Source organism: Scomber japonicus, chromosome 7, assembly GCF_027409825.1.
Source record: "Scomber japonicus isolate fScoJap1 chromosome 7, fScoJap1.pri, whole genome shotgun sequence".
In the NCBI taxonomy this organism is placed as follows: Eukaryota; Metazoa; Chordata; class Actinopteri; order Scombriformes; family Scombridae; genus Scomber; species Scomber japonicus.
The window spans coordinates 12,609,730-12,725,043 of NC_070584.1; the positions used below are offsets into that span (position 1 = coordinate 12,609,730).

Here is a 115,314-nt window from a genome sequence, read left to right on the forward strand (position 1 = left end):
ACAGGTATTAGAAATATATGATGCAACATTTTCTTTCTTAAATTTAAATATTCGTATTGTTGTCATCTTGACCTGGGGCGCAACAGCATCAGCAATGACATGTTTTTACTACTCTCTTTCTCCAGCATGACACATGTCCAGTGTGCAGGAAAAGCTTGAGTGGACAGAACACAGCAACCAACCCTCCAGAATTATCAGGGATGAACTTTACCTCCTCCTCTTCCTCCTCCTCGTCCTCTTCATCTTCCTCTACTCCTCAATCCTCAAGTTCGACCAGCAATGAGAGCTCCACTGATAATTCGTAGAAGAACATTTGTCCATCTCACCCTATGAGCTGTCTAGAGCTCATATGTTGCTGTACTTTAGAGCGGGGACCTCCAGTCTCTGCCTGCCATAGGGTAGAGACCTGAGTGCATCTCCCCGGGAGCACTCAGGGGTAAGTGATACATGATACCCATGTATTTCGGCCAGTCCTGTTGCTCCCACCTTCATCAGGAATCTGAACAAAGGAAGGGTGGAGGCCTGGAGTGCAGCTTCTGTCAGGGAGGATGTGGAGACACATGGAAAAGGCTTTATCTGCCTGAATCACCTCATACAGGAAGAGATGACAAAGGAATCCAAAGGTAGAAGACTTGTGACAACAAGACAGTTGCTGTTCTTTTTTAAAATCTCCTTTAAGACCCACTTTTGCTAATGAAGAAAAATAAGAAATGTACAATTACTCCTTTTTATAAGTAGCATTCATATCTCACAGATAAGATGACTTAAAGTGCACTGTAGTGCACTATTTAAGTGTGCACTTAATTTTCTTCATGGTTTGGAAGGATATTACATGTGAATTCTTTAATTCTCAACAAAATTGCAATTATTTTATTGTCAAGATCCACTTGCAGTTTTAAGGTAACCAGACTGGATAACAGGTACCATTGTTTGCACTTGAAATAATGCGTCAAATTGCAGTAATTTTGTGTTGTTTAGATAATGATGTGGATAAATAATCATTAATTAATTACACACTTTAGGATTTTATTTTTTATTCTGCAAGCCTAAAAATGTGGATCGTCTTTTCACATTATACACTTAGAAACATTTCAGTGCATTTGTGCATTTTAACTTAAAGGTAAATTAAATATTTTCTAAAGTTGCCAGTTGAAAAACTATTGATTTGCAGTATGATCGTGTACAAAAGAAAAGTGAAGAAAAAAAAAGTGAACTGATATTAAAATAAAGATGTTTGGGTGCTATCACTCAAAATACATGTAAATCATTTTCATTGTGTGCGTATTTGTACTATTCTTTGAAGGGCTAATTATCATGAATCAACAACTCATAAAATGGACTTAAAGCCATTCTGCAGTAAAATGAACCTCTTGTTTTATCAACTGATTGTAACTACAGACAAAAATGTTTGTAAAAGTTGGTTTTCTCCTGCTATACTGGATGTGTGCTGCTGGAGTTAAACACTAGATGGGAGTACAGTAAACAAAACAAACAGGAAACTGGAGATTGTATGAATTGTTTTAAGTAATATGCAATAATTGAGCAAAACATAGTCAATTTGAAAATAATAATTGTAAAATAAACATTTTATAGCAAACAAGCAAGTTATAAGATGTACTGTTAGGTTTCTTAGATCCTTAGTGATGTATGGCAGGTTCTTAGAAAACCACACATCACCGAAGGAACAATAACTTCATTAACAAACACTGCTGGAAGTGATTTCAATGCATAATAAGATTTTGAGAGCGTTTTGTACTTTCATAATAGGGTTTGGTCCAGAGGAATGCTGATAGTAAACAGGGTCTATATTAAATCCTTCAATGGTGTATTTGCCTGCCAAATGCTATCAATAAGGCAATAAATGCAGCTTCCTTTTATTGTTTGGCCATATGGGTGTATTTCCTCCACATTGTACCTCTCCTCTCCCCTTGGGTTTAGGGTTCAAAGGGCTTCAATCTAAAGGAATTGTTATGGAAAGGACATTAGTCTAGGTGAAAAGCTAATTGATACACTTGACTTATGCCTTTTGGTTTGACTACAGTGTGAAATTTCTTACTCTTTTTCTTACATTGTGGTTAACAGTACAATACGTTTTTGTGCCCTTTTAACCACCTTTGAAGTATGCCAGGCTGTTTGATTTTTAGTTACTCCAGATTCACTGTCTAGAACTACCACATTATTTTGTTAATATTATGAATATGTCTTTTTCAGTAGCTTAGCTTCTCTTTGTCTTCTCAGTCTCTTCAGCATAGCAAATTTTAGGATTTTCTTCCATTCTCATACATTTACTCAGGCTTGTTCAAATTGATCAGGAATATCTTGATAATAATCATAATTAATTCCACATAATTTCAACAGGATTGAAGTCTGTCTACTTAATGACTTGGACGCTATCCTTTGACTATAAAACAGGCTGTCCAGAATTTGTCTAATATGCGATAAAAAGATTTATAAAGACAGCTAATTTTGTGGCAAAATTTTAATTGTGTCATCTGTCTTTATTTTCCTTTTTCCAAACTACATCTGTTAACAAGAAACCTTAAAATTAAAAAAAAAAAAAGTTTCAATATCATGTTGGTGTGGATTACATGGCTAAGAAAGTGTTTGTAGTTTTGTTGTTTTTTCCCCCCCGAAGTATCCTAAAGATAGAATCTACACTCCTGCACATTAGAATTGAATTATTTTTCTACCCCATAATTGTGTCTTTGGATTTTTCATACAGTTCCCTGCTCTTAATGGCAGCTCTGACACACACTGACATTTTGGTGACTTCAGTCATTATCATGTGATGACACGTTAGGCCTGTGAATGTATAGAAGTCTGTAAAAATGTCTATAAAATGTTTGTCTTTTTTAATAATCTGCTACTGAATAGTCTGCTAATAGTTCAATTTAATCAATTTTTGCTCCTTTTCTGCTCAGACATTGCCTGTTAAAATGTACTGTGAAATACTTTTTGTGAATTTAAGTAAAATTCTCCACGTATTTAAGTAAAATCAGGCTTATTGTTTGTCAAATCACATTAAAATATGATCATTAAATATGTATAGTAATATACGACTGAAGTGAAGACCGATGCGACCCATGTGACGTAACCACGCCTCTAAATACGTCATGCGTGTACGTGCTAAACAGGGCGTATGCGTGAGGTGCAACTAGAGGACGAGCAAGAGCAACTACAGCGGCTCACTGTCGGACATTCAGCTTGCACGTCCTGCTGGAAGTTCGCAAGAAGAGAGGGGGATTTCTTCTCGCTGTAACATTAGTTAACTTATTTATTCGACAGTCTAGTAAATACTAGAATACCAACCATGAAGTTACTATGGGCGATCAGTGCCCTTCTATTGAGCTGTTGGAGAGCCAGTGCGTCCACAGGTAAGATTTTTGCGTCAGCCATGTTGGTTGAAGATGTAGACTTCACCCTGACTACGGACATTTAAATTGTTCATTTGGGTTCTGGGTATGTCAACGTTACGATAATTAAGTTTTGGGTGTTATGTTTTTTTTTTTCGATGTCGAATACCTATTTTCAGCAGATATTAATATGAAATGTTACACATCGTCTCTCGCGTTAGCAAGAAAATCATACTTGTTTCAGTCGACGCAGCTTCATAGCTAGCGACCTAATTTGCTAATTTGTTGTCCCCAAAACCCTTACACATGATTACAGGCGTTTGGTGGCTCGCGTTACAACGATAAAACAAGGCGGTGAATATGTGTTAATTTTCGGGCAACTGTTTCTTGCTATGTCACTCTTCTACTTTAAGGGATTTTTATGTTTTCCAAATGATAATAAATATAATTCGCCTTGTAAACCTTCATTTAAAATGTGTGGTGTTTTTGCTGTTGTGATGTTGCGTAATGTCACGAAGGCTAGCTGTCTGTTCATAGTGAACCTTATCTGGTCGTTTTCACTGACCTAGCAAGGCCTTGCTCTGGGAAACCGTCATGAGGCAAAAACAAGCCGAGTTATGGAGCCTCATGACTTTCATTATTTGTCAGTGTGTTCAGTTCTGTGACTGCCTGGGCCCCGGTTCGCAGTACAGACAGCCCCCACCCGAACAACACACTCGTCGTGTTGTGAATTAACGCTCATCTTTGTATAAACCAGTAGACCCACACAACGTCAGCTATCACAATATATAAAGCATTTCGAGCTCTAGGAGATCTTATATAAGTTGTTTTATTACATTCTCTATTAATGGTTGGTAACCCTATTATTGCCACTTCAGCATCTACTTCATATCAGTGTGTCGATATGGATCGCCATTGATTAACATTATTTGATAAGGAGATCGCTGAGTTTGCCTTAATTATTTGGCAAATGACGGTCATGAAATACTGAGAAGTCACTGATACACCATTAGGGTTAATTATTACTATTAAGAATTAGATAGGAGCAATGTTCAAAAGGTACTTTGAATATACCTTAGGATAAATTTTGGGTCTAATTCTATAGTGGCTTAAGCACAATTGTCTGTTTTTCACCCAAGAGTATCCCAATGAGCTTGTAAGCCTCAACATATGATCAACATCTGCATCTAGATGGCAGATTCAGTTGTATTCAGTTATTTAAACATTGTTCTGTGTTTTTATGACCTTAATGACAATACATTCGTAAGTATCTAAAATTGAGCAAAATAGAAATTCCCTTTGATAGTTATATTTTCTTCTGTATTGAGTTTACAAATGTAGGAGTTGCCCTTTAATAGGAAAAACGTAATAAGTACCCTGAGTCATTTTCCTCTTTGGTTTCACCACTAAAAGGAAGTTATGAAAGAATCACGTATATGCAAAATGTGGTGTTTAGTAATGTGTAGTCTTTATTTGGGTTTGTTAGCTGAATCATGGTTAAAACCTTACTTTAATTTTTCAGAGAATGAGTACCAGCAACCAGGCCGTTAATGAATGTTATCTGCTTGTGCACTTAAGCGAAACACATCCAAAGAACCTTTTTGCCACTCGGTCTATCCTGCTTTGGTTTTGACAGTTCAGAGTTGATCAGGAGTAAAATTAGATTTCCCTAGAGTTTCAGCTTCTTCTCCAGCCAAACTTTGGCATTAAAAGTAGGTTAGGAGACATGTACGCACGGCTACTATTTGTGAAAAAGACAGGAAAAGCTTGTTTTTCCACATATGTAGGGCTATCAAGTACTTAATTTTTAGTCCCAGTAATTTAGTAAATGATGTCCATTAAGGACTAATTTTGGTATTGACCGCCATTTGAGACTCCAGCTGCTTAACCTCCTTTCCCTGAAATTATCCTTAATTATGATAAAAGCCTGCAGTCTAAGCAGCAGCACTGACAGAGAGGTGTGAGTTAATATATTAATGTATAATAATAATGGTGACAAATCTCCACTGGTCCAGGACAGATTAATGATTACATTGGACAATGTTTTAACTTGGTTAGAAGACTCCACATATGTAGACAAGGTAACTTAAAAGGATTAGGTCACATCCAGTGGTTTACAGTGAGAAGTATTTTACCCCCTCACATGAAGTGGTTTATGTCCCTGCAGTAACCTCCATCTATTAACAACACAAGGCTGAAATGAAGGCTTGAAAAAGCACATTTACACAATGTGTGCTGTTTCCTTATGTCTTATTTCTTTCATCATGCTGGAACCACTGGCATCTGTTTTCTATATGAAAAGGGGTCACATTGTACTAGCTGTTCCTGTTCACCGTGAAAATGTCAATATAGTTGTTAAACAAGTGTTGAAAGTGGCCTGAGGATTACATGTTTTACCCATACCTTCTCAGAAGGCTGTTGTTCATTTACAAGCAGCTAGCTGAATGAAAAAAGAACATGGAGATAAAGCATGTATCCTCATAGTGTGGGTCTATTTACCAAATTTCAACACTTTTTTCCTTAACAAATCTCATGATATCTCTTCATCACATACACAATATTTAGTCTTTTTTCCCTTTATGTAGAACATATTATTTTACAGCTCTTTTTTGTGTGCTTGTCAGACTGTTCGGCTCGTTGTTTACCAATGGTTAACTGACTACAGACTGGAATTTGTCTTCTGAAAATGCTTCAAACACATAGAGCAGATTGTTGTGTTATAGAGCAAAGGGTTAGAGGCATTAAATCACACTGTCAAGATTCTTGTGGCTAACATTTAAATGAGTTGTGCATGGAGCCTTGACTATATTTAATTTTGAACTTTTGCAGAGCATGTGCCATTCATGAATTTGACCTTTGGTAATAGTGAAGAGGCCACCCGATGAGCCAAAAAAGGTTACATGATATACATGTTACCGGGGCTCCTGTAGACCAGTCTTTTGTTTCGTGTTAAATTGATATCTGCTCTATTTCATAGCAAAGCGATTGTGGAGTTTCATCTCTTATTTGTGCTGGGGGGGGTTTCTCATTGGCTTAGGTTGTGCTCAGATTAGTGTCAGTGTGTGAGAGAAGGGAACAAGCTTGTTGTTCTTTGGCCCGTAGTGTGAGAATGTAATTTCTTTGAGCAGATTCCTTTTTTTCATCCCACCCTATTTTTCATGTATAATAATTTGTAATTTCCTACATATGATCTTTTTTTTTAGTGTCAGTATCAACCCTCATGTCATTTTGAATAGTGATTTGTAACACTCTGTGGCTGCAGTTGTTTCAGATCTACATTAACAATGCTTATGGACTGCATGCACAACGTGAATCATCGTGTGTAAATGTGAGAATCGGATATTATAGACCGATTGTGGCCGGTCACCAGTTATTGATAATCAGCTGAAAACCAGCCGTTTTTGATCAGTGGCTAATTGGTCGGTGCATCTCTGTGTTTAACCTCTTGGGTGGGACTGGGTGTCAGTACTCATTTCTTGACCAAAATAACCCAGAGCCAAGATGTTGCAAAACTTCTTCGGTCAGATGATGCTTGCTTTGGATGCTTTTTGTTCACAGACCTAGAAAAAAAAGACTATTTGTATGTTTTTGCTCGCAGCCGATCACTGCAAACGTTTTCTCACAGGATTTGACAGACTAATCAAAAGAACAAGATACTCGGCTTTTCTGTCAATGAATTTAACAAATATTTTGAATCATAGCACATTTTACTCATAAAATACATTCTTATTTTTGATGATTTCCCCCCATCTCACAGTGATGCATATCCTCAATTAAAGAATTAGCAGAATGGCCTTAAAATTATAGTTTGTCGTTGCCCAGCTTAACACATTAACTGCTGTCGGGTGACACTCGGCTCCACATAAAAAGTCTTAAATGCTGGATGCACTTGCGAAAGCTTTCATGTTTTTTTATTTATTTTTTTTATTTAATTATGCGAGATGTTTTTCATTTCAGCTTCATCTGCTTTGCTTTTCATGTTTTCTCTCATTCATTGCATATGATTTTGAATTCACACGAATGCTATTCAATGCTTTTAATGTTTTTGTCTTTTGTTCTTTTGCTGTGATCGCCTGTAGGGGTGTCTTGATCATTTTGAGTTATTAACTGAGTAAAGTAAGGTTTTTTTCAGTAGAGCTTTGTAATCTAGTATATAACTGGATTTAAAGCCTTAAATTTGATTACAACTATTTCAAGACTCTCAATTTGGTCAGTTAAACTGACCATCAATAATATATTTAATTATTATTCTGCCGTCATAGTAACCTGTGGATCTGTACAATTCAAATAAAAAATAGTACCACAAACGACACCCTCCAAAATGACACATTGAATCCTATTTAAGTCAAAAATGTAATAATTATAACTTATTTGGTTCGGGTCATTCCTAATCCTCTTTTTATGTTGCTTTTCTCATTTTTGTCTTAATGGGTCAGAGTATCAAAACGTTTCCAAAAGAACACTTTGGAAATGTTGCTCTGATCATTGCCTTTTCTATGTGCTTACTTTCATAATTTCATTTCATTTGTGTTTTATTAACTGTTTTTATTTTTTTCTTTCTCTTTCCTACTCACCTGTTTTTCTTCCATCATTGCTTTTCTTTTTCTTTTTTTTTTTTAACCACCAATCCATGAAATCATCTGGCTTGCTTTTTAAATCAACCACATCCAAAATGATCCTAAAATCTGTTTGCTGGGCTGACTGTAAACGGTGCTCAGCGGGGTTCATCAAGTCTCCCCTCTCTCGGATGAAGCTGATTAATGACAGTGCAGAGCTGCATTGCGAGGTTATAGGGACCCCCATTCCCGAGGTGCAGTGGTGGTTTATAGTGGGAGAAGAGCCCGAGAACGAGACCTCCACTCAGCTTTTTGACGGGGCACGGGACGACCGTGTGCAAATAAATGCCACATATATTACACATGCCACTAGCACCATTCACCTCACTAGCCTCACCCTCGACGACTCTGGCACGTACGAGTGCCGCGCTTCCAACGACCCCGACCGCAATGAACTGAAGAAGACGCCAAAAATCAAGTGGATCCGCTCGCAGGCAAACATTATTGTGATCGAAAGTGAGTGGCAGAGGAAGCATGAGGAGACTCAGGTCAAAGTAGCTTGACTGTTATCTCCTCATTAGTGAAGTCCTGGACACTGAGCTCCTGTTACTCAACTCCCATGCTTCCGGTCCAGTACCCTGCTCCTCCTGCTTCACCCCGTATACACACCCCCTCTCCTCTCCTCGCCTCTCCTCAGAAAACATCCTGTAGTAGAGCAAAACCTGGTCATCCAGTGTAGCCGGGCTCTTCCCTAATCCTTTGTTACCTGATATAGAAGAGGTCTACAATCTGATGCCTTTTTTCCCCCCACATTCAGTACCATTTATAATCGGTTTCCTGCATATAATACTGGTCATAAGGTTGGAAGTCTGCTAATGGCTCATGTAGTAAAAGTATAATAAGAAAAACAGTTGTATAATTATTGAGAAAAGAAAAAAGGGGTCAGGTTACACAATTAGTATTGCTTCTTGGTAGAATTCTTTAGCACTTTCCTTATTGCTACTAACATTGGCAATACCCCTTTTTTATGCTTGTAGCCCACTCTTTTGGTTTATAGCCTACTAAACTTTAAGCACAGAAGATGGCAACTAATTGTATCTAAAGTTATATACTCAGCCATGGGGCATCTTTCTGCCTTGTGGTCCAGTATTATTTTTGTGACTTTGGAAGAATTGGTCAGTTTCACCATTTGAAGCAAAACTACTTTAAAAAAAAAAAAAAAAAGACTTTAAAATAATACTTTTATCATGCGACTTCCAATAACTTTTGATTCCCTTCTTGTTGCTTCTTCTGCATGTATTACTGAAAGCATCTTTTCCCTATGACCTTGTTATAAGCTACTGTATCTACTAGATTTCCAGTACAACTCCTATTCCTCCCTCCATTTGGTGGGATGATCTCTTCATTTTTGGGGAGCTCTTTCCACCTTTCTTGGAAAATTCTGTGTGTTTTGTACAGTACTCGTGTTGCACTGTTTGAAAACATTGTTTTTTCTTTCCCAACTTGAACAGTAGGTAAAAACAGTAGGCAGTTTTTTAGTGTAATATATGGTTGATCACACTCAACACTTGTCTCAACAAAATGTCTTCTTCTAAATCATATTCATAACTTTTTGGGGATGGTGAGAACAAAAAGTGAGAGTCTTAATAATTGCAGTGATTTTATAGTAAACGTATCAGAGGGTGATGTTCTAACAAATTGATATTTATTTAGAAAAGTAGTTCTACATTAAACAAATTGATATTTATTTATTATGTCTACCAGCTGTGTATGAGGTGGTGGATATTGTGTGAAAGCCCTTCTGATGTTTTGTTTATGAAAGACTTAATTTTTAAGGACAAGTGCTGAGTGTCATGATACAAAATGTAAATTAGAATAAGCTAGGCTAAGAAATGATGTGCCAAGGAAATGTTACTGTCTAGTGTTTTTCACCCATGTCGGAAACATTGAAGTACTGGTAGACAAATTTTGAAAGTATATGGAAAATATGTTCAAGGCAATACCTCAAGATCAGTAATCAGTGATTTTAGTGTACACCTCCTAAGGGCATACGTGTATACAATTAGGTTCCCACCAATCAACTGAAATTCATATTTTAGTGAGGATGATAAATAATGTATTTCTCCCTCTTCCTCTGTGTTCATCTTAAGGCCCGAACATCATTGCAGAACCTCCTGAGGTCGTCAACCAGACCTCTGCTAGGCTCAGCTGCAATTTGACGGATTCTGGCCTTGTCATCAAGGGCTCCCACTGGGAACACAACGGCAAAATCCTTGAAAATACCAATACCGAGAGCTCCGAGTCATCAATATCCCTTGAGTGAGTAGCTACATGTACCTAAGTGAACACATGTGCAGGTCTGCCTTGCATTTAATAAACCTCAATTAAGGCGCTCATCTTGTGATCACAATATAAAATGTCCTTTGTCTTGAATGTGGAAGTATTAATATGCTGTTTCCCACCAGCTGGTAAAGAAGTAGTATTCATTTTTGTCTGTTTTATGAACCTAAGCCGAGTCTAAGCCTAGCTGCCTTTAATTCATATTGTTTGAAATATGAAGCATCGTTGATATAGATAACATTCAACCATTTCTCCACCTTTTAGGATAATTATCTTTGTCTTTCACTCAGTTATGTCGTCCCTTTCTGTTACTACAGTATGTTGCCATCTTTATCCGCTAATGTTCTCTTGCATTTCACTTTTCGCTCTTCGGTCATCCCTCCCCCTCTCCCTTTTTTCCCCTCCCTCCTGCCTCCATTAGCAGCAGAGCTAGGGGCACATTCGGGCATTCACCGCTCTTGATTAGCAGAGATGGACCGTGCAGCTTTGCCGGTAGTCTTGGCAGCAGGGATAAGCGCCCCTAGCAGTTTGCTCACTTGCCCTGACCTTAATTCCCCATTAGACAGAGCAGGCAGGACTGTACGGGACAGCAGCACCAAACAAAAGTGGGATTGTCATTACCGGTGGAAATCTGAAATATTTGTTGCATGGACAGGCAACTTTATTGTTACCAATGGCACAGAGTTCTGGAATACTTGCAGCTTATTTAATATACTACTATTACTCTTTCTACAGGTTGGAGAAGATCACCCACAGTTCTGGTGGAAAGTATGAATGTGTGTTCAACACTGATCCAGTGGTGAAGAAGACGATTGAAGTCAAAAGTGAGCTAATTATTGAATATCGTAGATCAAAGATGCTTTCACTGGTCATTTAAAAGTTGCTGTCTGTGTTTGTAAGTAATATGTTTGCAGATGTTATTTTTCTTTTATAGTTACAAATTAGGTAGCATGTAGATCATGTATATATTGCAAGAACTAACTCTAGCCATTTTCCAGGAAGCACCATGTTATCCTCTGTTTTTATTAATAGTTAGTCCTGATACTAATTTAGGCGATGTCCTTTTGGTCCAGTCTGTAATCTGGGTGTTGCCATTTGTTTATTCAAAACTTATGTATCAATGAGCCATTGATACTGCTCAACCAAGCTAGTAGTTTGCATTTAAACATGTTTTTTAAATTGTTCTTCTGTCTGTAGCACTTCCCCATGTTTCAGCCTACAAGCACTCTGAGCATGGCAATGAGAAGGACAAAGGTGTAATGGTCTGTGTGAGCCATGGCTACCCACTGCCCACTGACTGGTACTGGTACAAAGAGATGCAAGATGGCCAAGAGGTATGTATCTCTCAAATGTATAATTTTGATTATAATAAAAGGTTATATTGAAAGGGGACCTATTATTATTATTATTATTATTATTATTAGCATTATTATTAGCCTTATTTACAGTTATATAATGTTAAAATGTTGAAGGTTCATATAAACGTAGCCTAAGTGTCAAATAGTGATGTAAACATGTATAGATGTAATCCCTGTGAGGCCCCCTGGTTTGCCTGGTTTCCAACATTTATTCTACTTTTCTACGAATTTATTTATACAATCTGCTCCACGCACATTCACTGCTCCGCTCATATTGTAGAATGTTTCCATTGTTATATAGAGCCATGACTAGAGCTGGTATGCTGTGAGTGAGAGCAAAGTAAAATTAATTGTTTACCTATTGGAGATGTGCGGGTCTGCTTGTACTATTCCTCCTTGCATTATTTTCAATTGATCCAAATATCTATATATCTTGCTGTGTCAACCAGTTTTTAGTGCCCCTAACAAGGCCCTGATAATTTGACGAGGAGCATGTGTAGTCTCCTGTAAATGCTTAGTCTTCTCTTATTAAGTAAGTTAAAGGCTTGTAATATAAAGCAGTAAAGCAGGAAATGTTGGGTTTGTATTGGCCTTAACTTAACAGAGTACTTCAAAGAGTGTGGAGGCCAGACTGTCTGTTGGAGACAGAGGCTACATTAAGGACCAGTATGATATAAATAGGGAACTGAAAATCATGCAAAGCTACTCTACAGTTATACTCATCTTGTTTGTGTTGCTAACTTGTTGTTTAAACACAACCCTCAGCCCATCATCAACGGTACCGGTGAGAAATATGAGATCAAGAGCACCCCTAACAGGACCACTCTGACCGTTGCGGATCTGAGCATTGAAAACGACATCGGAAACTACATCTGTGCTGGAACTAACGTGCTTGGCACAGCCACCGACACGATCCACCTGCGTGTCCGCAGTCGCCTGGCTGCTCTCTGGCCCTTCCTCGGCATTGTGGCTGAGGTCATCATCCTGGTGGCCATCATCTTCATCTATGAGAAAAGGAGAAAGCCTGATGAGGTCAATGACGGTACGTATGCCATGCTGCCTTCAAATCTATGTTACATCAACTCTTAAGCTGTGTTCAGACCGACATCAGCACTGCGTGATCAATCGCTGCCTACTTATCAATTTCAATACCTCTGGATTTCCACCGGATCCGTCAGCGGCGGGGAACGGCTGCGCTACGGTTTAGCTCCGTCCTCTGCCCGGCGTCAACTCACACCGGGGGCATTACAGCAGCGGAGCGGAGCATGCTCTGGGAGAGAAATCTGCTTTTTAAAATGAAGTTGCACTGTTAATACAGTAATTACGGCAGCCCAATCAAATCCGAACGAGTGCCTTTAGTCTACTGTAATTACTATAGTAGCAGCACAACTAAATGGTCCGATTTTCTTAACTTTTCTTAACTTTATGTCATGTGTCAGTAGGTTACGTAGCTAGATGGTGTCTTTACATGTCTGTTTTATTCCTGTTTGTTGCTGAAATACGATCGGGAGGCTGCGCAGGTTGTTTTATTTTGAAAGACGGAAGTTTTATTATGCTGATTCTGTGTCTGACTTCCTGTTGCGGAGAGCCGCTGCTGAGATGTTGCTGACACGCTGCTGAGACGCCCCCGGTGGAAACACTCTCATTGATAGTGGTACCTATCAGCTCCGGTGACCGCGGCTGTATCGCGCCGCTGACTGACCCGGTGGAAATTGGGCTTAAGATCACTGTGTTGACACAGTGACGATGTCTTAGAGTTCCAGCAAAAAAAGGACATCATCTGCAAATGAGTTGAACATCATCTAGCATGGCACTGCATTTGCCATCATTAAACAAATGATTAACTAATTACATTTTTGATAACTTAAAGTGAAGCTTTCAAATGTATGAAAGATATTTTTAATCAGTACCTGAAGCAACACACCCCACCGGTGCTGTTGTCCCTCACATTTTTTAAAATTTTAGTTAAATTTTTTTTATTGCTGTGTTTGTTCTGAACACCCACTTATAGATTTTCGTTTGCTTTGTCAAGTGGCCACAGTGTTTGGTGAATACTGAGTACTTGTAAAACATATCCAACAGAAAGTAAATGTATATTTGCATGCGGATGTGGCCTTTTCCAAAGCTACACTCAACTTGGGCAAGGTTTGTCCCTTTTGTTGTGGCTAGAAGAACGTTAAAGTCCCAAGTCATTGAACTTCAGACAGAATGAAAGTATTTAAAACTGCAGCTCTTGTTTACTGAAATGTGAGTTGAGAAGATTTGATGCCCCCTCAGTTGCAGGCTGGAGACTGTCGAGGCAAAGCATTGCTGCGGAGGTGGAGATGTGTCTATAATGTAGTTGCATGCATTCAATATGAACCCTTATTGTCTTTTATAGTTTATTTACATTTTATTTACATTTTTAAAGTTAAAAGTCAGGAATTGGCTTCCGCCTCTGTGTAAACAATTTGTGATAGATTATACTATTATTTTTATTATTTACATTTTTACTTCTCTGTTCGCTGCTGATTTTGCATTTTGGTAAGTGAACAAAACTGCATGTCAGACTGAAGTGGTTGAGCTGAGATGACCACGTGGAATAAGCAATGGAAATCTGAATGAACTGCTTTCTTGGTCACCACTTCTAAGAGGAATGTGCTCAAAGAATTGGTCACTCTTTCACTGGCCCTGCAATCTAAACATCGAGCAAGCTTGACACATTTTCTTCCCACTTCATTTATTTGTCCGTAACATCATGCGTTTGAGCCAATGAAAGAGTCAAATGAGACAGTCAGTCTAGTGTAATGGTTTGACATTGAAATAGGGTAGGTTGAGAAGTGAGAGGTTTCAGCATTCTGTCTGCATGTCTTCTGCATCTTGTATTTTATGCATGATAAGTGATAGGCATCTTTTTTTAAATCCAGATCAGTATACCATTAGTCTCCTTCACATTTGGCCTCAGGGATAGCCTACACTCTCTTTGCCTTACTTTGTGAATACATGTTCTTGCTCTGTTGTGAATATTGCAACTACACATGGCAGGATGTGTGTTAATAATGTCAATTTGACAGATGTTTTTTTTTTAAAATCTTGATACAACCTCTGCAGTGTTTCTTTGGTGTTCTTTGCTTGTTTTGCATGAGCCTCTGTGATGCTAAGGGGTGACTATGAACATAGTTTTCAAATCGTATCACAGATTTATTAAGGATATATAATTTTCTGGTAAGAGACATAATTTCATGTTTATAGAGCACAAACAACAGATATTTTTCTATGGATTTTATTTTTTGTACCATTCATTGACAGACAGGTGGGCATGCTTCATGTTTAGTTGGATTTGATCATAACCTCATTGGAACCATGTTGCAGAAGATGTCATGTTATGACATTTGCTGCCACCATCAGTGAGGGCTGGGTTGGCATGTGTTTCTCACACCAGTCACAGACATGTAACTACTTCCCTGCTGTCAACTGACTCTCGTTTTCTTTTGCCTTCTTTTTATTGACCGTTTACTGCCGTTCAGATGACGACTCAGGATCCGCTCCTCTGTAAGTACAGTCTACAAGAGAGCTTAATACCCTCATTGTCACTATACACTTCATCTTTTGTTACAGAACTCATGTTTTCTCTGTGATGTGTTTCAGGAAGAGCAACTCTAATGCAAATCACAAAGACAAGAATGTGAGGCAAAGGAATTCTAACTAGAAGCTGAAATAGGTGCGTATCTAAGGAAAAAACAACTGGTTAAATACTGTCCCTGAACAATATTCCAGATGTTCAGATTTAATAGAGGTTTGAATAATGGAGTTCAGTGGAAGTTCTTCACTAATGGCACCTTTTTTTCTCCTTCCTAGATAGACGTCCAGATGGGGCAGTCCAAGATTGGCTGTCATGCGGCACATTATGTTGTGCACCCTGCAATTTTAAGAACCTTTCTGTGCTTGAGTGTTAATGTAATAAGAAGCTGATTTGATTTCCTCTTGTTTTATTTTCTTCTATATTCTTCTCCACATTGTGCAGCCAGAGAACATAGTGTGAAATACTTCCTGCTTGAGGCCATGGGGCAAATATTGCATGAGTTTAAAATGCTGTTCTAGCAAAAGTATGTGTTTGTCGTAAAGTCATGAGAATGTCCACGCGGGAAATGCTTAGTTTGTGGTTGTTTTCTCTTCCTGCTAATGCTTTCTACACTGACCTCACAGATGTCAGTCTTTGATTTCATATTCTGGAATTTGGAGTAGTTTTCTTGTAAAGCAGCACAAATTATGTTTACAGGATCTGAAACCCTTTTCGATCATGATGCGTCACTGCCGTTCTTATAACATCTAGTGAAGTGTGTGAATTCACATGTATGATCTGTCACTGATCTGTCACTACCCCATCACAAAAGTCCTTTTAGCAGAGTTTTATACTTTGCCTTAACAAGCACCATTTCTCTTTCGTCTTTTTGCATTTTGTTTCCTACTACATGATTTCGATGTGACTAAAATTAAATGCAGAAATGACTAAGATTTAATGTCTGCTAGATTTGTTTTTTTTTGCCATAAGAAATTATAGTTCTTTTTAGTGGGAAAGCAGTGTCTTGTCAATCATGCTTTTTTTTTTCTCCTTTTCAAATCATGTAAATTAAAGATTAACCACTGTTTTTGTTGCTGTAGTCACAGCCACAGTAAATAATCTATTGTAATTGTCTAACTTTTAAAATCTGAGGACCAAGTGCAAAAGAAATGTAACATCTGTTGCTTCTGTTGAATGCAACTTTAACATTACGCACTGATGTTTTAAATCTATAAAAAACATTTACTAAGATGTTTTCTTTTTAATTTAACGTGATCTGAGATAAAAACATGTGTGCGATTGTTGGAACATCATCTCTGTTCCCTTTACTGTATAGATGATTCAGAAGCCATATGTTCATTTAGCCTGAGTAGTGTTGTGATTGGATGTTACCATTTCAGAATTATACAAATAAAATTGACCTAGCCAGAATTGTGTAAATCGTTGTACCTTCTTAGTACAAGAAATACCATCTGTTGTACTACTTGCACAAACTGAATAAAGGTATTTGATTTTATATGTCTGCTGACTTTGCCTAAAAACACAACTTTTGTGTGACTTGGAATGGAAAGCGATTCAGAAAATAACACCTTGATTTTGAGTAAATTCATAGTTCATTCAAGTAACACAAAATAATTATTGTAAAAGTTGTTTGTCAGCCTGATATCCAAGTGTCCAGATTTAAAAACCCTCAATCGTAGCTTTTATTCTGCAAATCATACAACTCAACAGCAACTTGTTATTGGGTGTAAACAGTACAATGGGACAGCTTTACATCAAAATTGTGTTGGTCTCTCTTTAGAAAATTATCCCTGTAATTTGAGACATGTAATAAAATGGTCACAAATCATGCATTGTTAGATTTTATTTACTTCCCCTTGTGCAAATTCCCTCTTCAGACCAAGACAGACAGCTTAGTAACTTTGTGACCACCTTGTTATCAGGCAGGCAGCTGATACATCTGGATATCTTGTGTTTCCTTATTGTGAAACAGTAACCAGTCTTATCCTGGTTTTTGAAAGTCTAGTCTGCCCCAACTGGCATGGCTTAAAGCCCACAGAGAAGTTTCTCAAAGTACTTAAAAATTATGGCAAACATTGTAATCAGGAAAAGAGAGAATGCATCATCTTGGTGCCAGATGTTTCCTTTGGAAGGTCGAGAATGTGCAAGCTGTACAGTCTTACACCAGGTGGCGCCATTTCACCAAGAAAGAAAAACTCAAACCACATGTACATGACTACTATCTGGCTAAAGCAACAGGCACACGCTGCTGATACAACCTCCCAGTGTAGTTAAGAAAATCTAGATGGTGTATCATAACTATATGGGTCATCTGAGGACGTAAGATATATTGAGCTAAAGCTGCCTCAGGTCAACAGTGGATGACCGCAGAAACAGAACTTTATGATTTCTTGTGATCTGCAACTGTCACCTTTACCCTGATTAAGTTGTGTTTTATATGTATTATATTATATACTTATATATTTATCCATTGTGTCCTGGTCTTCAAAAATGTTTGCTTTCTTTTTTTTCCACACATTGTTTTGATTGTTTATTATAAACTACCTGTAGGTGGTTACAGCCCACACCCTCCCTCTCCCTCACACATAAACACACACACACACGGTAACAGCAGCCAGGTTGCAGCCATGGCAACGACACCGGTGCGCTGTAATCCTAAAGTGGTGTGCATGGAAAGCAGAGGGCTGTTGCTGCTTTGAACTCCACACTCCTTCCTCCGCTGCTGCCCAATCTCACCGGGTGCAAGGTGCGGGAGTGTCTTTGTCTGCCTGTGACGGACGAGGCGGAGGACGGAGAGGATGAGCCCAAATTCCAGCCGCTTAGACGACTTCAAGTAACCAGTTTGACCGGATGCGAGGATGGCAGCAGAGTGAAGAAGAACCAATATGAAGAAATTTACGCCTGGAGGCGGAGCCGCGTCCATTGCGCGCAAAAACTCCAACAACAATGAGCTGTGGCTCCTGCGAGACGAGGACTCCGCACCTTTCACTGCCTCTGCTCTGTTATGCCAGAGGGATGATGCTGCCGGCCGAGGTGGCTCAGAGTCAGACCACAGGAGTGGAGGGGTCACACATTCAGAGGCATGCGTGATAGGAGAGGGAGCCATCGGTATGATATGCAACAAAAACGGGGATTGTAGAAGGGACCCCGCCAGTTCAGGGAGCCTCTCCTCTCTCATATCAAGACAGGAAAACCAGACCGATGGAATAGTAGCGGCTGAAGACGTCAAGGGGCAGGCTGCAAGTATGGACGGCTCTATCACTTCAGCGGGGTCCCTAACGCAGGGGCCCGGGGCCGAGGTCAAGTCCGTGGCGGCAACGGAGAAAAAGGACTCCAGAGTTTCCTTCTCCAATGCCCCAACGAGTAAAGGGCAGACCCCGAGTCTGCGGTCGAGAAATTCTGTCACATTCACCAAAGCAGAGGACGGTTCTCAGATAGTGCCCGATGATGGAGACTCCAGGGGCAACCAGACCTACATGCAGCGGCAGTTTAGTTCCATGCTTCAGCCTGGAGTTAACAAATTCTCCCTGCGCATGTTTGGCAGCCAGAAGGCAGTGGAGAAAGAGCAAGAGCGCGTAAAGTCAGCGGGTAATTGGATTATCCACCCATACAGCGACTTCAGGTATGGGTCAAATCGAGTTAGGTTCATTAACAGTGCATACTCTTAAACGGAGTTAGTCTGCAAGGAAGATAAAGAGCATGTGATGTCTGTTTGAATCTGTAGACGTAGTAACACCACACATCATCTGGTACCCCATCTCCACATCAAACTTTAGATAAGAAAAATTGAAAAGGAGAATACAAAATTGAGGCACATGGAAAGCAATATTCAAACAATACAAATTATAACACAAATATATGAAATTATTATTATTAATTATCGATGCCAACATATTAAACATGGCCAATTATGTAAATATACTCTTATGATCTCATGTCTCAATTTTTCAAGAGTATAATCTGTCATCTTTCACATTTTAAGGAAGAGGTGTTGGGGTGGGGGGTGGGGGGGGTTCACTGCTCTCAGCGCTCAGACTGCAAGGTATTTGGCTCTCCGGACAACTCTTGTTACATGATGCGTTTACTGCATCATGACTTAAGTGTCTGTTTGGATGGGAATTTTTTATTGAACGAGTTTTGTCGTCAACATGAACCTGAAATGAAGTTGGAAAAGTGCCTCGTTGAGTTTCAGCACCAAGGACAGCTCAGCCACTTAACTAATGCGTAAAAGAGAAGCAGTCTCATGTTAAGCCTTTGATTTCTTAACAGCCCTTGACTCTCGATCTTTCTATTAAAATATAAATACATATAATATTAACGGTGTTTATGGGAAATTATGTCAAATAACAGACAGAGTTTAACAGTAAGGTATTTTTCTGGAATAAAGGGTTTAAGTGATGACTCAGCAACTCTTTGATCAGTTCCTCCCTTTGCATTGCAGTCTTTCACTTACTTTCACCTGACATACATACTGTAAAACATACAGTACAGTTTCCAAAAGCTCAATATGATGTATTTAAATGTGTTTTTGTCTGACCACCAGCTCAAAAGCCCCAAAGATATTCAATTTAATGTCACATAAGATGAAGAAGAGCTGAAATGACACTGGAGAAGCTGGAATCAGAGAATGTTTGGCATTGGTTAATGATTAACTGATCATCAAAATAGTTCCTCATGAAGTTTATTAAGTTTCTTTTTAAGTATATTTATATAAGTGTCTGATCATTTCAGATTTATAAACATAAGTTTTGCCTTTACAATTCAGCAAATGCAACTGTAAACTGCAGGTTTATGGTATGATGTGATTGGCCAGTTTGAAAGAGTTGTTTTGGACTAATAGATGCACAAATATTACTGGGATATGGAAAGCAAACTTGTAGCTGTGATAAGTGACTGAACTGTTTCAGGTGCCCGTGTCTGCTCTTCGATTTGGAATGACTTTCACCCGGCTTATCTTTCCTGTAATGTTTTTGTCCCTCTGCTTGTCCTTGGTTTGACCTTGTCTCCGTCAGATGATAGGCATACAGGTTATCTTACCAGGACAAGATACAGTACATTTAGTAAAAAAGTAAATCTGACGTTAAACAACAGATCAGCCATTTGTCACTGTGGTTACGGTTGGTGCTGTTTTCTGAGGGTGTGTGTGCCCCACTGAGAGTGCATTGCTTCATGATACACAGATAGCAAGAGAAACCACATGTAATAGATCAAGCAGCATCAGCATATTTGCTGGCATATGATATGCATAGCAAATAGCAACACTCTGAGAGAGACATCAGTGTTTCAGTTTTTAGAAAATCATGTGTGTCTTATATCCCCTTCTATTTTGTGTGTTTGTGTGTGAAGGATTAAATGTCCATCCCCTCCGTATCTAAACATCTCCACTGCTCCACCCTGTCAGGTTCTACTGGGACTTCACCATGCTCATGTTCATGGTGGGCAACCTGATCATCATTCCCGTGGGCATCACTTTCTTTAAGGATGAGACCACCACGCCCTGGATCATCTTCAACGTGGTCTCTGATACCTTCTTCCTCATAGACCTGGTGCTCAACTTCAGGACGGGCATCGTGTTTGAGGACAACACCGAGATCATCCTTGACCCCAAGAAGATTAAGAAGAAGTATTTGAAGAGCTGGTTTGTAGTGGACTTTGTCTCCTCCATACCTGTGGATTATATCTTCCTCATCGTGGAGAAAGGGATCGACTCGGAGGTGTACAAGACGGCACGGGCGCTCCGCATTGTCCGCTTCACTAAGATCCTCAGTCTGCTGCGCCTGTTGAGGCTATCCAGACTCATCCGCTACATCCACCAGTGGGAGGAGGTAGGCTGAACTTCAATGATATCACTATCATAGTAAACACACAGTACACAAAGGAAGCACACAGCATAAGCAAGGAACACCTTTGTTTTAGGCTTTGTACTACTTATAGTTGTTATACTAATCTGTATATCTGTAGTAGCCATCTGTACAGCTATCACTATCTGTAACATGCGGAAACAAACACTTTTGGTAAGAATGCTTCACATTTTGATGAGTTAAGATTTGTTTGAAATGTCAAAATATATTGTATTTTACAGTTGAACAATACATTTCAAATGACTTTAACAGACAGTGGTAAATAGAGTGAAATACACTGGAAATTGTTATAAATAATAACTATCAATAAAAACAGAAATGGGAAGAAAAATTTCAGTCTTAAAAGATGATGGTTGTCGACTGGTTGAGGTCCAGTGTGTAGGCGAGGTTACCGATTACAACAAACTGACCTACAACGAAAAACATAAAGGCCCCCTCTAAGCCCTTTGTTTGGTTTGTCCATTCTGGGCTTCTGTACAAACATGGCGGGATCCGTGGGAGAGGACCTGCTCCCTGTGTAGATATAAAGGGCTCATTCTAAGGTAGTGAAAAAACTACAATTCTTATTTTCAGGTGATTATACATTAATTAAAACATACTGATGAATATTGTATTACATTTCTGCCATGTCCGTTCTGCTAGATGCCACACAATTCTACACACTGCATCTTTTAACACACATCTTAAAACATTTATGTAAGGCAATTGATATTTGTATTTTTATGTTTTCATAGCATACTACTACGATCTTATACGCCAGTATCAGCCAATGATATCTGGCTGCTGATATATTGGTCTGGTTCTGTTTTTTCATATTTTGTTATATGATAGCGTCTGTTGTCTTTGCAGACTACATTCCTCATTTTCCTTCAACATTTACTGAAGTTACCTAGAAGAAAGAAACATACTGGTGTACCAATGTGTAGACCTTCAAAAAACCATGTGAATATTATGAATCCAGTCTTACAAAAGGGCTCATCAGCTTCACCTCTGCCACAGATCAAAGCCATCAGAGCTATACGATCAATGATTCCCCTAGTAAGACTAGAAGCTGCAGTTTGGATATAATGACATTGCTCTGGCAATGAGAAACTAGCCTGTCTGTGCTGTGATTTTGTGCCTCTTCTAATAATACAATATTGTGTTCCAGTGCACTCATTTATGTCAGTATACAAGTAATTCTCTTTGTGTATCAAAACAATCCTCCTCTGTATAATTAACTCCAGAAGAACAAAAAAAAAGAATTTCCACCATGTACGCCTGATAGCTGAATAATAGCTCATCATAATCCGGTGTACGGATGCGGTTAAGAATTCATGAAAAATTAATTTGTGCTTATCAGTGAGAAAGTGAAAAAAGGATTTTCCAAAGGAATGAGCTCAACTACCGGGGACACTGATTACCATTTTCCCCTCATATAAAGAGACATCTGGATATAATGTTTATCTACAGATAGATGCATTATCATCCATCGTCTGCTACATTAAGATGTTTACTGCATATGTGTGTATATCCGTCTGTATATAAACTGGGTATCCCTAGTTTGACTAACCAAGCATCTTTGAATCACTCTGAAAATAACCACCGCCGATTACAGAGTGGTAATTTGAGCACCACGGGAACCATAATTATTAATTCAAACACACACAACTGAATGCTTCTTTGCCTCGGCTCAGCCCTGCTCTGATCAGCTTAGGTCAGCTGAACTCTGCTCGGCCCAGCTCGATCCAAACATGGCTGACTGTGTTTTCCCTCTGCTCAGCTCAGCTCGGCTTGGCTTAACTCACCTCGCTGTAGCGGGTTTCTCCTAAAAGATCCACTTCTGCTGTCTAGCTCAGCAGTAGGCCAACAGAGGGGAGAATAGTGGGTAGCAATATCACACCAGATTAAAAATAAGTGTTTTTGACATGATCTTTGAACAGATGGGTAAATCTGTGTGTGTGTGTGTGTGTGTGTGTGTGTGTGTGTGTGTGTGTGTGTGTGTGTGTGTGTGTGTGTGTGTGTGTGTGTGTGTGTATATTTGTCTATTTGTTTGAAGCAGAGATAAGCATTGTCAGGAATAACCAGAGCTATTTCCTGAGGCAGGAAGATTGTCTCATGGTTCCCCACTTTCTGGCATGCTGCGAGGATCCCTTTTTAAGCTAAGCAATGATAGTGACTTGGTGGGAATGGGAGTGTATGAATGAACATGGAGACTGGTAGTGGGGGGTAATATTTCACCCAGTTCAATAGTTGTCATTTGAATCATCTGGATCAAACATCTCCATGTATTTAACCATGTGCAATAGAGAGGAGTAGAAAGTCTTTTATCTGGGTTTTTCAGGCTGTGAGTTCTGATCACACTAATGTGCCTTGACCCAGATTGTGGTCTGACAGTGACACATGCCCAGGTGCTGTTATGGTGTCGGGGGGAACATTAGTGCTGGAGCCTCATTAATCATGATGGGAATGCTTCCTAATCACAGGGCAGGGTATCACAGTGTGCTTCCCTCTTTCCTTCTCCAAATTAGCAAAGGCCATTAGCTATTATAGGAAGAGCTCAAAGAAAGTTAAAGAGAGCCAGAGTAACTTTTTATAAAGGTGGAGAAAAGAAGTGCCTTTTAGGGTTTCGTCAAGCAAAATTACATTTCTTTAGCCGAAGCATACAAGAAAAAAGGGAAGGATACTGCTTAAAATATGCAGACGAGTGAAGAGTAAGGAAGAAACACAATGACCTAGGGAGAAAGTTGAAGAAGATGTAAATTACGTATGAAATATATTATCACAGAGGCAAGGGAAACATGGAATTGTTCTTCCAAATACAGACCACAGTTGTGAGTGCAGTTAAATGTGTGTTGGGTTGGGTGGAGGAAGATGTTGATGGCTATCTTGTGTTGGTGCCTTAACTAACAAGAGACATGTGCACCCTGGGGGAGAGCTGGGTTTGAGCAGATTCAGAGAACTGTCAGTTAAGAGCAGCGAGGCCTCTGAGGTGATGGATGAGTTATCAAATGTCTGGAGCGGGCTGCTCCCAAACTGAAAACCCACAACAGAGGCTATTCTTCTAGATACACACACGCACTCTCTCTCTCTCTCTCTCTCTCTCTCTCTCTCTCTCTCTCTCTCTCTCTCTCTCTCTCTCTCTCTCTCTCTCTCTCTCTCTCTCTCTCTCTCTCTCCCCCCCCCACACACACACACACAAACACAAACACAAACACAGAGTATCTGACCTAGTTCACATGTAGAACAATTCTTGTGTCTCAAGTGAGAAATTACTCTTGCTTTTGATACAAGAAACTCTCAAATTGGCCCACAAAGCATGGATTTCCAATATGTGTGCACATATATACATATGCACAGTGTCTGGTCTACTTTCGTTATAGGAAAATTATCTTGTTTACTGCAGGGAATATGCTTTTGCTTATAATTTTCAAAACATCCAGTTGGCCCAGCTAAGCATAGATTACACACCAGTGCACACACATGTATGTAACCTACCCACATACACACACAGTGGTAACAGGGCCTGGCCAGTAGCCAGCAAAGCCACAGTGAGTTGTGTTTACAAGGCTGTGACCACAACACCAGCTCCACACAAATGAGCCCTCTTACCTGAGGGGAGATTTACTAAAAAACAGCAAAGAGAGGCTAGCCTGGGCTGCTGATCAAACCTTCATCAACACTGGATGAGCTTTTATTATGAATGAGGACATACACCAGAGAGCCTGCACTTCTTTCTTTTTTCAAACCTAGCTATAAAGTGGAACCTCAGCCTGACGTAATACTCTACTGAGATTGACAAGGAATGACACAAAATCCAAAATCTGCACTTTTGTTACTGATTAGTGACATCATCATACTGATTAGTGACATCATCATACTATGTTTAACATCATAAAACCCTAATAACTCTCTCTGCACAAGTAACTTTAAAGCTAAAAATGATAATAACATTAACAGTATCCTTAATTTGTTACAACACAGTGTTGAAGATACATGATGCTTCTATTAAAGGAAATTGTGTAAACCCAACATGTTTTAATTATTTTTAATTTTAGACATTTTTCTAAAATTGAAGCTGACATCATTGGTATCTTTGTAGACTTTTCGAGCTTGAATGAGTCTGCAAAATGAGTTTGTAATGATGGATCCACCAATCGGTTCTGGTAGAGTATAAGAGATTAATGACAGTACCTCCTGTAATGTTAACCATTTGAAGGGCACGTACATGTACATTGATGGAAAATACCACAACGGAAAAGCATATCCATCCCTGCATCTCTTCCTGCAGGGACTGTTTTACTTAAAATGGGATGTTAGTGGATGAATTCTCACATACTCTGTCATTAGAAATGTGCTTTACTGTTAAGAATTAAGCTGGAGCCAGAAGGTGATTAACTTTGCTGAGAATGAAGACTTCACTGTTTCTTGACAGTCTTCGCCACATAACAGCTAACAACTTGCATTTCTTTTTTGTGTACAGATCGAACAAAGTGAGGTCTAACGTGTTCATTAGCTAGCATGTTTGTGAGCTTTAGCAGTGATAGTTTCCTTTTACTGAGCCAGACTACCTGTTTCTCCCTTCTTCCAGTCTGTTGCTAAGCTAAGCTAAACTAACGGACAGACATGACAGTGGTAATGACAGTGGTGATTTTCTCATGTAACTCCTGGCAAGAAAACGATAATGCTTATATATGCGAATATATAACCTGTTTTCTGTTCAATCAAATACTAAAAAGGAGCTACACAGCAGTATCAAAGGTCGAACACTCACAGACTCTCTGTCTCTCTCCTCAGCTTTGCATAATAATATAATAACTGTACTGTTTTGTTTTGTTTTCCAAACAATCACATTTTTACTCAGTATGTATAAACATAAGCAGACTTTTCATTCTCCTCACATTTCTGTTTCTGCCTTCTACTCCTCACCTCATCTGCCTGTCTCCTCTCCTCCTGACAGATCTTCCACATGACCTATGACCTGGCCAGCGCTGTGATGCGAATATTCAACCTGATTGGTATGATGCTGCTGCTTTGTCACTGGGACGGCTGTCTGCAGTTCCTTGTCCCCATGCTGCAGGACTTTCCATCTGACTGCTGGGTCTCCCTCAACAAGATGGTGGTAAGCAAAATGCTCTGTGTGTGTGTTTGTTTGTGGTTTGGGGGTTAAAGGTGTTTGTAAGTCACACAATCACATCAGCATTAGCACACAAAGATGTTTGGCAGAAGCACATTCCCTGTGGAGCTTAAACGCATGTCGTTTGCAGGCGGATAGGGAAATAGGATTTATTTAAAGTTGAGTCTGCATGCATGGACGCGCACACACACACAAACAGGACCGACCTCAATTAAACTATCTCTAGTTAAACCCAGGAGACATGCCAGTGTACTAAAAACAACGGGGAGGGATGAAAACAGAGGCTGTTTTAATTTGGTTTGTTCTTCAGCCCTTCTCTTCTGAATCGCTCTCTTCTTTGTTTCTCCTCTCAGATGTCCTTGCCTCCCTAGTTGGCAGGTAGCTTTTGGCCTTTGCTGATAGACAGACCATTAGGAGAAAAAAAAGTGGTGCAACACAGATCATTAATGAATAGTCATGCCCAGTTAACCACTATTTCTTTTCCTTAAAATCTCCTCAAGTTGCTTTAAATTTAGAAAAAGGTTTTCTACACCATATGATGATATCACATATGCACATTATAAGCAGCTTGTTACAACAATGTGTATAAGCTACCTGATGCTCCTATTAAAGGAAATAGTCAAACCCCACATTTTTAGGACTGTATAATCACATTATTTTATGTAACAATGTATGTTTTGTTTTTTTTTTAAAGAGAGAGAGAGAGAGAGATAGAGAGAGATTTTGGACATCAGTTCTTCCAGCTCATCATTCTGTATTTGAGATAACAGATTGGAAGTTGGTGACTGACAGGGCCAGAGGCACAAAGAAGTCAGTGAATAGGAGCAGTGTGACACATACAGTACGTCTGCTTGGCCTGTCACTCAGTACCTGCTATTTACATGCTTTTTATACTTCCATACCATATATTACACATATACACACATATTGGACTGGACACTGACCCTGGCTCAAACATTTAATACCAAGTTTATTTATGATTTTGCAGGTGAGTTGATGTAGTTGAAATCTCAGTGTGTATATACTGTACATTTGTCCAAAAAGTTATAATTAGTTTGAGAGCAGCTTTGGGAAAAGAAGAGAACAAACATACCTAGATAGAGAGTAAGAGAGGACAGTTTAAATTGACTGAAAAAGAAAAAAAAGAAAAATGAGGAAACTGATTGAATAAGCCTACAGAAAAACAGTTGACAGGGTGAGACAGCTGTCCTTATTGAACCTTTGGCCTATGAAATGATGCCATACTACATATTGCTGTAGTATCAGTAGCTGTGAATAATTTTAACTGGTGTGCAAGTAGCAAAACAATTTCTTTGCAGTACCATCACATCTTTGTTGCGTCTAAAGAACTTCAGCCAACTGAATAATTCCCTCCGTATGCTTTTATCAGACGCAGGCAGTTTCCTGAGCTGTCTGGCGCCATCATCACTAAGAAATGTTACACATGCCGAGAATGGACCTTCTAATTTTGACTTGTGACATCCAGGCCCTGAATGTGCTCCTCTGAAAACACAATGTACTATTTCATACTGGCGTACATGCCTGCGTGCATACGTGTGTTCATGTGTATATGGGGTTTGGGTGGGTGTGTTCTCTCCAGGAACAGATGGATGTCACACCAGTTGACCCTAGGGGACAGTGCTGTTGCTTCTCTCTTGTTTCATCACTTGTTTCACATCTCAGCTCTGGCCACCTCTCTCAACACACACGCACACACACACACACACACACACATACCGCTCATAGTCAGTGCTTTGTGCCAACTCTCAACTGTACGTTACCTCTGACTCAGACACAGGAAACATTTGATATCATAGACTTTGACTTAGTTTGACAGATATTATTAAGTTATCCATAGACTATAATATGGATGCTACTGTCCTCCACTTGTTTGCTGCCCAATCTTGTTCAAACATGCCCTCTCCCCTGGCATCTGGAGTTGTTTTCTTAGTACACAGCAAATATAAATGTGCTTATAGCCCCTTATCAGCATTCAACTCCAATTCAATGAGACATTTTATGTTGATGTTTTGCAATCTCAGAGAACAAGCCGTTTCTATATCTCATAAAGACATTTGTGTATATATGTTAATTTTCGCCAAAGGGTATAAATGCAGGGAAAATACATTCTCCTCATTGCTGTCGTTCATGAATCTTTTCCAGCTGTTTTTACTGATTCACATTTTTTTTTCAGTGTGTTTACATACAATATTCTCTTTGACGCCTCAGAACGATGCATGTTGTTTGTGCCATACAATGCCAGATAGCACCCATGTGGGCATGGGTAGTCTGGTGTGCTGTGCCGCTGCCATCTCAGGGTAATCAAGGTCAGGGATCATCTTCAGAGTGGCTTTAAATGAGAGACGCAGCGTTAAATGATCCTGTCCTCGCTCTTCAAATCAGGCTGCTTCTTGCCTGCTGGCTGTCTGGCTGTCTGCCTGCGCTGGACACTTACTGGACTCCACTCTATACCTCCCTGTTTGCATTATCCATGCACTTAGGCTATGGAGACACAGTCAGATAGCCCCTGGTGAAGTAACAACACTTGATTCATTCACTCACTCACTCAGAGGGCATTCTAATATGCACTTTACTGCTTTCATATACGTGTGTCTGTTGTTTGAGCTTTGTGTATAAGTCAGACTATGAAAGAGAGATATGATCAAAATGTCCCCCTTCAAATCATTTTCCTTCCTGTAATGTAATCATCTCTGCCTCTTAATACTCAAAAACAATATCTGTAACTTGTAAATGGTAGCAGACTGTGGTGTTTTTCATAAGCAAGATAATCAGGCTCCTGCAGCAGAGTGATCACAGGAGACCAAATCATCATGTCCTGTTATGTAAGTGACACTCTGTTATGTGGATGACAGGTGGGTTTGTCCCATCTTCCTCAGCCTGGTTGGCTCTTAGATGGGTGGCATTAGAATAAAGCCGCTCTCTTCTCAACTTCTGTCTACTCCAGTCTGAATGTTTAATATTTAGGCTGCTTGCGGAATATTGTAGTGCGAAAGAAGAGAAGCTGTAACTTTAAATCACACACCATTTTGGCTATTTTTACTCCACGCATATGCACTGTATGCATGCACAAAGATGTCCTGAAGAAACATTTCTGCTTTGAAAGTTAATAAGGATATCCTAATTGATTCTATTACTGAAGTGATAGAACTGACAGGAAGGCCTGTTGACATAAGAACAATGGACAGTAGTAGGTATTTGGTCAGAAACAAAACAAATGTTAGCGTTGACAGTGCTAAAATAATGGTCAAATGATCATCATAGTCATTACAATTCATCCTGAGGTGGGCCTGAATGTGTGTACCTAATTTCATGTTAATCCACGGATTGGTTGTTTGATATTTCAGTGTGCTGGACTGACCATCCAACCACCCAAAAACAAGTGACTGGCTCTTCTCAGTATATCAAATGAAACGGCTCCTTCTTCACAAAAGACCTGAAAACTACTTCTAAGTACATTCAAAATGTTTACATTCAACACACCTAGTCTGCAAAAAGCTTTCCATAGTGAGGCTTTTTGCATGTAGTTCTTGAATATCTCAGTAATTAATGTAGTTGTTGAGGCTCTGCTGCAACTACACAGACAACATGAAATATTGTGAATATAACCCACAAGTAAACAGATCAATTTATCTAATTTGTTGCATTATGTGAAAGTTGTTCTTTGGAGAGATGATGTTGAACTTCTTCCTCTTGTCAATGGACAAATACCAATTAAAAGCTAATGAACTCAAACCCAATAACAGTGACTTATTGAGCAGCAAGCTATGATCCACTGAGCCAAAATCTTCTTGCAAATCCATAAACTCTTGCCTCATAATTTACAAGCATGCATTTCATGTCTGATGAAGTCAATTAAAGACACACAAGAGTCAGCTGGGGAACTTGTTTAAACCAGACAGGATTCAAATAATTAACATTCACAACACAAGTGTTCATTTACTGTTCATTTAATACTTTTCTCAATTTATCCTGTAATTCATTGGGACAGATTGTATCTTTTTTCATTCACTTCAGAACATTTCTTGTCATGTGGTGCAATACGTTGCTCTAAAGAGAAATGAATTAAATATTCAACATAATGCTACAGATACAAACCAGTTGCATCTTTCAAAAAATGATTATTACTATCATTACATAAAGAAAACAGTTATATGTAATCAAAGACCTTTTTAAATTCTATTCAGATTACATAAAAAAATCAAAGTCTAGTGTATTATACAAAAAGTATTACAAAAAATATATTTAAATTCTGAAAAAAAAGTTTAAGTATCCCACATTACTTTGTGTAAAAGGTACAGCTAAAGAGGGAATGCTGAGATGTGATAAAGTTGAATTGGATTCAGACTTGATGTTGGAGTAACTTTGGCAAACAGATGGGGTTGCTCATAGTGACAAACCCACAGATAATTATCATCTCGCGCTTCAGTTCCCCTTTTGCCCTACAGAGGGTTTTAGCATTTTTCAGCTCATTAATTTGGTTTAACAAACAAATACTTTAGTATTTTGGTTCAGTCTTGCGGCTTTCATCAACTTTGTTTTCTTCAAAAAATCATAGTACACTACATGCCCAGCACCAAGCACCAAGCATTCATTTATATACAGTACCAGTCAAAAGTTTGGACACACCCTCTTATTGAAGGGAATGGGAAAGTGTGTCCAAACTTTTGACTGATACTGTACATCAGATAGCCAGAAACATAACTCCAAATGAATGCTAATGTTGCTTAATATCTACTGTAATTATAAAAAAGCAACTGTTTGCCATATCAACTTTCAACTGTTTTCACAGTTGCTAAATAAATCTTAAACACAAATTAACAGTTATTTTATGTGTATGCTGATCAAGATAAATATTTTACTGTTAATTTGAACATTCTTCATTAATAATGTCAAGTACTCCAGTACAGCAGATACCAAACCATCAGGCAACATCTGCAGTGCTCATTTGGTTTTGAATAATAAATACAAACACATACATGCTGGATCTAAATAATGAATCTTAACATTGCTAACACGTCCTTTATGACTATGAGTCTTTTAAACATATGAGTAAATGTCAGAGTCATCTAAATGTCAGCCCTCTCAGGCAAACCAAACTCCTCATGTCAGTTTTAGACTGTCAGGAAGGGACTGCACCCTGTCAAAGAGATGCTCAGCAGAATGACTGTCACAAGTCTAACACACACACACACACACACACACACACACACACACACACACATTCATATACAAGCTGAGACTCAAACGGCACGTAATCCCAGTCGGGTGTGCCAGCATGCACGTACACGCACTATGCTATAATTACGCCATCATACATCATAGATGTCCCATACTCCCTCTGTGTTCCTCCCTAAATGTATTATGTACAATTAGCTATCATCCACCCTGCTCAGTGAAGACCAATGGCAAATAAAATGAACACAAGAGCTAATTTCATTTGTTTCCTCTTTCTTTTTCCCTCCTCACTCAGGGGGCTATCTCGGTAGAATGAGTTTATTGTGTTACTATGAAGGTTGTAATTTTCAATAGTAAGAGACAGCTGTGCACTGTGTCAGTTATAATCAGCTATTATCTCAAACTTAAACACATACTGACTGGTTACAGCTGGTCAGTGTGACGTCTTGCTCATACAGTCATACGTAAATGAACAGTTTGATATTTTGGGATATTGTCTTATTTGCTTTCTTGCAGAGAGTTACAGTAAATGAAAAATATTGATATTACTCTGTCTGCATCTTAAAATGTACTGTAAAGCAGAACTTGGATAGCTTAGCTTATTATGACTGACAAGACTGGAAAAGGGAATAAAAGCTACTCCATAGTTAACAAAATCCACCTCTAAAGCTTATTTATATGTTGGTTGTTTGTTTCCTGGAGTTTTGTTATCAAAGTGAGGTTGCCCGGCAAGGCTAGCTTATTCCCCCTGTTTCCAGTCCAAAGCTAAGCTAAGCTAACCTGCTACTGATCTTAGACTTGTTACATATGTAACTGGCAGTCGTAATAGTCTACGGTATTGATCTTCTCAAGGGTTATACAGCTGACAGCAGGAGATTTACCTGCCACACAGGTCTTGACATCAAAATAAACATTTTTAAGAATACTGGAGAAACAAATTTACAGTCAAACAGACAGACTAAGGGTAATGCCTCTTTGACCGCCAGATTCATTCTGCTGCCACATCTTGTATCTGTCCCAGGGTGGTTAAAAATTCACATGAAGGATGCTGCAGATTTACAGTAATGATGTCTTATAAATGCCACAACTGCGTGTGACAGTTGTAGATAACCTGTGTTATCATTTCTAATACAGAATTGTCTTATTGATCCCAAAGAGGCTTTTTTCTTGATAGATGGTTCCATAACCAATAATTTCATGTCTATAATCAGCAGTACAGTCTTTTTTTCTCTTCTCATTTCCTTTGCTGAGTACATTTAGGATAAACTGGACATTCTGTGATGCTCGTCCACTGAAATACTGTACATTTACTGTATGTGTATGGTTTGTATGTCTGTCTACAGGAGAGGTGGCCAGAAAGAGAGACAGACACATTCAGCTGTGTATATGAAGGTGTTTATTTCTGGGCTAGGGCCTCCTACTGCTGCTGTTTATCCACCAGCAAGTGTTGCCTCCATGCTGATGGCAACTCCAAATCTGTTCACCACCTGGGGCACTGTGAATGAGTCTCAGACGGGCTGAGTATTTAAATGTTCTGCTAGGCTCTGTTTGGTTTTGCTGATTTCAATGGGCTTACAAGGCTACATGGCATAGAAATAACAACAAAGCTGGAGACATGAAGATGGCATTTCTACCCTTGAAGGCTTCAAACTGTTGCATTGAGTTTCTCTGTCTTTTAGCTAAGATTAGAAAGTCCAGTTTATCTCCTCAAACAATTCCAAATGGCTGATATGACTGACAGCTCAAAACAGATATGAAACTTTGCGCCATGCTCGGGGCTGGAGCTTAGCTGGCAGTCTGACACCAGAGAGTTTCTGGTTGCCCCACTGCTCAGGGCTAAGTTGTGTCCCTTCTTTGCAGTCCTCAAATCATGTTTCTAAACCCTCATTATCAAACATCTGATGACAGTTACTTGCCAATACGTCCTCTTTCACCTCTTTTGAAACCAACCAAATTTGAATCTCAAATGAAATGCAAATACCCCATTCCAAAACTCAAATCAGATAAGAATCCAAGCAGTCAATCAGTGACTGAGGAGGACCAAAGAGGGACACAAGGAGTTTGAGAAGTAACACACACACACACACACACACACACACACACAGTGGTAAACTCCGGACAGTGTGTGAGCCACAGCTGTTTGAGGGGAGGATGTGGGGTTTAGCGGTGCCTCTGGAGGGCTTTCTAATGAATCTAACATGGGAAAATTGGGTTGACTGAGTGTGTGAGCACCAATCAAAGGCAGACTGGAGCAGGCAGATGTATGGGCTCCTCATTAACACTCCCTTTTTCCTCTTCTCCTTCTGCTCAGCCAAGACAAGGCAAGGCTGCTCGGTGATGATGATTAGGCCCTCCATCAAACCTGCAACAATCACCCGATTCAGAGGGGTACACTCTGCTTCACTAGGGCTGCCTTACTCTTTTGTCCTCTCGTTCTTTAATTCACTTTCTCTCTCACCACTCCTGTCATAACCTGAGTTTAATCAGGAGAGACCAGAGAATGAAGCAAAAAGAGTTGTTTATTATACAGATTATATTGATGATTAGGTATTGCCAAAAGTCTTTAGCGCTTGGACTCTGCTGGGAAATGTTGATTCAAAGGACCTCAAAGCACTGAGCAGCAGCAAAGATGCAGCATAGATTCCCCTTCAGTCCAAACACTAGTGGTGATAGCTGATGATTTCTGCTGAGATTAATCGGGCTGATTAGGTTGAAGAAGTGATGCACTGATGAATCATAAGACTGGGCGGTGATAGGGAGAAAACATGTTTAAAAAGACAGCTGCAAATGATAGGCTGACAATGAAGGTATGCCGCCGTTTTATAGGTTAGATGTGATCAGGTGATGTGACATCTTAATTGATGCCTCCATAAAATGACAGCAAGGAAATTATGAGCTGTGAGAGGGATCAGAATGACTGACTGAACTTTCACTAAGCTTCATTAGTATATATTTTCTCTGCAGTGTGCCTTAATGGTCTACATTTGACAGAGAAGAAAACAGGCCCAGGTCATCAGATCAAAATCATTGTAGCATGAAAAATTAGAAAAGTATGGAGCTATCCTAGGACAGAAAATCCCTGATTACCATCTCAAATCTTTGTATCCATTCTCTCCCATTTTATGTCCGCTCCAGTTTTCTAATTCTGTGCCCTCCCTCCATGTCTCCCTACAGAATGACACATGGAGCGAGCTCTACTCCTTTGCCCTCTTTAAGGCCATGAGCCACATGCTGTGCATTGGGTATGGAAGACAAGCCCCTGAGAGCATGTCGGACATCTGGCTGACCATGCTCAGTATGATCGTAGGAGCCACCTGCTACGCCATGTTCATCGGCCATGCAACTGCACTCATCCAGTCTCTCGATTCCTCCAGACGGCAATATCAGGAAAAGGTAAGAATCCTGCTTTCTGTCCTTGCATCTGCCACTATTTGAGATAAAGGTATAATTTTTGAGACTGAGATAGCAAATCAAACTAATGTTGATGTCTTGGGGTTGATGGTCAAAGCGACTCTGTTCAATATTTTTTATTAATAATGGAATCAAATGCCTATGTGTACTGAGAGAAGGTCTCATGCTAATGATCAGATTTATCATCCAACAATGCAGTTTCTCTCAGCTCCATCATAGAGTCTTTCAGCTTGTTGTTTTGGTTTCAATCAACTTTATATTGATTTACTCCTCTTGTGGTGTTCAGCATTGAAAACGTTCATTCAATAAATCCAAAACATTGTGCCTTTCTAGAGGCAATGTCCTGGTGACAGTTCTCTGAATAATCCACAGTCGGTGAACAGTCATCATTGGATCCACTTTCTACCTCAGAAATAATCCCTAACTGTGGACTGTGTGATCGGTGGATTATCCGGAATTACTCCGGACAACATATTGATGTTGCTGATATGTTCTACTTTAAATTTCTAATGGTGTCAGCACCACAAACAAAATTAAATTCACCTCCACTGTGTCTGGTGGCAGTATAGACCTCAGACCAGATGCAAAACATCAAAACCTTAAGATATTTGCATGGCTTTGTGACACATGGGGGTGGGGGTGGAATTTGGGTGAACTATCCCTTTAAGTCAAACTATCTAGGTAAATACAGCTCATAACCTTGTAAATTGTTATGAATTCTGTGGCCTTGTGGAATCAAAATGGAAAAACAAATATGGTTTTTACTACAGTCTATATCACTGTTGATATAAATCAGGGGGTCAGCTACAGGATTACCTTTCCAGGTACTCACATGGCCCCTCTGTCTAGAGAGAATGGCAGGATGCCATAAGGACACTCTGCAGATTGAATTGACACTGGTTGTCCTCTACAACGTTGTGTATAAGGTTATCACATTTGATATGGACAAAGGTTCTCAACACATTTTGATGGGAACAGCATCTGTTCTATTAGTTCGATATTCATGGCTGCAGCTCGCTGGGCCTTGGCCCGTATGTTGTCCCCGTACAACGGTGGATCAAAGCCTTCGGTGTGCCAGCCAAGGAGGGGAGCACGCTCCTGCTTTATTAGGCCACGGTGTCGTTGGTGCTCTGTGTCTTGTTAGGTTCTTCAGATCCTGGATGATGTGGAGATGTTTAATACTATCTGTCACTTGTACACATGCATGCATGCAGACACGCACATACACATTAGGGTAATTGGTCAAGCTTTGTTGAGTGTTTGATGCCTCTGGCCGATGTTAAGAACAAAGGGTGATCAGATTTGTTTTTGCTCTTTTAGAGTCACATGCTGATCCTGGTTATTTCCTTGCTCTTTTGACTTGGTTGCACACTACACCATGGTGAAGAGATAATAATCTTGCCTTACTTTCTAGATCATGATATCAGTGTGCATTCACGATGATGTTGAGTTTATAACAGGCCAACCCTATTCTGGGAGGAGCTGTGGTGGTTTTAAAAAAATGTAATGAAACTACTATAAGTGTCAGATTCATGAGAGTGGTGAACACAGCAGGGACTGGACACGTGATCAATGGATCTGGGGTACACCATCCTTCAGCACTGAACATACTGAATGCTATGTACTGTATAACTGTAGAGAACTATTGGCATTTGGCCCCATTTACCCCTCATATTAAAAATGTGTTCTATGGATAATGGAATCCGATTCCATGGGTTTTTGTATTTACACCTGGTATTAAAATAGGTTCTTGTTTTCTCAGTTGTGTTTGGATGTCAATGTGCTAATTAGCTCAGCAGAGCTGGCAAACAGGGTCATGGAAACTGTTGCCATGAAAGGTCGTCATTAATTTCTAAATCACTTTTTACTACCACTGCTACTCACAGTTTTTGTGAGGCTTGCTTTAACCGGCAGGACGAGGTGGAGCTAAGTGACCTTTTAACTTGCTGGGCTAATTTTTTTTCTTACGACTGTGGTCACGCTGTACAGATTGCATTTGCATCTGGCTGTGATCCAATCACAATGCGAGCCTGACCACTGTCCAGTCAGAATGCATAGTGAGCTCATTTACACCTTGCTTTCAATTGTGTTTTTCTATATCGAGATAGTACATTCAAGTACAGATCACATGTTAATGCCAGGTGTAAACTGGGTATGACACTCTGGATAATCCACAGACTTGAAAAGTTAACAGTTTTCATTTGTTTTTTTTTACTGAAGAAACGGCATAGTCAACACATTCTCTATAGGGGGAGGGGGGGGCACTGTTTCTGGCAAGAGATGCATTCTTCAATGCTTTGCACACCACAAATGAAACTCCACTGTATTAGGTTGAAGGCAAGAATCTCAGTCATCAATCTCCAAATACAACCACAACTATCTGCATTGCTAGATACCAACAGAGGTATGTGAGAGAACCTTTTAGTAATTTGGATGAAATAACCATTTATCACATGTTCAATAGGATTTTAATCTGATATCCTCTGGCAGGAGCCTCTTGACTGTCCTTCACCCTGGACTACAGCCCAACAGTGATTGTGCTTTTTCATTTAGTGTCCTCAGATCTGTACACTGCCCTGCCCAAAGCTGAACTCAGAATTACTAATTGGGTATCATCTTTTAAATCCACTTATGAAAAATACTCTGTCACAGACTTGCTTTAATGTAATTGCCTTTTGATCTGGCAGACTTTTAACCTTGTGCTGTTTCTCATCTGTCTGTCTTCGAGTTACTTTTCTTTTGATCATGTTTTTTATACCTTCAGTATTAATTTGTCTTTTCTTATTTTGTTCTTGTTTTGATGCTTTCTGCTTTCAAACTTTTGAACTTTGTTCCTCTAAGTTCAATTAAGCACTACTTTCAGAGTTCCTCGTTATTTTCCATATGAAGAAGATTATGAATTATGATTATGATTAGGAATTTTGGTGAAAGTTCTTAACAGTTGTTATCAATTAGCATGTATGCTAATTACAAGGTCTTGACCTGAAACATTTGAGCCTTAAATCATATTTTATACGTTTCAAAGAAGAAAAGAGCCAAGTGCATATTCAAATTTGATACCAAACATATTGTAGACACATAAGTCTGATAAAAGTTTTGATATCATTTCACTATAATTAGTTTCCAGATGGACTGTTTATCCTAAACTGCCAAAAGAAAACAATCTGTAAGTTGAATGCTCTGCAACTAAAATTTAAGTTAATAAGTATAAGTCGTCTTGCAGCAATCACAGCTCATAGCACTGTTTCTATTAGAGTCTAAAGAGAGTAATTGAAAGAAAGGCTATGAGCTGCTGACTCTATATGGAGTCTCTGCTTTGTGTCAGTTACTTGTAGCTGTCCTCCGTCACTGATGTGATCAGCTTCTGCTCTTTGTCTCTATGTTCTCTATGTCCTTTTCTCCCTTGAGACACAACAGTGAAATAATAAACAAAGCAACAACATCCTGCTAGGCTACTGAGAACACTCGTCCAGCATCCCGTCCACCTCTGAATCCCCTGTGACTGTTTGTTCATCATTAACCAATGAACCAAACCATGCTGCACCACAGTCCTGATAACAGTTTGGAGACGGAGCTATGGGTCTAAACGTGCCTCACTGACAAAACAGATTCTTTGTATAAGGTGGCCTGAATGCTAGTGACAGCATGGACTTGTATTGACATAACACAGAGTAAACAGTTAGAATTGCGCTCAGTGTTGAGACAGAAATGTCACAATAAGTCTGGCGTTAAGCATCTTCTCCTGCCTGCACGTAGAGACCTCCATGACCAAAGATGAGATGTGGTTTCTAAATGTTTACTGTGGGCTTAAGACTTAGAGAAAGTATGCAAGTATTTTTTTGCTTTATTAGAATGGACACATTAATTAAAAGGTTGAGGAACACGGACTATAAACCGACACACAAGAAAATGATCCCTTTTTAAACTTGGAGGAACATTATGCAGAAAGAGTTTGAAATAGACCACAGTGGTTGACATGTGGAGTTGTCATGTGACTTTTCATTTGTGTCCCTTTGTCGTCCTTGCTTCACGTTGAGGTGACGGCAGACCTCATCCTGTGTTTCCCCACAACACTCTTCGCATGTTCATCCCTGCAGTCCTCTCCTGCTTCATCTATCCATTCACCCTTGACTGTTGGGCAATACACCATCTGCCAGCGGACAGTGCACATGGACAGGGGGCATTAGCCATTATGTAACAGTGCCCCACTCCCCACACACACACACTTCGTCCCCATCGAGAGTGATAGAGCTGCGTGTCCGTATAGTCGTAAGAGGAGGGAGATGTGACCCCTGGGGCTTGCAGTGATGAGCACTGATCCACTGGGCCTTGACACATCAAATAGTGACTTGAAGAACTGCTCGCTTCATCACTTGGACAATCACTGAGGGCTGATCTGGACTATATAGGTCTCTGACACTTAGATTTGATAGATTAAATATATCATCTGGAATCTATTTGAACTAGGGGGTTTCACTTATGTCCTTAAGAGTGTCCAAGTTGCCAGATTTTCTCACTTTATGCATACAGTTTACAGCCTTACAACCACTATACTTTCTTGATACTACAATATATTTCAAATTTTTATGATGACATATGTGGTTAAATTAAACAATGCAATGTTTATAGGCTTGAAGTGTCTTTGTTGGGAGTTGATGTTTGATATACAGTATTGATGTTCAATCAATACTGTATATTGGTCTTAAAGCTCAACTAATTGTATCAATTCACTCCTTTTGCAGTGTGTACCTAAAAAATTTTCTGTGTGTGCACGTGTTTATTTCACTACATCTGTCTCTGCTCTACAGTCAATGTGCTAAAGGACACCGCTGAAGTCTACTAGGGGTTTTATTCACTCAGGACATCACACACCCACACCCACACACACACACACACACACACACACACACACACACACACACACACACACACACAAACACACACACACACACGGATATAAGACTTGTCACAGCCTGAGCCCTGACACTCAGTGACATGGCCCATTAATAGGGGGGCCAATTCAATTTCTCCCTTTCCTCTGCGGCAGCTTACAGTGACAGCCATGCATCATGCTCACAGGCCACCAAATAGGGGCTTTATGTCCCACAAAAAACCTCTGTGCCGCCTCTGTCCTCCCCCCACCCCCATTAACTAAGTCCACAGGCTGAGAGGAGCAGATTAGATTTCATAAATGCAATGGATTTGTTAGTTTTACACAAGTATTGCAGGGGAATCTAAGTCCAGTCATATCTTCAACCCTGGACACAGAATTTGACTTTGCAAGATGGACATTCCATTATTAATAGAGTTTAGGGAGATCATGGAAGTGCTTAAGGTTAGATGTAAAAACAACAAAAATAGTGTGTTTATGTTTGTCTTGTGTGTACTGTAGTACTGTGGCAAACACCCATCAACAACAACAAATATCCCCATGTGGTAACACAGCATGCAGGGCTGCTATAATAAGTAAATCGACAAAAAAAACCATTCTTGTCTCTAATTGATTCATAACTTGGAGTAATTTTATAAGAGAAAATGACCAATTCTCTGGTTGCAGCTTCTAAAATGTGTGAGCAGCTTTTGGTTGTGGACTGTTAGTTGGGACAAAACGAGACATTTTGGCTTCCTCAGTGGGCTTTGAGATATAGTCATCAACATTTCTCACCATTTTATAGACCCAAAAACTAATTGATTAATCAAGAAAATGTCATCATTTGAATCAATAAATGAAAGTAATTGTTAGTTGCAGAGCATTCAACTTTAGCTTCACTTCAAATTCTGTGGTTAGCAGTTTTTTTATGATTGTATTTTAGAAACATGGGGCCATTTGATTCTCTGTCCTATTTCATTGACTCTGAGTGACATGGCCACTAATCTAAGTCTAATGCTGAGGAAATCAGAAACTCAGCTCTTTCAATGACTTCAGAGAGAGTTTGAGAACCAGAGAGAGAGAGATGTCATTTCATTTTAATGGAAACTGTCACACCCTGAATCCGGAGGCAGGAAACACTTAATAGGAGCCTCCCAGTTTATCCCTGCACTTGATTGAATGAGCCAGATACTTTGAAAGTTAGCTGCATCTTTATTGTTATGGACACACTGCAAACTGAGAGAAACATGTCTAGTTTAAGTGAAACAGTTGTATACTTTTTGTTGTATTTGGTTTTTGAAGAGTACATTCATCTTAATTAAAGTAATGAAAAGAACAGCTGATTACGAGCAATTACGTGCCAAATAAAGGATCATTCAGAATGGGGGCTGTATATGTTCCTAACTTATGTCAAGATGTATTAGAAATCCGAAGTGATGGCTGAAGATAACAAGCTGTAAGGTTTCCTTATTGTACTACTGTACCACGGCTTTTGATGCTAAATGAGCCATGAGCCAAGGCAATTAATTAAGGCTGAAGGAGATTTAAATTAAAATTGGCTCATGTAAAAAAGAAAATAATGCAGTGAATTGTATTTGCAGATGTAATTTCATTATGTACTTCATTAGAATAAGTGGTCCAGTTGAATTTTAATATATTCAATGTATTTGGTCAAGCTGTACTAGATGCATGCGTATGTAATACCTTCTACTGGGCAATCATTGGGCTGGAGTGGCTGTTGGATGACTTTCCCTTAGTTATACTTGCAGTCAAAGCTTTCTGGCAATAAAAAGCAAACAAGCAAAGTAAGAGAATGAGAAAAATGTGAAATAAAAAGCAGGGACAGACAAGTTAAAACATAAGTGCGGGAGCAGCAGCAAAAGGGGTTTGAAGAAGATAGAGTGGATTTGGACGCCAAACTAGAAATTAAACTGACACTAGCAAAAATGTGTTCCTAAAAAATAAGAATGAATGTCGCTCTGTCCCACCAGTGTTACAGTTCTTACATAAATCTAATCCCCCCCCCCCCCTTATAAAATGTGCTCCCTGCTTTATACGGAGAGAAAATCCTCCTGCAGATCAACAAAATTAATGATGTCCCACTATGACAGCCAGTGTGCGCTGTGTTAAGGATATTGGGATTTGCCATGTTACCCAAGTCACTAGAGTCCAGCCTCCGGCTGCCATCTCTAACCCATATGTCACCTTACAGTGTGACAAAATGTAATTTTCCTGGACAGCAAGCCATCCTATCCAGTGTGTTTTTCATAGACTGTTACAAGCAAGGTCATTGTCAGCGTCTCGCTCTTCCCTCGTACGTGGTGTGTCCTTATGAATTGTGATTGTTAGGTCAAGACATTAACTCACAGGCAGGAAGGTATCAGCACTCTAGATGATTAAAGATAAAAAAAAAAATCCTCTTGATACACACAGGATGTACTGGGAGATCTATACGGTTTCTACACCTATGAACCTTGAACCTTGAAGTCTCTTCAAAAGTATCCCTTGATCCCTGAACGAGATGCACACGGCCAATGAGTTTAAAGCCAAAGGAACAAAGTAATGTTTTACTGAGGTATTATTGAAGCCACTGTGATCACTCAGAACAGCTTTAATTATCCAAAATCACCAAGAGAGCCTTAGTTGGGTTGGCATTGTTAGTCAGTGTATTAGTCCACCACTTCAGTCCAAGACTGAAATATTTTAACAACCACTGAATTTCCATGAAATTCATGGTCCCCTGAGGATTAAATGTTGCAACTTGATGATCCCCTATCAGAGTGTAAAATATTAACAGCTACTGGATGGATTGCCATAATATTTGCTACAGTTCTTTAAAGATACTGATAACACCCTAAACCAAGATGGTGAAACCGGTAAATATTACGTGCTAAACATCAGCATGTTGACATTGTAATTTTGAACATGTTAGCACGCTGATGTTAGCTTTTTGCTAAATGCACAACCTCACTGAGCCACTGGTGTGGCTCTAGACTCTGACTTTTTTTCCTTGTTAAACAAATTGCCAAATGATTTTTCAGAAAATGCTCAATGTCAATTATATGTCAATCAATGTCATATAAAATACATGCACGAAAATAGAGAATTTTATCCATATAATTTATCAAAACGATCCAGTGAGTGAAATGTCAAATGAACATGTTTGGTGAAAATCTTCACTGTACTGAGGTTGAGACAAATACAGCAGCCTTGTTTTCAGCTTGACCACCATTTATGAGATTATCCAGCTGATAATTAAAAATGTGTTATCAATTAATATATAACAATTTTGTCATATTCATTTTTTTCCTACCATGTTAAAACAATGAAAAAGATTTGACAGCTACGACTTCAAAGCCAGAAGACAAAAGAATGATAACTCAGCAGATTAATGTAGATGTTGCAAAACCACAGGCACCCCTAGATCTGTAAATGAAAGACAGCTTTGCCAGACAGAGTGCAATCAATTTCTTTTTCACTGCCAGACACTGGCCCTGTAAACATCAAAGGTGTTTATTACCCAAGACTGTTTAACAATGAACAGAATTTATCTAACGTCATATTTGTTGGCTCTACAGAAGATTGTAGCCTTGTCCTCTAAGTGTGATGCTGGACAGCGGATGCTCTCCCTTTACCCTCTGCCTGAAATATACTACTCATCCAAGTGACAGTTTATTCCATAGAGGGAGGACTCACATCGCTTAACACACACCAACACACACTAAAGGAGAGAGAGAAGGAAGGAAGGAAGGAAGAGATAGACCTTACGTTACATTTTTAAGCAACTCCAAATACCAAGACCATGCGGATTTGTTGCATTTCTCACACTATAGATCACTGATTTTAAACGGCTTTTTGGTCTCCAAGTCCAGTGCTTATGAAATTCCTTAATATTATTTTTATATATTTTTTCATGCATCAGTTTTGCATCCTAGTAGTTTGAGGTGGCAGCAAGTCTTTCTGATGTCATGTACAGGAAGCGGAAATCCCTCCACTAGTTTAAGGGTCATCTTGTAGGCCTATCTTTCTAAAACATGAGCCATGTGACCACTTTTTCACCCTCAGGGCATTGTGTGTGTGAAGTGTATGGGTGTGTTTCTTAATGTTTTGAGGATGCAGGAAACCACATAGAAAGTCCCATCTTCTGGGTGCAAATAAAACCAAAACCCAAAAGCCATTTGTGTGCTGTGAATAGAGAGGAGTAGCAAGCTTTATTCCCCACAGTGCCATGCAATTCCATTTTACAGGAGAAGCTATATACAGTAGATCCAGCTGCTGCTATTTTCACTGGGAATTCAGGCATGAAATGTGTTATGGAGCGTCATGATGAGTTGAAAGAAGAGGACATTCAGGCTGCATTTGATGTAGATAATCATAACAGTGGTGAATATGTGATGGTGTGAATCACTTCAATTTGACCCTTCAATGAGCAAACATGCAGCCCAGCTCCCTTTTTTCCCCTAAACTCTTTTACAGCCTCATAATTACATATTTATCATTCCCAACATATATAACATACATCTCCCTTTCTCAGAATAGTAACTCGAGCACATGCCCATTTAATTATTTACCTGTGTCTTTTTTTTTTTTTTTTGGGGGGGGTGGTCTTGAAAGGGTTGTTTCATATTTTTTCATTAAAAAACAAAATGTGGAACAATAATTGACATGTTTCCCAAGTGTTTAGTAAACCAAGACCACCATAGACAGATAAAGAGTGATACAGACTGGCTGTGGTTAAGAGAAGTACACAGTCAGGCATGATGAATCCTCATGGGCTTTACAGAGCTGTCATGTTTCCTTAACCGCTTCATCACAGTTTTCCTGCCCTAGCGACAAGGTATAAATGGGTCACAGGATCTTCATGTTTGCATCTCAATAACATCACACATAACTGATTACGAGGCTATAATAAGACAAGAAGTCATTTTAAGCTTCACCATCTTAGTGATGTCACCATGATTCTGCAGGAATTGTATGATTCATATTATCTCAGCTTGTCTACCTTGAAATTATTGCAAAACTTCCAAAAACTTCTTCCTGTCACAATTAACAAGAGTTGGTGAACTCTGTTTTCATTGATTTATGCTTCTGTCTCTTCCTCTCTCCCAACACCACTGTCTCTTTCCATCCTCTAGTACAAACAAGTGGAGCAGTACATGTCGTTCCACAAACTACCGGCTGACTTCCGACAGAAAATCCATGACTACTACGAGCACAGATACCAGGGCAAGATGTTTGATGAAGAGAGCATCCTGGAGGAACTTAATGAGCCTCTGCGCGAGGTATGAAAACACTCGAGCATCCACTTAAATGTGATCATTCACCCATAAACACACAAACTTCTTAACTCTCCACTGAGAAAGGGAATCAGGGTAGATTCCTTATAATGTTCAGCCATCATCACGGGCTCTCAGTTAATAACGCTTTTAATTTACTCACTTGCTTAATGTCAATGAAGTCTTCTGTAATTAAGGCTTGTTATTTTAAGGTTCTGCCAATTTTCACTGAAAAATAACCAGTTTTTTTGTTTGTTTGTTTTTTTAAAGGAGCAGATGGTTTCATTGGGATTTTAAAGTGGACTTTATGTTTCCAAAAGTTTTTTCTTCTTGCTGCCAGCTGACACTGTTTACAGTAAAAAATAAATAATGAAAAACATAAACAGCTCAGAGTATGCTTGACATAATAGCAAATGAGGAGGAAAAATACTCAAATGAGCAGCACTAGGGTCTCTTAAGGTAATTAAAAAAAGAAAAAAACAAAACAAACTATTAAACTACGGAATGTTTGTTATGCAGGTGGTGTTTTTTCACATTCTTCAAAACAAAATTAAGCCAAATCAACTATACTCCAGGACTGATTTCAGAATGTATGCAGTGTAACTTTAAGTAATGGTGCACTGCTGTACTTTTACAATGTGTAACATGCATGCCCAATAATCTGACACATCCAACCCTTCATACAGCATCATGATCAAGCGCTGTCTGATGTCACCATTTAGGAAATTGTCAACTTCAACTGCCGTAAACTGGTGGCCTCCATGCCGCTGTTCGCCAACGCCGATCCCAACTTTGTGACAGCCATGCTGACCAAACTGAGGTTTGAAGTCTTCCAGCCTGGGGACTACATCATCAGAGAGGGCACCATCGGCAAGAAGATGTATTTTATCCAGCATGGCGTGGTCAGCGTCCTGACCAAAGGAAGTATAGGCATGAAGCTAATGGACGGATCTTACTTTGGAGGTAAGTCACCGTCTTTATCACTTCAGCTTCTATTCTTTTATTCTATAGGAAAGTGTTCTTTACTCTTCAAATCCTAATCAAATCCACTACATTTGTAATGTCAAGTATAGACTGTTCACCACCACCAATTTAACCACCAATATACAGTACAGTTTTCTTACAGAGGACCAGCAGCGGACTTGGATTGGAGGGTCAAAATGGTTTAACCACCATAACCATGTGTGTTTGTGGTAAAATCTCTGAATTAGTAAATAGTAGTGCTGTGAATATTAAATTGTTTGCTATTTTTAAATAGTTGGTTATACTGGGTCACATATTTGATACATCTTACACATGTTACTCAACAGCTGTTGTATTTATTGAGAGCAATATGTCCTGACAGACAGTAGGGGTTAGCTCATCTACATTTAACTGGGCACTATCTGGTCATTTCCATTTTATGCCACATTTAGCACATTTGAACTATGGCTGAATTAGCTTCATTAATGTATTAATACATTTGGAAAAAGGCAGTCCTTTGTACAATTTTCTATGACAATAAATGCAGCTGAGTCCACAGCTTAGCCTTTGGCTATTTTTCAAAATTGCAGTCTGACAGAACAATAGACCACTTGCCCAGCCACAGCCATCGCTGTACTCAGCATTTGTTCATATAACAATTGCTCGATTCTAAATTGGGTGTGTTAAAAATATTGGAAACTAAGTTTTTGTACAGCTGCATATTCACTGACTGACTCATGTTAATCTGATTAGCTATGAATTTCTGTACTGTCAGAATCTAGACGAGTAGTGTAAAGGAAAGAGCATCAGAGCAGAGGAGAATTTTTGACATGTACATGTACTATATTTCAGGAAGAGGAAACAATGCAACTCAAACTAAAGGAAAAGGTGAAGGCAGCCAAGTTCCTAGAGCGTGAGAGTGCTATAAATATTTAAATCATTGCTAAAATCCACCTCACTCATCCGGCATTTCTCTGTGTTTTTCATTCCTCAAAGTACAAATGGGTACTCAGTGGCTTGAACAGCTTTTTATTGCAGCCCCAGTGATTTCATCAGTATTATCCTCTCCACGCTCTTCCCACATCCAGTGATTCTAACAGTGTGCAAATTACTGTTATGCATAACTAAGAAGAAAGTGACATTTTACAAAATGTTAATCGTCATTTACTGTATTTAACATGACTGGATGAAAACTCAGGAAGTTACTGTTACTAAAGCACGTTTTTTCTGCTGACGTTTAAGCTATATTCACCAGATTATATAGTCTGAATTGCCAACTGGTTCCATAGACAGATTCTATTGTTGCTTTAAACAGTTCCTCCTACAGCTTTCACATCCATTACAATAGCTGACCATTAGCAATATAACCACTACAGTTAGCAGTGCAGCATCTATCTGTGTGGGCTATTAATCATTAATCTGTGAATCTTTATCAGATTAGCAGAAAACATGGTCACATTAAAGGTCACAATTAGATATCAGAATAAAAAGTTGCTACCAGTACTGCTAGTCTTACTATTTCTTAGCACAGTAATGATATTTGTAGGCTTCCTTTTTTCTTGAAGCCTTGATGCTGCTAGAAAACACAATAGGTCATGAGCAGACAGGGACACTCCTCTACAGTGTAGCGCCCCTATGCATGTTCTTAATGGAGTCTCCTCGTGTTTTGTTATTTTTCTCCCTTTCCCACAGAGAGTCAGAGGAGGTCAACCTTTCAGGTGGGGAAAAAGGAGGGCATATGGTTGTCAAGACAACAAGTCAGCCCCAACCCATAGAAGAAGAGAGCTAGAGAGAAGAAGATGCTAGGGGAAGGGAAGGGGAACGGCTGAATGTAATGAAGCTTAGCTGCACATCTCCAAATATAGAGTGTGCTTTCTTAACATAGCTGTCAGTGCAGTGTCAGTGCTGGAGGAAATACTCAGTGTTACTGTCACTGGGTCATACTAACTACACACAACCACTGCTCATATAAACCTCTTTCATTCTTGATCACACAGTGCTCATACCTTAAATGATGTACATGAAATGATGGTTGAATCCAAATATCCAAATGCTCAGGTGACCCGAGATGCACTGAACGAGCGGGCCAACGTCTACTTGACATACCAAACTTATTGCATATGCAGTATGTACCTTATTTTTGACCATAGGGGTATGAAGTACTCGCTCAGGTTTGATGCATATCAACATTAACTAATCATGTTCAACCTTTCAGTATTTTGTCATGTAGTAGTGCAGTTGCAGTGTACCAATGTATTTACTTATTATATCTTTGTCCTTTTCTCTGTTGCTGTCAGACGCCCAGGAATCTGTCAGTCTGCCATTTTTTGATTTGTCCGTCTCTTGTCCGGTCTCTCTTTCACCTTCCAGAGATCTGTCTGCTGACCCGTGGCAGACGGACGGCCAGTGTGCGAGCAGACACATACTGTCGCCTCTACTCTCTCTCTGTGGACAATTTCAATGAGGTGCTGGAGGAGTATCCCATGATGAGGAGGGCCTTTGAGACAGTGGCCATAGACAGATTGGACAGGATAGGTAGGTCCAAACCTTTTGGGCATTATTAATGTAATGTTATTATTCTCATGTCTCTGTCATGCAAAGTCATTTTCTCATTATGTATTTTTCTATATTTTCAGATAGATTTATAAAGCTAAAGTAGCTGAAATCAATGTTTTTATAATAGTAACGTATCAAATTACAATGTATAATGTCAGAGGCATCGCTCATACTGATGAACCTACAGAGAATAATCACCTGACTATGCAGCTGCCCTCAGATTTATGGAACTTTATAGTTTTAGCTAAATGTTGTGCCTGCAGTATTATTGTTTTGGTTCACTCTTACCGCTCTCATAGTGTCGCTTTCAGCCACAGGAGGCAGCTGTTTTTCTTAGTGAAAGAGCTCTAAAAGCCTTCTGTTCAACACCTACTCAGCAACAAAGCTAGCTGTTGGTGGAGCATTTAGTTGTAAAACAGCCAGATATTTCCTTCAGGAGTTGGCAGTGATCAAAAACATTCACCAGGTGGCCAGAAACACGATTTCAAATGGAACATAAAGTTGCTTTGTAACTGCTGGATGTGTAAATAAGCCACTGTTTGATTAAAAGTTCATTAACTTTAAGAGGTGATCATATGTCAATGTTGCACTCATAACTTCTTTCTGCTGCCCACAACTGGCCTAAAAAATCAGTTAATGCAGGTTTAAAGTTATTTAACGCTAGTTTACTATAACAAAGTAAACTCTTTCTCCAGAACAGTATTCATATTTACTTATCCAAACCATAAGACCACAGAGGTTTGGTTTTAGTCTCTATGTTCAGTCAAAAAATGATCTGTGAGCCCATGTGGCGTTCATTTTTAAGCTCTTTATTGTATCTGTTAAACCAAATACAAAATGTTAATATTTCCTATTTTGGTTTCAACCAAAATTCACCCAGACTTAAATTATAAAAGGTGTCTTTGAGATTTAGTCTTGGATAATTAGCATCACGCCTCACTGATAAAAGCCACAGGTATGGTGCCCTCATTAGCATGTTAGTTTTTCACAAGATGAAATGAAGCCAAGGGAAAATGTATTCATTCATTAATGTGATGTCTCTGTCAAAACACTGCGCTATCTGACAGCTGTGATGTACTGTATGAATGATCCTAACAGGGACGATGTGTGGGGAAGTGGAGTGGGGGGTGAAAATGTATTCATGGCTGTGAATCATTTATTATGTAGTTTCTTTAGTGTAAATGTTTCATGGAAATTAAATGCTTCCTGTGAATGTCTGCCATTTTGGAAAACAGTTATTCAAAGTATGTGACGCTTAAAATATCATGACACCAAACTGCTGAGCAGGATCGAGCATCCTCAAGCATACACACACACACACACACACACACATACACACACACACAGACAGCTTTCTTTGTCTTGGCCTCCATTGTTAGAAAATGAACAGAAACATGTTATTTTTCTTCATAATGCAAACAACTATCCCCTCCCATCGTGGCCCCCAAGGTCAGCCGTGCTGCTGATGTCACACCCGCCCTTGTCACATGACCACACTTCACATGTTTACAAAAGCCCTGTATCCGCCACTTCCCAGCTGTTGCCATAGCAGCCATATTCCACACATGAGCAGTCTTCAGTCAGTCAGCTCACAATTTCGAGGGACACTGACATGTCTGTTTCAAGACGTGATCACCAACCAAATATTCTCTGTGAAATCCATGTGCACATGAATATTAATCACTGATAATATTTTCTTTTGATTGGCTTTTTCAGGACTGGTAGAGCGTATAAAATCTGAATACAGGCTCAGACTACACGGCTTTGATCCTTTTAAATATAAAGAGTCATTGTTGACCTCCATAGAATTCCCATTCAAAATTATGTACAATCTAATGCTTCAAATATCAGAATTCCACCACGTTTAAAAGATTTTTTTTTTGTCGAGTATCTGACCAGGACTGCTTATTTAGGAACAGTTCAGCCTGACAGACCATAGTTACACATACTGTTGATGGAGCCAGCTCTCCACACATTTCATTCTCATAAAAAACATCCTCTGACCTGTGATCCAAGTGGGACTAATCACTGTTTTTCACTGTTAAAAAGAAGAGGCTGTGTCACGGTTGCAGAGCAGGTAGACCCAGGAAGCAGACATTCTCGGGGAAAAAAAGGCACTTTATTGGCCAAACCAGGAGTAAACAACTCAACAGAAAAACACAGGCATGAATGAACACTGGCAAAGTCAGACTGTTACACTGACTAACAACCAAGCTTTCATGCTAGCTCTTTAGACAACTTGTTGCATCAGAGAACTAAGCTGACTGTCAAAGAGAGTGGAGCTATGCACTACTCACGTTGCCCAAAAGCACACCCTCTTTGTCCCCAAGGTACAACAGATGGTGGATCATCTGGATACAGCTAAGAAGGCTGGCAAAGCAGCTAATTTCTTTGGGTTCCAGGACCAAATTGGATCAAGGATAAATATTTTCTTCTCCTGCTTCATCATCTGATCCTGAGACTTTTTCAGTTGTTGGGGGTTTATATGTATCTAACACTGAGAAACACCCCACCTGGTTTGGCCTCCTTTTTCTCCTTAAATGAATTAAGGAAACTGCTGACACATTGATATACCTGCCTTTCTTCACATGTCAAAACAATCAAATTGCTGCTTTAAAAGAATCAGGCGCCAAATAGACTCTGATGTCTCTGTTCTCTTCCTCCATCAATGTTTACTGACGTCAGAGAGGGGAAACTTGTAAATTCAACTCTAAGCAGGCTCCAGTCACACCAGCCTAACACATTTACTTTACTCGCATTACAGTGGTGATAATCCGGTGAGTTTGAATCAAAGCACTGTGTGATGGACACACTGCCTCTCCTCTGACACAGCCATGGCCAGTGATGAACCATGAGAGATCAGATGCGATGATCTGCTCACACACTTGGTTGCTGTGACGTCTGTGTCTCCCCCTATGGGAGGCTTCATCAGTTTTACTTACTGGTGGAAAGTGACTGTCATTTAATTCTCTGTGAGTCATTCACAGCTGGATGTCACATGAGAGTTTTTAATGTGAAGTAACTGTCATGTGAGTTATCTGAGTCAAGTGAATATAGGTGTGAACTGATGTAAAAAGGGAAGAGGTGTCTTGATGGCAAACGCTGCTTTTGGCATCTCTCCTGTCTAGGAGTTTTTGCACCTCTTTGATACTGCACATTTCTTGTTACAGCAGAGTACAAGGGCCTATTACACTGCTCCGCTTATGTTTTCAAGTGTTTGGAGACAATTCAAATTCCCATTCCTATTGCAAGACCACATGATGCTGATAATCTGGTACATCACAAGCCTGAGTTTAGCCTTGAACAACAAAAAAAATATGTTAAATCACAGTTAGGTTAGCTAAAACATAAAGTTAAAGTGAGCTAGTTCATACATTCAAGAATCTACACTGAGGTGACTGCAAAAAACACTCACTACTTTTCCCAACAACAGGGAATCAATACAAGACATATGATGCTTTCCTTTGCTCTCTGTTTGTCAGTGATTAACTTTTGTGGGCAGAAAAATATATATAGAGACTAATGTACTGTATAGCTTGAAATAGAATAGAAGAGGTAAATGATAGGGCATTATTTTATTTTTAGTCACAACTGTGAACCTAAGACTGTTTTCTGTACCTTTATCATGTACTTCAGCAACAATACTTTCTATCCCCATGTCATTGCAGGCAAGAAGAACTCAATCCTGATGCACAAAGTTCAACATGATCTGAACTCAGGTGTTTTCAACAACCGGGAGAATGAGATGATCCAGGAGATAGTTAAATACGATCGAGAGATGGTTCAACAGGTGGATCTACCACGGCCGCGGGCAATGTCCATGACATCCCCTCTGCATGCTGGGATTTTTACTTCTTCAGGTTCCTCTGCCCAGCCTCAGAATTCAGCAATTGCCACCCTTCAGCAGGCTGTAGCCATGAACTTTTGTGCCCCCATGCAAGGGAACTCAGTAGGATTGGGGAACCTGCAGTCCCCCAGGATGGTGAGGAGATTCCAGGTAATGCAAAATGTATCCAGCCCTGTCTCAGCCTCTCCACTGCAGTCTCAGCTCCTTGCTTCTGGTGCCTTTGCTCCCGTCCTGTCCAGCCCCCCTGTCCAGAGCCCACTTGCAGTAGGAGGACGAGCATTCCAGTATGGTCCCACCTCAGGCTCCCAGCTTTCTCTGGTCCAGCAGCACTTAGCCAGCCCTGCACATCGGCCCAGCACACATAAGAGCACCCATTCCTTGCAAATGGGGAGTCTGAGCCAGGACGCCAGGGCACTGTCAGCCTCTCAGCCCTCACTGCCTCACGAGGGGATGCAACCAGTAGCCCCTAGTCCACCTCAGTCTACACAAGCCTCCTCCACTTCCATTGGACCCCCCCAAACCCTATCAGGTCACACAGGTGTCCGGAGTGCAATACCACACAGGGTGGTATTGCCCCACCAGATGTCTGTGGGAGCCTTCCCTGTAGCATCTCTGCCCAGTTCTGTGCAGGGTTTGGGGGCTGGTGCAGGGCTGGCTGTAGGGGGTGTGGCAACAGGTCCAGGGGACTCGGGACTACCCAAGAAAGACTCCGTAGTGAGCCTTCCTGAGACAGACCACATCAAAGTCAGATCAAGGCTATCCTCAAACTTGTGATCTTAATTAAACTCTTTTTGGGGACTGAGTCAGTGAGGGGCTTGACTGCAGGAACATGGGGGAGTTTCTGGTGTCCGTCCTACAGTTCTTCAATTCTCTCTACCCACTCCATTTTGACTATCCGAATGTATGTATGTTGAGTGATTAGGAGCAGGGAAAATCTGAGGGGAGACTGTTTTAACATAATAAAGTCTGTATGATGACTTTTGAATCTCCAGCGTTGAGAAGTTCACAGAACAGTAGTGGTAAAGTAGCATCTTCCCATCTTCCTTTATTTACTGTATTTCACAACATAGTCAACAATATATGGGCATATCTGCTTCACTATCCTCACATTCACCTAATTTAAAGCAAACATGAGGTCGAATCGGACTAAAAGAAAATCAGGGACCTGCTTCAGATATCGGAAGTTGGCACTTTAATGGGGTTTAACTACTGTATCCACCTGATTTTGTCATTAGACTGGCTGTAAAAGATGATCTCACAAAGGCATAGTAATTGTGGTTTTGTAAAAAGTCAGAAAAACTATTAAAATACTGTGTTTTTCTTGTGTTTTGTAAGTATCCCTTCAAATAGAGCTACAAATTAAATATGTAAGCACAAAATTGGATTATAGTAAGTAATTATAACATTGTAAGCTGTATTTCCCCCAGATTATCAGGGTGAATGGTTATATTTATAAATCAAAATAGCATTTTTATAATCTGGTTGGCCTCTCTTGCAATACTTCCTTGCCTCTGATAGTCCCTAGGATTTTCAGATCACTGATATCCTTAATACTGAAATTACAGCCCTAGGACAAATTGTCTTGTTGCAGCCACGCCATCGATTTCTACAGGAAATGTCTACATGTTTGTTCAATTTAAAGCTGCATTAATCAATATTTTTATATTAACAGTGAATCAAATCACCAAGTGTAATCCGAAGGCAGTTGCTCATAGTGATGAACTTGCAGAGAATTGTCACTCAACTCTACATTTATATGGAGCTTTTTAGCCTTTTTTTAGTTTATTGTTTTGGCTTTAAAGGAGCAGTGTGTGAGATTTAGTGGCATCTAGTGGTGAGCTTGCAGATTGAAACCATGGATGATTGCAACTGGCTGAACGCCGTTCCCCCTCCCCTCTTAAGAACTATGGCGGCTGCGAAACTTGCAAAAATCATGAAAGGCCCACTCTAGAGCCATTATTTAATTTGTCAATTTTAGGGCTACCGTAGAAAGCAAATGTATATTATATTCCATTTCTGCCACTGGATCCCCCTAAATCTCACATACTGATCCTTTAAGGCCCACAGATTTACTGCACACACTTTTCTCATCAACCCTGTTTCTGGCCTCATCAACAAGGCTCTTTTCAACAAAAATAGAAGCTCCTGTAAACCCACTATGACCTGCCAGCAACAACAGCAGGGAAGCTGCTGAAAAAAGTCAAACATTTAGCAGCTGACAAGCCAGATATGTTTCTCAGGAGTTGATGTAATGTCAGAGTTACATCAGTCACGAGAGCACAAAGAGTACTCCAATGGGATGATAATGTTGCTTGTGTCTGCTGTATATGTAAGTAGGCAAATGTTGGCTAATGACATTTAACGTAACAACTTTATAATAAAGGTAATATGACAGGGCTGTGTGTCTGTCCCCTTGTTTGTGAGTTCTTCTTCCCCCAAGTGGCCTAACGTTGATTAATGCAGCTTTAATATTCATGCGTAAACAAGATCCAGTTAAAAACAACTGACAATTAACACTCTCTTGACAGCAGACTTGTTTTATGAAGATGAATTTATTAATTGGTGTATGGACTGTAGTCATGTGAGTTGTAATATCCAACACTTTTGTGAAAGTATTCTATTGTATCTTAGAAACGATAATGCACTGCCAGTTAATTACGATGAATTTTTATACGAGTCAAAATGTAAAACCATTCAAATTCACATCATCAAAATGTAAATCCATTCTTTTGTAACCCTGAATCCCTCAGCAGCAGTTTGGGCAATGTGTCACTATGCCAAAGTCAGTTTATACAGATAATGAAACTCCTGCAAAGCTCCAGCCAACTGTAAACACTACAGATTTGATCAGCAGCCAAGGACAGTGCAGATTCTTTGCAGGCTGTATATTGCAGTGTGCCTCTGTTGTTAATGCGGATGCCACTGATATGTGTCCAGAAGCATTAGGAAGGGAACCTTTTCTCCTTTTTGGACCTGACATCCTATTCACCTCATCTCACTAATGCCTGAACCATTACTGAGTAATGAAGGTGGAAATTGGAATCCCTCGGGTCTGTTTGGGACTGTTATTCGTCTTCGATTGGATTTCGTTATATAGTGCCAATTTCTTCTGCTGTGATCATTTCAGATTTTCATTTTGTTAGTTTCAGTTCCTGTTATCCACCTTGAGAGTTATGATTGGGACAAAGTTGAAGGTTTATAAGTATTTTTATACAGTGTTTTTCAGATCTGTCTTTGTTTAATGCCCAAATTATGCCCTGTGGAACCTATTTGGATGCTCAAAAATAATGAATATATGGATTTGTTATGAGAGTATTGTTTTGCTGAATTTCAAACTGTGTTCCGTATCCAGGAGGAATCGTATTAGGACAGCAATACATATAATGACAAAAGAAATATTTAGACATTTTAGATGGAAATAGAAATAAGTGTGATATAGGATTACGAATCCTGTCGATTGCAAAAAAAAGTAAATAGCTGAAGCGAAATTGGAATGAAATATTAGTAACTGAAATTCAATAATCCCAAAATCATCCTCACAATTTTAATAAGGAATCAAACCAAAGTTCCAGTTTTTCGTATGCAAATGTTACAAACTGTTAGGATAATACACTTTACATATCTTAGTCATAATTTCATATTGTTAGCAAACAAAGCAATAACAGTTTGAGAGTCACTTTATGCAGAAATGATTTTGATGTGTTAATGGAGGTGCAATATTTCATTTCTTAGACTGATTTCCCAACACTACTTAAGAATTTGTTTAAAGTCTGTTTTTGGAAGAACTTGAGCATATATTAGATGTAAATTACACTCTTCAGTGAAAATAATTCGATTGACATGGCTGTTATTTCTATGTGTAAACATAGTGTGCATCATGTAAACCAGACTACTTATTTATTTAGCCTAGTTTGCTGTAATTGTAGACATACGAAAAAGAAAAAAAAAAGAAAAATGTTTGAAAATGGAATATCTTTTTAATCTTTGACAAAATGCATATTATCATCTGGAATGAACTGATATTACTTGAACATAGTAATTAAAGCAAAACAAATCATTTACATAACAAAAGCTGTATCACTTTTTCTAAAGTCCCTCACAGTACCACCCACAGTGTGTGTATAATCCTGTGCCAGTTGCTGTGAGGTCTGCATGTTTTTTTCTATTGTATAAGTGTTTCATTTTTTATTCTCACACTCCAGTCCATTTGCAAACACTGGCTGTTTGACAATTTCTGCGTTTCCTTCCATGCTGATGCCGCTGCAGCTTCTTGCCCAGAACTCTGTAAATGCAAATGTCCTTCTTTTTGCAACTTTACAAACATGTTTAGTGTTATGTTAATGTTACAACTGCTCAGACTTTTCAGTACTTCCTGCAGGCTTTGGCAAGGATGGCATCTGTGCCACACACACGGCAGCAACAACATTAACAGAAGCGTCTGGATTTTACAAGCGGTGTGCTTTCAAAATAGCCTGGATAAAGCCATGCTGTCTTTCCAGCGACATTTCACTCCGCTCAGACAGTTAGCATGGCCACCAAGACAACATTTTCGCCTGAGATAGGGAACCAATCACAGAACGGGGAGGCGGGCTCAAGGCGATGACGACTGTAGAGCGACTCTGTTTACATCCAGCATCCAGCAGCCACGGAGGTGCAGCAACCGTTCGAAGCAGCAGTTGATCTAGCTAAATAAATTGGAAGGCCAGTTCACTTTGAAAATTATGGAAGGGGATTAGGGCCACTGTGGGAAAAAAAGTGAGTTCTGACTTTTTTCTCAGAAAGTCAGAATTCTAGTTTTTCACAGTGGCCCTAATCCTCTTCCGTAGAAAATAGAACAAAAACTTGGGCTGAATGATTTTTCCTTCATAGAAAGGATGCTACCTACAGACTCTGAATACGTCATTGTGTATCGTTGATATGATTGGCTGTAAGCTTGTCCAGTAGCACAGAAGCATTTGATTGACATTCATTGATCCCGCCTCAGATACGAGGAAATGAACAGCTCCTCATTAGACCCTACCTCATCCTACCTGGTAGAGTCTGACGTTAGCCAGGCTACTTTCAAAATGCTTTTAAAAAAAGACTTTCTCTCTTCGTATATCCTGTTGTTCTCTTACTGCCCTCTGTTTTCCATTTCAATTTTTATTCAAATGTGTCTTTGGTTTCATAAATGGAAGTAAAGCAAGGATATTCAAAATGTTTATCCACAAGGGCTGCTCATTTGAATGGAGAGAGGATGTGCTTTTGTTTCTCTGACCTTGCCACGCAAATACATTCATGCTTATGAATTCAGATTATTTCTGTTATTGGTCAACAATAACTACACTAACAAAACAAAATATATATAATACACCTTTTCCTTAATAATTCTCTTTTTGCACATTGTTATGTATTTTACAGAACAAAATACAATCTCAAACAGCAATCATTCAGATTGTTTTTTAAATGCCTTTACATTTATCTGTCTTTTTAAAAAACTTGATCCTTGCCTGCTTTTGTTTTCAAATCCCAGATCTGTTAGTGTGAGTAATAATCTAAACAGTGACTGAGTACAAAGCCAATACCAATACCAAAACCAATAAATACTCACACGGACAAAATGTCAGCGAGCCAATGCACACTGAGATCTTGATCAGTAACTATCAATTCCCTTGAGGCAAACAGGCCATCTCAGGCGGTTTATGAAATCAGACGCTAAAGTTTCAGCACAAGTGTTTCTGTGTCAGGAACCTGATTTTCTTTTCTGTAGAGCCAGTCTACAGTTGTCACATCCCGTACCTGTGCATACCTAGTGCCTAGCATATACTGTAGTCTCCACATACATGTACTATATTCTTTGTGTGTGTGGCTGTAAAAAAAAAAAAAAAAAAAAGCAAGCTCCCCACAATGGAAACATCATTGTCAGTTATATCCCACTGCAATACCTGTAAAGAGGAAAACAAATAAATTGTATTTGAATACAATACGATTCCTCTGCTTCATGTTTAGAAAATTCATTTTGGGTCAGCATGTTGGAAGAGCACGAGTATTCAGTCATTTTGCATATTTGTAATAGAAGCAGAAGCAATAAGCACTTCCTTGGCCTTCTGTTAGTCATGATGATGTTGTACTGTGTCACTTACAATCATCTTCAAATCTTTGTTATTGTTTACTCCTACTGGTTTAATATCAGTTTCATCATCTGCCTGGTTATCAAAAAGAGAAAGAGACACATTCAGAAACAGTATTTAATACAACAGTATTTAACAGTATTTCTGTAGATTGATCTGTTGAGCATTTGAATGCTTTAATTATAAAAATCTGACATTTTAAAGCCTACTTATGAGCACTTGTCAATATTTCAGAAATGCAGCTGGTTATATGAAGCTAAGCTAAAGATATAAAATATTACTCTGTTTTATACATGAATCAGACTTTTTTTTTTTATCCATCCCTCTGTTTCATTCATTTTTCACTGCTATATTGAAAAATGAATGGGAATAAATCTTTTATCAAAAGTTTGCTCTTTGAATGACTCCAGGGCATTTTGAGATTGTCACTGTGTTTGTGTTGCTGGACAGGCAGACACTTTTACCTGCAGAGTCAGGACAGATGGTCTCCAAAGAGGAAATTAAAAAAGACTTGAGACACAACTCTGTGTGTTTGCCATCCAAATATGTAAAGGCAGGGGACTGAAGAAGCCTCTGCTGGTTTAGTTTATACTGCCTGTAATGTACAGGCTATTTCTAAATCTCATAAAGATGCTTTTTAAATTAGATTTAAAGAGAAAGGTTTAAAAAAACCCTACATGTCACTGACACCTTTCTTTCAGCATATCTACTTCATTAGCGCATCACTACATCAGGCCCCAGATGTGTGTGTGTGTGTGTGTTTAATGGTTGTTGTCACCCCATCACTGCCTGCCAGTCAGAATAAAGGTCAGGCCAAGGAATCTCACACTGACATACAGTACCTGACATATACACACACACATACACACACCTGCCAACACTGTACCACCTGTTTCTTTCTCCTAAACGCCAGCTCTCCCTCTCCTCTGTGCTGACTTCTGCTTCCTCTCCCCTGCTGACAGAGAGCTCTGGCCCCATTTGCTCCCTCCAGGACTGTCTGTACACTCCGCTCCCCTGCTAGTGCTCCTGAGTGCTGGGCACTCATGACGCCATGGGGCAGGAGATAGGCCGGGAGAGCCCAGGAGCCTGGCAAGGAAATCAAAGTGCTCTTTCAGTGAGAGTGAGTGGTCCAGCTATCGAAGAGTGGCTTCCAGCTCTGGCATGTCTGGCAGATAGCAACCAACACTTCTGCAGTGTTCACTCTCTGATGAACCCGTGACTGGAATACAGAGCTTGCTAAAAGCCCCACATTACTGTCTAGACTTAGTGTGATCCATGTTCAGGTGTGGTGTTACACAGAGCCATACAGTAAACATGTCATTCAAGGTCTTATATTAATTCAGAACAAGCTATGCAAAATATCTACGTTTATTTCTATTGTTTTATAGGGAACTATTTTCATTGGCTAATTCATTAAGTATTTTATTTTTTTCAGCAGCTTATTTCTATTTTTGGTCATGGTGAGCTGGAACCTATCCCAGAATGCTTTGGGTGTGAGACAGGGAAATAGGTCCCCACTATATCACAGGACAAACACACTTAAATGCAATAAAAGCAATTTTGAGCCTCCTCTTGACTCAGAGTGGAGGAAAGCCAGCCAGCTGGATGAACATGGAAACTCTAAAGAGAAACACAGTAGCCTGGCTTCTGCTTCATTTCGGCTTTAAAGACAGTAAAATTAATATTTCAATTCAAAAACAAATTCTTGATTGTGCAGCAGCAATAATAGAAAACTACTAAGAACTGTTGTGGTCTGGAAATGTTGTCCCAACTCTTCCAGACCAGAGAACTAAAAGAAAATACTGTACAAGAGCAAGTGAAGACTTGCAAATGCCCGAATCAAAGAAATTACAGATGTATTTGTTCAGATTTAGCAATCTGAACAAACTTGCCATGGCTGTTTTGAGCATTCGACCTATTTTTTCAAAATAGATTTTGCTCACATAAAAAATAATTTATTTCATAAGTCAATGTTCATGAATGGCCTGTTAGCTGTTAGAAGAGCAGAATAAACCACTATAAAACTTTTCATGTTATAACATGATAACATAAATGTTTCACGTTGTGGGAATGAGGAAACGCTGTGTGGAGAACGGATTAATTGAGGAATTTGGCTCATTTACAGGATTTGATCAAGTTCTACTTCATGCTTGGGTTGAGACATGGTGAGATTCTGCTGTTGTACGAGTGCTTGATGCTGGCCTTTAATTTGCCATATTACCATTTGGGAAGCCCCCCCCTAGCCCTTAGTGTGTTTTGGGCCATGGTGATGCCGGTTCACAACCTGATTAACCAGCTTCCACCTCCACCTGAGACCAATTTATCACATTATAACGTGAAACGTTTTATGTTATAACAAGAAACTATCATGTTATAACTTGAAAAGTTTTATGTTATAACAAGAAACTATCACGTTATAACGAGATACTGATCCGTTTTTTTTTTCTGGTGTGGCAGCAATACGCTTCCATATATATTAGATGCACATCCAAAGACTTTTAGCAGCACTGCCGAGGACATCAGGCCATTAGTAAATAGATGAGCACATCTATTCAAACATGTTTATTTAAGGACTGTTTATGACTGTGTTGTGGTGATATCAGCAGTCTGATCCATCTGTCAGGTACAAAAAGAAACTGGACTTGGAGTGGAAAAGCCCTTCAAAACATGCTGAAAAAACACATTTTCTTCTCTCAGGAGATGCCCTGAAGTGATGGCTTTGTCAAATGTACAAGTTGTCTGTTTCCTGTCATCCCTGAGCTCCATCACAAGTTCACTAATACATTTCCCTAATACAAAATCACTATGAAAAAGATGCGTGAATCTCAGGAGAGGTCCCTAATGGAAGCTATCTGACTATTTCCTGCTGTTGATGCAGGTTGGTCCAGTGCAGCTCTGATCTAACAGCAGACATCCTTGGAATCACCCCAGAGAAACTGAGACAGGCCCATCAAGCCACACGGCAACTGCAATTTGCTGTAAGGACATCTTCAATATCCTGTTTACTGCAGTCAAAGTCAACTGTAGTTTACCCCGGAGCACGCGCACACACACGCACAAAAATAGATAATAAGTGTGCATGCTCTCTGACCTGCTGCTTTTCACGCACACTCTGCTATTTTAAATTTGGTAACAGCAGCATTTTAAAGCTAACTTCTAACCATCCAACCCTCCCTCAGGTCTGAGTAACGGCTATTGATTGAGCCACTTATACCCCTAGCATCCATCCACCCATTAACACTCATTGGTGTTGAGCTCAGGTCATGTAGTGCTGTACTTTATTTTCCAGGCAGCTGGGTGTGTCAGAAGCTATAAGTTGTGAAATGTGATATGTGTTAAGTATGTGAGATCCTGAGAGCACTTTACAGGAGAGAGCCCTGTCCTTGACAACTGTCAACTTGAGGAGACGAGGGGTGAGAAGAGACACGCTGGGACGATGCCTACTGTAAGGACAATGTGGCTTTGTTTGCTTTACCATTCAGACTGTAGCATGTAAAGTGTAAAGACACGTTATACCAACAGAGTTAGTTTATTAGATGAGTTTAACGTTAGTCGAAAAAGGATATTTTGCATTTAGAAGTGTGATGTGAACATACTGTAGAGCTGCACAAAATATAATAAATATTAGTTTAAGTGTGTAGGATTTTGTGGCATCTAGTATTGAAGTTGCAGATTGAAACCAACTGAATACTCCTCCCCTTTCAAGGGTGTAGGAGAACCTACAGTGGCCAAAAAATGTCAAAAGATGGAGTCAGTATTTGGTTTGTCCATTCTGGGCTACTGTAGAAATATGACAGTGCAACATGGCAGCCTCCATGGAAGAGGACCCACTTCCTATGTAGATATAAAGGGGTCAATCTACAGTAACAAAAACATAAGGATTATTATTTTCATGGGATAATATACAAGATAAACATACTTGTGAATATTATATTCAATTTCTGCCAAGTCTGTTCTGCTAGATGCCACTATATATTACACACTGCACCTTTAAAGGCCAACTTTTATCACTATATTGCATTTCATAATAATATTGAACAAGAAAATGGCTTTAAACTCACAGGTGATGTTAGCTGTTAGCTAGCCAACACCATGCGTTAGCTTAAAAAAAAGCTCAAAAATATGTAGCTGCTGTTCTTATTGAAACTATTTAGCTGTTGACTTTATGTATACAATATGTCCATCCTGTGTTGTAGGATGCACTTCAATGCTGCAAATTTGTTTTGACAAAAACTATAATTTAGCTACTAATAATAGCAAAGGACAAGCAAACAATAATGTTAGTGATTTGTGGGCTATAGTTAAAACCACTGATGTTAAAGTCACTTTAAATAGGGATATCCTGAGGCTCAACAGTAAGTAATTTATTAATTCAAGTCATAGGCTACAGTTTTATGGCATGAGCTGAGATTGGTCATTCATACCTAAAACTGCAAATACAACTGCAATTTGCAACATCGCTACACAACTTCCACAACAACACAGCTGACTGTATATGGGGTCAGCATTTGATATGAAATAAAAAACATTATAGAAACTAAGTTTTGTTTGTATACAATATTATTAAAACACTTACTGTGTTCTCTTTCTGTAGAACAAAATATGTGTGCTTAAGTAGGTGTGAACCTTCAACCCTTCAACCAATAATATGACATCCATCCTTCAATCAGTCTTCAACTTTCAGCGGTACAGAGCCAAGATTCATTATAACATGCCCACTTTCAACATTTAAATCAAATTCCTCCCAATGTTACGTCCAGCCTGTCTATCCTGTTTCACTTGATGGCACGATGTGGAATTTGGATACTCTTGAATGCTGTTTCAGTTGGACTTTAAGCTGGACATGGAGTCAACAGCTAGCATATATCTGTCATACAGAAACAAAATCCACCAACCCCTGATAAAACCTTGTTACTTTTAGATGTTGGTTTTTGACAGATTAAGCCAGCGAGATATAGCGTGTTGATTTAGAGATGCTAAGCTAACCAACGGCTGGTGGTAGCTTCATATTTAGCGTAAAAAACTGAAAGTGGTCTCAATCCTCTCAGCAAGAAAGTGAATGATCATATTTCCTAAAATAAGAAACTGTTCATTTAATACATGCACTGACACCAATTTAACATCAGTTATTAACATCCCATTAAAGGTCAGTGTTCATTTGGAATGTCTGAGAAGAAATCTGATCATTATCAATAATCAGCTAACTTTTCAAAGTGAGTGAATAAACCTGTAATTGCAATATTAATGACTCAGGAAGCACAATGAGCATGAAAAATACAGTTCAAAGAGGATTTCACTTAAACGTCATTGGGTGATAGATGTAATAATAAAATGAGTGATCAAAGTCATGTCGCCTGTACATCATAAAATATGGAGAGCATCTCCATGTGCATGTTGCCATGCAAATCATCTGAAAACCTACAGTCTAATCAGTGCAATATTTATGCCCCTCAAAGATTATTTCCATTTCATTACATTGTCACTCACCCAGCTTTGTTTGGCTGAGTCTACGTTTGCCTTTGAACATCGATAGCACCTTTTGTCTGAAACTGCTGTAACGTTTCCAGCGATGATCAGATAGCGCTTCTGCTATTTTTACATCTAGATGCGGCACTGGCCCAGAAAAATAAGAACCAAGTTGATTAGTGAAGCCTGCAAACCCTTTGTGGTGCATCTAAAAGGCCTTCATCTCATGATACACAATAGGATTGAAATATGCAGATATAGCTAAATAAGTGGCTGCCTCATTCATCCTGTTTAAGCACACCAAGAATACTAGCTCTTTCTTTGAACCATCAAATGAATAACACTTTTCATTTTAAGAGACACATTTATTTTAGCGCAGCTGTCAAGTGCTTAGTCACTCTGAGAAGGTGAAAAACCAGCCTCTTGACTCATCCCTCCAAATTGCACTTTCTGTGATAGTCCTGTATCCTCCATCACAGTAAAGTTCATCTTTCATTTACTCTTAAATGTCTCTTCAAACTTCTCCAGTGAATCCTGTCAGAGTTGAAATGTTACAACATTGTGTCAGATAGCATCCTGCCATCCAGTGAGTGATGGGATCGATGATTAGGTGGGATAGTAGCAGAGGCGGCTCCGTGCTCAGTGGTCTTCACAGCATGACAATGAACACCCACCGACGCACACAAACACACACACACACCCGCACACCCGCACACTCACATCCAATCACTGGCAATCACACTATGCAGGTAGAGCGCCTTTGCTCAGTCTTATTGAGCAGCAGAGGTGTTGCTGACGATGGCGAGATCGACATATGATTCAGTCTACAGTATAGCTTATGAACATACACACACACACACACATGAATACGGTCTAAACGTCCGTTATAAGAGGTGCTTTGTACTGATTGAAGTCTTTAACATTCCCATCCATTGCCGATTCCCTCATCTCTTGCTTGGATGAGTGTCCCTCCCTCAACATCAGCCCAACAGTCAGTTAATCAGGCGGGTTCACTGTGTGTGAACGACTCCAGTAGATCCAGCAGCTCATGCCAGCCTGTGGACCAGGAAGCCAGGCAGGGCGCGGCTGGATCAATGCGCTAATGTCTGGGGGAGACGAAGCCAGTCCAGACCTCGGAGCCTTCAGCCTCCCTGCTGCACTCTGTCAATTCTACTCATCTCCCTCCACTGGCCCGCCTTCACCAGCCTCTCAGCTGAAGAAATAAGTGGATTTTTTCACCTGCTGGAGATCAAAATCACCTAGAGAGGCAAGAGGCAAAATGTCAGAGCAGGTTTAGGTGTGTGGAGAGCAGTGACACAAAGTGAATTATATTATCTGCAGCAACTTTTAACATAAACATGACCTCATCATTTTTATGTAAGTACTATAACTTTCATTTCCCCAGTTTCTCCAGCAGGGAGTATTCTTGAGGTATGGTATGATGTATTATGTTCAATAATTAACCAAAGATAGGTTTAAGATATCATTGAGGGAGAATGTGATCAATTTAAACAAATTTGCGCAATTATTAATCTATTATTAATCATAAATGTAGTTAATGGTCAGGCAGCGTGATCTTAAACTAAGACTTTGTTCTGGTGTCCAGTCTACAGGCTGAGGAGGAGGAAGAGGAGAAGTTTTTCTTTTTAAAGGCAACTCAATACCTTTCATTTTAAATGAGATACTGCTTTTTAGTTTTACTGGGCGCCAGTACATTTTCTATGAACTTTAATACACCACTTAAATACTAATTTTAGCTCTGGATGCGGTCCTGTCTTGCACTTTGTGCTTTGCCTTGTGTACTCTTGGCCTCTCTGACAGCTGTGCTCACCAGCAGGAGCTGCAGCCTGAATTATTGAGGAAAGCCCATAAAAAGTTAAGAACCAGAAGCTTACTGATGCAACAAAATAATGTTGACATCAATCATTAAACTAATAACTGATCAATAGAGTTATGACTAAGTTCTAGTCTCAACATAACACATGGGTGGTATTGATATGAACTCTGTTATATAGCACTTAGTTACAAGAAAAACTGTTTTTCATGAATATGCTCATTCATGCAGCAAGCGATTCCTCCATATGATACATTTTTTAGTTGACTACCTAACTTGTATTGTGTTTTTTTGTGTGGAGCGTCTACTGTCTTTTATCTCTATGATTTATGACAACATAAATGTTTTAAAAAATCTTTACATTTTCTGAATTCATTTGAATGGAGGGAGAAAATGACTTATGATAGAAAACAAAGATAAAATCTCCAGAAAGTGACTTGTGAGATTAAGACAACTAGAATCTGAGGGGGCGAGAGCAGTGATACAGTCATTCTGAGCATCCTGAGCTACTACCTTATGGTGGTGGAGGTGGGTGGGAAGTGGGCTTCCCTGCTTAGGCTGCTGCCCCCGTGACCCGACCCCTGATAAGCGGCAGAAGACGGATGGACGGATGGATAAAATCCTCACACAAATTGATATGGATTAAAGATAGTTGATCCATTATCAAATCAGTTACTAGTAATGTTAACCGACGTAGGCTGCGACTATTTTCTCAATTAATCAATTCATTGTTTAATCAATAAAACATCCAAAAGAAGTTGATATGATGATCATCATAACTTCCCAGAGCCCCCTTGCTTTATCAAAATAGATGCTAATTTATTTACTTTTGATCAACAAATCGATGAATCAACTAGTCAGTACAATGCTAAACTGACTTGAATTAGTGCATGAAATATAAATGTTGTTTTGTTTGGGTTATGTTTATATTAATACATAAATATGAGGCTGTATGACTATATTTATTTTATTTCCATTATTAGACATCTCATGGAATATTATATGTATTTGTATGAGAGCAACATAATGTGCAGTTAGATGCTGATGAATGAACATATTTGAATTTTCAGATTGTAGCTGATGTTTGTGTCTGAATATTTCCATGACAGATGACCAGACATGAATCATTCATTTATGGCAAGGTTCAACAAGTTTACACACAGGCACAGAGGAAAGACAGGAGCACACTGAATAACTTAAAGCATTTACTGTCCTCATAATCAGCTGCTGTTTTGCCATCAAAGCCAGACTCTAGCTGTTCAAACATCAGCCTCTTTGAACAATAATGGAAGTTATTCAGTTTGCTCTCCAGCCTTTTTTTCCTGACTCTATGGTCACAGATGCACCTGATTCAGCTTATCCCCTGCTAGATTACACATGGTGAAACCTGATTCACTTTAATAATAAGTTCAGGACCCTTCATTGTGAAGATTATAATGGATTTCAGTCCAGATTCATTGAGTCTGGTATTGAACATTGAACCAGTGGGCATTCAGGGACACACACACACACACACACACACACACACACACACATACTCACTAACAGACACTGAGATGCACACCACTCAGGAGCACACCTGACTGGTCTCAGCCACATAAGCTGATTATGCAGAGAGGGGACACAATTAACAGTAATCAATTTATATAACCCAGCTGTCAGTGCCAAGCAGACAGTAAGTGTACAGATGGAGATTGTACGAGGCAGTTTCGTAACAGCAAAGCCTTCATCCACCTGACTGACAGAGACGCCGCCTCTGTACCTTCACTCTGGGCACCAGTGGTATCAAAGGAAAACAGGGGAATCTGGATCTGCTAGTGGCTATACAGGCAGAAATAAATACATCAGTCATGATTTAAACTGAACATTCAATTTTAGCCAAACTCAATAACTTTTCCTGTTTTAAACGTGGACTACAGATAATGGGATAAGTGCACAGAGAATAAGCAACTACAATTAACTGTTGCTGTGCTGGCACATGTGCCAAAGACTGTGAACAAAGCCAATTAAATAATATCACTGAAGGCTTCTGCTAACCTCAAATCGAACTTGAGGACACACGGAACCTCTTCTAACCAATTAAGAAAAAAACAATATCCTGCTTGCTGCCCCCCTCCCTCCTTCCCTCCCTCCCTCCCTCCCTCCCTCCCTCCCTCCCTCCCTCCCTCCCTCCCTCCCTTTCCCTCCAGGTGTTTGGGACAGCTGCATACTCTACAAACTGACCTGTCTGGGGCACTTTGGCCAGTAGCAGCACCAGCTTCCTGTACTCCTGGTATTTCTTGTTCTTGGCTTCAGCCCTGCAAGAAAAGAGGAGAATAAAAAGTTAAGACTTTACACATACAAATGAAATTGTCTTGGGCAAGTGCTGCTGTAGAGAAGGTGTCCAATTATCCCGAAGAGGAAAAACACAGTCAGTGATGATAAACATAACCCAGCCTGAGGCCAGAAACACACATGCAGCTTGAGAAAATCATTTAATAAGTGGAAAGAGAAACTCTGTTACACTGATTTAACTTTTACAGTCTTATAACCATTTGTGTGTGTCACTTTTGGACTGATTTATGATGAGTGTACATGTTGGAGTATGTATTATGGCTTTTGTCTACACCATTAACATACATAAAGATCATTCTGTGTAGCGCAAGTAAACTGGCAGAGCTTAACGTCAATGATGGACAGAAAAAGAAGGAGAGAATGCAGATGGAGGGATTTAAGGGAAAATATGAACTTGTGATTTGCATAATATTTTGCAAAAATTTACAGGAGAATAATAATTTGCATCAGATGAAAAATTAAATTAAAATAAGGTAGCTTTTTATTGATATTATCATATAGATAGATGAATAAACACAGTACTGTTGCTGATATTTGGGGTATGTATGTGAGGATGCAAATTCATGTTCCTGCCCGCAGGTGTGTGAACACTCACGTGAGCCCGATGCAGTATTTCTGTAGCAGGAAGTTGGACAGCTCTTGAAGGATTGGCTGGCTGTGCAGTGCGACAAACTGTTCCCGACAGACCTGACAGGGGGAGGAAGAGGCAGAGAGAAGTGCACATTGACTTACTATTAAAGTAGAATGGAGGGCATAGTGGGAATTTTTCACATCTCTGTTGACACCTGTGGAAGTGATGTGTTCTTATTCTCTGTACTGGTCCCTGTGATGTTGACAGGTCAGTTCCCACTTGCAAACATTAGAGGATGTGCACATGACACATAAACACCAGTAATAAGAGAACCAAGGCTACACAATGTTTTTAAGGGGTGAGCTTATGGCAAGCAGCACCTCTGAGGCTGTAAAATTAAGCCAACTCACAAATGCCAAAATCTACAGTTCCTCAAATGGGCACTTGAGGCTAGCTCCAAAAGTGAGTCAATCCCCCCAGACCCACTTATAAAATGCTCAACTTTGCTCAAGTTTAATTCACTCACAGGAAATTATATCAAATACAGGATTTATGAGGTGTTATTTATCACATTCAGGAGGCCAAGATTTTTTTTCTCTGAAATATTACAATGTTAATGTGACAAACTGACCACCACCTTATTAAAATCCAAGACTCTGATTTTATCACTAGAGCTAACAAAGCTGTTTCCTCTTGGTACAACAAACAGTTTCCATGCTTTACTTTTACGATTCTTGCACTTTAGTGCACAAAAACAACCCTTTGTGTTGATGTCCTCATATGCTCTCAAGCATGCACACACACCACAATGATGTTCCTAAGAAACCTTTCTATGCTGGCAACCTGTGCAGTCTCACCCAACACCTGCTGGGAAAGTCTCCAGCCTTATGCGAAAGGGTAGCCAGTTGAAAAAAATAAATGGATGAAGGAAGGATCAGTTGTCATTAAACTAAACTAGGTGTTGACTAATATATCTACGCAATACCTTTCCTTTGCTGCTGTGTTCAATTACCTGTGTAATGAGAAAGGCGTACACGCACACATCAAGAGACGGAGAATATGAGAGAGAATAAATGTACTGAGAGGGAGCTGCTTCATTGGTTGCAACTCCTCTGAGATTGGGTGAAGACATAAAACTGTGGCTGTGCTCTGAAGCTACATCTACAGAAAATTGGAGCTTTATGGTAATTTGATCCATTTTATTCTACACTGTGTCTCAGTCTGGGCCTGTTGACAAGGCTAGTCTCACCAGGCAGGGGCAGACAGTTATTTATTCAGCAGCCTCTGTCTGATGGTGCTACCTGCACCTAGCAGGTGATAAATGTAAGCAATAGTTATAGATGCCACAAATTACTCTTATCACTATCATCCACTGGAAAAGTGCTAAAATAATCTCATCTTCTATGATTTTTCTGTTTCATTTCACCAAAATGAATTGAAAAGGAGCTGAATGTAAAGACAAGAGACAGAACAATCGACTCACATGTGCCACTGCCACTTTTAGCTTTGGTTCATCAGCAAAAAGAGGAGAATATTAAACCCTGGTGATATATGATCAGACAGGATGGAAACAGCAGTGAAAGATGACTTGGACGAGGAATGATGAAATAATCTAGATAAGTGGAAGGGGAAAAAAAGGTTGTACTGTAATTAAATACCTTGTTCATGGTGTCCACGGTGAGGGCGTGTGTCCAGAAACAGTCGTGGACTGAGACGAATGTCAAACCAGCGCTAGGAGGATAGAAGAGGAGAGAGATCATATGCAGAGATTGAAGGAGAGAGTAGACAACGACATTAAAAATAAGTAGACTTTGAAAGTAAAGCTGTACAGAATTGTATTACATAGACAATAACTGCGAAAACCATAGCTGACATTCATTTAAAGCCAGTGTGAGTTCCATCATGAATTATCAAACCTGTCAAGAGGCCAGTTCTGTGACATGAGCTTATATTGCGAGACATATCATACAACACCCATCTGAGGTGATAATTGCATTCTCAAAGTTAGCTGAGGTCATGCATACATAGAGAGTCAATGACAGAGACATAAAGTATTATATAATACATAATGTTATTCTGCAAAGACAACCTATATCACTGATACCTATAGCAGTAAAGAGAGGTCAGCATCATGTGTGTGGAGTCCAGGGAGTGGATGAAGTTTGGCGGGAAGGCATTCTTCTGTTTAACTGTGTCTGGCCTCCTGAGGAAACAGAAAGCCAAGGAGAGACATATATAATAAAACAGTTCTGCACTTTCTGTAATGGTGCCTGTACTTTGATGCTTTCTAATATCATGGGATGTCTGAAGTGGCCTCATTATGAACCGTGCTGACAGATGGTCCACAATTGTACATGTTTTATTTCTCTTTACGTTTGTGTACTTCTTCAGATAAAGTATTTTAGACAGCACAGCAACAATGTCACTAACCATAAAAGAACCTAACCATTCTTTTAAGGGTGTTTTTAAGTCAAAGTTATAATAAATGTGCAGATAAAGTAAAAGAGTTATTACAAGAGAGATTTACATTAAATCCATTACATGTGATCAGAGGAGATATGGCCTATCAATTAGTGAGTTTAGAGGCGCTAGTAGCTGGATTAAGTTACCAGGTTTGTTGTTTCCAGCCTTTAACACAAGTATTTATGTATTATGTATTTTTCACTGTCTTTAATTGTTTCATATTCGCCTGATGGTCAGATGCGGATACAGAAAGTCTTACTAATAGCAATGATAATACCACAAATATAATGTCATTACATTATCAGGTGAAGTAATAAATTATAATAAATATATTAATGGCTGCATAATTAACATTATCAATCACATTCCCCTGCCTATCTGTGCGCATGGATTTCAATATAAATGTTTATTTTCTGCTATTGCATGTGACTTCTGGAGGACTCTGTGGCTCCATGCTTCTTAAACAATAGTCATTATACAAGCATACAAATGTAGAAGTGACATAAAAAAAAATAGTACGAGGTAATAGAAATTCAATGTTGCTGCTGCTGACGATACAACTGGCTGTTAAAAAAGCGTTCTCCCAATCTTTATCCCCATGTTCCCATTACCCTGAGCCTGTGCCATTCAAATCCTCTGGGCTGCCACAGACCAGAACACTCCTCTAATGGGAATGGAGAAAGAGTGGAGAGAGTCTGGGCCAAACCCAAAGCTAAAACACACACACACACACACACACACACACACACACACACACACACACACACACACACACACACACACACACACACACACACACACACACACACACACACACACACACACACGCGCGCACACACGCGCACACACACGCACACACACGCACACACACACACACGCACACACAAGAGGTGCACACGATGCCTGTCTGTCAGTCTCATTTTCCCTTCTGTCCATTTTATTTTTGGTTTGGAAATGTTTTCTTCAGAGTCCTTTTAGTTCTGCTGTTTTGGGCTGGAGCGATACAAAAACTACATTTCTGAAAAATTATTTTCAGCACACTCTGTTTCAATGCTTACCAAAAAAAACCCCATCTCTCTTTTTCCTTCCTCTTCGGTCACACGCACACGCACACGCACGCACACGCACGCACACGCACGCACACACGCACACACGCACACACACACGCACACACACACACACACACACACACACACACACACACACACACACCTGAGTCACCTTAAATCCCACAGGTCTGGCTTGACTGGAGAGGTGCTAAGTCAGTACTCTAAGGGTTAGCACAGCTCTCTGAAGTGAAACCACTCTCCCTACGGAGCACAGGAGCAGGTAGAAAGTTTACTCCATGTCACAAGTGATATTGAACATTTCATATTTTCCCACTACAGTTTAGAAGTGCTCTTTTCAAGATGTGAGGGACAGAGGGAAAAAAGGGAAAAAAAAACAGGGCTTGTAGGCTGTCACCATTCCACTTGCACTTCTATTTACATATTTAATCCTGGAAAGCTTTTTTTAGTAAGTTTGATTACATTGAGCACAACCGTGTGTCTGTGGACATGTAGGGGGAACAAACTGCCTGACTGTATCGTATCAGATCTGAGTCTTAATGTCAGCAAGTGAAACACTGATGGATTCTCTGACAGCAAGTTTCAAATTTTAAGAGAAATGGCCTCTCTAAGCACCCCCCCCCCTCCCCTTGAGCACAACCGTGTGTCTGTGGACATGTAGGGGGAAAAAACTGCCTGATTGTATCAGTGCTCTCATTCCATCTCTGCACAGCTAGTCTTCCCCGATGTCTCTCATTCCGTCTTTTTTTGGTCCTCTGCTCACCTCTATCATCCTTCCTCTGTCGTCTCTTTAAAAACTCCATCTACACTTTCTTTTTTTATCTCGCTTCACCACCATGACAGTCATTCACGCCTCCTGAACACATCCAAAACTGGCTCTTTTTCAGAGAAGACCACAAATCATGGTCTTCTTTCTCCCAAAAAAGGTCAGATATCATCTTCTGGAAGTGGACTGTGAAATGTGTTAAGCTCATATGTGAAATCTCAAACCTATTTATCTATCAGGCTCCCCTATAAGCCACCCAGCAGTTGAAGCCCTAATGTTGTTGATATACATATTCAATAAAGTAGGGCAGCGTTTTCATTATTAAATAGATACACATAATTAATAACATTTTGTACTTTTTCTCATGTTGTGTCCTTCAATGCAACACGTACCTCCCATTACAGAACAAACACATAATCCCATTTTCTTTTAGTTAATGTGGTATTTTGGCAGTAAAACGATGCTTCCATAAGTGACGCTTCTTCACAAAGCAGTTTTAACTACTTTTCTTTCCAATTACATTCTGTTCGCAAAGTCTCAACTTCTGAAAGTGGGACTGATATGTTTTCAAAGACGTTACATTTCACAATACTGATGCTATTTCCTACTTTATGACAGTTACATCCGATTTTGAGCAGGCAATTAGTGAAAATAGCCCGCTGGAGACAGTGCTTTATGCGGTTGATGTTAGTGAAAATTTAAGCTAATTGCCTCATGAGAGCTCTACTTTCTACTTCCAATTACCTTTTAAAGCCAAACAGAAAGTTGTCAAACGGTCTGAAGCTACATTTTGAAGCTCTGTTGTAAACATATTTTCTCCAGCCGACTATCTCCTGTTCTTGTTCTCCAGCTCGCTAATATCAAACTAACTGGTGACATTTCAGCACAAAATGTCAATGAGCACTGTGAGAGAATGATTGTGTGATAGCATTATATGTACTGTGGTGGGTCTGTGTTAGTGTGACAGCAAAGAACCAGAAGAACAAACAGATGTCAAATACAGATACTTACTCTTTGGAGTCATGGGTGATCTGGAGGTTGATATGCTGCATAGTACTCTTCAGCTGGAAAGGCACAACAAAGACAAAGAAATGAAAGGGTTAATGACCTCATTTCAATCTTGTTGATGATGGTATTAACCTCAAGTCCAAGCACCTCTCTTGATTTATATTTGAAAGACAAATAATGACAGACACTCAGAGAGGGTTGTAGAAACAGTCCACCGGTATTCATCCCAGTATGCCAGTTATGCTCCTTGCTGTAATCTACTGTTTGGGCTGTAAAAAGGTGGATAGATTGTTTCAAGCTTCACACAACCCCTGTGAAATGTCCAATAACATTTAGAAGACCTGTAGGATTAATGGACAAAGGCCTGCGGGGAATTGTTGCACCCGACATGAGATTTCAAAACTGTATACTATGAAATACAGAGAGATTCATCTGGTGGTTATGGGCTTAATCAAGACTGTGGGAACTCGTTTGGAAAGGGCTTGAATGTTACTGATGTTCATTTACATGTAAATGGTTCTGTACTGCAACTCCGTTCTGGCTCTGTTTCTTGCAAAGACTGAATGAACAAAAAATTTTAATTTAAGTTATGGGTGTGTTCCAGATTTAGTTCATGGTGACGCACATCCACCATGAATGGGAAAGAGAGATACAAAAGAGAAAGCTAAAGAGAGAGCTAAAGAAAAGAAAAGAAAAGAAAAGAAAAGAAAAGAAAAGAAAAGAAAAGAAGCAACATAAAAAAAAGTAGTTATTGATGAGGCACCAAGAGTATGCCACAAAATAACATCTCATTAAAAGTCAGTGGCCATCAGTCATCATGACTCATGATTCTATCAGATTTAATTAATTGAGGGAAAACTCAAAGAGCGTATGTGGTGCAGAGGAAACATGAATGGAATATATATTACTTCTTCAATTAAACCAGCCCCTATTTCTTTACATGAGAACGTCAGAAAATCCCTTCTATAGGACAATTACCCACGTAACTGTAATCACTAACAATCGGTGCAAAAAGGAAGGATAAATTAAGATCCGCTAGCTATTTGCCAGTATGCACACTGTGAAGCCATCAGGCAAATACCTCCTTGCTATTTGTTTTATTCAGTCTTTTTTTTAATGCTCCCTCAGACCACAGACTTTACTGACAGTTGTTCCTGGTGGAGAGAAGACTTAGTGCTCTAATCTCTCGAGCCCTGAGGGTCCGTCCACTCAGCCTGCCAAAGCATCTGTGGCGGGCCAGTCTTCCCCTGACCCTTGGAACCATGCCTGGGTGGGAACGACAGGCTACTATCAGGAAAGAGATATGACTGGCAACAGGCAGTCAACTTCTCGTCAATGAGAGCACACTGGAATAGACTGTTTACCTTGAGTTCAGCTTACACAAATGTATCTTAGTGTCCAGAGCACATTTTTGTCTAAAGTACAAAGATGATGATGGGAATCAGCTTTGAGAGGAAAATGTTTTGCTATTTCAATTAAGCTACATTCAGAACTCAAAAAGACATTTAGATCATCTGTGCCCTAAAAAATTGTGTGCTTTTAAAAAGTCATTGGACGTCATTACTGGTAGTTACTGTTCAGAAGATCTACCCACATTGATATGAATGAATAGAAAATATTTGTTTGTTCCCAATTATTAATGTATAAACACAGGGGCAGATTTGCATTCAGTTTGTTCTTCTTCTTTGTTCTCTTTAGGTTTAGGTTTAGGGTTGGGGTTGGGGTTAGGGGGTAGATGCAGAAAACAAATTAATTAGTGGTTCAGTGGTTACAACTGAGCCATTTAGTGTGGAGTATAGATGCATTTGTGTAGGGTTTTTGTAAGTCTAAATTGCCCTCACTATAGCTTGCACCCTGCCTCTCACGTACAGAAATGCAGGCTGGGAAAGGCTTTAGCCCAACAGCAAGTCAGAGAAAGAAAAGCTAAAAGTTAATAAATTACATTTTTATTTTGCTCTTCACTGCCACTTCACACAATTTCCAAATTGGCCACTGCCATTCTGACACCCACAGGAGCCTTTAATAATCTTGTCAGGCTCAACAGTAACTTTTGAAACACACGTCCTTCAGACACATAAACATACTTTTCACTTGTCCAGGTGTAAAAGTCACTTGTCTGGGTAAATATGACATAGCACAGAAACTAAAGACATTATAAATTGAGTTTCACTGAGACATCTGTGATGTGAAAACAAAATACTTCCACACATTTAGAGAAATAACAAGTGTACGTCCTAGTATAAGTAAGTTCAGTAACAAAATCTAAGAGCACCACGTAGTGTTTGTCCTGCCTGGCTGCTCACTATGCTGTCGACTAAAGACATGCTCACTAAACTGAGAATAACTGCTCCACCTTGAAAGTCACTCCACCTTACCTGATCCTGGTCAGGTTAAGCTAACCCATTGTCGCTAACGTTGGAGCTAACCACCTTCACTTTAATTAGCAGGTGACAAGCAAGACGTGGGAACTTGGCTCAGTCTTGAGGAGTTATATCCCGGTACCCTGAATCTATTCATTTAACTAAACAGCTGAGTAATTAATGTCACATAATATGAAGACACCGGTCAGTAGGGGCCAGTAAATCTCTCTTTCATGCACCCTCCAAAACTTCCAAGACAAGCAGACAAGCCTTACTGTCGAGCCCTGCATGTGTTTGGTGCTAGCGCTTTTATTTGATCTTGCTTGCTTCTCTGTGGGATGAACACAACAGTCTTTGAAGTCCACACCGCTCTGCTATTCTAACTTCCCCATTCAGCCTCTGAATCTGTACCGACCCCCTGGAAAGCTGGAAAGCAAACACTTATGTAGGATGCTCTCTTGGGTGCCATACAGGTTTTAGGAGGAGTGAAATATCTTGGGGGTCCTGAAGGGGAAGTGCTTTCAGACATTTAAAAAGAGAAAAATGCAGAGCAGAATTACAGTGTGCTATTTCAACAGTGTGCTTCTGGAAACTGATTTTTAGTAAAGTCAGCATTAACAAAAATGTTGAGCAGGGCATCAGCACCTCAGCTTATAATGACATCAGGTGACACTTGTTGTCCACTGACATACTGACAGCTGACAGAGTGAGTGTGCTTCAGATTCATTTTAATTGCATTTGAGGCTTACAGCTGTGAATGAATGTCTCCATGCTGCAGTAAAATCACCATGGGTGCTGTCAAGTGTCCCAACTGTTGTTCCATTATTCAGTGTTTAATCTAGATGATCTCACCACTTCAGTCTGTCTCTGATGTTTTTAAGAGACATGTTTTTGATCTTGCCCAGCACTGAGATTTCATGTGACTGCATTGATTTTTGGCATTTTTTTCTTAGAGGATAAACTACTACGATTATTTTCATCATCGATTCAACTGTTGATTACTTTTTATATTTGTTACATGTAGTTCTGAGAACCCAATGTGACATTCCTATTCAAATAGACTAACAGTTAAAACCTAAAGATATTCACTAACTTCACATGTTAGAGGCACAAACCACAGAATATTTTCCATTTTTACTTAAATAACTGTAATGATTAATCGATGATCAGGATTGCTTCCATTCAATTTTTGTCCTCAACTCCTCGATTATTTAATTAGAGATAAAATGTCATAGGTGCTATGTTAATAAAGCAGCATTTATGTATGATGCACTTCTCTGTAATTATTAATCCTATATGACAGCCACAGCCTTATGAAATAATTAGCTGCATGAAAAATAAAAAAAGAACAATATAACTGAATTAAAGTGACAGGTGTTCACATGGTTGGAAGTGTATTAAAGCTATGTTCAGGGAGAGCCAGCAGGTTACTGGGTTTGGTGGTTCTGGTTGATTGCTTGAAGGTCGTTGTGTGATGAATGACAGAATTACACAATTATCAAGAAATGGTTTTAAAATAGAAGCGCAGCATGGTGAAAGCCCCATTAGTTTCTGCCATGGCTGCTATCTCATCCATCATTTCTCTAGGAGGACATGGGGTGGGGTGGGGGGGTCTGTCCATCATCTTCCTCTTTACATCCGCTCGTTGCATCCTAGCATAACAGGTTAAGGAAAAGCAGAAGCTGTGACGTAAAAAAGGTGAGGGTGAATGAATGAAATGGAGGTTACCTTTGGTGTGAGTAATGGACTGCCACACTGTAAATGAGGTCACTTCTGTACACTGTACTCCAGTTCATTAGAATGCATGCGTGGATGATCTGTGTTCAAGACCAGACTCAGACCCTGAGGCTGTGATGAATGACACCTTGGCTAAACCAGCTGTGTAGGCTGGGTGTAGTCTATATCATCTAAAAGCTGCACTACAGATGGTCATGGATAGAACCACCATCAGTAATCACATATAGGCCAAGTTGCAGAGAGGGGAATCCCCCATTCATCACATAACGGTTAATAACACACGTCTCATCTATTCAAGTGGAAGCAGTTCTCCATTACACCTCACCTCTATGCTGTTCTGGGATACCTGCTCCTCTACCTCGCCTCTTCCTCTGAAGACAGATGGAGACAGCTGCAGGCTCACACACACACACACACACACACACACACACACACACACACACACACACACACACACACACACACACACACACACACACACACACACACACACACGCACACGCACACGCACACGCACACGCACACGCCCCTGAGTCTTGCCACACTTCCACTGACCTTTTCAAGACACTATTTCTTCCAAACTTTCTTTTTCTGCCTCTCGGGGATGTCCTTGAAACTCAAACTGCATTTTTTATTTCACCTCAAAATGCCACAAGATTCTGCAAGATCAACGAAACACCACGCTACCCCTGGGAAAGGCATGCTCCTGTTCCAAGGCAAAAGGAGGCGTGGAGGGCATGACGCCGACATTTAGAGATACATAGTTCTCCGGAATTTGAATGAAAAGCAGACTCATTGTGATTGTAGAGACTTTCACCATCTCTGCTGTAATCCTGCTTCTATAAGAAGGAAAAGTAATCGAGCCAGACAAAAGGGATCATCTTCTCAGTTGGGTAGAAACATGGGACTGGAATCAAAGAAATACATATAAATAAACTAACTGGGTTTGTTATTAGCAAGATAAATCTCTTTAAAAATTTATTTAGGCATTTATTTTGTAACACATTAAGTCTAAGTTGACCTACGTATCATTGGTGACAGACCACTAGGGATTCAACCCATTCAAGAATGTGTGCCCAGATGTGCAAAGGTGATAGAAACCCACTCATACAGAGGCTGTAACTAAAAAGATGCATCTACTAAATACTTACTTGGAGGAGGCTGATCATCATGCAAACAAGCATTTTACATTTGGAATTGAATTTTGTAGAGACCTGTTTTCCTGTTAAAGAGTTTCCTTTTGTTGAACAAAAATAAACACATTAACATAACATGAAAACTTCCCAAGAGGGGGATGAAATTATTTATAGGCACTGTACTTTACCATTTTACTATACTAATAGAAAATGAAGCATCAGGGGAAATCACCAATTACCACTAAAATCCCAAAATAACCTAACTGATTCTTTCCACATAGAGGACATTAGATCACAAGCTTTTTATCACCCTATAAACTCACAAATCCAGTCAAATCCAGTCAAATCCAGCCAATCCAGCTGACGATTCCCATGTGTCACCATTAGCTGGGAGTGAGATTTCACTGTAACCTTGCCTGGGAGCGGGAATGAAAAATAAACAAGGAATCCGAGCCAGAGTGACCTCTGATCCGATTAGTATCTCCCAATCCTGTTAGGCAGCCGCCCTGATGTATGTTCATGCTCCATTCAGTTACTATATCTCACTCTAATTTCCTCGCCTCTCATCAGCGATGGAAAATACTCGATTACACAGGTGGACATTTATTCTCATCCCTGTGTGCACACTGTTAAGAACCGACAAACACAGACATGAACCTGCCTGATTATGTAATGCTACTACAGTATAGCTACTTCAAATTCACACTTATTGGTTTTCTTACTGTGTATCACGCCTCATTTTGCCATCTTATCTCGAGTCTAATTACTAATGACCCCAAAAACACAGTGGCCTTGGATTTAAGAGGCAGAGAGGAGACTGGGAGATTGAATTTAATCCAGCTACGCCGAGAAAAGGTGACCTTAGTGCAAGTTAGTTTCATTTTTGTTGCTCAGTGATGCCAGTGGATTAGAGAATTATTGCAGGGGATGAAGAAAGTCATCTGTGAAACGTAAGCTAATACCTCATTCATCCATGAACCCATCTCTTCATTCATTCATTTATTCATCTGAGGGCCTTGAAAAAGAGCAGAGGCTAATCAGTTTCCTTGTCCTGGCTGGACATTAAAAGAAGCAGATCAAATCAAGAGAACGCGCCCTACATCCACAGAGAAAGATGCACCCACAGGGGAACCACCATCTGTCACCCTCGCTCTCCTGCACCTGCTTATGAGGTGTCACTCCCCCTCTAAGCCAACCTTTTGCTTGATGTCATACTAAAAGAGTAGGCGGCATGCTGGGCCTGCCTATGGGCTTCCTGCCTGCCTGTGCTTGGCATGTGCTATATGTCTGTCTCCTCCTTTCACTTAGTTAATGAGCTTGAAGATATTAGAGGTCAAACGGGTTTTATATCATAGCACACATACACATATGTTGCTTTTTCTTTCCGCACACACACACATACACACACACAAAAGGCGCATTATCTACTGACGTGCTGGCACTCAGACTTTTTATCTCCAAGACGCGCTTCTGACAGCATCTCCGTAGCGACGGGAAAACTCTACTTATGTTGTTGAGTTCCATTACAGTTGGGACACTCACTGCAATCACAATACACCATCAGTGGTGTACTGATGCACCAAAACCTATCGAGACTTGGAAAGCTCAGCTGGGACATTCCACCCGTAACAGCACCCAGTGCTTAAAGATCCATGATAGGTGGGGTATTCTGCATTGTAAAAAAAGACTAGGACAATAATTGTTTTAGGGATGTAGCTTTCCTGTGAAGCAGAAGAAAAGCAGAGAAGACAGACAGGGAATGTGAAAGGGAGAAGAGACAAGCACAATTTTGTGGGCTGGCTGTGTGAGGACAACAGCTTACTCTTGGTAGATGAAAACATAAAATTTAAACATGAAATATAACATATAACATGATCTGTTAGGGAAGCTGCTGTTCTTCTTATACCGCCCTGCAGTTTATACCTGAATATGTGCACCCGGTGACTGGATGCCCACAGTTTAAAACCAACCAACTGCCTCACAGCGAGCCGGCCAGCCTGATTTATTATCAGCTTCATCAGAAATTCCATCAAAGTCCAATGAAATATAACAAGTGGAAATTACACAGTGAAATGAGGGTTATCGTGAAAGTGATGATCCAAAGCACCTTAATAACTCATGAAAATATTATTGAGGGGGTTTATTACTGGTCAGTATGTCAGGAAGAGATTACTGAGTATTGTGTTCAGAAGTGTATAGTGTGTGCTCTGAAAAGGCCAGCTGTAGATTACTTGAGAATGTTGTCAAAGTTGTGACAAAGAGCGAAGACAACACAAACAGGTGGAGAACCTCGGAAAGGTCAGCCAGGGAATTTGTGAAAATACAGAGAAATGAAGACAGGCCGCTAATTGGCCAAGCTGTCTATCATACAGCATATGACAATACAATGCTGAATTCACAAAGAGTTGCAGCTTAACATTCAGGTAACAGTTAAAAACCTCCCACTACTGATATCAATATTACTACCAGGGAGTAATAGTTAATCTACAGAAATAGCACAATTACTTCTTGAAAAGGGCATTGCTTAATTACGTGTGAAATCATGTGAAAGCTCTGCAGTGTATTGAGTGATGAAAAGTGGAGGCATTTCCCACACATTCACCTTGACTCCGGTGCTTTCTGATAAGACTTACCACTTGGTTACGCACGCGGTGGTAGGGCTGGATGATAGGTAAACCCAGGGGTGTCACCCACTCCACAGTGTGTCCAGACTTGGAGATGAGCCTGGCGCTCTCTGTCAGCCAATCCTGTATTAGAAAGGATGCCAGTAGAGGTGAAGTGAGGGCACACATTGGATTCAAGAGCATACTCAGGACAAAAAAAAAATAGCACTTAACCAATCAAGAGAGTGAATATCTTCCTATTTGCTGTGTTTGTGTGTGCAGAGCAATTCTTTTTTGTGTTGTAGCTCAAATTCATGGAGCTGCAAACAGTTATTACAGACTCACTGAGGAACAGGTGAGGAGTTGTTGCTTACTCTAAAAACTGAGGGTGCAACTGTGCTGTTTGAATAAGCATCTAGCTCAGTTTGTCTCCAAGAATGGAAGCTGTATTTATGTCCCACAAGTGCCTCCTCACACTTAAAGGCACACAGAGAGCCGTAGGAAAGATAAATATGCCCTAGTAATTCGAGGTAGCAGTCTGGCCCAAAGCTGGCTCCATTCATCATCACTACATCTATTCACAGTCACAATAAAATGAAGATAGTACGAAAGCAAAGAAATAGGAGTTAGAGATTAATAGATGGCCACTGAGATTGACTGATCAATCCATTGATTGATATGAAGCAGACAGAGAGGGAGAGTGAGGAGTGGACAGAGAGTGGGAGTGCAGTTTGAACAGAATCAGAAGCAGCGTTGACAGAATAAATGGGAAACGTACAGGGAGTGTCAGAGAGGTCAGGGAATACAACGCCGAGGATTGATCAGCTACCTCTCTGTTGTTCATCCTTCAACTCAATGATGCAACACACGAGAGGATGTGACCTATTTAAAAGCAGCTGGTGCACACACGTACATGCGCATGAGCGTCGGGTCAGCACAGAGACATGATGGGAAGTGTGGATATTTCATCTCAGACTGGGTTGTCCCCACACATTCCCCAAAAGGATGAACACTCACAGTGGGTGGTGGTTCTATTAGCTTGCGGGACACCTCTCTGCCTGCGGAGATAATATATAACCCCCTACCGGTGCATGTCCTAAATTTATAAATGGAGCCTATGTGATGAATTGGTGCCGTTGCCGGGGTAATAGTGAAGTAAACCAGTCATTAAAACAAAAACAATTGCATCGTATATTCAGTAGTAGGTCAGCAGTAGTGGAAATGGAATGTATTCTATATTGTACCATTATGGAGATGGGATAAAAGTTTTAATACATGCATGAGTGCCTGTTATGTTATGTTAATGTCTGCTTATTTACACCTTAGAAGGAAATACTATTTAAAGCAAGGTATAGATTCTTGGGGGGGGGGGGGGGGGGGCAGCAGGAACTAGCATATTAAACAACATGTTTACTTAATGTAAATGGTGTTGTGTAATTAGTAACACACTAATATGTTGGATGAGATACTTTTATGTGTGTATTTGATGATATGCAGGTGTAATGAACTCACCTGGATCTCTCTGGTCCCTGTAAACATCTCCTTTAAGCCACTGAACACCATACGCACCAGGTAATTAGAAGCCTCCCATATATGCTCCTGGAAAACAAGACATGATTATGCTTGTGTATTCATTCACACAGTCACACACGCACTTTTCACCTTGACCAAAAAAGTATGAATTTTGTTTCACTTGTAATTTTTTTTTTTTTTTAAGTATAGTGCAAATGAATGAAATGAAAGATGTAGCAGAGCTGTATGAGAATAGTACATTTTTCATATCACTACAACAAAATGATGATCTCCTCCTTGGGAGGAGCTTCCGCATACCCCTTCCATCCCCCTGTAATCAGTCACAATTACACTTCCCCCCTAATTCCCTGTGTAAACAATTAGGGACATTATGCAGAAGTCATTGAGCGCAATCCTCCGGCTGTGAGATAGTAGATACACTGACAGCAGTATCATGTGGATGTCATCTATACAGACAATGAGATTAACTCCAACTATTGTAAGGAAATATATAGCTATTTGACAGATTATAAGCACTACAGAGCCGTAAGAAGATTAAATGCCTTCATTTTCCTGCCATGGTGTCATCCCACAGGATTGGTGTGTCCATCAGAGAGACAAATCATAGTGTAATAGTTTTGAACTAAAAATAGATCCATATCGGCTGTGTGCAGGATATCAAATATACTATTGTTTTATTATACTTATGGCCTTCCTGATATAACCATGAAATATTCAGTTTCACTACAATATGACTTTAAATAACTTGAGTAAACTAAACTGTTCCTGCTCCACTTAGCTCTTAATGTCAAGGGCAAAGTTGCTGAAATCCCATTGGGTGCACAATCAACTGTGATGAAATTACATGCAGTCACTATAAACTGTGTGATAAATGCACAGGCAGAAGACAATGTGGTAATGACATGCAGCCCCTCAGTTGGGAGGACCTTATACTTCATTATGAGTCCATGTGGGCTCATTGTGTATAAGAAGTGCCTCATATAGAGGAGATCCTGTGCTAAAAGGCCACTCTGTCTTCCCATGCTGACACCCTAAAAATAAAACTGTATGCAGTGTGAGGAACCCCCAACCCCACCCCCACCACTATCACAACCGCCAGCCTCTAACACTACTGTACCTTGGGGAACTCATCAATCTCCTTCAGTCTTTTCTCTATTTGGAGCCGTCCCCCGTAGCGTGTGACCCCGTACACCACAGTCATCACGGTCTGTTTGACCACCTTCCTGCTGATGAAGCCCTCCAGGACTTGAGCTATCTTCACGCCGTTTTCTGCATCCCGTGCTCTGAACTCCTCCACCTGAAACACATGGGAGCGTTGCATGTGGGCAGAAATGCTTAACACAGCCTCCAAGAACGCAACTGTTGTCACTTTTATTTACTGTACAATTTGTAATACTTGTAAGTAAACAAAGATTTATTTATCCAGGAAGCTTTCTATTTCACAAGCCTGATATAATCTACAGTATCGTCTAACAATAACTGCAATGCCCAGAGGTAAAAATACGACATTGAGATAATGTACTGCAGCGTATCGCTGACTGACAACTCCACAATATACTTTGCAGTTACAGACGCTACCCTTGGACAGCTTTGGCTTGAGACAGACTTTTCTTCCTCAGCACACTGATTCCTCCTTCCTGTGCAACACAACTAAAAGCAAATTGCGGATTCACAGCAAACTGGGGTCCTTGATTGCTTTTCATGCACATTTGCCCTTTGAGCAACTGGATATGGGAAGTAGTCTATTCTCACCACACTTTGATGCAAGGTATTAGAAACTTAGTACTATTGAATGCAAGACCTAAACTGACCAACTTAAAATATACTAGCAATGCTCAGTTCGTCACTTTCTGTCAGATCTAGTAAATTACCAGAAAAATAACAGCTGAGAAACTCCAGCCTGCATTGCAATTTTGTTGTGTTGTGTAACTTCAAGTCGTTGAAAGAAAGGGAACAAATCAGTGAAAACCAAGAACAACTCTGGTGCTGACCTGCTGCGCTACTCCGCTGTACACATCCTGGGGCTCATCACAGGGCATGAGGTTGACTGATGTGGCACCAATAACGTCTCTGCCTAGAGCGGCATAGTGCTGGAGACCATTACAGGAGCCGTCCTGGGAGGAGAAGGGGAGCAGAAGAGAAGGACAGATTAAAGCAGTGATGATGAGGAGGAGAGAACAGAGACAGAGACAGAATTACAGAGATGAGCACCAAATGGGAGAGGGCAGCACATGGACAGGAACAGGATAAAGAACAATTTAATGATTTAAAGGATGTTGAGGTGAAACACAAGCTAGTGAAGAGAGAGAGAAGAAAACTGAACTGAAAAAAAAAGATAAAGGGCAAGATGAATCACAGGAGCTCAGTGGGAAATGATTTGGTTGAATCTCGGTTCATAACAACATCTTCCACAGACACAGAGTGAATGTTACACTTCATGTGAGACTATCTAACCATCTCAGAGCGTCTTGAATTAAAGGCTTTGTTCTAACATCTGGACTGGATTTGTTCTGGGTTGTACACAATTAATTGATGATCCGTTATTTGTCATTCAAATTAACTGGTCAATTAAATCATTTTAGGTTTAACATTGCTAAACCTTAACTGCACACTGTCCTTTTACTTGCAATAAACTTGATAAAGGATGCAACATTTTGTTCCTTAGATGTTCATCAGGTAATACTGAGAAACAATACACATTTTAGGCAGATATAGCCAACACATCCGCAGGTGAAGCCAATCAGTCCCACAGTCTATATTTATTTATCCTATTAGAAGGAGCCCCTCACATCAAAGTTAGACATTCCATAATACATACTGAAACATCTCTATCAATTTATATATACATTGAATAACATAATTTAAATTAAATTAGTTTACCAAAACTCATCTTGTCCAGAATGACATCTCGAGAGGATTTTATGTAAAAAGCTAATGAAATGAAATCATGGCTTGTTCAATGAGGAGATCCTTTGCCTAAAGCACCCCAAAACACCTCACGCTGAAGCACCAGCAATAAAAATAACACATTCTCTGTCACATGCATAGCTACATCTTCTAAGCCCATTCAGGTTTTCTGCCTCACCCTGCATTGTTGTTGTTGCAAAATAAAGTAAAGTAAACTTTAATTATATGAATGTAATAATTTATGCTGTCCACTAGACTGAGCAGTTTATATGAGTGTAAGTGCATCTGGGCACTGGCGATGTCCCAGCATTCAGCCTGTCAGGCAAGATTAAAAAGCCCAGCATAAATATTGCAGTGTGTTGGCCCGATACTGAACTTTAAGTTCCACAACAATTTCATTTCAAATTTGGCTTCAGACTCCTTTTGATTCCTTCTGGCTGTTTGTTTCCTTATTTTACTTAATTAATCAGGGACAGTAGAAATTAATTAACATCAATATGATTTAAATTTGCCAGTTTTATCCTGAAGGGAAATTTTGTAGTCCCATACTAGGTTGAACTTAAAATATTCACTTAGTGAAAACCTTGGGGCTATTGTCTTTAAAATCAGCAGAGGTGAAGAGATGTTAAATTCACTACTATGTGCTCTCACATTTGTCTTTTTAAAATATGAAAGAAAGTTTGTATCTGAAGCCTAGAATCAGTGAATTATTGCCACTTGCATTACCTGCACTTTTATTAGTGCACTATAATTAACTTTAACGTACCTTTTTAAAATATTTTTTTAAGTATAACTAACAATCATTCAAAGCATTGATATGATATGTGTATCTTTAATGTAAAATAAATGAGTCATGTATTTAAGTGCAAATAAAAGCTACAATATAACACTGGTATTACCATGTTTCTTTAGTCAATTACACAAAACACAGATTATGCTTGAACCTGCAAATAACTGGATAGCTGACATTAGTGTGTTATACTATACTAAATATGCCCCCAACAGCAGCACTATTGTAGACAATGTGTCTGTTGCTTTGGTTTGTGTAAGAGAGGGTAGGGGTTTAAATGTTCAGTAAAGTACAGCTCAAGCTAAGGTCTGTTGTCTAAGATTAGTTCTACAGGTTTATGGCATTAAAATGGCCCCAGGCGGTCTTGGTTTGTTAACTTTGATGTGCCCTCTAAACCAGCACTATAAAACATGAATGAATGGCACATCTTATTTTTAGCAGGCTATAAACTAGAATTATGATTGGCTGAAGGTGTTTTCAGATTATTTTATTCTGTACATATGTAGACACTCAAGCTATAGGGGGAGTTTTCATAAAATATTAAACTGCATTTTGTCAAATCAATACTACTTCACTGAAACAGATTGACAGGACATAATGCTGACAGAGATCAAACAAGTCATTTTTATATGGCATTACAGCCTCTCGGATCACTACGGAATCCTGTAAACACCTAATTCTTGTAATTGTTTTGTGGTACCTGGTGAACAGGAAAATGAGAGATGAACTGTGTCGGATCGGGAGATCTCACAGCATCGGCTATCTCCATGCAGCACGCCAGAGCCTGCCAAGGCTCATCTGCATTCATCCACCACTTCTTACCCTGAGAAATACAAACACAAGCACAATATACATTATTCTGCATACATAAACATGGCCAAAAATCTTTTTTTACTGTGTTAGTCAGATATTTGACAGATATCTGTCACTGATTAAAATCAACCCACAGTTCACTCAAGTGAAAGAGAAAGGTGTTATCCTATAATCTGCATATTTCAGAAATTGAGAATAATAGTTCTATTTCATATACTTCACAACTTAGAAGCTCTAAAAAGAAATGCTATGCAGGACTATGATGCTATGGTTGAAAAGACCAACAAAGATTGACTGACATTGAGAGGGTTGTTAGCAGAATCCAGTATGTCCTCCATGATAGTGTTGGCGTACTCCAGTCTTCCCTGTAGTGAGCTCCTCTTCTTTAACCCTGTCAGATTGACTAAGTGGATCTTTAGCCAGTCTAGGCCCTTGGGACCGAGGGGCTTCCCCTCTGCAAACAAAAGGATGGCCCGAGTCACATCACTTCCCAGGTGATTAAAGTATGGAGGACAGGGGTAGGTACGTCCCCGGAAATCCATGTTGTGAGGGAACCAGAAGAGCTTATCTCTCATGTGATTGGCAATGGAGAGTTTATAAAGAGCATCCATACGTAAGCTGTGCATCTCACCGCATTTCTTTTTGGCATTGATCATCTCCCTTTTCATGGGGGCTTTCTCACTAGCGGTATAAGTGGGATCGTGGGGGTTGAAGTGAGGTATTTTGGGGGCCTCTGACATGGGAGGAGGGATGTCTAGTTTCTCACTACCACGATCATTGAAGATGGAGATAATAATATCTAGTAACGGTTTGTTGATCCTCCAGGCACAGTTACCCAGCTGGTTAAGAGAGTCTAGAACTGCATGGAGGTTCTGGCATTTGTCCAACAAAACATCATGTTGGGTGGCCCCATCCACTGTACGCATCAGCTTGGTAGGTGTCAGCAGGTAAGCTCCAAACTTGGCAGACGTCCAGGGAACAGGAGGGCACAGCATTGGAATCACGTAGGAGTCAAAGGTCAGCTTAGTCTCCATGGCCTCCTGCTGCATCTGAGTCAGGATGGGGTGGGGTTTGATGAAGCCGACCTAGAGGGTGAAAAACAGCAATGTGTGGGATCCAATTAGAAACACAGAAAAGATCGGCATGAAATATGGAGACTGATGTTTCAATTACTAAAAAATGTATTATGCTTTATCTACTTATTTTACAATCAGGTTAAGAATAATCATGACGTGTGGTGTGCAGAGTGTGGTTAATTTAATTCCTGACTGATATCAGTGTAATTTCGAAATAAATAGCAGTCGATTACACACAAATGTTTCTTGGCAATTTAAATCATAACTGACATGGACAAAAATGAACAAGCCCTTCACGTACATGTCTCAGTCCAAAACAACTGGGCTAATCTCATGTTTTCATTTATGTAATTCCTCCAGTTCTACAAATGCTCACCATTAAATGCCAGATGAATAAGGTAGTAACTGTATGTCCATAAACCTCCAAACTAAACTGGTTGTTATAACTTCATTTTAAGCAGTCGTAGCAGAGGGATGAATTACTATTTGTGGACTCACTGAGTCTACACAAGTTTCTTCCGAGCTGTGGCTTTGATGTGCAAGAATTATTGTGTTGCAGTTCTAACTTGACACACATACAAGACACAGGGCAAAGCATAAAGAGCACCTCAAGGAAGAAATACAGTAACCTGACAGAAAAATTAAACACCTCAGTTTTGCCTGCATGAGTCAGAATGCCACGCTGTGCTGTAAAATCATTAGGATGCTCCCCTGATGGGCTAACCTCCACAGATTAAAAAGAAAGGGGGAGAATAAAAAGAAAAGAAAAGGGCGGGGGGGGGGGGGGGGGGGGTGAAAAATTCACAAGAATAAAATGCTGCAATAGTCAATCCCTTGGTCAAAGTGCACTAAGTTCAAAAAGTAAAAAAAAAATTCTGACTTTTTCCTCTCTTTTTCGATTGACATGGTCGCCTCACCTTCCTGTTGGGTCCCATGGTAGTAAATCAGCGAGCCAATTAAAGGGACACTAAAAAAAGGGATTAGTCTGGAACCTATTCATCTTCCTCAACTGTTCCCGCTGCCAACTCACACAGGAGGGAAATAGTTTTATAATTCTCCCTCTTTGGAGCTTCACGCTGGATAGGAGGGTGCTCAAATGTACGAGGTCCAAAGTGAAGGTCATGTGTTTTCAGATATTTTCTTTGTTTCTGCTCCACTATGGTTCTTTCATTATTAACGAAAAAGTCAGCTTTAAAACATTTAAACTTCACTGGGGTCAATCTCTTAATCGTACTGTATGCACTTTTTAAAAAAGCCACAATGAATATGGTGATTTGATTTTACTGATGGAGAGTTTTCATAATGAACAGCTCACTGTGTTTTATTTTTAATCCTTTTGAATACTACCCACAATGCTACTGCAGTGTCCAGAGGATCCTTTTAACTCTAATCCTTGACCATTTTTTTCTGCATAAATCTCAGTTGAAAGGATCTTTATTGGTCAGGGTGAATGCTCAGGAATCCTGTTACCAGGTTATCAAAGGTATTCAAAATCTGGACCTGAAGGGTTTTATTAAGGAGTAAAAAGAACCCAGAGGACCTGTATTACTGCCTGCCCTGTACCCTGGCTTTGTGGCAAGACTGCTTTAACAGCATCACTACCATCCAGCCAACCATGTACTCTTTGATATCCCTTTGGAATAAGTTGGGCTTTGAAGGATTTGCACCTCCACTGTACCTGCCGGGTGCTGCGAAAGGTGTACATGTGGTAGAGGATGGGGATGCGCTTCCTGTCGAAGGCTGGGTTCAGGATGTCGCTATTAATTTTAAGGTTCTTGACCATTATATCCACCAAGTAAGTGCCCAGCTCCAGAGTTACTATAAATGGCCAGTGATTCTCGCCTCCATGCAGCGTGGGTCCTGAACAATGCTCTGTCTCTAGCTTACACCACTGCTCTCTGGGAAGGACATCATTAACCTGGAGGGAGAGGAACAGAGTTACAATCACACTAATAAAAAGGAAAACAATGTGAATTTGTATTATGATGTACATCAACATATTAAAAAAAAGTCACAATGACGTGCCACTATGTATCAGAATCAGTCAATGGCAGTAATAATCAATGAAACTGTCAATGTAGTCATGTGACCAATCCTGGTAAATCCATCATCAAATTTACAATCCGCCAAGGTGACAGCGCGCCTAGATATTAAAGGGAATGGGAGATGATCCTCTGATTTGTTATGCCCAAAATACGCCTATGATTAATGAGGGGACTTAAGTCCATCCCTTTTAGACCATGTGCCTGGCGCAGTGACCATTTTTCTGCTGTTAAAATAGCAAAGGTGGATTTGGACACGCCCCAAAGGCACTTGCGCCACTTGCTTCACGCCATGCGCTATAGATCGTTAAATTGGGGCCCTTAAACTTTGAGATTTGATTATGTATAGCACACACCTGAATCAAAAAACAATAATGCCTCTCACACTTTTCATTGTGACACATTTCTACTCACAGCTGTGCAAAAGAAATGATTGAACACACTGTTCAGATAAATTGACACAAGATTATTTTTTGTAAAAGTAGAAGTACATATAAAGAAAGCTGCAGCATGATGATGTCTCTACCTTGGTATCTTTGGCCAGCAGGTCTGTGTAAGAGTCATAAATGTTGCCCAACTTCTTCACCGTCTCATTTTTGTGCTTCTGTCGCACAGAGTACTTGGTGTACACCCGGTTGCCAAGATCCCTGCCCAAAGTCTTCAGTGACTCTCCACTGGTAGGCAGATTGGCAACACTCTGGACAAAAGAAGGACACAGTTCAAAAGGTCAAGTAGATGCCAATATTTGTGACACTCACATTTCAGGCTTTTGTCAGATCTGGTTTAGTTTAATGAAAAAGTGATCTTTCAGTCACAGGGGAAATCAAAGTGAAAACTATCTTTCCAGAATCAACACTGTATACTGTAACCTGTGCATTTGTCAAGCATGTTCCCCTTTGCTGCCAAAGATAAAGCCTGATACTCTTCAGCTGTCGTCACTGTTAACTACTTGATTTGTGTTTTGTGTTGTTTTGTGTTTTCTCCAATTGGTTGGGCAATGTCAAAAAAAGTAAAGTAGAGCTAAAAGTGACATCACTACATATCTTCATTTTTATGTTGTAGTAAAATAAAGCTAGCGTCAATCAAATGCTCTTAACTCAAAACACTGACAGGACTGCGTTTAATCTTAGCTGTATGGCATTTCATTGAGCGGTGGGCTGGGCTCGGTGGGTTGTATTACCTGTATCATGATGTCCACATACTCTCTATCCTCCAGCAGACAGAGGTAGGGATAAAGGTTAAGCTTGTAGTCTTTGATGTTGGTCTTAGCCAGGATCATCTTGCTCTCCCTCAGGGCTTGGAGGAGGATCTTCTGCCACTGTACCCGCTGCTCCGCCAGCAGCTCCCTCTAAAAAAGGACAACACAAGTGCTAGTTATCCATCTCATGGCAGTGACTGACTGCAGGAAACCCATAGAGCATGGAGAAATTAAATGACCACATATTGAATGAATCAAATGGAAAGTCATTATAATTTGTGCAGCACTAGATGGGGCCACCTCGTATTAGACACAAGTCATTGTGTAACACGCCTCTGCATTCTATTGAATGGGTAGGCTTGTTTGTCTGATGGCTCCAAATGAGAGAGAGTGAGAAAGAAAGACTATCCTAAGAGAAAAGACAACTGGGCTACAGACTTATTCATCTAAGACTTAAAAGAAAAGGAAAAACCTATTGCACTGTTCCCACAGAGTCTTGGCCCAGTAGAGGGGGCTGCAGTTGGGATATAATCAACATATCAATAAATAATCATCATTCATTAGTCAGATTCCAGCTGATTTGAGGTTAGAGGAAGATTTATACATTGGGTAAATACCCTTATTTGCTTTCTAATGGGAATGCTAATTAGGAAACTGGTTCCAGCAGGTGGCTAATTTAGCTTAGCATAAAGACTAGGAGTGGAGGAAAAGGCAAACATGGCTCAACAGGTTGTAGTTTCACAGTGAGTTACAATGTCAAAGTCAAGCTAGATGTTTCCCCCAGTCTCAAAGCTAAACTAAGCCTGTACAAACATCAGAGTGGTAAGGATCTTTTTTATCTAACTCTCTGCAAGAGAGCAAATCCCCACATTTCCCAAAATGTCAAAATGATCTGTTCAATCTAATGTGTTTTGAATGAGCGAGAAAAAATGTTGTTTAAGCCCGCAATCAGCACAAGTATTATCTTTATCATTATGTGCTGTTTCTGGTGCACTGTGATAAATTTTGTTTTTCATAATTAACATAAAGCAGCTATCAGGAAAATGTGCATCCATGGCTGCTGGGAGGTAAGCAGGTTTGTTCATGCCTGTGTGGAGGTATTGTGCCATGCATGCACACCTGGGTGGATATGCATTAATGTTCATTCTTCTGCTGAAAAGTTTTACCGAGTCTGACTAAAGAGACACAGACTGGATTGTAGATGGAGAGGTGACTCTGCCTTCTCTCCGGAGGCCTCCATTACAATACATTATTATTCTGCCCTGCCTGTCTGTAAATGCTTCCTGACCACCAGGGACTTTCAGCCTGCTCGCTTCCCACGTAGCCCATCTGCAGAGGCAGACAACCCAGGCTGGACTGTAAATGCCAGAGTTGGAAAGAAGGCACACCACAGGAATATGATGTTTCATCCTCTAACCAGAGAGAAAGTGAAACTTTCTCACAGAGACAAGGGGTACCCTTAAATATAAAAAGTACTTTTATGTCAATAAATCATTGCTGCATAAAAAGGGTGAAAGAGTAGTATAATTACTCTAAAGAAAGAGCATAGATGTTGTGCACACTCAACAATCTACTGTACATCTGACATTGTGTGCCATCACATTGAATTGTGTAGGAAAACTGCAGACCTTTTTTGTCGCTTAGAGGGATAAAACAGGAGGATGGCTCCATCCAGCACAGGAAACAACATGGTTTATAGGAAATTTAGGTGTTTTTTTTCATCAAAACATTAGCTTTAGCAACAATATAAATGTAGACTGGGTGCCAATTAAAGTACCAGTCTGTCACAAATACATCTATTATTTTTCAATTCCTGTTCTAGGAAAGAGAGCATTTAGTAGTTAATAGTGAGATTCATGAAAAAAATAATTAATTTGTATATTACCAGTAACCAATACAGTCTATTTTAGAGGACAGTGGTATGATTTAGATTTAAGTGAATCCGAATCCACTTATAATTAACATCTGAGTCTTCTCCATTTTGTAAAAATATTTTGAGTAATTTCGGCACCATAAAACAACAATTTCACATTCCTAGCCGTCTGTATTGTGATGAAGGACAACAGGAGGGTTTGTTTACCATTTTGGCCATGTTTTCAGTGACAGGCTTGGCACCCTCCACAGAGTCAATGGTGACAGTGCAGGCCTGCTCCATGCTGAGCTGTTGTTTGAAACGCTCCTGGAGCTCCGCCTGAGTAAAGTCCAGTTTGGGGTACTGGTGGTTTGCCCTCTAAAACAGAGGACAGCAGACACACAAAGACACAAATGTTAACTTCTCAGACAACAAATCTGTCAGACTTTAACTCCTTGTCTATAGTTAATTTTATTCACCTCTAACCTAAATATCAAAATTGCCAAGAGACTGCTAATCTGAGCTTCAATCTCACAGTCTTTGGCTCAGTACCTGAGCTTTCAGCTAGAAAGTACACAAAGAGTTCAGACTCTAAAAATATGTAAACATGGTGATTCCTTTACCACACTGTGGTTAATCAAATGGTTTATTTTAAGATTCAACTGAGGAGACATATAGCTTGGATGGGGAGGTCAGGTTGTTGGTTTCATCTCTGGTGCTCATACCTACAAATATTACAACAATGTGTCTGGACATGAGTATCAAACATTTTGGTCTACCTGAGCTAAGACTGATCTGAAATGCCTTAGACTTAAACTGCTTTGTGTATCTATTTAGTTTTATGAAATGAACCCCATACAATCTAAACACCCTGCTAGCAGACTCCTGATAGGCTGCTCCTTACAACCTACCAGAACAAAGCAGTTCACACTGACACTGACTGAGTACTTCCCAAGCAATTAACTTGACAGACATGAGCAAACAGCTTGCTACAGTAACTGAAATAAAATGAAAAGTCTATTGCTAGCATAATTGGGAGTGAGCTGGGCAGGGGGTAAAACACCATGGGATACAATCAGTACACATTGTGGAAAAGTTGTAGTCAAAGTGGATGTGGTACAGCCAGAAGAACTTTTAACTAGCAAATTGCTGACAACAGAGTAGAAATAAATCAGACCTCAGAGAGACCTAGTATGGACAGTCTAAGATAGCTTAGAACATCAGTTGCTCATTAGAAAAACTCTTGTATGGTATTAAAACTTCAGAACAGTTAATGGGCTAAGAAGCCAACACCTCATTATAAGCAGACAGGGGTGAAATCAATAGATAGCTGATAAATAAATGTGCTGGCATGATCGTTTTTTGAAAGTACAAACTTGCAGCTTCTGGTTTACAAAGGAAGGCAAAAAAACAAAACATCTACTTAAGAGGCAACTGTGTAAACTTATTTGAATATTTCATAAAATGGAATAATTTAATGCATTCAGTTTCTAAACCTATAGTAATGTTTTTCTTGTGGTCCCTACTGCCATGCTCAAAATCACTTCACTGGATATATTAGCAAGGTTTGGACAGGATTCTACAAACTAGTCTTAGTAAAACTAAAAATTGTAATAAAATGGATTTAAAAAAAATGCCTGTTTCCATATGAAAAAATGATCAAAAGAGAGAATACAATCTCTGATGACAAGTTGAAACCAGATCAAACTGCATTTTGTATGAACTAATTCCATCTCACACCAACAAACAATATTGTAATTAAACTGTGTTTCTACTTCTATCACTGATTCAAAATCCTCCGGAGACCATCCAGACTGCTCCTCTGTTATCTAGAGGACCAGTTATTTGGACAGCCTTCCAACCATTAATAGCCAGCCTGCCAAAAAGTCACAGTCATAGTCACATAACCAACTGACCAGTTAGCACAACCTTTCAAATGCATTCGGAGGAAAAAGTACTGAAGGAATACATTTTGACCTGTTTTACATTTCACTATGTGGCATACTTTCACACTCTTATGATCAAAATATACGCGCTACTGATTGCCACACACACACACACACACACACACACACACACACACACACACACACACACACACACACACACACACACACACACACACACACACACACACACACACACACACACACACACACACACACACACACACACACACAATGGGCCAGTAAAGAGGACCAAAAATATGTCAGTCAGAAGAAGACCAAAGTGAATGAGGTGCAAAGATTGAAGTTAAAAATACTGAAATTGTACAAAAAGTTGTTAATGAATCATGTGAGAATTAGGAGGAGAAAGGAGGTGGGAAAATGGAGGAGAGGTGAGAGGAGGCAAGGCAAGGAAAGCTGAGGACCCATTAGAAAGCAGAGAGTTGGTTCACTATAAATAGGCCAGTGCTTGTATGGCTGTGAAGGGGTGACAATCAAATCTTTCGTAGTCACGCTGGAGCCTTCTGACAGCTTTTCCAGCTCTCTGGTGCTTTGATTCGCAAAACACACACAAGGACCAGCCTTAAAAATAACTTTTATCTGTATTACTTTATTAACATAAAGCCACAATACGTTTCTAAATAAATCGACTTGACTTGAATTTAGTTTTAGATCATTTGAAGCATGAAGACAAGCAGCCCACACTTAAATGCTGGCTCAGAAGAACAGATGGTGATTTTATTTTCTATAGGCCCAACAGAGACTGGTCTGTTAAGAATCCTGATAATGATGATTCTCATAAAGAATTCAAGTTTCCAGTAGTCAAGCACCTTAAAGCATTTTTAATAGTTATGACTTCTAAACCATTCATCTTTGGATGCTCGATAGTTAACTTTGGTATACCACAAGGATAACGGTCAGGTCCACTAGTACTTCTCTGCAAATCACACATCCATGTCATCGTAACATTATGCTCCCAATCTGCAATGATATGCTGATGATATTCAAATATACACATAACATATAGTAATTAGGACAATATACTGTATGAATACCAAAGAAACATTTGCAAAATCCAAGCCATATTAAATCAATATCAACCACATATGACTATAAAATACAAAAAACTCATTTTCTAAAAAAACTTGGAATACAACAACTGGAATAACTGAATATCTTTACACATATGGTACAGTTCTATTTAAATATTTATTGACTAACTCCAAGTAAGCAACCTATGAGGTACAAGTCAAATACCTGCACATAGTAGTCTTGAACCAACGAAGAAGAGCACTCCTCTGTGATCAGGTTGACGCTGGGTTGGTAGTCTGGCTGGACGGTGTGTATGGCCTTCAGCACCATGTCTCTCTCATCCTCCCGGAAGACACACTGGCTGAAGAGATGGTCCAAAGACAGGCCATCCTCCTCTATCTGGGTCAGGCACCTGGATAAACAAGGACATACAGGGTTCCAGGTTTTACTAGCAGTTAGCAGACTTTGGCTATATTATACTGTATATCTGGGATTTCTAGAGATGCTTATCAAAACCAAAACCACTATTATTTGTCCAGGTGCTAAGATGTCTAGCTTTTAATCTTACTTATTATTTGGGTTTATTTGGGACAAACATGTTTCATACTTCACAGTGACCATATGAGCCATAGAAGCAAGCATTTCCAGTTGCATAACCATTACAGTAGCATTTTAAAAGATCAGTGTGTCTGGTTGATGGAAGACTGAATTCTGAAAAACACTGAAAATTGAATATAGATTTCCCTGATGCACATAATTGCAATATCAAGTCAAAATCAAGAAAAATTGAATATATACAATGTCTTTCTGTTTGAGTTTTTATAGTTTTTTTTGTGTGTACGGTAAAATCCTCTGTGTATTTTCCATGATGCATATATGTACTGTCCATTCAGAAAGCAATTCAAACCCCTTCACTTTTTCACATTTCATTATGTTGCAGCTTTATGCTAAAAAACTATTCTCTCCCCTCATTAATCTACACTCAATACCCCACAATGACAATGCACAAACAGGATTTTAGGAAAACCTGAAATATCACATTGACATTGGTATTGGTATTCATACCCTTTTTTCAGTACCTAGTTGCAGCACCTTTGGCAGCATTTACAGCATTGAGCCTTCTTGGGTATGACTCAACAAGCTTTGCACACCTGGATTTGAGGATTTTCTGTCATTCTTCTCTGCAGATCCTCTATTCTCAGGTCTCTCCAGAGATGTTTGATTGGGTTCAAGTCAGGGCTCTGGCTGGGTCATTCAAGGACATTCACTGTTGTCCCTAAGCTACCCCTGCGTTGTCTTGACTGTGTGCTTAGAGTCATTGCTCTGTTGGAAGTTAATCCTTTGGCCCAATCTTAGTCCTAAATGCTCTACGTCAAGTCTTTCTCAAGGTTTGTTCCATTTAGCTTTGCCTCAACCTTGGCCAGTCTTCGAGTCCCTCCTGCTGAAAAACATCCCCACAGCATGATGCTGCCACTGTTGGGATGGTATTGGACAGGCCAGCAGTTCCTGGTTTCTTCCAGGAATAACACTCAGAATTAAGCATCATGTATGGAGAAAACAAAGCAGCTGTCTATTTCCATAAAATGGACTATCAACAGTATGTGTACCAGACAGGAATGTAAGTATTTCTACTACTTCCAACTCTGTAGCAAAAACTTATGACAATACGTCTTTCTATGGGGTTACTTTAGATACTCGTTCAGATTAAGTATTCAGGAAGCTCGACAGAAAACCAGCTGATCAGATGACACAAGAAGTCGATTTTCATTTATGAGGGACAATATAGTTATTATGATGGAACAGACTTTAGCATCTGATCATAAGTTCAAAGTTCACAACCTTTTGACCCGCCTCTTGATGTGGGAATGGGACTAAGATAATCAGATAACTTTCTGTTTCTCTGATTAATTCAGGTCATAAAAAAATCCCCCCATCTGTGGGATCATTGTATATGTCTCCCCTAGCCTAATCGACAGCGGCAGAATATCAATTTAAGTATTTGCATTGACAGGCCTTTCTGTCAGACTGAAAGTGTGAGTTTGATCCGGAGACAGATGGGCACTGACGACATCAGTGAAATGTTTATTTAAACAGAATCTCCCAGAGATCTCCTACAGAGAGCACAGTCTCCATGACTGGACTGCAGAATGCAGGTAAGGCCAATGTGCAACCACTCTCTGGAATACAAATGAGAGGTGTAGCAGTATGATTATTTCGTAAATCAATTTCATATATTGTACATCTATATATGTATACATATATATAGATGGTGGTGGAGCTTTACTCCTCTTGTGGCTAAACTGAAATGAATATCTTGTTTGTGTCAATTATTTATACATTTTAACATGTATTATTATTTAGGCTACATATTAATATTCTGATATTCCATAAAATGGATCATGCAGTATTGTTACCATGTCTGACATTCAGTGAAGCACAGACAAAAAGGTATTGTGGGCTATTTATAGGACCTACTTAATTTGCACTATGCAGTATATTTATGTTTAATTACTATTTCTTTAAAACAGGTATCTTATCTCTTGCCTCCAGGGTAAAACCTTGTTAGTGCCATGCATACTTTGAGGTGTGATGCCCCCTGATTGAGGAGCCTGAGAACAACACTTGGTTGCACTGCACCCTAGAGGTTAACAACATAACTACATGACTGATCCAAGAGACAGAGGTGTGGAAAATCCATTTGTCATCGTCCACAGAGAGTACTCTGCTTCACCCCGTACACCTTTTCCTCAAGAGAATTATAAACAACAGCACGCTAATTACCATCTGGAGGAAATCCTGGCTCAGCAACTTCCACCGATTTAATCTAATCAGAAGTAATCAGCGTTCTGCAGGTAATGGATGAATAATATGAGGAAGGAACTCTAACACACGATACGTGTCATCTGTCTACAGTTTAATGTTATGCAGTGTGTTTGTGAATATTTCTAAAGCAAGCCAAAGAGGTCACATTTTGGAGTATTCTCATTCATGCCTTGGAGTGTCTTGTGATGCAACGTGCAATTTTGGTTTGAGTAAATGAGAGAGTCTTGAACAAAGAGAGGATTAATCCGGGTGCTGGCAGTGTGGTCCAGAGGAACAAAGAGGGCAGAGAGGTTGAAAGATAGAGCATAATCAGCCTGGTGACTGCTCTGCTGCACCCTAGGGAGCAAAGAACTCTGGAGGGCATAGCACTTACAAAGGGAAAACTTAAAGGGATAAGTGTGTGTATGTGTGTGTGTGTGTGTGTGTGTGTGTGTGTGTGTGTGTGTGTGTGTGTGTGTGTGTGTGCGTGTGTGTGTGTGTGTGTGTGTGCGTGTGTGTGTGTGTGTGAGGGGAACAGATTGGTACACTGAGGGAAAGGCTGCTGCAGGGGAGACTTCAGAGGCGAGAGTGATATTAGGAGAGTACGTTGGTTGGGCCTAATAAAGGGGAACACAGTAAAGAAAGACAACAAAACAAATGGATGACAGAGAAAATGATGACAGAGAGAAGGAGAGGGAATAGAAAAGATGAGGCTGAGAGAGTGAGCAGGAGTGCACTACTGCAGAACAACAATGTCATATAGGCATCAGTTTACAGTGATCGATGGACCAACCAGATACCTACCAATAACCCCAGAGCCCTGCCATCTGTCTCACTACTGGACCACACTGCATAGGCTGGATGAAAGTATGTGTGAGTTTCTGTGTGTTTGTGTGGTTTGTTCAACAGCACTTGACATGGCTGGGGCTGATGAGGCTCTCAAACAACTAATCAAGCCTGAAGTAACATGAAGGAAAGTGATAAGATCTCATAATTTCACTGCAAAATTGAGTTGTAGGAGTGGGCTATTTTGCATGGTGTAATTAGAAACTGTTTCTCAATTCATAGACTGAGTCCTTGAAAAGGACACAGCCATGAAGGTCAAGCCTTCAGAAGACTGAATGAAAGCTGTGGGCTGATACTATGTCTTTTCCCAAAAGTCTTATCCCAAGTTTACAGTTCAAGTGGTGATATTTTTCATAACTGGCAGACAATATAGCACCTTTAAGTAAAGTAAACACTTCGGCTCAACCAAGGGAGAGATGTATACTGAGCATTTTACTGCTGAAAATTAACTTGTGAGTGCTCCCTGATGGAAACATTTTTGGCATCTGTTTAGTGGATTTGAGAATGACTGCCTGAGTACCACATCTGACAAGCACACAAGGGACTGTGGGATGCTGACAGTCACAAAGTACACTACTTGTGTCCTCCAGGAGGATAGAAAAGGACCTGCCAACAGAGGAGCTTTTGTAGTAGGACAGCTCTGTTATGATGTTATGATGTTATGATGTATAAAGTCTTAAAATGCAGCCTGTGAGAGGTAGATAAAGGCAAATCAAACAAGCACATTGTGCCCTGTAGTTTTTTTTTCTTGGTATTATAACTCCAGACTAATGTTAGGCTCATCAGAAAAAAGAAAGTTCAATATGAGCCCTGACACTGCGTTGGCAGCAGTCCTGCTGATTGTATTGGTTGCCATCAAACAGGAACACTCACTGTGACACATGTAGTTTTCGCCTGAAGCTGTGCCCAGTGGGTCCATGAGTGTTAAATGTCATACAATAAATCTAAGTGTCAAGCTGACACACAGTCAGTGACATAACAGTTCAATTAATAATACTTAACAGTGATTTGTCAGTATGACCGATTGTATGTCAAGGTTGTCCTAGACGTAAAAAGTTGCAAAACAATTATGAGGTCCTCAGGCTTTGGTGGAATTAGCTTTTGATTGTTACTTTTCCCCAGAGCCTCCACATCCTGTATGGACACAATGTCCACGCCACAATGAGTAAAAGGAAATAAAATACTGCACAAACATGTCAGAGTACTGCAGTATTTTAACTATTTAATTAGTCTAAACCAGCCTCATTAACAATGTGTCTGCATGCTGCCACAACCAAAAAACTTTTAACTGGCTTTTTTGAGAAACAATAATACAGTGCTGGGTCACAATAAAAACACCATCAGCCCTCCAGAGAAAGGAATAAGAAATGAGGTTCAAAGTGTCAGCAACACTTTTATCTGAACTGGACACTGACAGCATTCAGCACTCAGGAAAGAGCACTCCTTCATTCACAATTGATACACAAGACAACTTGGTTTTCACAGCTGTGCCAGTTGTGATGTAGCCATAACGGCAAAGCTGATATTGTTCTATCATTGTTGTATCAGTATCAGTGTGTAGGATGTTTACAGTTATAGAGGCAGCAGCGTATGTATATTTGATCCCTTTTCTTAATTGAAGTTTAAATATGTACATATGTCATTGGTTTGTTTTATTTATAATTGTTTATAATTATTCAATTCCCAGTAAAGTGGACCATTTCAGAGTCAATTTTCATACCTCTATTATGTACAGTCATAGCCAAAAATATTGGCACCCCTGCACTTGGACACAAGGGCACTTGCACAAAGGCAAAAAAGACAGCCAGACTGGAGTTTGCCAAAGCTTACGTGATGAAGCCAAAATCCTTCTGGGAGAACGTACTGTCGACAGATGAGAACCAAATAGAGCTTTTTGTAAAAGTACACAATGTTACTGTTTACAGAAAATTAAATGGGGCCTTCAAAGAAAAGAACAAACATGGTGGAGGTTCACAGATGTTTTGGGGTTACTTTGGCATCTCTACCAGAGGTCATAGGTCATGGGTCTTCCAGCAGAACTATGACCCAAAACACACGTCAAAAAGCACTCAGATATGGTTATAGACAAAGTGCCGGAGAGTTCTGAAATGGCCAGATCTGAATCCCAGAGAACACATGTGCAGAGAACTCACTGGGAGAAGGCATACTTCAAATCTGAAAGAGCTGGAGCCCTTTGCAAAAGAAAAGTGGTCCAAAATTCCATTAGAGAGGTGTAAGAAATCCGTTCGTGGTAAAAGAAAGCAATGGTTACAATCATTTTTTCCACAGGGTGTGCTACCAAATATTTTGCTGAGAGTGCCAATAATTACGTCCAGTCCATTTTTTGAGTTCTGTGTGGGATTTTAATCAGGTTTGACTTTTTTCTCTGTTTTTTTGTTTTGTTCCAATGCAAACAAAAGAAATACACATGTGAATACCAAAGCATTTGTAATTGCAATAATGTTCTGGGAGACGTGGTGCCAATATTTTTGGCCACGACTGTATCTTTGTCAAAAGTTTTCATGACTATATTTGATTGATCATTGCAAAAAATGTGTATTTATGTATATTATGTGTAAATAAGATTGTCATGCAATATATTGATAACAGAATTTTTTTACTCTCCAATATCGGTCTCAGCATTAGCCCCAAAAATCCACTATCGGTCAGACCCCGTTACAGACAAGTCACCACTTACTCTGGCCCGTCGATTATTGGTATAGAATTGATTCAGATTCAGATTCAGCTGTATTTATCCCCGAGGGGCAATTCAGTTTCTACAAGCCCAACCTCACATAAACAAACAGTAATCAACAACAATATCAGAGGAGGCGATAAATGACCAGTGGGGAAATAAAATACTACACAATACTATACTAATACAGCTGCAAAGAACAGCTGAATAAAGTGCTTGAGAGTATTGCACAAGAGTGTTGCTCTGAATAGAGTAAAGTGCAAAGTGCAAAGTGCAAGTGCAAAGTGAAGTGCCAGGGTTTTTTGGAGCGGACAGCTAAATATTTTTCGCCAAAGTCCAATCAAAGGCTGTATGTCTTATTTGCCAAGAAACCGTACAATATCAGTCGCCATCTTTCCACCAAGCATGCTAACTACGCTAGCAGCCAGTCAACACAAGAACGGATGGCTGTTGCTGAGAGATTGGCAGCCAATTTACAGGCTCAGCAAAATACTCAGACTAACTACCATTCAAGAGTCAAGCACTAAGGCAAGTTATTTGCCAACATTCAAATTAGCAAAGGCCAGCAAGCTTTTTTCTCCGAAGGGGAGTTTTTGAAAGAATGCATGGTAGAGACAGCTGGTCTCTTGTGTCCAGAGAGCAAAAACAAATTTAAAAAAAAAAAGTGTTTATCACGTAGAACAGTGACTCGCCATGTAGAACTAATTGATTAAGACTTAGCCATCGAGTTAAACAAAAAAGTCATTTAATGGCTTTTACATGTAATTTACAATGTAATTTATATTATTACAAACACTTTCCATCCATCTGATGCTGGCCTGGCCCGTCTGTCATATTTTAAAACTTATTGTGGCCCCTCAGCCAAAAAGTTTGCCCACCCCTGCACTAGACGGTATGTCACCGTAAACTATATGCTTGCCTTAGAGACACAATATACTATTTCCCTGACAACATATTGAGATATTGAAATAAAGTCTGTGCCAGAAGTCAGAATGGGTGTTTCAAAAGTAAAAACTATAATGCGAGCATGACCCCTACTGGTAAGTCTAAGTATTGCCACATGCTCCCCTTACAAATCTCTGCCTTGTGGCCCTCCAGTAACACTGAATACATGTGTCAACTTATCAAAAATCTGCTATCGCAAACAAAATTCTGTATGATCCTTGGTGATCCATGGGTAGGATGTGTTTGCATATGTATGTGTGTGTGTGTGTGTGTGTGTGTGTGTGTGTGTGTGTCTGCGCATACCTATTGATGACCTCTGGAGAGCAGTTGGGATTACGGCCCATGCACTCCAGAGCAGCACAGTAGGAACCCAGATTTGGCTTCAGATTGGCCTCTTCTAACAGAATAAACATGCGACCGATCTGATTCAGTGTTCCCTACACAGAAAGAGACACAGGGGAAATGATTATTAAAAACAAGGAAACACCAACTCCTTCCAGCTGGACAAGACATTTAACTGACATGGTTTCCTTATTAAGTGTGACAAAAACACTAGGTACTGCCAGAGAACCTGAGTAATATAAACAGTTTTTATCATTCATAGGTGACATCACTGTGTGCTTTCTTGCCATAAATTAGTAAGTTAGTACCCGTGTAATTATGATGGTAAATGCAGTAGCTTGCTTTTCACCTTTCACTAGATACTTTTAAAAAAAGTACGCTGTGATGGTTACCCATCCCCACAAAAATCTGCAAGTTGCTAAACACTATCAAGTGCTCTAGTTAAAAATGGGTTGAAGTTGAACCTTGAAATTCTTACTGACTCACATATGAAATACTGATTTATTTGGTCCAAGAAGTGTAATGGCCTTAGCAAAGTCCACGTAGGCTCAGTTTTCAAACATAATGAAAAAAGAATTGTTTTTGAACTGACCTTCTTGGCAGAGACCCTCATCATGATGTTGTAGATGTCTGTGTTGAGATGTTTACGTCGTCTCAGAACTTTGTGCTGGCTGAGCAGGAAACTGTGTGCTCGGTCAATGTGCCCTGCAAACACACTTGCCTCCAGGTAAGAGCGAATGCTTAACTGAATGTCCCCAAATGCAGTTCCTTCATTGCCCTCCTGTAAAGGCTCTGGGTTACTAGCAGACGTCCACTGGCCATCTTGTTGAGCGAACCTCCTCTCCAACATCTCTACCTCAGCCAGCTCCGCAGCCCTTTGGTCCTCATCACCAGGAACCTGAGTTTTAGAGCCCTTCCTTTTCCCCTTAGTGACTTTGTGTGATGTGTTTGTTGTCACTGCTGCAGTAGTAGTAGCAGCAGCAGCAGCAGCAGTGGTGGTAGCAACAGGAGAAACTGCAGCACGAATTTTATCAGACACTGTCATGCGACCTGTGCTCTTCTTAGTTAACGGTGCAGTCTTTTTAGCTGTGGTAGAAATAGTTTTATGTGACGTACCAGGGAGCAATGAGCTTTTGCTACCTTTAGATTTTGTTGCTGGTTTCTCCTTGACATTCTTCAGGTGTAGTTGTTTCTTTTTCTTTTCCTGAGTTATTTTTTCTATCCAGCGGCTGGGCTGGGATTTAGAAGTTCCTTTAACAATGACCTCTCCAGATTTAGGAATGTCAGCTATATCCTGAGGTAGACTTTTAGGACCCCTGGCAGATGAAACCCTCCCAGGAGAAGGGGCATTAACAAATTGTACCTTTGCTTGGTGGACATCTAGAATGATGTCAGATTGTAGTTGCTGGATCCTGGCATCAAGCACTTATAGGGTGAAATTAAAAAAAGACATCTACAGTGAGTAAAACAAAATGACTGACTGACTTTTCAGAGCAATACATGGAAATACAGAAAGCAATACAGAAAATCTATCAGAGAACTGGTTAGCTTTTCTCTTTACACCACTTAATATGTAGCTCAGACATTTTGATTTCATGACAATGCAATCAATTGTGTTACAAGCATGCAAAGTACCAGGTACCTCAGGGTTAAAAATGTAGTAGAAGGACAGACTTAGCATCTGTCTGAGTGAATAACATACCATCTAGCAGCTGAGACTGTTTCATTACACGCTTCTTTGCATCTTCTACCTTTGGGATTACGAATGAGATATTTCTTCTTTGAAGCTGCAGAGGTGTCTCTAAAAAAAACACACAAACAATCACACAAAAAGAGGGTAAAAAAAGTGCTTCAATTTTGCAGAGGAACATCCTGCAATAACAACATGTCTCTACTTTCTGCCCAAATTCAATACAATAATAATCAACATCTCATGCATGGCTTTTGTCTCCTTCTGCACTTTTCTACACTAAATGTTATATTAATACTATTAATAGGGCTCTCTGCTTAGTGTTTGCAGTTAAAGAGCAATGACATCACATATTTTCATTGATAACAAAAAGGGGCTAAAAATGAGGAAGCGATGGCAAAGTGAAGGAAGCCTTCTTGCAGAGTCTCCAGCAAAATGAGTGACAGATATATCATCTCAAGTTATCACATTGAACAAATACAACTTAAAAGCCAGTCCTGACTGGTGTTTGGGTTTAATGTGGGACAATGTGAATTGTAATGATGACAGCTGTTAAAAGCATGAACAGAACATGTAGTTGTCCTTATAAAAGCCTTAAATTATCTTAAATTGAATGTTCACCACATTATATGTTTTTCTGATTCTTTTTTCTAACATTATGTAAATTAAATGGTCTTGCTAAACAGAAACATTCACATTCCTTTATTTTCTTTTCTGAACTCAATCTTTTTTCACTAGTTTTCTTGAGAGTAAACACTGAATCTCATCCAGTCTATGATCTCATCACAGGATGCCACACTAATGTGTCACAAGTTAAACAGACAACAGACTGGTCAAATCGAGTGGCTACTGGCCATGCAAACACACAGTTTACACAATAATTAGGAATGTACTTTTAGTGTGTATACAGTAATAAAGCAGGTTAATTAGTTTACTATGGATCACTAACAGTATAACAGTATAAAATCCCAACTACTACGCTACATTTTGTTTCCCACATCATGAGAAATGTTACCAGCGGTTTTAATTCTAAATGGTTGGTTTAGATTATAAACACAGATGAGTACGTATTGACATAAATCCCCCTCCACTCAAAAAGTATGTTTGTCCCTATAGTAGGATGTTTGAGCTTCACTGTGCAGAATGATCTATGTGAAGGGTGTGACACCAGAAGGCTTCCTGTTCCAATATTTAACTTCCACAAGTGTGATGTGGAAACTTGAAACCTCCAATACACATACACTGAGAATATATTTGCATATTTATAGAGTCATGAGTTATAAATGAAGGGAGAGGAGAAGATGCAATGCTGTGGTGAGGTTTTTTGTGGAGAGACAATATCAGACACACATTATTTCAAAGCAGGGTATTTTGTACACTGGGCTTTTTTTTTACTAGGACACCCGACGGACACATTGAGCTGAAAGTCACCAGTTAAGTAAGACCACCATTAAACTGAAACATCAAGTTCAAGTCCAACAACCAAATATCCTCACTTAAAGGTCACTGTTAAAGTACGATAAACTAGCTACCGGCTCGTTTAATCTAGCATTAACTATGTGTTAAATGAATACGTAAGAACATAAGACATTTCACTCCAACTTTTCCATCATCCAGCAGCCGAGTTACAGACTGCATTGTGTCTATAGGAGACTGAGTATCCTTCAACTCACCTGTTATCTGTCTGACTGCGCCGTGTCTTATCGACAGACACAGCCGGCAGCAGCCCACAACGGACTCACGGACAGCATGCTTTTCAAACAGACTACGACGATTCAGACATTTGGCAAAGGCACACACTCTGAGGAGTGACATGTTGACAGGCAATAACCGCGTTACTTCTAAGCACTACGCCGCCATTTTCCAAATAGACCAAGCTAATCGCAAGGAGCTATCCTCGCAGATTAAGGCATGGAGAGAAGATTGCAGATAAATCGAGTGGGGTTTGCTCAGAAGATCTTTGGTTTAGCGGTTTAGCTTGGAGTCAGGCTATAAGTAGAGAGATTTAAAGGGCTAGTGATACACACACATTAAACACTTTAGGTGACAAAAGGCTATGTTTAATCTATGGATTTATCCTCTCTTTCTTCCAGCATTTTTCTCAGAATTAGCCTTTTATGTTTCTTTCAATGGTTAAAGTAAAATATTAAGGTCCCCTGCACTTAAAAAGTTGTTTTTCTTCTTGTTCTTTCATTTGGATATTTGAGCAATGTGCAGTTTGTCACTAGAAGTTTTCATTATTCATCTCAAGTTTTCCTGTGATAATTGAAAATGTGATTTTAAAATGTGGACCTACCGGCACGATTTGTGATATCACAACTATTCTGGAAGCTGATCATATACCAATATATAATTTACACAGGTGTGATGTGGACACTTTAAGTCTCCAGTTGTAAACTTTATAGTGAAGTAAGAGACATCTCGTGTCCAGCAGGAAAACTATTCATATATCTATAGATTCTGGATTTTAATGAGGGAGAAGAAGTAGATGTAGATTTAATACATTTTAACAAGCCAACATGTATTAACTTTTTTGTGGAAAACTATATCAGACATTAATTATTGTTAAAGCAAAGTATTTGTATGTCTCTTGTCTGGATAGTGCATGGTGTTTGGCCTCCAGGTGGCAGTCTCACCACGGTATTTGAACAGACATGAAACAGCAGAACAAGGTGAGAATTGCAACCGGTTGTGTTTCATATTTGCATGTAAAGTATATCCACATCCATATCATTTCCGACCCCTCATAAATATCACTTCCTTTAAGTTGTAATTTTTTTGCACAGGAAACTTTGAGGTCATTTTATGACTTGTTCTTGAGTAGTCTCTATATGCTGCACAATTACTTAGTGCATGAATAAATATAATACCTGCAGAACGTTTTATCCTGCACTTACTCCCATTATAGATGGCTAGGTGATATACTGCCATTTAATCTGATAGTGTTGATGTAGACATAAATATTGGATACAAAAGTTGGAGATTATTTTGCAGACCTTTCAGTGTAAATGTAAAAATGCACTCACAGCATCTCAAACTTTGTAAGTGTTTAAACAGCCACTGAAAACTGCCACAAAAATTTAGACAGGCATATATATATATATTTGCCAGTCTATGTATCTCATTCATTGAGGGGAAAAATAGCTACATATTAAGTTATATTTCTTTAGTCTGTAATGATATCACATGCAACCCGCACTCGCACTGACTTAACCAAAGCCCTCGTTACAGACTATTGAAAATGATTGTCTTCCTTTTCCATTCAACTTTTGAAGTTCAAACATCTCACAGTTTAAATCAAGTGTGACTCAGCACCAAATTGAAAGTAAAAACTGAATTTATCTCATTCACATCCTGTATGCTTTCTGACCCCCAGCAGTTTCAGCCTCCCCTTGTCATGCATCCATAAAGCATTCTTAAACACTTTAGCAGCCCTTTGTGTCTCGGCAGGCTGGAGGTTAACACAAGCACTACTTGACGGGGCAAAAGGGGGGTGGGGGGGGTGCTTTGGGGGCAGAGAGGGAAATGAGGTCCAGGCAGTACATCTTTTCTCAGTGGAGGCAGTGGCTGAGAGCACAGCGGTGGGTGTCTGCTGCTGAGCTGTAGGTGAGGATCAGGAGGTGTTTGTTGCCACGGTTCACGAGCAGGGCCCCTTGACAGCCTCGTTTGATGTGGTTGGCCCCTGTCGGCGGCTGGCTCTTTGCGCTGGTGTGACAGTCATTGCCGGGTGAGTGACTGTCAATGCCTCGGCCGACAAAAGAGGAGAAGACAAGCATTCATGGGGCCTGATAATGGCCAGGCCAGGACAAGGCTGCCATTCTCATACACTTTGATCATGTGGATTCTTTTGCACACCTTTGTAGGGGCTCCCTATTTGTTTAACAGATGGAGAGAGGGCTGTTTTTGAAACTGCTTCACCTGGCCAGGGAAACTTGATGGAGATACTTATCTGTGAGATGCTTGTGTTGGTAAATGCCCTTGGCATGCGAGTGTGAGCGAGTGAGTCTTTTGTGTGTGTTTGCACCTTTTACATGGAATTAGTGACCTGTGGCAAAAAACTGCTCCTTAAGGAACTACCCCATGAGCCTCCACATATGTGACATCCAAGACAACCAAGAGTCATGTTTGGAGCTGAATTTGGAAACTTTATTGAACATATTTTTTAAATTATACTTCAGAGCTTGAGCTGAGACGAGCAGCACATTAGGGCTTTTTATGGCCTGCTGTAGACTTTCAGAGCACTGATACAAACATTAATCACAAAATTACATCACACACGTTATGTCCATTACTGTCCATTACAGTGAGACAGACATCTAAATGACCCCTCAGGCTTATGCACAGGCCTTTACTGGACTGTTGTGACTCACATAGCTTTTACCGGGTTTCCCCACAAAGATTTTAAGATGGATTCAATTAGTGAGTCAGTTGAAATGTCTCAAGATGTGTCATGCTACCATTTACAAGTGTATCTTAATAGAATAATTAGAGAGAATCATGTATCCTCCAGACGTTAATGATGCTAGGTGAACCTCAATGCTTAAGCTGCTGTATCGACTGCAGCTACACCACTACTCATTCTCATCAGAAGAGTGAAGAGTGCTGAGTCAACAAATTGTACTTCCTACCTTCACCAACACCATCCTGTTCTATCTATACCCTCTCTCGCTGTATGTGCTTCTGGTTTATCAGATTAGCAGTGTACAGATGTTTAATCACTCCTGACAAGTCACATTTTTTTTGTCATCAAACATTATTATCGGTCGGATCTGTATCGGTTGTGCTTGTTATAGTATCCTGTGAAAAACTGGGAGGCTGGATCTCTCAGAACTCTTCACAGTATCAGATAGACAACCCACTTATCATAGCGCCACTGACAATAGACAATGGTCACGAAGCAGGATATGCAAAAGACCATTTCCTCAGTGGGGCAGAGTTGTTGTGGTGGTCTGGTCAGTTCCTCAACCACGTCCGGATGTTGTCTGCCAACCACACACAGCAGACTGATTAAAGATATCGAGCGCACCTGTGTTGGACCTGAACCAAAAGCACATGCAATATAGACATGTTGAAAGGACAAATTGCATAATCGCTGAGATTAAAAGAATTTACTGTCTGTATGAGATAACTTCCTTATGAGTGGAACTCTTTGCACCCTAGAATTTACACTAAGAAAAGATGAATTATTGTCTGGAAACTGTTTTATTGTTAAAAAGGAAAACAAATACCGCAGGGCAGTATGTCAGTACACTTAAAAGCACTAGGTCAAGGGTGAGCAACTAAAACACAACTGCAAGAGCAAAGAGTGAGAAAGAGAGAGAGAGACACACAGACTTAGCAGGCAGGCAAAACAATTAATAATAGGGAGCTATTACTGAGGGATTGTCAGTACTAGGAGGGAGGTCGGGTTTCAGACCCTTTTGAAGACTTTGATGGTACAAAACAGGCCTCATTATAGAGATATTATCTCTATTCATACACTTACAGAGCCGCTTGGATCCCTGCTGGGAAAGATTAGGTTCCTCCACTTGAGAACATCCTACTTGGGTGCCTGGCTCACAGAGTGGTGTTCTCAGCTCAGGGCACTCCCACACAGCTCAACTCAACGCTTCGCTCGGGATATGACAACCTCAGCTGAACCAAACCCAGTTTAATGCAGGGAGATGAATACAGGCCCAAAATCATCCATACAGGGATTGAGCATGTGGGCAGTGAGGGATCTCAGCTAAGCTCTAAGTGAGAGAAAACAGAGTTAACATTTTCAACATTTTTAAGTCCCTCAGTGAGCATTAAGCAATTATTCAAGTTACTGTAGTTTTCAACATTAAAGATTGACACTGTAAAATATTAAGACATTACGCTTGAGGACATTTAACAGAGGAATGCACAATGCTTGTGTCTGATCTGGCACTGAGCTCAGAGCCCAAACATTTGCTTCCAAGACACCACAAAGCAATCTGCAGCCACATCTGACATTCACATGAGGCCTGAGCTTTGTTGTTGACCTCAGGGGGCATTCTGATTTTTGAGAAGTTATGCAGTACATTGAGTGATTTTAATTATGGGAAATTCTAGCAAAGGAAGGACAATTGGAACTTCGTCGGGGTTCCTGTACTCTTTTTCTCTCACTTTCCCTTTCTTTCTCTTTTTGTTTTCTTTGTATGTGCGTTTGGCAGAGGGACACCACTAAACACTAAACAAAGAACTAAAGACAAAAGAACTTGCTCTGCATCAAGTTAGACCAAGAGTAAGTAACATATCTTTATTTATCTATTTTCTAATCATATCTTTAGTATATATGCTATAATATAAAACATGTATAATAGATTGATGAATTTGTAACTTTTTAAAAATTAAAGTTGAAAGTAAAATACATTGGAAGGCATCAAGGTCATAGTAGATCTGGGCTGCCTTCTATCCTTTAGATAATAGTATACACAAATGTATATGGCCTTTGTCTTTGTTTCTGTACCTTTTGAGCTCCAGCACCTTTCAGCACTGAACAATAGGTAGACATGATTTGGAATATTTCAGTATATCCATTTTACTATTACTGTGCTTTGTAGATGAAAACAGACTCCTAAAAATAGATTCCACACATTTTCATTTAGCTTTTTGCACAATTACTCATCTGTCTCTCCACCTGACTATTAGATACACAAAGAATAGCACATTCTGTTTTGTGACTGTAAAAGAGTCAGCAGTCATGCTCTGAAAATGATCAATGTCATACTGGAAAAGAAAAAATGGTTAAGGGGATTGGAGAGCTTATAATTGACATATGGAGTCTGTTGGAGCTATGAGCTGGAAGCATCATCTGACAACCAAGCATTTGCAATTTGTCTCAATCAGCAAAGGGAAAGGGAGGGGCTAGCACCTTTTAATGTAAACGTTTGATTTGTAGTACGCTAAATTAAATGTATTCCTTCTTCAGAATAAAAATTTAAAAAAAAAAATTACAGAAATGAAATACACCCCATTTACTGTAACTGATTTGTTTACAAAGAGACTTTTTGTTGCAGCTTCAACGATATTACATTGTGAGGCAGCTGTTATCCCTATAACTTTATTAAGATATATATTTTCTTAATACACTACTGATAGAGAGAGCACAATAAATCAAACACGGAGCCAAGCCTGCAAACACTCAGATGTTCTGAAAACTATTTAGCTCTTTTCTTTTTCTTTCTTTCTTCTCTCTTTTTTTTGAAGATGGGGAAAACAATTTCATACAATGCTAACAAACAACACATTTTCAATTCTCTCTGACTCTCTCTCATACTCTTCCTTGTTTTTTTTTTCTTACTCACAGTGCCAGTGACTAAAAACTGTCCTATGCAGAAGATATTTGACTTTCAACAAGACAGACAGAAGGAGAGAAAAGACGAGTTAAGAACCGGAAGATGGATAAAGCCAGAGGAAGTTAACAGACATGGCAGTGTGGTTTAATTGGGGGTGAAAGACTGTGATTTTTATGAAGGGCCCGCATAGATCTATGCTGAAAGTAGCTTTGATGAGAAGCCTGGCGGGCACCAAGGACCAGAACATACCGCCAGGTTGACAGGAATGGCTTGTGGAAATGGGAGGGGGGGGTTGGGAGTTGTAGAAAGAGGTGACTGGTCTTTTTTCCCATAGATTTTGTTTTATGTTGGTAAGGTTTAAATAGGGGCTAGGTGGACAGCAAGTCTGTTGGGGAAGTTAACTAGCTACAGAGTGTGAAGTGACTGTCACCTTCTTCTAAGCACGAAGTCCTCAAGCACACTTCCAGCACTGGACAAGCGTGGCCTCAGGGTGGTACACATAATTGAAACAGGGACTCTTTTAAAGGGAGGTAATTGCCACCATTAACTGGACAGCCTCACATAAGAGCTTCTGCATCTTCTCTCCCTCTTTCTCTCAGTTAATCTATCTTTCTTTTTAAATCCCTTTATCTTTTTCTGAACATCAGATTCAAGAAACTGAATTGCTAGTTTTCATTTCATTTCACTTTGAATTTGTGTGTGTATATGTGGAGGAGGAGGGGGGTTACTTATTTGTTTTATTGCCAAGAGTTGAAGAGAAGACCACTCTCATGTAAGTATGGTAAATATTGCTAAAGCTAGCAGCCAGTTAGCATAAAACTCGAAACAGACAAAAGCTAACCTGGCTTTGTCCTAAGAGCACCTTAAAAGCCAGTAATTACCACACTATAGTAAAAAAAATACAAATAACAATTCTGGTTATGTCAAGGAACATTGTGGGGACAGAGACAGGCTAGGTATTTCAAGAACTTCTTTTTGCTAAGCTAAGTTAATAGTGCTACTGGCTATTGCTTCATATTGATCCTAAGAAACTCACAGCAAGAAAGTGAGAAAATGCCAAACTTAACAATGTATTTTTTGTTCATATCATTAAGAATAATATAAACTCATCACTAACTGAAATGCTGTAGCTGAGCTTTAATGCCTTGCCCTAACAGGTTAATTACACAGCTTGTAAAAAACAGACAAGAGTGTGGGAAGTCACAAAAAAAGGTGTTCTTCATATCCGTCCGGCTCTCCCAAATTAAACGGCAAAGATCAGAGAGGGTGTTTCATTGAAATATTAACGCAGGTGATCTGAAAGTCTCTCAGGCTTCATCTGGACTAACTCTGCTGACACTCCCGCAACCAGCTCTGTGTTTCCGACTGCTTGATGATTCAAACCAGCAGCTGTTAAAAAAAAAGGAAAGGCTTCCTTAATTTGGCCCATGTGGCCACAGAGAAGAAAATAGAGCAAAGGTGTCAAAAACGGTCTCTTAGCTGGCTCTGTGGACAGTAGTGGAGCTGATTTGACCGTGCTACAAAACGCTTCACTGTTAACATCAAGGAGAGATACCAGAGGTCATGGGATAGGACAGGGGTGTAACTCTTTCCAGGTGTGACCATGAAAAGAAGATAATAAAATCCTCAGGTGAAAAAGAAACTTGTTTTTTTTCGCAGAGTAAACTTTTGGGAGAGAGAATAGAAAAGGGGATGGTTCTTGATGCAGGCTTTCTCCTATGTTTGAAATGGTTATGAATGAGTGCTGTGGCCCCACCCCACCCCTCCACCCCCTCACCCCCCCA

At 39.8% G+C, this 115,314-nt stretch overlaps 5 protein-coding genes across 6 annotated transcripts in view; 4 read left to right on the forward strand and 1 right to left on the reverse strand.

Moving 5' to 3' along the window:
• LOC128361594 (E3 ubiquitin-protein ligase RNF126-like) overlaps positions 1-1,243 on the forward strand; it is a 5,679-nt gene extending 4,436 nt beyond the window's left edge. The window contains exons 8-9 of the mRNA XM_053322111.1: positions 1-4; positions 126-1,243. The exon at positions 1-4 is cut by the window's left edge and continues 112 nt beyond it. Of these exons, the coding sequence (XP_053178086.1) occupies positions 1-4; positions 126-305 (184 nt within the window). The 3' untranslated portion in view covers positions 306-1,243. The remainder of the gene's footprint in view (positions 5-125) is intronic.
• Positions 1,244-3,147: 1,904 nt separating this feature from the next.
• Positions 3,148-16,664, forward strand: LOC128361428 (basigin-like). Of its 2 annotated transcripts, none has more exons than XM_053321884.1 (8): positions 3,148-3,374; positions 10,060-10,228; positions 10,985-11,073; positions 11,447-11,583; positions 12,373-12,649; positions 15,114-15,138; positions 15,235-15,307; positions 15,445-16,664. In XM_053321884.1, the coding sequence occupies exons 1-7, from the start codon at positions 3,311-3,313 to the stop codon at positions 15,293-15,295; spliced, it is 822 nt and encodes a 273-aa protein (XP_053177859.1). In that variant the 5' UTR covers positions 3,148-3,310; the 3' UTR covers positions 15,296-15,307; positions 15,445-16,664. The 2 variants fall into 2 exon arrangements, with proteins under 2 accessions (XP_053177859.1, XP_053177860.1); XM_053321885.1 differs by having other exon boundaries at positions 15,449-16,664.
• On the forward strand, positions 7,688-8,594 carry LOC128361429 (basigin-like). The gene has a single exon (XM_053321886.1). The coding sequence runs from the start codon at positions 7,984-7,986 to the stop codon at positions 8,470-8,472; it is 489 nt and encodes a 162-aa protein (XP_053177861.1). The 5' UTR covers positions 7,688-7,983; the 3' UTR covers positions 8,473-8,594.
• A 1,353-nt stretch (positions 16,665-18,017) lies between the features above and the next one.
• On the forward strand, positions 18,018-53,039 carry hcn2b (hyperpolarization activated cyclic nucleotide-gated potassium channel 2b). The gene is made up of 8 exons (XM_053322022.1): positions 18,018-18,791; positions 20,571-20,994; positions 25,970-26,131; positions 34,517-34,735; positions 44,759-44,905; positions 45,622-45,862; positions 48,233-48,397; positions 52,087-53,039. The coding sequence occupies exons 1-8, from the start codon at positions 18,055-18,057 to the stop codon at positions 53,037-53,039; spliced, it is 3,048 nt and encodes a 1,015-aa protein (XP_053177997.1). The 5' UTR covers positions 18,018-18,054.
• A 10,936-nt stretch (positions 53,040-63,975) lies between these two features.
• polrmt (polymerase (RNA) mitochondrial (DNA directed)) lies at positions 63,976-108,081 on the reverse strand. The gene is made up of 21 exons (XM_053321840.1): positions 107,903-108,081; positions 106,242-106,340; positions 105,132-105,964; positions 104,501-104,634; positions 97,135-97,321; positions 94,160-94,309; positions 92,062-92,229; positions 91,408-91,578; positions 90,518-90,757; positions 88,063-88,848; positions 87,651-87,773; positions 85,245-85,367; positions 84,371-84,550; positions 83,233-83,319; positions 81,751-81,864; positions 73,888-73,940; positions 70,685-70,783; positions 70,239-70,311; positions 68,605-68,696; positions 67,899-67,972; positions 63,976-65,100 (listed from the first exon to the last, which is right to left on the reverse strand). Exons 1-21 carry the CDS (start codon positions 108,042-108,044, stop codon positions 65,051-65,053), a joined length of 3,978 nt encoding a protein of 1,325 aa, XP_053177815.1. The 5' UTR covers positions 108,045-108,081; the 3' UTR covers positions 63,976-65,050.
• Positions 108,082-115,314: the final 7,233 nt, after the last annotated feature.

What these genes read in the sequence shown, in the direction of transcription:
- LOC128361428 (XM_053321884.1), top strand. Translation starts at nt 3,311, where the DNA reads ATGAAGTTACTATGGGCGATCAGTGCCCTTCTATTGAGCTGTTGGAGA. An exon ending in GAAGACGATTGAAGTCAAAA is followed by an intron (nt 11,074 to 11,446) that starts GTGAGCTAATTA and finishes TTCTGTCTGTAG; the next exon opens with CACTTCCCCATGTTTCAGCC. An exon ending in GACTCAGGATCCGCTCCTCT is followed by an intron (nt 15,139 to 15,234) that starts GTAAGTACAGTC and finishes GATGTGTTTCAG; the next exon opens with GAAGAGCAACTCTAATGCAA.
- LOC128361429 (XM_053321886.1), top strand. Translation starts at nt 7,984, where the DNA reads ATGAAATCATCTGGCTTGCTTTTTAAATCAACCACATCCAAAATGATC.
- hcn2b (XM_053322022.1), top strand. Translation starts at nt 18,055, where the DNA reads ATGAAGAAATTTACGCCTGGAGGCGGAGCCGCGTCCATTGCGCGCAAA. An exon ending in TCTCCCTCAACAAGATGGTG is followed by an intron (nt 26,132 to 34,516) that starts GTAAGCAAAATG and finishes GTCTCCCTACAG; the next exon opens with AATGACACATGGAGCGAGCT. An exon ending in GGACGGATCTTACTTTGGAG is followed by an intron (nt 45,863 to 48,232) that starts GTAAGTCACCGT and finishes TTCACCTTCCAG; the next exon opens with AGATCTGTCTGCTGACCCGT.
- polrmt (XM_053321840.1), bottom strand. Translation starts at nt 108,044, where the DNA reads ATGTCACTCCTCAGAGTGTGTGCCTTTGCCAAATGTCTGAATCGTCGT. An exon ending in ACCTCTCTTTACTGCTATAG is followed by an intron (nt 70,312 to 70,684) that starts GTATCAGTGATA and finishes CTATCCTCCTAG; the next exon opens with CGCTGGTTTGACATTCGTCT. An exon ending in AAATACTGCATCGGGCTCAC is followed by an intron (nt 67,973 to 68,604) that starts GTGAGTGTTCAC and finishes CTTTTCTTGCAG; the next exon opens with GGCTGAAGCCAAGAACAAGA.